General features: G+C 44.6%; 3 protein-coding genes and 2 long non-coding RNA genes across 8 annotated transcripts; 4 read left to right on the top strand and 1 right to left on the bottom strand.

Moving 5' to 3' along the window:
• Positions 1–5970: 5970 nt before the first annotated feature.
• Positions 5971–13651, top strand: LOC146763494 (uncharacterized). 2 transcript variants are annotated; one of them, XR_014952209.1, is made up of 4 exons: positions 5972–9880; positions 9958–10062; positions 10155–10413; positions 10689–13651. It is a non-coding gene; the product is annotated as an uncharacterized LOC146763494 (long non-coding RNA). The 2 variants fall into 2 exon arrangements; XR_014952208.1 differs by having other exon boundaries at positions 5971–9880; positions 9958–10413.
• A 4754-nt stretch (positions 13652–18405) lies between these two features.
• On the top strand, positions 18406–20248 carry LOC110469386 (uncharacterized). Its single transcript, XR_002465234.3, has 2 exons — positions 18406–18717; positions 19493–20248. It is a non-coding gene; the product is annotated as an uncharacterized LOC110469386 (long non-coding RNA).
• Positions 20249–23263: 3015 nt separating this feature from the next.
• NTN4 (netrin 4) lies at positions 23264–70872 on the bottom strand. Of its 2 annotated transcripts, none has more exons than XM_021527964.4 (10): positions 70759–70872; positions 66720–67249; positions 49781–50059; positions 40268–40394; positions 38758–38946; positions 32431–32647; positions 31645–31757; positions 30415–30483; positions 28559–28729; positions 23264–24973 (listed from the first exon to the last, which is right to left on the bottom strand). In XM_021527964.4, the coding sequence occupies exons 1-10, from the start codon at positions 70817–70819 to the stop codon at positions 24837–24839; spliced, it is 1893 nt and encodes a 630-aa protein (XP_021383639.3). In that variant the 5' UTR covers positions 70820–70872; the 3' UTR covers positions 23264–24836. The 2 variants fall into 2 exon arrangements, with proteins under 2 accessions (XP_021383639.3, XP_085425894.1); XM_085569768.1 differs by lacking the exon at positions 70759–70872 and adding an exon at positions 69903–70580.
• Positions 70873–108315: 37443 nt separating this feature from the next.
• Positions 108316–110717, top strand: SNRPF (small nuclear ribonucleoprotein polypeptide F). Its single transcript, XM_021528066.4, has 4 exons — positions 108316–108392; positions 108558–108683; positions 109083–109147; positions 109708–110717. Exons 1-4 carry the CDS (start codon positions 108390–108392, stop codon positions 109772–109774), a joined length of 261 nt encoding a protein of 86 aa, XP_021383741.3. The 5' UTR covers positions 108316–108389; the 3' UTR covers positions 109775–110717.
• Positions 110718–115484: 4767 nt separating this feature from the next.
• Positions 115485–123690, top strand: AMDHD1 (amidohydrolase domain containing 1). Of its 2 annotated transcripts, none has more exons than XM_085569587.1 (9): positions 115485–115689; positions 116455–116561; positions 117829–117893; positions 118465–118742; positions 120283–120508; positions 121460–121584; positions 122430–122523; positions 122898–123058; positions 123430–123690. In XM_085569587.1, the coding sequence occupies exons 1-9, from the start codon at positions 115589–115591 to the stop codon at positions 123542–123544; spliced, it is 1272 nt and encodes a 423-aa protein (XP_085425713.1). In that variant the 5' UTR covers positions 115485–115588; the 3' UTR covers positions 123545–123690. The 2 variants fall into 2 exon arrangements, with proteins under 2 accessions (XP_085425713.1, XP_021383740.3); XM_021528065.3 differs by lacking the exon at positions 115485–115689 and adding an exon at positions 115749–115935.
• The last annotated feature ends 850 nt before the right edge of the window (positions 123691–124540 follow it).

The raw sequence follows: 124540 nt of genomic DNA on the forward strand, positions 1-124540 counted from the left end.
CCATGGACATGTTTGTCTCCCACAAGATGACAGACTGATGGTAGCATTCTGCTCCTTTAGGCATGGTCAAAATGTATAGCAAGGGGAAGTTCCTACAGTGAAGAGGCTGCATTTAAATGGATGCTATAGACACAGGGGATAGGAGAGGAAGTGTATGATATTAATTTATTGTATTTGTCACACTTCTCGGGCTGCTTCACCTGCATGGGGTTAAGTACCAGTAAGTTCTTCTGGGTGACAGCTGGCTTGCCAAACTTTGAGGTGTCTTTCAGAAAGCCCTTACATAAAGAAGAAAGAAAAATAATGAACATCTGGAAATGGGGGGAAATTACTGATGTTTTCTTAGAGGGTGGAAGTTCCCTCCCCTGATGAGGGAGCAGAGAGAGGCCAGGAAAGCAGAGTGAAGGCTGGGTTTCCCCATGGAAGGAGCTCTGAAATCAACCTCTTTGTTCACCCAAATCGTGCCTGTGAACAAGAGAAGGGAAAGGGAAGGGTAGCCAGATCCAGGAGCAGGGGTGCTCCCTCAGCCCCTAGGGTAGCCCCTGGCTGTAATGCCTGCTCCCAATGTTCTGTACATGAAGAACACTTCTTCCTTCCTGTAACAACTTATATTTTTAAAAACATCATGTCTGATGCTATTTTAATAATAATGGCAATAGAATAATATACATTTATGTGTAACTTTTTGTAAACTTTTTGGAGGCTTCTCTTCCCTCCGCTTTTTGTTGCTTGCAGGTAAAAAGAATGCATTGATTTTTGAGCCTAACCTAGGATTATGACAACTTGTAGTTATCCAGTGCTGACATTTAGCACAGTTTACTGCACAGTCACCCAGTGCTGTTGCGACAAATTGCAACCGCAATTACAAAACAGATGTGACACTCTAATTTACGTAGAGGAGGAGATGATGTAATTTTTGTGGTTCTACTGCCAGATTAATCAGGAACCAGGACTCGTTGCACATTTGTTTGTTCTCTTTGTGGGCAGTGAGAAGTTCAAGCCATCTTTTTAAGAAATTACAGTAAAAAACCCACTTCTGAAAAAAAATTCACCTAATATGGGCAAAACTATCTCCTCGGTGCACTAGAGCCTGAAGCAATTCAAGGAAATGTCTTTCCTGTTTGTTTACTTCAACCATAACCTTGTGGACCTACTGTCTGTATTATTTTTTCTGGCTTTTTGGGGATTTTGGTGTGGTGGAGCCCCACCACGCATGAGTCTTTAATGAAATAAAGTGAAAAAATAATGCAATAGAATAGGAGAGCAAGATTGTGAAATCACTGCTTGTTGCAAAGGGCATTTGGCAGGCATGACTTTAGAAACCACTTTGGTTTTTAAAACTGACTAGAATTCAAAACCATCTTTCTTACTTCCCAAGCTTTTCACCATAATTATTATTTTTGGTAGGCTTCTCCTTAGAGCATACAATGACCTGGGAATACAGCACTGAGCTAGGTCCTCCTATACACCTCATGAACCCTATTTCAAACATATTTTTGTGTTGGAGAGTGCTCGTTCCCCAGACTCATGAGCAGAATGCTTGTCATTGACAGAATTGTGGTCTTGCCACTGTGTCCAGCAGGGACTGGCCATCACAGTCACAGATGCTACAGCAAGATGAAAAGATGGTCCCTCCACTGAGGCACTTAGAGCAAATCAGAAGCAAGGGAAATAAAAATCAGTACAGAGAGTGAAGTAGGAAGAAAGATGGAGAAAATAAGATGAAAATAAGATGCTCTTGCATCTCAGCTAGGCTTATAAGTCCTTGGATATGGCAGCAGCAAACTCTTGCAAGTAGCAGCAGAAAGGAAGTTGTTGATAGTTTTCACCACAATGCCACAGGCATGTCCTGCTCTAATTATAGATGCTGTGGTTATGTGGACATGACACAAGGGACACTATAAGGACTTGCCAGACTGCTGCTATGCAGCAAATGCAATGTCCAGGCCTTAAATGGTGTGGTCACTGGTGATAAGAACTATAAGAACTGGGGCTTTCCAGTGGTGACCGCTGTAGGTAGTTTGTGGTCAGAAGGATGGCAACAACAGTGAAGAGCTTTCAAATTGTCATTTGAAACCAAAGGTAAAACCAGCAGGAGTCTGTGAGCATTTGCAAAGGCATCCAGACTGTTGTAGGGAAAACAGGGCAGTCGCTGAGGCTGCAGAAAGTGCCCATTTTTACCAATGTCCTCAGTTAACAGAGCTATTTTTAGAACTAAAAAAGCCTCTAAACCTCTTGATTCTTTTTTCCTTGCAATTTTGTTAAACACTGACCAACATTTTACAGGAAATCCAGGCTTTGCTTTAATTTGGTTATAAACTAACCTCTAAAGGTCCACAGATACCTCTGCATCTCCCTGGGGGCCAGACGTGTACAGGTCCTCTGGGACAGCTTAAGGAGAGGATTTACTCCCACCTCATGGGGAAAGGGTGCTGTCTTTTTGGTATGTTTGCATTTGGAGCTCTCACAACCTCTCACGATTCAGATGTCTTGGATGCCAGCATGTGTCAAGAAATTGATTAAACCCAAGCATGGCTGGGTGAAACTGGCCAAAGACAGGTTTGGACCTAGCTGGTTCAGATGAGAATCTGGAGCGAAGGCAGCTCCTCATCCTCACTGCGAGTGGCAATTGCACTGCACTGAATTGGCCTGTCCTCCATTTAAGAATTTTGCACGGGATTTTTGTGCTTGCACCATACCCACTTTATTACTGGGAGAGAATGGAGATAAAGGAATTATGTAGTCAAAGGAATCATGTCACATATTTAATAGTTTTGATGATTTAAAGACCCTTTTAAAAACTTTCTTTACCTAGGACACCTCATGCACAGCTTCCTCTCCTTCTCTGAAAAAGCAGGAGGTATGGGATGCTGCATGCCCTCCCACAGAGGGCTCTCTGAGGCTCCAAGCTGCTCTGTCAAGGATGGGGGAAGATATACATCATGCTGCCTGTCTGCAACCATGTGTGGGGGAAAACAGCTGGGAAAAATTAAAACATGGAGTCTGTGCCCCAGCCTGCAAGATCACAAGGGCAGTAGGGAGGTTTTTTTAAAGGTTCACTGAGGCAGTCATGGCCTGGGAAGGGTGCCTGCCTCAGAGACTGGGGCAAAAATGTTCTTGGGTCCTGTATGCAAACATCAGGTTTTGCTGGATCTTGGGTACCTGAGGACAAGAACCAGGAAACAAACTCCACTCACAGTGTCTCTGGAGGAAACAGCTGGAAAGGGAACAACACAGGACTATGCAGAGTGTCTTTTGGCACCAACACAGCCATCCTTTACTGTGTTATGTTCAAACCTACTCTTATTTGAGGGACTGGAGTCTGGGCTTCATGGATCAAAGCTGGCAGCCTTGAAAGTAGAGCCTCGAATGTTATATTCCCTGTATAAGTGGAATGGAGCTTGTAAAATCCTCAGGTTCATGCAGTCCATCATCCAAAATGGATAAGGCAGTAAAGGTAATGATGATCATCTCCACTTAATACACAGGAAAGCAGATGGCTGAAGGAGAGAAATTATGTATTCTAAGTCACTACAGGGAGTGCAGCCCCATTTCCCAAGCTGAATTCACAGGCAAGTTAGTGTCTCCTGGAAGAAAAGAGTTTTCACAGCAGGGGCACCTGCTCATTAGAAAGGAACTAGACCTTTATTTATTTTACTTCCTGACTGATTTCATGCATTAAATTTTGGTCTTCTGGCAACTCAGTGCTTTCTTGTTTATACTCTTCTAATTTTGGGGGAAGATATTTTGATGACAATCATACAATATATCTGTTTCTCAGGTCAAATCCATAGAAAAGGGATTTGAAGTTGATTTGAAGATTTTCCCTAGAAAAGTTTTGAAGTTGCTGTTTTGTGGTTATAAATGGTCTCCCTTCTCAGTCCCTGCAGGACTGTAATGCATTAACCAGGTGTGACTCCTGGTTTTGCAATCAAAAGCACAGGGTATTGATTTTCCAGATTGAATATCTAAATGAATGAGGTCACATCAAGGCTTCATAACTTCAGGCAAGGTAACACACTAAGAGCTGGAAGCCAAATGGGACTGAAAAAAAATGTTGATGAGTCAAGTATCTGTTCCTGTACTCCACTTACCTCTCTATCTATAAATCAGCTGTAAGAGGAAATAACTTCTTTCAGAGGACTGTATGGTCATACAGGTGATGTATGTCCCTTCCCCAGCCTGCAAGTTGTTGCCATCAGGAGAGGGCTGTACCTCAGACACACTGGTGCTGGACGGAGAACGTAAATAGATCTGTGGATTAAATAATCTCTGGCTCTGCATGGCTAGAAATGAAAGACAATTTTTCTCCAGGTCACTGTTAGAACAAGCAATGCTGCTAATATAGCTTCCTTTCTCTGCCTGGGAATTTGCAATTGGCAAGGGTCTCTACACTGCAGGTGACATCCTTGGTGTTTTTCCTTGTCACACAGCTACAAAAGACCCAGGGCACTGTCCTAGAAGAAGGCAGTAGTGGCAGAAGGTAACACTGCAGGTGACATCCTTGGTGTTTTTCCTTGTCACACAGCACAGTCCTAGAAGAAAGCAGTAGTGGCCGAAGCTAACAATACTTGAGAGCGGAGCGGTTTTTTTTTTCTTTTTCGGCTTCCTTCCTGAGCCAGACCTTGCTACCAAAATGTCACCTGAGCTGTCAGTTCCTCGCTCGCGCGTGCACAGACTCGTCTCTGCTCCGCTCGATGTGTTTCCACGCGGGCGGGTCGGCGGGACACGCTCCGGCTGCGCTGCCGGGGCGGCACGGGCGCTCCGCGGCCCCGCCGGGGACAGCCGCGGAGCGCCCGGGCAGCGCCGCGCTGCGAACCCCGGTGACCCGGCAGCCACCGCAGTGAGGGCTCCGGGGGCAGCCAAGTGCGCTCTCCAGCCCTCTCTCTGCCCTTCGTGCAGACTGCGTGTTTGGAGTAAGCGACTCCTGGTTTTTTACGGCATCTGTGCATTGAATAGATGACATGAATGCACAGATTAGGTCAGTTCCTCTCTGTTGGAACTCAAAATGTCTCTCAGACATTTTTAGAGGTTCCAGGCCTTGGTCAGAAGTATTTTAGACCCTGGCAGGCAGCTGGAAACAGCTGTGATTTTGAGTCTGAGCCATGGAATGAGTTACCAACTTTGGAGGTGGAACAAGCAGTCACAAAAGGTTAGATAGTATAGTAAAAGTAGTTACAAAACAGAGGGGAAATTTTTTTAGTATTGTACAGGGGGGTTTTAACACTTGTACAGGGGGGGGTTTACTTTGTACATGGGGGCCAGAAGTTCTAAGATGGAGGAAAGTGGGCTGATCCTGTTCTTCCTCCTTCTTCTTCCTTGCCTCCATGTTCTTGGTGATGTTGGCACTCACAGATTGGTTTAGAGTAGAAAAGCACTTTGTAATATAGGTAGTAGGTATTGGGGGAAAACTATAAACGTGTAATACGTAATATATAATATAAAAGATAGCAGCAGCCCTGGGTGGGGGGAGAGAAGAAGAAGACAGCAGAAAGGATGTCAGGGTGTGTGTGAGCCTCTACCCAGGCCGCTGACCAAGCAGCCGCAGCCCGAGAAGACAATATTTTAGATAACTAACAATAAACTGCCTTGAGACCGAACAGCAAGAGCCTGCACAGTTTTTCTTTCGAAGCACGGGTTGGAGGAGAAATTTCACCACCACATGGGACCCCAGAGCAAGCCTGGGGTTCCCACACCTCTCCACCCTTGCTCTAAAATGGCAAGAAATTCCTTTGCGTGTGTCTCTCTTCACTCGCAGATGAGGCCACCGTGTGTGTGGCAAGATGAGTTCCCTGTGGAGGAGCAAAATGGTTGGAGCAGCATCGAAGAGCTGCAGATTACCCTGCCTGCTTGCTCATTTCCAGCCGTGCAGAGCTCTGCCACATTCACGCATTCGTCCCCAGCCACCTGAGATGGCCTTTAGGATCACTTTGGTGGCCAGTAATTCTGCTGTCCTGATTTTCTGGAGCTGTCTGCAGCATAGCAGAGCTCAGCTATGGCTTCAGCAAAGCCTTGTCACAGCTGACCCTGCATTTGAGAAAATCCTCCGGTTTGTAGGGATTTGGAGACCACTGAGAGCCTTCATCCTGCATGAAAGACACACTTTCATGTCTAATGTATGTGTATGTGTGTGAAAAGAACAAGTGTGATAGAAAATTTCCAGCAAACCACCTGGGCATACTTCTGCCAGAGGAGGAGGCAAGGGTACCAGGTGTGGCCAAAATGCTGATCGGGGGATTGGCAGTGTTTGGGACTGGCAGGATGACTTGGTGACAGTCACTGTGTGGGACAGAAATTAATCAGGCAACCATGGCTTCTTCTCTCTCATTGTTCAGTAATTTTTAAGACTAGACTTTTCAGCAACTGAACTTGCAAGACCTTTGAAAAGCCTAAGAAAACTTACAGTTTAAAATTTTGCCATAAGAGGGCAGTCTGAGATAACCACAGAAGCAAGTAACCTTGCAAGGACCTGAGTTTTTCTCCCTAAAAAAAAAAAAAAAAAAAAAAAAAAAAAAAAAAAAGGATGATTGATAGGAATTAATGACTTGTCTCATTCCGAAGTCTTAGATTAAACTTTAAAAAGGATTTTTGCAACTGGTGATATGAAATGAATGTGAAAGGAAGCATTTGCAGTAGACACAAATTTCTGTTTTCCTGGAAGAGACATAAAATGTTGTCTGAGTCCTGAACTTGGGAGTCAGGGGGATGAGATTTCCTCTTTGAACAGCTGTGTTCTCCTACTAGGAACACGGGTTTTGAATTTTAATTTTCCTTTCAGTGGAAAAATGATGTGGTCTAATGTGGATAATAAAACATGGCAGCACATGCTCATGGTGAAAGAGCAGAGTAACTGCAAGACAGGGATGGGACACTATGGCATCTTTAGAGAAGTGTTTATAAGGGGCTCTGAGGTCTTGCTGTTGAGAAGGCTGGTTTCTGCCAAAAGGAGACTGGCAGACATGGCCCTTCTAGCTCCTGCTGAGTTTCTTCCAGTGCACATAATCTCTAGTGTTGAAAATGCCAGCATGGTACAGGACTTCGAAAGGTTGCCTGCTGCTAGTCTGATTGCTGGGGTCTGGAAGACAAAATCTCATCCTCTTTAAGTCCCAGCTTATCTTTCTGTGGTTCTGGGCAAGGCACTTGTGTCCCCTAAGCATAAGCCCCTGAAGAATGGAGGCAGGATACTTCCCACAGTGTTTTTCAAAGACTGCCTCTTGCAGAGTGCCTTAAAATGCTGCCAACACTGCTCTTCCATGTCAGATATATAATGCACTGGCATTCCAGCCCTTGGTTGCTGTTGTTGCCCACTCCCTGGCACAAAAAGTGGAGGAAAAGAGGATTAGAAGTGCAGTGGCTGCTGCCTCTTCAAGGTACTGCCGAGGGACTAGTGGAGCAGTGGCAGCTAGGACAAACCAAAGTCTGGCTGGAAGCACCTCAGGTCCAGAACTGGGAGAGCTAGTGGGATGCCACCTCTTCTTCCTTCCTCTTCCTGGGCATCATAGTAGCTCAAAGCAAGTGCAAAACATCTTTTGTTAAAACATCCTTTTGCTGCGCTCTTTGTCCAATACATTTTACACTTTGTTAGCTCAGACAAATTAATTTGCTTCATGGTGCAGCTCAAGGGCAGCTGTTCAGTCAATAAAAAACTAAAAGAGAGCAAATGTTGTTTATGCCCTAGTATCACCCTGCAAGGCAAAACCAATCAAATTTGGCCCTTCCTGCAAGAAAAACCATGAAGGGAGGCAAACACCAGAGAGGGCTGGTGGCAGTCTGATGCTGGAGCACAGAAGCAGGCTACATTCAAACCACAGCAGCATTCAAAGGTGGGAGATTGAATCCCTGGCCTTCAGGCACAGGGTGTGAATTGCACTCCAGTGTCCTTGGCAGAGCCCAGGTGTCCCTCTCCTGCAGTGATGAGGTGACACAACTTGTCTTCTGGTAATGCACTGTTCTTGTCTTGAGCTCAATCTGTCCAGTATAGATCAACCAAGAACTAATTTTTTCTGAAATGAAGTATTGGTTTGCATGGGAATGGACAAGGTTACAGCAAACTACAACTGGAATCAGCCATAGCTTTCAGATGCAAAATTAACTCTGATTTTATTTCAGTACTTCCAGTTAAAGTTGTTTGCTGTGCATTTTTCTATGTTGCTTTTTAAGAGTAGAAACAAAAATTATATAAAATATTTGCTAGTCCCTCCTCAAGTCTGCTTTTACTATAGCATATAATGCATGGCATAAATTGTTAAAAGTAAAACACCAGATTGTCAGAAATAACAGGAGGAAGGAATTGGAAACTCCCCAAGATGATCCAATCCCAATAATCTGAAAAAAATCCCACATGAATTTCATGGATGTTCTAAGAAAGGAAGCAAGCAAGCTATTTTTTAAACTCAAGTTTACAACATGTATTACTTAATAAAACTGTTCCTGGGAAAATCTACAGTAAATCAATACACACCCCCTCTCACTGTAATTACTGTGTTAAATACAACTAAATGTTTAACTAGTAGTTAGAAATAGAGATGATCTTGTTTTTTATGAGTAGGAGGCAGATCTTTAATGAAAGTGATCCTTTGCTATTTCTGTTCACATTTAAACTTTTAAACTGAGAGAACATGCAAACAGCTTCACAGTCCAAAGAGAGCTTCACAGTCCAAAGAGAGTTTGCAGTTTGATATAAATGCACACATAAGCTTCATAGGAGCAAAGTGAACTCCTCTGCTGTATATGGGCAGATTCCTTAAATTAGTGCAGTCATCCTCACAGAAGTAAAAAATGGACCTGTCATCTCTGAGAAGCAGTTAGTCCACTGCTGTGCTCCCATGGGAAAGGGAAAGGCAATTTTCCCAACAGAAGGAATTGCTCCGTAATGTGAGAGGTCATTGAAATGCAAGTAACAAACCAAAACAGATGAAATATGTGCAAAGTAAATAGATCAAAGACATTGAGATAATTAATTATCGGCGGTCTAGTTCTCAGAGAAAGACGATTCATTCACAAAGACGCCACTGTACCCGACACTTCCCAATATTGGTGTCTGCAGCACGCATTTACTGATGTTTATAAATGAGTAAAGACAGAATTATTATGGCAGATAACTGTCTACCCTAAAAGTTTCTGGTTTTTTACCATAATGCCTTGGCCTACAAATAAACTCCACTACAGTCATAACATTTTTGTTTAAGAAAAAGTGCCAAGTCCATTTTTGTGTTTACTAATGTGGAAATTATGATGTCTATATGCTAATAATTTGTGAGTTTTCATGGCCATTTCAAAAGAAAACTCAATGGTATTTTGAACTCAAATTCTCTTAATTCTTAGTGCCTGGGTACCCATCTTTTTAATCCCATTAGCACAGCAGGCATATTTCTACTGCAAGGACAGCAAGCGTGGAAAAGATGAAGTCCTTTCAGCCAGTCCTAGTGCTGGCTCTTTGGCTGCCCACACATTGAGATGGCTCTCTTTCCCTGAGGAATTACTGGAATGATAAAGAATGAAGTGAATTTTCTTTTGTGCTGCACACCCTGGTCTGATGGGGACCTGAGCACCTTGAAGACACAGCAAAGCTTGTGGCTACAGGACTATTTCTGCAAGGAGGAATATGATATGAGCCAGGTGTGAGCAGTAAATGGTAGTTGCTCTGAGTCTGCAAACCCAAAGTTTTGCCAGGTGGGAGGATTTGCTGGGAGCAGGCAGTAAGCTGAAAGGCACCAGGAGTAAGGAGAGATGCTGATTGCTACCCAGGGGCAGCACCTGCCTTCTGCAGAAAACACCAAGAGCTTGTTTTAGTTGTTAGGTTTCTCTTTTTGAAGAGTAACATTTGAAGGATCTCAGAGAAGATACATGTTTCTCAGAGGATTTCTGAAGGATGCTGAAGGTGTTCATCCTACCTATTTCCAGCACATTTTTGTTGTGACCTTCAGCCTCTAATTTTTGTTTTTACTCCTTTAACAGGTGACTAAAGGCACAGGGTTGGAGGTACAGACCCTGTAATTTCCCCCACTCCTTAACAGAAAGCAACATCCCTTCCTGAGGAGAGGACTGTCATAACACAAAGGAGTAAGGCTGTGGTGGAGAGGTCAGGGCAAGTGATAGGAAAGGTCTCTCATGTCTGTAAATGTTAACAATTTGGGACTTTCTGTGTCCCCTAGAAACTTTTACTCCATTCAGGTGGGACCATGGTCTTGTGGAACTCCTGGAAGATGCATGGTGCCATGGCCTGGGATTTCACCTACTCACACAGGATCCATGAGCTCACCAAGGGATGAACCGGGTGACTCCACCAGCTGCGGCAGGAACAGTGTTATGGGAGAACAAAGGAGTGAGGGGACAACTGCCATGTTCCCCAAACACCTGGGGAGCAGGACTGGGAGAGAGGCCAGGAGGGCTAAGGAGGCTTGGAGGAGAGGGGTGAGTGATAGCCAGGACATGAAGGAAGAGAAGTGGGGACATCTAGAGAGAAGGAAAGTTCTGCTGTGGCTGTAGGAGCTTGGAAGGGCTCTGGGAAAAGTGGAGGTGCACAATATAGTGCTCCAGTTGGCTGTGGACAAGACTGGGATGATACCTTGACGGGAATGGAGGCACATGTGAGGGGCAAAATTGTGCTTTGCAGCATGTGAGATGCAGTGTTGGGTGGAATAGTCTTTCCTCACCATCTCCTTTCTTTTTTTGTTTCCAAAAAACAGGTCACCTGGATGGATGCATGCTCTTATGAATGGATGGATACATAATTCACAAGAGGTGGCTAGCTCATCCTCTTCCAGATTACCCCCCAGACAATTATATCCCAACTGACCATGTTCAAACCAGATGGGCTTTCAAGTCTGAAAATTTGTCATAGATTCTCTCTCCCTTTTAACAGCATCTCAGTAACTATAAAAATAATGTGGATAAGGCACTCACTATTTATATGAACATGGGGGATGCAGCCCATCAGCTGTGGCCCTTTGGGCCTCGTATCTGGCAAAGACCTCACCATTGTCAGCACACAACCACACCTCCAGCTTTAACACTCTCCCAGAATAATGTTCTCCCACCAAGTTAACAGAACGTAAGCAAAGGGATTTAAGGAGCAGCAAGCAAGTGATAGGGGACAAGTGAGAAGGCTTAGTTTACTTTGTTTAGCACAGACTCTTAATTTTAGCCATCACAAATATAATAAGGCCTTTCCTTTATTTATCTATGCAGCCATGGGGCAGAAAGGGCAGAGGAGCTTAAAAGACTTATTCATGCAAGCAGGGCTGCTGTGCTAAGTCCTTTATTTACATACTGCGAATGTGTTTCATTCACATTAATGCAATGTGAAGGGAAATGGATGCAAATTCTGTGTCTCCATCTCCGTGGAAGTACAGAGGCTGCCAGTGCAAACAGAGGCCAGTAATATTGCTATGTTCCCTCCACTAACTGGAAAACGCATCCACACAAAAGGGCTGAAAGTGTTCTCTAAGCCATCCCAAACAGAACAAAATTTGCTCATGTTCTCTGGCTCAGGGACTGCTATAAAAATTCTCCATCATCTTCCTGCCTGTTCTCTTTCAAGCAGAATGATCTCCCAGCTAAGGGAAAAATAGTTTGACATCATTGGCATTTTTTAAGAATTCCTGCTCCTAGTCTCTTCCTTGTGCCAGGAAAATTTGTTTTGCTGAACTTTGGTACAGTTTATGTGGAATATTTCCAGGCAGACTTTTGGGCTGTAGGTTGGTGAAACCTTGGTACAAGCACTGAAAAATGGCAAAAACCTGAATCATCTTTGCAAGGTGCATCTCTGAAGTTGTTTTCCTGTATCCATGCACCTTTTTCCTATTGATACCTGTTAGCCAGAAACAAAGTGGGTTTTTAAGATAAGAAAAATTAGAACTCAAGGCCAAAATAGCTTCTTTGCCTCCAGAAGCCTGTGGCAAAACTGAGGGAGGAGTGCTGCTTGCCAGGGTGCCAGCTATTCTCAGGGACTCTCCAGGAGGTGGAAGTGCTGTGGAAACCTGGAGAAAGCGTGGAAACCCTGCCCTAGGGTCATGGCCAGCTCTCACCAGCCCCTCCCAGCACCTGGGGTCATTCAGCAAATTCTGATGAAACTGTGACAGCAGCTTTTATCTTCTCTTGGAGGTGCCTTTGGTGCCATGCAGAAGTCCAGAGCAATGTGCCCCAGTCATGCTCAGCCACTGTCACTATGGATTCTTGAACCAGGGCTCTGTGCAGTGCCTTGGGTGCCATTGTGGGAGGACATCAGTAAAGCCTTTGCTGCTTCTGCATCGTGTCCAACACCAGCACCTCTTTCTCTCCAACTCCATAACAGACATAAATACTCAATTAATAATAGCCTGTCAATCTTACTGGGGATGAGTCCTGAAATAACACCTTTTCCCACACCCCTGGAGTGGGGTTTTTTGTGAGCTCTAATCAACATAAGGACTAACCTGCATCATGGGAACACCTATTTAAAGATATACTGTTTTTATCTGTTTCTTTTCATAGCCAAAGTACCTGGAGAAAGGCCAAGAGTGATTCTCAGGCATCTTTGAGCTGCTGTAGGAGAATCATGGGTAGGGGAGTTAGTGGGGTAGAGGATCAGTTTTATCTGGCTCACAGATTTACAGTCACTCTTTCCAGGAACGCATTCCTAACTACTCTGGTTCAAAAAGTGCATTTCTTTGTGCAGCCATCATTGCTTTCTAGCTAATTTTCTGATTTCTTTCCTGGCTTTAATATTTAAAAGGAGGATTCGTGCTGGGAAGTCACTGCTGGAAAGCTGCAGCCTTCCTTCTTGTTTCTCAGGGACTACCAAGGCACCAGAGACCAGAACACATGTTTTTCCTACTGCACTAAACATTTTGAATGTATGCTAAAAATGTTAATACACTATTGAAGGGCCTGGAATTTTTCCTTCAGGTGTGATGCCTTTAGGCCATTTGTGCTTCACACACGATTGCAGGTAAGGGCTTGTTACACTGCCAGAAACATGAACTTAATGAAAAGTTATTCACTCTTCTATTATAGTCAATAAGAGAGCTCAGCAGTCACTCAGCTGTAACACACCCTACTTTTTCCTCAAAAGCTTTGCTCTGGAGTCAGAGCTGCCGTGAGACTGAGGCAAGAAGTCCATCTTTCCTTTGAGGAAGGCCCCAAATGGGTGCAAACACTCCAGGACCATTCTGGTCACTGTGGGCTCCTGCTAAAGCAGACAGGAGATGTGCACTGAGCAGGAAGTGATGGGAGCAAAAGGAATGACCCCAAGGAGGAGAAGAGGGCACAGGAATAAAACCTCTTGACATAAGGGATGGTGGAGGCAAGGCACCAGATTTTGCCCTCTCTCTGACTGTGTACCAACATGATTTTGCTGTTAGGTCCTTGCTAGAGCTGCACAGCCACAGTGCCACAGTTCAAAGCAGCAGGGGAGGCTGCCCCGGTGGCTGGGGATGTTCCTGGGCAAAGGAAAGTTAGGTGTCCTATGGGTGCCATGTGTGGCACCTCTCACCCAGGGGTCTGGCAAGGAGCCCTACATCCCAGACATAGCCTGCAGGGGTCCCATTAGTCCCTGTGGCCCAGTGGGACCGTGGGCTCCTTCACACCAGGAAAGGTTAGTGGCACAAGCCCTTGTGCTTGGAGAAGCTTCTTACTGCTCTCAACAACTTTGCAGAAGTTGGCTATAAGTTGGCTGCTCAGGTAATACCCCAGTGGAATGTCCATCTCAGGGTTCCCTGGGTGACTTTTTGTTTCTCTCTGTCTGGCTTTGTCATCAGTTGGGGTGTGACTATTTAATTCTGATTGCATATCATTAATTAAAATAGTCCCATACTGGCTCACCTTTTCCTGAAGCTTCAGAGAGCCAGCAGGCTCAGTTCTCAGGAAGGTGCTGATCAATACCTATGAATAAGGGCTGGAGTTCTGCAGGATACTTGAATCAACATCAGATTTCATTTGGGTTCCTCAGTTTAGATTTAACTTCAGGCAATTTGAGGATGTTAAGGTACCAAAGGACACATTCCCAGGTAGCTGCACTAAACACAAAGGCACAGGTTTCCTTGCTGAATGTTGGCAGGGTCTTGTGTATCCATAGGCAGCATCTTGAAGCACAGTACAAAATCAGGGCCTCAGAGTTAATGAGAAAAATTCCTTTTGCGAGGAGATAAATCCATATGGCTTTGCGGAAGGGAAGGATTTTGGAGAGGGATCATTGGGCTAAGCTCTATGTCTGAAACATGCTGTATCCTCAGACCTCGCTGAGCTGCCTGGGATGTGTGTTCTTTCCCACCACTGTCCTCATCACCTTGCAGGACCGTGCCCATATTTTGACTCCTGAACGCGTGGCCTCAGCGTGGCCGGGCGCTGATCCCAGCCTCTCCAGCAAGCAGAACCGTGTTGTTCCGCCTGTCTGCTCACAGCTTTCGCCTTTCTTCTGTCCTCCTGCTATTCTATCGCTACCGTAAAATGCAGTTCTGACCTTTTTGTCCTCAGCAAGCTATTCATTTAAAATACAAATGATGTCCTCAAACAGCAGTCATTAATATGAGGCAGCAAATTCTTTTCTTTGTTCTTTATTGTTGATTTCCCCCCATTGGGAAACTGGGTGGCAGGAGAACTGCATAGCTGCAGAAGCAGCTTGCTAATTACATACTTTCAAATACTAATTTGTAAGGGTTGGATTGGTTAAAAAGGGAAAAAGAAACAAGGCAGGGGGTGATAAAAAAATGTCAAGGTTATAAACTCCACAGAAGCTCTCTAGCCTGGAATTTTTATTAATTCTTTAAATGTAAATTGCAGGCCCATGGCTGCACATCCATGCCTCCCGCAGAGTGCCAGGTAGCGTGGTGCAATTTGCCCTGCAGACCTTCAGTGCAGCAATCAACCCCAGGAACTGAGCTCTGCCCTTGGCTGCCCAGAGCAAGGCCGGCGAGGTGCCAGCCAGGAGCCATTCCCAGTGCGGACATTGCTCTCAGCTGGCGCCTGGCTGGCTGTGGGCAGCAGCCAGCCCCTGGCCCAAGTGGGGTCTGGTGTTGGTGGGGGCAGAAACCTGTCTGCCTTTAAGGAGCTGAGGTTTGGGGTGCTGTCACACAGAATCATTAAGTTGCAAGAGACATTCAAGATCATCGAGTGCAACCCAGCCCTAACACCTTAACTAGACCATGGCACCAAGTGCCATGTCCAGTCTTTTTTTAAACACATCCAGGGGTGGTGACTCTGCCATCTCCCTGGGCAGAACATTTGTACTTTATCACCCTTTCTGTAAAAAACTTTTTCCTAATATCCAACCTGTATTTCCCTTGGTGCAGTTTAAGACTGCGTCCTCTGGTTCTGTCAGCTGCTCCCTGGTGAAAGAGACCAAACCCCACCTGGCTGCAACCACCTTTCACAGAGTTGTAGAGAGTGATAAAGTCTCCTCTGAGTCTCCTTTACTCCAGGCTAAACAACCCCAGCTCCCTCAGCCATTCCTCATAGGGCTTGTGTTCCAAGCCCCTCACCAGCCTTGTTGCCCTTCTCAAATCAGCCTTGTGTCCTCGATTCTAAGGGAAGAGGTGAAAGAAGGTACTCATTAAGTAGTGACATTTTTTACTAAACCAAGAGGTACAGCTGAAAAGAGGCAAATCTTTGAGCACATGAGCTAAGATTGCTGCTCAGAGATCCCCCAACATGCATCCCCATACCTGCTAATGAAAGTGCTTACTAAACATGAACTGCAAGATTTCAGTGTTTTGTAATGTGTCTGGATGATTTGTATTGGAGAACAAAATAAGCCTTACAGATATTCAGCTCTTTCAAGTTCTTGAGTACTAGCTCTTGATAGGTTATTTGAGGTGATTATTATTTTGAGTGGTTGTCTTTTTTGCCCACTTCCAGGTTATGTCTTTGTACAGATTCTTCCTTGCCAACAACTAATGTTTGCTATTTCTCTTTGTAAAAGCAGAGTTTTGGATGCTCTCTTCGTAGAAGCTTACAGTGCCCATGCATAGTACTCATGCATAGTGGGGACATTTCTGCCTGAAGCAGCCATCTCAGTTCCATTTGGACATTATTGTCACTTCATTTCCTTTCTTGTCTCTGTTTCATGCAGTTTCTTGTTTGGAGAAGCTCCCTGTGCTCAACCTGAGCACCAGTACTGCTCTTGCACTCAAGAACCACGGCAGCCATCAGCCCCTGCACCCTGCAGGGATGTTCCCCCAGCACAGCTGCTGCTCACAACAAGGGTTCCCCAAAATGTGTGCTAAAGTGATCTGAATGTGGGAGAAAAGCAACCCTAAGGTCCCCCTGTGCTGCTCCTGCATGAAGGATGTGACAGAAACCAGTGCCAGAAGGACCCTCCCAGGGCAGCGAGGGTTGGAGGGACAGCATGGCACAGGGATCTGGAATTCACTGTCACGCTGAGTGAGCACAGCGGGCAGCGTATCAGCTGCTAAAGATACTGAAGGGCTCCAAGGCTGTGAATGCGAGGGAGACGAAGTCAAGGAAAAACTTTATTAACTGTGTTATTTTGTGTCTGTTTGCTCAGGACAGTAGCTATCTCTGTTTGTTCAGTCTCTTGTCACATGATGTGATACAAAGTCAAAATGGATTTTATTGTGTACTATTTTCATTAAAAAAAAAATCCCAAACCTTCCTACTATATGCTACAATAGATCACTGTTATTATTTCCCTCTCTGCTTAATAAAGTTATCATGGATGCATAGCAGCATCAAAGAAAAAAAAAAAAAATGTGGAGGCACCAGCTCTCTCAAAAATAACTTGTGTTTCATTGATGAGAAAAGGTCAGAATCATTGGCCAAGTCCCACAGCTCAAGTGGGCATGCAGTGGAAAGTACCGTAACTGCAAACTTGAGCAGGAACAAAATGAATATCTAATTATAACACATGCAAATGTTGTATTGGCTGGGAACTGATACCTGAAGGTTGTTTCTCAGTTTATAAAGGGCAGAAAAGTGGATCCCTTAACAGGAATCTCATTTTTTTTGAGTTTTTTGATGCTTAATATAATTGACCACTTCCTTAACAGTAACAGAAAGGATGAGTCAGTAATCTTTATGGTTTATTATTAAAATCAGGTTTAATCAGTGAGTGGCAGGGAGAAAATTGCATTCCTTAACATAACGTGGAAGCAAAATCCTTGCTTCCCCAGATGGGGGAAGCTTGGAGATTACCCATGTACGTCTATTTTTCAGGATGCCTTCAGATAAGCTACTCCTCAGAACAAACTGCGCTGCTGAGACACTGCAGGAAAAATAACAGTGCATGAATTGTAACATGAAGCAAGAAGTTATCACGGTTGTGAGTTCAAGTTTGAAGCTGGCATCCAGCTGGCAGAGACCGGATGACTACTAAATATGTCAACAGCCCCAGATTAATGCCAGGGTAGCCTTGTGAACAGGAACTCCTGATGGTGTTTTTTCTTGTACTGTTGCTATTTTAGTTCTTTTTGATTTCTCTCTATTTTGGATGTTACATAGAGGATAAAAAAAGACTCTGCTAGAGAAATCGGAGTCCTCAAAGGAAAAGAATGAGGATGCCAGCTGGTGACTCCTCCTTTGCCCCTGGCTAATATAACTGCACTGTATTTGATTTTTTCAAGTCACAGAAGGTTTAAATGACAGGTATAGTATAGCCTCAGTGTATGTCATCATCTGCTGGGTATTCAAGGATTTCTAAGGATTTAAGCTTGCCTGTTGTTTGAATACGGGATGAGTGGTGATTTCTGTTCTCTGGCATGTGTTGTGTTTCCCTGAGGGTGGAAAGGGAGACTGGAATTTAAAGTGATTCTCATTTACTTAGTATTTCCCTGTACAAAAGCAGGGAGTTTTCCAAAGCTCTCTGGAGTGCAGTCATTTGTGGAGAACAACCTGTGGCTGCTACCTGGGTTACGTCGGCATGTAACAATACCTGTCTGCCCCATGAATGTCAGACAAAGCTGTAATAAATCTTGAAGTTCAGGCAGTAAAATTAATAGGAATTGCAGAGAGCAGGACCTTGTCAGCTTCATAATAGTGCTATGGGTGGAAAAAAATTCTCGTGGTTTCCTTCAGGCTTTAGGCAACCCACCTACTGATGCTCAGTTGCCATTATGCAATTGTAAGAGTTTTGCTCAGAAGAATTCCGCTGCTGCTGCTTTTAGTGTGTTGAATAGCCACCAGCACGGAGCGCAGGCGAGGGAGCAGACCCCATGGCAGGCTGCGGCAGAAGCCGCACGGGTCGTGTCCTCCTCTTTCGGGGTGGCAGCTCTTTGCAGCGCCGCTTGTATTTTGTCGTTTCCAACAATGCTTTGTCATTTCAGAGGTGACCGGGGCGCAGCGGGGCCCGGGCCTCTTCCCTCTTCTGCCTTGTCCAGCTGATGGCTATCTGCAAGAGGTGGGGCGTCCTGTTTATGTCCCCGGCAGGGCTGGGAGCGCCGGCGCGTCCCGCGGCACCGCCGCTGTCCGGTCCCTGCAGCGCCGCCGCCGGGGCCGCTCCTCGGGGCCCCGAGGCCGGGCTGCTTGTCCGGGCCGCGGGGCATTGTATTTGCTGTGCCTTTCGGGGTTTCTGCCGGTCACCCGCCGCGACCAGGGAAATATTTCTATTCCCCCTCTGCTGCATAACTTGGCTTCTGTTTTCTTGTTGTTGTTTTTTTCCTCCTGCCTTTGTAGATGTTGGCTGCAGCCAGGGCCAAGTCACGGGGCAGGATGTGCTGCTTCTGCGGAGGTACTGACACGGGAATAAATGACACAGTTTTCTGGAACTTCTCCGGGCACTGCAAGGTGAGAATCTGTAACACAGAGTTGTCAGCTTTGCTCTTGCTCACAGTCCTGCACCACTCCACCCCCTCCTGACCCCCCAGCAGCATCCCTCCCAAAATGTGTGTGGCAGAGACATGGGTTGCTTACATTGCAGAGTGGCTCTGGGCACGTTTATTTTGCACACACAGCTCCACATGAGCATTTTCAACCCTCTTAGGCAACTGCAGGCTGCATGTGTTGCCATGACCAGGTTCAGACTCCCTTGATTCGGCCTCCCTGTTCCAGCCACAACAGCAGCTCTGGGAGTCCCTTTGAGGACCTGATCTGCAGTCAAGGAATGGCCTCTTCTTGTAGCTCTCTAGGGCAAGAGGCTGATCAGGTCCAGGCAGCCATACCCAGCAAAGGGTAAATGCTGAAGCTTCCTTGTCTCCTGTGGCTGGGGTCCCTTGTCACTGTATGTGCCCACAGCTGCAGAGGTGACAGTGCCCCTGCTTGGACCTCTGTTCTATTTAACTTCCCTTAAGCATTAGTTTAATCCCCTGCTTATATGCCAAGGCATCTTGCTGATGCTCCTCAAGCTGCACAAGTACCTGTGCATCTTTCTGCCCCCTCACCTGCCCCTGTAGGGCAGTGGGCAGCTGTAATGACCCCTCAGGGTACTCCTCAGTCTTTTCTGCAGCCCTGGAGGGACTGGGGAATCCTATCTCAACCACCATCTGCCACTGGTACCTCACTTTAGGCGAGGTGAATCTCTCCTTTTTGTGTATATGAAATAATGTTTTCTGATCTCCTACAGGTCTTACTCAGGTAAAGCCCAAGCAGAGATTATGCCACAGATTTGACCACACAGAGACTTCTTAAATGTTTGAGGTCCAGATGCAAGTGTGAGAAAAGTGTCCAGGTAGTACTTCGAGATATTTGGAGATACTTGGAGAACTGCATATGGCATTGTAACAAAGCTTGGGCATGATGACATTTTTCTGGGCAACAGGATTTGGTTGGGCTTAAGTGTACTCATGAGTGCATCACACCAGTGATACTCCACATGTTCAAGCAACCCAGCATTATTTTTGCTCAAAGGACACATAAGAATGATGGAGAAGTGAGGAGATGAGCTAGACACAGAGAGTGGCTCTCCCAATGCCTGCTGCAGCACTTTGGCCTCTTGGCCATGCTAACATTTTCAATATGCCTACAAGTTTCCCATATATAGTGTATTTCCCAGACTTTGAGCCTTGCTGAGGCATCACTGCCTTCCCTTGAAGCAATACAAGGCATTCATGAAGTTTCTGTGCTGAACTGTGGGAAAAGAGCAGCAAGAAACTATGACCCCTGGGTAAGAGCATGCTTTGGAAACACCATCATCAAAAAATCAACACATCAGCCCAGAAGGCCCACAGACAGCTGATCCCCTCCAGCCTTATCAGAGAGAGAGCTCCTGTGGATGCTGAGGCAGCAGCCACCGGACATTTTTGAGATGTTTATTCTATCCTGTGTTGATATTGAAGTCAATACGATAACTAAAAATAAAGATTAAAAAAAATACACTGCAGCTATTTGTTCCTGAATTGTTATGTTTACCCATACCAGTCCAGATTTCCATTTAGGCAGGCCTATAGTCCCAGATGTTCAGTCATTTTCAGCGACATGGTCATATCCCAGAAGATTTAGCCTGCTGGAGCAACTATATTAAACATTTCTGTAATTTTCCACTGTAACTGGAAGATTGCATTCCTCAGGGGCAAGCAATCACTGACTGGGTGGCCCTGTACACATGAAGGCAGCACAACCCTGAGTCCTCTCCAGCCTCTCACCATGGCAGGAGGGCAGGGCTTGGTCTGGGATGAGGAGGCTCCCATCAGTAGCATTTCCTAGGGGAGGGGCCCATGCTGCTGGGGACCCTTGGCCAGCTGCTGCTGCAGGGATGGATGTGGCTGGGCCTGCAGGTGGCTTCTCTGCTGACCCTCCTTGCATGCAGAGCCTGTAGGCATGGTTAGTGTCTGTTGATGTGATCCAAAGAGAAAAATAGTCTTTAACTGAATGAAAGCAGATGCTTCATCTAATCACCTCCTGCTTCCTGATGAGTGGGCTGGGCAGAGGTACCCATCACAAAGGCCCTGCACAGCTGGGGACACTCACCCTGCTTCCACGTACTGGTGTAAGGCCACCTCTCAGGGAGGATGTGGGGTGGCTCTGAGTACATCCTCCTCCAAGAACCCAACTTCAGGTTAGGGAAAACTAATGGACAGATCTGTGTGGCTTATTCTGCTTTCTTCCACAGATAGCAGTGGTGGCAGAGGACAGTGGAGAAAGCCACAGGGGTTTAGTGGCTATTCCTGACAATACTTTTGGCACAGGATTTGCCTTGGAGAGTGAGTGCAAGGAGGCATTGAAAACTAGCTGGAGCCAGGTGTTCCCTTCTCTGTGCCAAAGCACCCGCTGAGAGCTCATGTGCCAGAGAGTGGAGTGCTCATGTCCACCAGAAGGAGTGAAAGAGGTGTCCTGTGAGTGCCTTGGAGGAGTACAGGTTTGGGTCAGATGCTGCTGTTCTGGAGGGGCTATGGATATTGCTGTGGATAGCCAGGGTCAGTGCTGTGGTGGCAGCTGGTTCCAACACACCTGCCTTACCTCTTCCAGCCAAGCCCAGGTTACCAACACCACTCCCTCCTGCAGTGCTGACAGACAATCAGGAGCAGGCAGCCCCAGCCCCCATCACTGATCCCTGGCCACTGCTTACATCTGGTCTCCAGCCTTGGAAAATGAAGACTCCACCATGCTTACTTCAGCAGCAGGGAGGTACTTGTTCTTTAGGTGCAGGTGGGGGATAAGGCCGGCATGAGGATGCTCTAAGGAGAGCTGTGGCAATTGCCATCTTTGGTTCCTGAAAATCCAGCACTCATCTCTTGACAGAAGCAACACAATCCAGAAAGGGCAGCCTGGCCTCAGGGGGGCAGTTCTGGAAGAAAAGCCCTTTCTGTGAGTGCTGTTCTGCCATTGATTTTTGTCACACAGAAGGACTGGTAAAGGCATTGCTACTCTAGGAATCATCAAGCAACACATCTACTCTTCAGACATCCTCTTCTCATACACACGACAGAGGGGAGTAAACAGATAAACCAGGCAGGCTGCTTTCATTTACTCACTGAGCTGCAAAGACTTAGTGTCCAAAGAAGCTTTTCTTGCTAAGGAGGCCCTGGCTGGCCATCTTGTGATCTCATATGAAAAGAAGGATAGAAAAGGTCTAGAGGGCAAGTCCTGTGAGGAGTGGCTGAGGGAGCTCGGATTGTTCAGCCTGGAGAGAAGGATGCTCAGGGGAGACCTTTCCTCTCCCTACAACCACCTGAAAGAGGACAAGACAAGAGGACAGTCTTAAGCTGTGCCAGGGGAGGTTCAGGTTGGATATCAGGAAGAATTCCTTCACAGTAAGATGTTAAACACTGTAATGGGCTGCCCATCCCTGGAGGTGTTCAAGAAATATCTAGACATGGTACTTAGTGCCATGATCTATCTGATCAGGTGGTAATTTATCAAAGCTTGAATTCAATATCAGATATCAGATGTCTTTTCCAACTCAACCGATTCTGTGATTCTTTGATGTCCAGCTCACCCACTCCTGGTAATGGGACATTTCTTCCAGCCAAAATCCCCTGACAGAAATTTCTCATGGGCAAATTTACCCCTCAGAAGTTAGCCCCTTTCCTCCATAAAGCCATCAGTGCCAAGCCTAGGACAAGAGTCAGACAAGATTCTATAAGCAGCACTGCTGACAAAACCATCCTGAATTCCTACAGTGCTTGAGCTGGCTGGGTCAGTGGGATCACACCCTCCAGCTTTCACAATGTCATATGAATCACCTAGCCATTGCAAATATATTTTTAGTTGCATTAAAATAAAAGGAAGCTAAAAATGTGTCAAGCAGGTAAACACACAGGTTTTAATCAAAACAGAGCTATTGGAGGCTCTTGGTCTCCGAGTGCCTCCATAGGAGAGTCTGTCCCTGCACTCTCCTCCACCAGGGAGATGGGTGCTGCAGCAGTCACTGATTAACCACCCACCCAGGGAGCTGCTGCCCACACTGTGGATTATGTCTTGACCCCCTGGCCACTAATTTCTGATGCTTGACTTCACTCTGCAGTGTTTCTGTAGACCTTTTGCCACAGCACTTGTTTTCCACAACCTTTTGTTTCCCCTTAGTAGTTTCAAATGTAGGGAACAAACCTTATTTCTGCCGTCCCCGACTTGCTTCTTATAAGTACTTGCTCTGCAGCTCAGCCTTCAAGACTGTGTGGAGGCAAGGATCTGGCCAGCTTCAAAAAATATTAGGTACAAGTCCCCTTCTTATGAGAAGAGCTTATAAACTTCCCAAAACAAGAGGTGAAATGGAATTTTTGTGAGACATCTATGCCACTTTGCTTTCTACCATGTGTTGCATTTTACCCCTCAACCAGAGAGGAAAATTTTCCCCATGGCAGCTTCTCCTCACCCAGTGCAATCTTTGCTTGTGCTCTTTCACGCAGACATGAAGACCCTGCTGCCATTGGCATAAACAGTAACAGGAGAAGAAGGTGTTGAAATCATATTATATTTATTACATACATGAGATACAAAAACAAATTACCAAAATAGCGTCTTTTTTTTTTTTTTCGTGTGTGTGTTCACAGGACCTTGAAAGAAAAATACATACTTAGAGTGGTTTGGTAGACTAGTGACTTTTCTGGTGTTGTATGTCTTCTTTCCCCTCACACTCATGAACAAAATACACTCTATGCAATGTGGTTTAAGGATGCTTTACAGAAAGGATATATTTTAGTGCTGAAAACCGCAGTAAACTGTGCTATATTTCATACTGGTGTTAATGAGGAAGTATAATGGCTGTATATATTGCAAACACAGAAGAAAACAAATAAAATGTTCAGTTTTAAATACTAACATAAAAATAAAATAAACTCCAGGCCCACCATGAATTGCTGGGTTGTGATATGTAAATGCAAGTCCTTTCTGTTTTCTGCATCCACTCCTTTTCCTGCAGTCAAAGTTTTTCTCCTCTGGCAATTGCATTTTTATCTCAAAGTCTCTTCTCCCCACTCTGCTTGCAAATTATTGCTGGAGTCCTGCCCATGGGGTCCAAGTGCTGGTCTGAAGTTGAGACTTCAGTGCAAATACTTTATCTTTCAGATTGCATCCTCAAATATTCTGAGTGGCCAGTGCCAGGCTGGCCATTCCCTTTATACTGTTAACGCTGTCCAACTGCGGGGGGTCCTCAGGAGTGCTTCTGTTTCATGGAGTTTTTTTCATGTGCCACCTTCAAATTCTTCTTTCCCCAACACAATTAGACTTTCCTGCACCATGAAGTGGCAGGTAGTAAAGTGCTTTATACAATGAAATATTTACACTAGGGCTAGGTTCATTTTTTAACACTTCAAGGACAAAAGCTCAGAGGCACTGCACCCTCTGCAGCTGGCTCTTCTCTGCAGCCATGCAGTGGGTGGCCTCTGCCCTACATCATGCCTGTGCCAAGGCAGAGGGATTCAATTCATTCCAGCAGCTCTCTCCTCAGCAGCATGAGCAGAGAATCTAGCCCTTGAAACCTTCAGCAGGGCAAACAGGTTAAAAGCAAGGGGCACCCAATTCTCTTCAATGAGTGCCATGTCCTAACCTGTAAGGGGGTGTTCCTAAAGAGTGGTTCTCATTGCCACGCTGGTGGCAGCACCTACCCATTGCCTTCCCCACAGCATCCTCTAGGAGCCCCTGGAAGTCACTCAGGATCCACAACAGTGGCACTGGCAGTGGTTTGCTTCTCAGCAGTAGCTCTTCTAGGGTGGCAGTTTAGTCTTGGATGATCAGTGGCTTCATGGGAGTTGTTCCACCATTGCACTGGAGCGAGACAAGCATACACCACTCTTCCTTTTGTTTCCCTCAGCATAACAATGAGCAGGGCTCAGGGTGAGGCCCTGACAAGGAAGCTATAGGCAAGTGAAAGAATATTGGCCAGAAAGGGTTAAATTAGCGCCTACAACTCTGAATGCCTCACTACATGTTTTGGCACTATTTTCTTACATTCCAGTTTTCATGCTAGAGGTCTCTTTGTGGAGGCTGTTGCATTCTGTGCATAAAGAAATGCCCTAGGCAGTTGCACACCTCTAGTTGCAGTCTCTTTTCAAAATATCCAAGACCTTTCTTCCAAGAGTTGACTTCCACTGATGGACAAAACTTTTCATGTTGACAATGAGTCTGCCTGTTCGGACGTCCTCGTGTCCGGCCACAAGATACTCCAAGCCTGCAAACCAGCAAAGTGGTCAGGGACTGCACAGTACCATCCATGCTTAAGAGGCCTATTGAGCTGCAAATTCAGCCTGGATATCTAGTCCCATGCAAAAAAGCACTTACATAAAGAAATATATATATTGACTCTCACATGTATCTATATATCTATAGCTCTATCTGTATCTATGGCAAAATGACCCCTGTGGCTACTTGTCAGAGAAATGCAGTACAAAATCGTGACTTTGTGAGCTTCTAAATATAAATGAAAGCTGAACTCTGGGGGCGGCACTGCAAGTTTTTACACCTCTTCTGGGAACTGCTATTACCTTCATTTGGCAGCCATCTGCCTCACTTCTCCCAGAATAAATATGGGCCTGGAAATCAGTTCAGTGACTTCAAAGAATGGAACAGTGCAGGACAGTCCAATGCTTGGTATCTTGCTTGGAGTGGCCACTGGCTCCTCAGAGGCAAAGGCATGCCAGACCCCAATGAGAGGCAACACTAAATGTGCTGGCAGCAGTGCCCTAGAAGAGCCTGAAGGAGTGGCTGTCACCCTGAAAAGAACTGCTAATTTCTGCCTCTGTCAGATGTTTAGAGACATGACAGCAGAGTCTGACAAAGCCTCAACTGGTTGTCCAGAAACAAATAGAAAGGGTTGGAGTGTATCCCTATAGTGAGTGCCCTGCTGCAGATCTTTCCTCAGGCATCTGTGCTTGACTTTCAGGAGACAACTCAAAAAAGTGCTTGGAATCAGATAACAACTGCTGAACAGGGGGATAGAGCAAAGCCTTTGGCTTGAATTAGCTAAAGAAGCACTGCCACAGATCCAAACAGCCTAAGTGGGCCACAAATGTGCCATAAATGGGGATAAGGAGGATAATCCCTTTCATGGTAGGAGGATCTCCCTGCCAGGGTGAGCATGCCACTGCAGCACATTTAGGGTACAGCCAGCATTAGACCCCTCCTGTACCGACTCCTCACATCAGTCTGGTGCAAGAACATGCTGGTGCAAACCAGGCATGGGAGATGGGCCTTTCTTGGTGCTCTCAGCCATCCCACTCCATCCTGGCTGCAGCTTGTGTTGTCTTGGGTTTCCATTTTGCAGTCCAGAAAAAAGGGAGAGTGCTTCCCAAGTTAAAGGTCAAGCAGTATAATTTGCTTTCTACTTCATCTGAGTTTTTGGGCACACACATACTCTCTTGGGCCAAGTAAACACAGGATATGTATGTGGCAGCATTGCCCTTCAAAAGACATTAATTTTGGCCAAGTCGATCTTGCAGTTAAAAATATCACTTTTCAAGGGTTCCAAGATTTATTTCCCTTGAGAGAGAAATGTGGTGTGCACACTCAGAGAGCAAGCAAATACTGCTGTGGTTGCTGACTGTATAGGGCTTTCTAGATTTTCAACCTGATGCTTCAGAACTGTAAAATTAAAATGAGTCAAATGACTGAGATGTCACAAGCCAGGACTTGAGGCTGTGCAGTTTGCCCTGGCAGGCTGCTCTCTGCCTCTCTGACTGTGCTCAGCAGAGCCATGGAAGGGATGGGATCCTCTTACCTTGCAAACAGGTGAGACCTTTAAATCTTTCAGCCCAGTGTCCCCCAGAAGCAGAATCTGCCTCTGCGTGTGTGTGAGGAGCACAAGGTGTGCAAGGGTGGTGAAAGGGTTCCCCTTGTGTGAACTTAAGCACGTTTTTCATCTGAAAATAGCCTGCAGAGATTTGATAAATGTTTTCAGGGTTTTTTTTTTTGCCTTGTCAGAGCCTTTATGAGCCTACTCTCCTTTTGGTATCCCTTTACTTCTGTAAAATAGTATAAAAACACATCTGTCTTACTTTTACCTTTATCTTTGATCTCCTCTATGTTTTTGAAGATGTGATTTCCATTATAGCTGTATGTCAGAAAATCGTTTCATGTCAGCTTGACTTTTCATCCATCTGGTTTTGGTTTATTCACCTGTAGGCCATAAGCTCTTACTACGATAGAGGGTTGAATCTACTAATATTTTATTGCAAGCCACTCAGAAATGAATGTGGTAGCTAAAGAAAATAATGAATTTTAAAAAAATAATCTGGGATCTTTTTTTCCCTCTTTGACATTATTGAATCTTAAAGATTCACTCAATAGATTTTCTCAAGTTTCCTATTAGCAACAAACATCACAACTTCTTTTCAACATGAAGGTTGAGACTAATTTATACTCATGGGATCAGCAGCTGTATTTCAAAACAATACCAAGCTTTGCAGTGAGAGCTGGCAAGGACGTAACAAAGGAGTAATACCTGATGTGTCACACACCTGGACTGTCACTAAGGACAGTTGCATCTCCCTCTTTCTGTTGTTGTCTAAGAGACCTCCACTGATTCAGTGATTAATGCTGTCTTTTCATCTGTTGGGGAAAATCAGTGAAGCTCCTCTGAAGTTAGTCAAGTGGCAAATCTGGGTGTCAGGTGTGGGGCTGCCCTGCAGGCTCAGTTTTGGACAGCTTCCATTGCATTCCTTCAGGTTCATATTAAGGCAGCTGCATCTGGGCTTTCTTGCTTGAGTTTTCATTGGATATGGAAAAATACACCAGCTATAGCTATTTGATTAGTGATTTATGGAATTCCCGCAATATCCAAAGTCTTAACTGCACTTAAACAGTAGGCCCTACCTAATGCTGCTGATTCATCTGACCTTTGCACCTGACAAGACTTCCTAGCTACAGCTGTGCTATCACAGCAGCTTTCCTTCAAAACCAATCACTCCTGAGGACATGAAAGAAGGCTGCAAACACCTCATCAGTGAATAACCTTTCTGCATGACCCAGCCCCACAGACAGCCCTGTACCCCTTAGTTCCTAGTGCTGCTCATGAAAGGGATGTCCCAGCACCTACATCAATGCTTCCATTGCCAATTTCCCAGTGGTGCATACACCTAATGGAAAGAAAGCCCTTTATTTGAATTAGTTGGCAACTGATCATTTATCTTGGAGTTGTAAAGAGAGGTGTGTCAGCTGGAGCTTAGTTTTGCTCTGTGGAAGAAATCCCTGAACCTGCATGTCCCTGTCAATATTGGAGACTGCATACATTGTTTAGACACCATTGCTTATACTCCATTTCAGTGAAAGAAGACAAGAAAAAACTGTGGAGCTCTCCCCTCACTACATAAGAAAGTTTCTTCCAAATCTTGTAGATATATCTGTGTTACTTTCAAAGAGAAATCTCCCCTTGAGCTTAGATTAGAACTTCAGTAGAGTATCACAACTCAAATTATATTTAAATGTGTTTTTACAGATTCAAATTATCTTTAGCTTTGAAGGATGTATAATGCAATTGTGGTGTGATGTGCACCTCCTCTGGGAACAGAGACTGGTAAAACAGAAAGCCTGTTACTATGCTATGTGAAGAAAATGTGTGTTTCAAAGTCTATAGGATGAACCAAGCTTTCGCTACGAAATTTCAGCTTGATGGAGATTGCTTGGAATCCAAGTGATGTAACAGACAATAATTTTTAATCAGCACCGGGCTGCAATCCCAGTTCATTGGTATGAGAGGATAGAGGGGCATGAAATCTGTGTATATGTGGTGGCAATGTACTGTCCAGGGAGTCAAACTTACCAGGATTGAGGATGGGACAAGTGCAGCCTCTGTTAGTCCAGGATTCAGGGTAGAGTGTCCTCTTGCCCCGGAGGATCTTCAGCTTTGTAGATTTCAAGACTTTCTTGATCTTCACACTGACTTCTGCATGGGAGCCTTTGTCATGAGCTGACAAGATCTTTGTCTTGATCACTGGGAACACAGGAATTCAAAACCAGGAATATACAAACTCTTTACAGGGTTGGTTTTTTTTTTGTGTTTTTTTTTTTTTGTTTTTGTTTTTGTTTTTTTTTGTGGGTTTTTTTTTTTTTTTGGTCTAGTGCTGGTGTCTGGCTGAAGAAGTGAGGAGGACAATTGCTTTGTTACAGTAGAGTTAGTCCAGTGCTCCTTGCTGGGGAGCCCAGGATCAGAGCAGCAACTGAGAATCATGTATGTCCCCACAGCCACGGGCAGAAATACTGCCAGCTGTTTTGGCCATGGCCCCTGGAACTGCCATGAGAGTGTGAGGTCAGATTTTCCCCCAGAGTTCAGCAAACCCTCTGTGTTCCTTATCTCTTTTGGAAATCAATTGGATTTAGGGATGGACCTGGAGGCTTTGCTGGCCTCAGCCTCATCCCACCGTGGTGCCAGGCCTGCTGCTTTGCAGAGCTGCCAAATCCAAATTCAGTGGAGGAGAACAAGACATTGGTGGGGACCAGGGCAAATCAGGGAGTATTTTGAGCTCACTCATACTCACACTTCCACCACTTGACATTCCACTGCTGAGGAACTGAGCCCCTGTTTGGTGGAGGCTCAGGGCTCAGTTCCTCCACCTGACCTGAACTGCTAGGTATCCCCATATGGTGGTGCTTTATTCAGCACTCACGTTGGGAAGCTCAGGGCAGCCTCTCACAGTGTGACCTCCGAGAGCTCATGATGAGTCCTGTAATTCATCTGTCTCTCTAGTTTAGCTGACACTTTCACATGTTGACTGATGAAAGCAGGAGAAGACTGAGTGCACTTTAAATAAGATTTATAAATTTAGAGGTTTTGTGACTTATTTTTTTTCAGTTTCTTATCTTTTGCAAGATTAAACACAGTTGCTATCATGGTTGGGAAGCAAAACAGACAGAATCACATTTTTTTCTTAATATCACTAATCCAGGGCTACATTTCAACAACTGGCAACCCCTTGAACTGCACTTCATAGGCTACTCTGCAGCCTGCAGAGGTATGGGCTATCTCTCTGTGCATTTTCAACTTCAGTGTGAGATGAAACAGGTGCAAGAGACCCCTGCAAGAGATTCCTTGTGAAGGAAGGGAGTGCTGCATAGAGCATTCCTTCCTCTGCCATAGTATGAAGGAGGCAGTTCATTGGCACACAACAGGGAGGTCTTGGAAAACAAAGTGCCTCTTCTCATTCATTTAAATCCAAGACACATAGACAATATTATCCCATTGCAACAGCTGAACTTTGTTGACAGCTGGAGTTCCCAGTAGCTATTGGAATTGTTTTATCCATGGAGTGGTGATCACAGTCCCTCTTTACACTCAGTGTAATTCAGACACAGTCATTTCAAGACTCTGATTAGGGCACCTTGTCTACAGACACCATTTCAGTGACCCATTTATGGTTTATAGACTGTCTTGGACCTAGACAACCTCCCAGGCACCTGTCCAGCTCTTGTCCTCCCATGATTTCTGTACAAGGGTGTTTTGATAGCAAGAGAGATGGGTGACAGAACAAGATGCTTCACCCACCTTGACAGCCTTTAGGCTAAGTATCCCGTGGGTTTGCCAGGATGGAGTGGTGCACACACAGCAACTCACATGCTTCATATACACTTTTGCACTACCTTGCAGCACCTCCCTTTACAGTCCCCTTACCCACAACTCACCATATGTGTACTTCATCCCACAGAAGACCTTGGGATTCCCTAAAACTTGCTCTTTACATTCACATTTACCTGAGGAAAAAGAAGGAAGCAAATGGCTGTGAATTGTGCTTAAAAGACAGAAGCATTTGCAGACAGGAACTTCCAGAGGTTTTTCAAGTGGTCCACAAGCCTCATTCAAAAAAAAAAAAAAGGAATTTGCAACTGTTTTCAGACTGAGAGTGAATACAGACTCTTAGTCCAAGGGCAATTACTCCTTGTTTACAATTAGAAGAGAAGGAAAACAAAGGCCTTATTATTTTGCCTTGGGATGCAAATAACATGCGTATCTTTCCCTGTGGTATTTTCCACACCGTAATGTACCAGACAAAATTTTAAAAGGAAATGTTGCAGAGGTTAAGGCAGATTAATGACTTCCATGATCTTAGAACAAAGAATAACATGATATACTTATTTACGTTTAAAATGAAGTCGCCTAGACAAATGATGGAGCTTTCCCCTCAATTAACTCAATTATTGTATCTTTGAGATGTTATCAAGCCTCTCTCTGAAAATGGAGGAAATGACGCTTGCCTGCTTGCATGCAGCAGCTGCAAGGAGGGAGAGCTTGATGCTGCCCCACTGGGCCAGTCTGCCTTGCACCAACCTTCATTAGGTACCCACCTCCCCCAGGTTGGGAAGACAGGAGGGAAATAACTTCTCCAGCTGCATGCCAGACCATCTCGAATCACATCATAAGCAGCAAGTGATGCCAAAATTGTTGTAGGTATCGGGGAAATAAATTCTGAGTTAGAAATCCCCTAACTGCCAGTGAAGTGGCAAACCCCACCCTTTAAATAAAGTTGCTGGTTTGTCTAGTTTGAGGGAAAATAAGGATACCTTTAAAACATGATGGTCAAGTAAAACATGACGGCATTCAGCCTTGAAATTCAGAGCTGGGAGTGCAAATTCTTGCCTTACAACTGCTAAATGCTGGGTACAGGCATTCAGCATGGAGCATCTAATGGGCTTGCACATCCTTGCGTTGATGGGATGAGCCATAAGGCTCCTCTGGCTCTTGGAGGGCAAGGAGGTGGTTACAGGGACATTCCTCCACATGCTAGTGGGGAAATGTCCATTCCCCCCTGCAACTGCCAGGGTGCTAATTACAAGTCAGTGCAGAAGACGAGGTCTGCAGTGGCTGCTGGCGGGAAGGATTGGGCAGGTGGAATATGTGTAAAGCCACAGTCCTACCAGAGTGCCGGAGTGCTGAGAATCCCTGCTCATCCTCCCAGCCCCAGGTGGGCTCGCTCTCGTTGAGCACTGCCTGGAAAGGAGGTGCTTCATTGTGCCAGGAAACATCTGAGCTGTTAAGGGGAAAGGGAGATGATCAGCCTTCCTCCAGGAGCCAGTGGAAAGCAGGACCACTACCAGCCCATCCTCCAGACAAAATGTGACTGTATGTCTTGATGATGGTAAATGCAAGAGGCATTTTGGAAGGTGAAGAGGTTGAGTGTTGTCAGAGAGGATCACGGATCCATTTTGCGTTTAAAATACATTGTAGGGATTTATATACCACAAATATCTTCAGTCTGGTAAAAAAAAGCTACATGACAGATTTGGAGAGTGGGGTATTATTAAAATGTGCTGTTTTCTAAAAGTCAGAGCTCAACTCCAAGGCACAGTCAAGCTGAGTTACAACAGCAAAATTAAGCCTTTGGTGTCACTCAGATGTCCCCGAGGCTCACATTTTGCTTGTGGAGAGGAAACAATTGTGAAGGTTATGGAAAACACCTGATACATTAACACAAGCACTGAGAGCGAAAATTTCAACATTGCTGTTGCCCTCCCATGCTGTACCGGGTACCCAAGGGAACTACAGCCTCAACTCCCACTCTATGCCCACTTCTTGGCCATACCAAACCCATACCAAACCCCAGGTATTTTACATAATGGATGCTTTTCAGTCTGCTTGCCGTGTGCAAACAGAGCCTTCCCTGGAACTGGGGTGACCGAGGTGTAGGAGACCCCCCAGCTCACCTGCCGCTGTGGCAGTCACCGGTGCGGGGGTCGCAGCTGCGGGCGCAGTCGCAGGGGCGGCAGCCGTAGGGCCCGAAGCCCCAGTAGCCGGGCAGGCAGTGGTCGCAGCGGGGCCCTGCCACGCCGGGCTTGCAGGGACAGTCCCCAGTGCTGGGGTCACAGAAGGTGCGGGGGCCCAGCGGGAGCACGGCCGATCCCACGGGGTGGCAGGAGCAAGCTGCAGGGGAGGGACACCGTGAGGGACAGAGCATCTGTGAGTGCACAACCTCTGCATCACAACGGTGCAACCACCTCTCTGCTGAGGGACACCTCCGGGGTTTCTGGGCTTTTTTATCCCTCACCCATACAAATTTGAGCAGAGTCTCCCTTTGGAATCTGTAGAATTTTAAGTTTTGTGAGATAGTTTCTAATTAGTCAACCTACCCTGGTGTCATGTTATGTTTTGCCAAACAGGCCTTTATTACTTTTCTTGCAGCATCTGGGCTCAAATCCAGCTGAGTACCCAGGGATGTGCCTGCCTCACTGTGATGTTTAAGCAGCTGTGGGTGCTTCATTGCAGAAAAGAATCAGAGCATAATTACTTTTTAAAATAATAACAACTGTCTTGCATTCAGGAGGTTAAAAAACCCATCAGAACAGTCATTTTAATTAAAGTGAAAGCTGAGCAAAAAGTATCCCTCTGTCTCTGTCTGATTTTTAAAACCATCAATTAAAAACATTAGGAAAAAACAATGAGGAAACTGACAGCTCAGAGACAGGCTTTTGCATATTCTCCAGGACACGGGTTTGCAGAGTGCACATCAGAATTGCCAGCTGCTCTCTTTTCTCCCTCACAACCCCTTGCATCAGAACAATGCATTACAACTGTGCTGGGACATACTGGGTTCTCAGAAAAGATGCTGTAAAATAGGTGGTGTGAAATTTTCCTTACCTACTCCTTAGGGTTTTTTCTTTACATAGACATAATTTATGTCTGTTACAAGGCTACTTTTCCCCAAAGAACAGAAATACAGTTATCAAAAGCATGAGCCAAACCTCTGACCATGTGGCCAGAGGTCATCAGGTGATGCTGTGGCCTGCAGGACCAGTAACTGGGTGACCTGTGCTCTTCTTGCCTCAGTGTTTGGTTCTCTGACCAGAACATGGTACAGTCAGACTTACACTTTATGGCAAAAAATTCCCTGCCTTTGCCCAAAGCATCATTTACATAAAATTGAATTTCCTGAGAAAATTACACCTGTAGGGAATATTTTCACTAATTTCTAATACCAGTCTTTCTATTTTGCAACTCTGAAGGCAATTGGGCAGGAAAGCCATTACAGGCAACATATTTCTTTCTCTTAAAATACTTATTGCTGCACATATACATTTAATTTTGCTCTGACAACATTTTTGTGGTTTCAGGAATCTGACATACCTGGAGTATAGTTTCAAAATATTAAAAGATAGATTAATATTGGCAGTTAACTTAGAGGCGACTATGATTCCAACATCTTTGCCAAAGTAATCCCCAAATTTTCCCCACCCTTTCCATTTGCAAACAAATATAATTATATAAAATTAAAAGATTAGAAAGCCTCTCCACAAACTGTGTAAGTAGCTGCAGGCAGTGAGCTCTGGTACCTTTAATAGCATAGTTTTCAACAGCGTGCACTGAGACTTGCATACCTTTCTCCTGAAGTCTGTGAAGTGTTTTACACCTGATACATACAGCCAAATGCTCTATTTTCCTACTAGATGAGGAGGGTATTTCTGGCATTCCTCAGGCCCTTCAGGGGAAATATCAGGCACTTAAGGTTCTTCTAGTCTCCTCCAGTTAATGAGATAAACCCACTGCTCAGCCACAGATTTGGTCCTGTTTTGGTCAGATTTCAGCTGGATTTTACATGCAGCCCCATTGGGGTCAGAGTTTTTCTGTTTTAGACAATTCTTTTACATACTTTTTTTCCTAATATAAATGTTAACATCACTGGCAACACTATGGTGAAGCAACAATATTAAATTTACAAAAGCTGTTATGTAAAAGAACAGCAGACTCATAGGCAATTAAAAAGACAGCTAAAAATGAGAATGTAGCTGGCTATAGTTTTTAATAAAAGACACAAAGAGATGTGTTGTAAAGGCTGGTAATTTCTAACAGGCCTGAATATCCACTTCCATGGATCCCATCCTTCCTGGCTGCTCCTCAATGAGCCACCGAGGTGTCAATCTGCTTTCCAATGGTGGCTGGCAAATTGAAGGTTTTTGCTCTTGGATTGTGGGTGAAGGCCAAGATGACACTAAAGGGCATTAATCTGCATGGTTTGTGTGACAAGGTTTCCACACATTAAATGTTTGTGATGGGCTGCAGTGGGAACTTGCTGAGCAATGCAGACATAAAGTGAAGCCCACCGCTATGCACCAAGCACAGAAATGAGGCTCTAGAGCTCAGATGTGAGCATGTTGAAAGAAATGCATGGAAAAGGGACAAAGTGCTTCCATACTATGGCAAGGGCAGGAAGGAAAAGATTGCAGGACTGGTTATACAATGTTTGAAAGCTGGAGCTATTGGTCCCTCATGGGCAGCTGTGCTGTGTTGGTTTTAGACCCCATTTTCCTCTTTCCACACAATCTGCACCTCACTGTAGCACAGGTAAGGAGGCCCACATCCACAAAGGTGAGAGGAGCAGCTGAGCAGAAGAAGCTACAGAGAGTGTTGGATGGCATTTCATTGTGGATACAAAGGTTCAGAGTGTAAGACTCTCAGTGTGAGACTTCTACACAATGCCTGTCTCATATGCCACTTCATCAGAGAGGCTGGGAGTCTCCACAGCCAAGGGAGCTCCTGCAAGAGAAGGAATGTTTGGGCTCTAGCCTTGAATCAAGATAAACTTTCCACAAACTTGATCCTTTTGCTTTCTTTTTGATTTGTAAGCATCATTGCTAAAAAATGCCAATTTACCAGCCAGTACGACTCTGCATGTGACTTCCATACACATATGAATTAAAAACTGCCTGTCCTGGCATTGCATGTGCTGATTGAGATGGAAAATCAGTGAGTGGGATGCCAGTAGAACTGGATTTCCCTGTCCTGGATTGGTGATACTGCTGTGGTTTCCTTGGCTGCCAGCTAACATTTTGGAAATGACAAATATTTACCCTCAAAATCCTACAGTTGAAAAGCAAAATAAACTTGGCAATTATAAAACTCGATTTTATTGTCTGCAATTGCACTGTAGCTGAGGCTTAAAAACTCATGAGGATGGAAAGAAAAGGACTCATAGGTATGACGGGGGGGAAGAGTAATGAGATTGGTGTTTTAAACATCAGAATATTTCATTTTATCAGGTGCACGCCTACTCCTGAGCAAATATTATATACACTCTTTGCCTACAAGAATCTTTAAAGTATCCTTAAAGATTATGGCTTAACAACTCCTTTATTTACTTTGACCTAGGTATTTTTAAATTTTCAGTGGTTGAATAATAATGGTGTCTTGAGCCAGAAACAAGCAGGCAATGCCATGGCCTTCCCAAGAAGGAATAATAGGGCTCCACACACATCCCTTGTTATTGCAGACCATGGTATGGTACTTGGAAATGTTCCAGGCACAGGCTGTAATTGATCTTATATAATTCAATTTAACAGTCATTAGTAATTTTCTATGGCCCTGCAGCTGCCATCTCCCCTGTGAGATGCTGAGTCCTTGGGTGCAGGGAGCATTCCCAGCAGCAGGAGACCAGAAGTAAAGAGGTGAAAGGGTCTTAGGGAGGAGTGCATTTGTGAGAGTTTGAAAAGCCCAGAGAGAAATAATATGAGAGTTTGTAGTAATGGGGTCTCTGAAAAGTATTCAGATAATCCCTATATTTGTGGAATACGGTTTGTACTAGGAAAAGTTCTCTTCCTCAGATACTTGAGGGAGTATCATGCTCTGCAAGTCATAAAAAAAAAAAAAAAAGACTGATTAAGTAGATGTACTTAATGCAGATGTACTTAATGCAGAAGGTAAATAAATGTAAACTTTTTCTCACTATACTTCAGAGTATCTTTCTGTTCTTGTTAAATATGTTATCTTTGGCTTTTAAATACCAGAGTTCATGAATAACTAGTGGTCCATAAGGCTGGATTGTTGCATTAAATGGAGGCACACTTTTTTTTTTAATGTGGAAAGTGGAGTGCCATGGGCCAGTGATTCAGAGATAAATGCAGAAAGCCAAAAGAACCAAGCACTGGCATATGTTGATGAAAAAAACCCATTAGTCATCTAATATCTGCAGCTTTCTCTGGCCCATAAAGGTGGGGAGAAACCTTTTAATCAAGAACCCTGAAATCTGGCTAACACATAGTTAATGCTGTGATGTACTGCCTGCCTTCATTAACAATGGTCTAACTTGCACACAGGTATGTGCTCAGTGTTGGCAGCCTTGTCTTTGAGCAGGAGCTGCTTTGCAGCAGTATGTCCTGAGACTTCTTGTTTCCATCTGGCTTTGCAAGGAAGGGGGCTCTGTGCTGGCCAGCCCAGGAGGTGCCATTTGGCTTCTTCTTGGACCCTGCAAACAGCCACACATTATGGACTGGGCAGTCTGGCACAAGGACAAGCCTACAATGAGTCCCTCATGAAACTCCACCCCCTCAATGGACTGAATGAACCTCAAAGGAGGTAGAGCCGCTTTTACTGCTTCCAAAGTGAAGGGTGGTATCTTTGGGTGTCCAGAAAACCACACTCAGCTCAGGGCCAAAGCTTCTCTTGTCTTCAATGACCTCAGAAAAGTGCATAATCTTCCCTGATGGGAGCTGGCATGTAAAGAATATCAGGAATTACAATCCTAGCAAAGGTACCAGAAGCACAGTACAATGATGTTTCAGAACTTGAGGGTCCCATGTAGCATTTATTTCAGTCTCCTGTCCTGCATTATCTACCAGCAGTTAACTAATACTATTTGTTCTTATTTAATCAGCAAGGACGAATCCACAAATTAGAAAAAAACATATAACCTCTGATCTGGGTGTAAATGCAAGGCTTAAGCCTGTTTTTTCCTAATGAGACTCCAAAACAAATGTTCATTGCCTAAGTTCTGGCTATAATTATGGAGGGAAAGTATCTGATATTACAGAGGAGACTTAGAACTTTGATGTATACAAGTAGGTAATGAAACTTTTTAAAGTCATTAAATTCACTGTTTAAAAAAACCTCATTGTGTACATACTACAGCAGTGAAGTAATTATTTACACAAGCAATGAACTGTGGTCAATTCCATTTCCATAAAGAGAACTACGGCTGTAAAACAGGCAGCTCAGCTGTTGCTGCCCCTCCTTGCAATGAGTGAAAGGTGGAGAGGAGGAGGACCTCTGCAACAGACTGGTGGGGCTGCCAGGAATCTCATGAGGATTATATGCAGCAAAGGAGCAGGACAAAAGCAGCTGTTGCCCACCAGACCTCAAAGAACAACTGAAACCTCACACATCCTCCCAGCCTGGGGTGCAGCTCCCCACCACAGAAGGGTTCCTTCTTCCTTTACACTCAGGTACTTCTCCTTCAGAGGAGACAGATGAGCTCAGTGTCACCTCAAAAGACAGGCAGGGAGTCATTTGGATTTCATTCTGTCACTTGTGAAGGTCCCCCTCATAGTAAGTGAGTCAGGGAGGAGAAATGTGGTGAAGTTGGTGGGTGGCTGTAGACTCAGAGAGGAGGGCATGCCTGCACCCTGGATTTAGCTGACCAGTATATGTTCTCAGCATAATCTGGCGATCTGGAGTCCCCCATAGTGAGTCACCATCCTCACAGTGGTTCCTGGGGAGTGCGGCTTTTGGATTGCTTCATTGCTTGGGAAAGATTTAATTTCACATGTGCCTGAATCATTGCTTTTAGTATTGCCTCCTCAGTGTCCCACCTTCTGGAGTATAAGTTAACATGTGTTCCTTCCATACCCACCTGCTGCTGCTGTGAACACGAACTGGTGGGCGATGCTATTTATCAGCTGCACCCCTGCTGGCTGAGGAACCCGATTCTGAGATTGCAACAATCACCAAACAAGGAAAACATGAAAACAAGATGCAGCTTTTCCTCTCCAAAAATAGCAATAAGAGAAAGTAAATGAATCATCTCTCTTCCCCTGCCCTCAGGCTACAGGGATCCTTGGGACAGATTTGTCAACAGCATCTGCAGATTTTCACCCTGCAAACATCATCACTGCTTTTTGCAAATAGTATCACAAAGAGGATTCAAAGAGCTCCCTGTCCTTCTCTGAAGCAAGAAGATTGCTCCGAGGAGGGGCAGGAAGATCTCACCTTTCATTTGCCACTTTCCCACTTGAGAAGCCTTCACTAGCAGGTGGTCGCTGACTTACGTTTGCAGGCGTCTGGGGCAGAGAAGGGCTTCCTGAGGTCGCGGTAGAAGCCCAGCTTGCAGCGCTGGCAGTGCTGCCCTTCTGTGTTGTGCTGACAGTTGTCACAGACGCCGCCACTGCGATTGCCCGACGCCAGCCACACATCCATGTCAAAATGACAAGTGTCAGCGTGCCCATTACACTTGCATGCTGAGGCAAAGCCAAAGGGAACAGAAAGATTCATTAAGACAGTGAAAGATACTGGTTTATAGAAAAGAGACACAAAAAGCTCAAAACTGCATTTCAGAATGTGGACTTGACCTATGAACCTATTATTCATTCAAATGCACAAATTAGCACTACATGTTCACCTACACCTCCCAACCTCTGGAGATAACATTTAAAAAAAAGTATTTTCTTTAACTTTTTTATTTCCACTACAGGTTTTCCAGTACCAGGACAGCCACAGGTGGTCAGGCCAGAACAGAGAGACCCACATTCACTGGTCCTGCTGAGGAAGGATACTTCTCTCTCAGCTTTAGAAATCAGCACTGCCCTATACAACATCTGCCATGAGGGTACTGACAGGATGCTCCCCGCAGATAAAGGAGGAAAAAGGCAGGTGGAGGAGAGGTATGTGAGAGAATACAACATCCTCCTTACCCTGTGCTGGCAGTGGAGGAAGTCTGTGTGCCCACATGACTGAAGTCAAGGGTCAAGTGAGATCTATTCCAATGCCTGCTCATCAAATGCTGCTGGTCTAAGTAGGAATTCACTGTCATTCCCTCAGGGATCATCCATACTGCAGTGAGCATGACCATAGCTCACATAGGCAGGTTGCTGGTTGCTTATGTATGGATAGCATTGTAGCCAGGGCAGGTCTGCTGAGTGCCTGCAAGCCTTCCTGGGGTGGTGTGGGTAATCCTCAGCACCCTTCTGGCTAGACTGCTGCTCTTACTGAAGCAGATGGCCCCATGCATGACCTTTGCATTCCCCTGCTAGCAGCACTCTCCCTAAGTGTCCTTCCTGGCACTGCAGAACTGATCTTCAAACCTCCAGAGCCCATGGCTTCTCCTGCCCTCAGTGCCCAGGGGTGACCAGAGCCCACATCCAGCAGCAGAAAGTCATACTTCCTACAAAGGTGTTTTTCAGTGGTGTCCATGGAGAGGACAAATCTGGCCCCTTGTCACCTCCAAGATACCCTGGTAGGCTGCAGTCTGCCCACAGCAGCAGACCTTACCCCAGTAGGTGCACTTAGATCCCAGAGAAAGGCCAAGCCAACAGACATCACAGTCTTGTGAGGATTGCCAAGTGAGGGGCTGTGCAACCAGGGCTGTCCTTGTCACACAGATGCTTGGTGAGTGCTGGGCAGGGCTGTGGCAGTGCCTCTTCACTCACTGAGCTGCTTGGAAAGCACCTCCCCATCACCGGGATGTGCTGCCTCTTGGACTCACGGGAGAAAGGCACGCATGGATGAAGCATTTCACTCTGGCAGAGGATCTGGAGACACCATTCCTAATGGGCTACTTACACCGACACTCCTTGGGGGCTCCAGTTTTGCCATCGGCAGCCTGCCAAGGCTGGTCATTGTAGAGTGGGGCACAGTGCTGGCAGTGGGACCCTGCAGTGTTGTGCTTGCACATGCATTTCCCATGGACCTAGTAAGGGAAAAGAGCAAGGATCACCCACAGCAAAGACCAGAGTCTCCAGGGCTCTAGCAATGCCCACACACAGGAAATAGCATGCCAGCTACATGCTATTGCATTGACTAGAAGGAGGGACTTAGCATGGTGTCCAGTTCAGCCAAGGGCAAATATTCTATAGTTACACTTTCAGTTAATTTAGTATGTGTAGATCTGCATGTCACAGTATTGTATAATCTTACCTTTTTTTTTTTCTTTTAAGATCTAAAAGGGTCTATAGCCACTTCCAGATGCAGTATGAATTTCCAGAAGAGATTAAAAAATTCCAGGATTCAAAGCATTCTTGGGAAACACTGTAAAACCTTTCTCTTTTTCTCTCTCATAAACATAAATACACCTTTTCAGTACTGCAGGAATAGCACCTACAATCTCAGCACCCAGCTCTGTGTGCCCAGCTATCTCCAGCACAAATAATTATGAGAAAAAAGAAAATCAACCCCCTGAAACATAAATATCTACTCATCCCAGGCAGAATTTTTGTCCCACAAAGGAAGAATCAAGGATAGCACAAGGCCCGTGACTGACTATACTCGGACATGTTCATGACAGATAATTTAAGAGCTAGACAGCCCAGCGTAAGGGGGTAATTAGAGATGAAAAGCCAGCACAGCACACTTGGTGCCAGCTGCCCTGTCAGTCGCTGGCATTACTCACCCTGTTGGCAAATGCAAAGAAAACAGGATGTAGCCAGAGGGTATGAGCAGCTGGCAGTGCCTGATGCAACAAGATCAAGCTCTGCAGCAGCATGGCTCTGCTGGCACCCCTGGCCCTACCTTTTCCCATGGAGCATGGCAGGTTTTGACTTCTCCTCCTGCTCATGAGCAAGCCAGGGGTCTCAGTCTGCCCTGCCAGCATGGCCCAATGTTCATACCACAAGTTGGCCATAAAACCAACAAAGCTGCACCAGCTGCTGGCTGCTTTTGGCATCAAGAGGAGCACAGGGTGGTGGGGTGCTGAGGCATGGCTTTAGCTGCTACTGGAAAATGCTGCCTTCCACAGAGTTAACTTGTGGTTTTACAAGTGTGCTGTTCCTAACTGCATGACTTCCTGTCAAGACTGCCACACAAAAAGGTTCCTGTGAAAAGCCTGAACAGTAAACAAAACAGAAGAGGACCTTGAACATGCTGTAAACAGCTCCTGCTTACTACATAGGTGCACACACACACCACCCCACACACTCCCGGCTTATGATGACTTTCTGATTTATTAATTTGCAATGAATAGATTTCCGCTGCTATCTCACAGGAGTCAAATGTAACCAGTACAGATAAAATTTCAAAACTGACCTGGAAAGTCCTTCCAAGAAATGAAAATAGCAAGATCTTTCAAAAACTATTGAATTCATTCCTGCTCTATGAAAATGTCAGATCATTAAAAAACACAGAACAGCAACTGGGTATTGTAAGCAATGGGTAGGTACAGATGGAGTCAGAATGCACAAGCATCTAAGTTAAAGTGAAAATACTAAGCTAACATTGTTTTCTGTGCTATCTGGACTCATCACAGATATTAGCTGGTCTCACTGCAGATACTACTTGATCTATCTGGCTTACCACATTCATATAAGCTTAAATGTGTGCTAATGTTTGAAAAGAATGAGAAGTAAGTATAGAAAAGAAACAACAAATTTGTGGAGGGTACATTTAGTTCTGAAAGTGTGTCTTGTGTTTTCATATTTTCATTTTTGCTACCACCAACAAAATATTCTTCAATCTCTCAGCTACCTCCCTTTCCTCAATTACCACCTGTAGATAAATTTCTCTCTCTCATATTTTTTAGGCAAGGTCCACACACAAACCAATGTTACAAAATCTCTTCACACACATTTAAAAGCATACACACCTGCATGGAAACAGAAGATGACTAAACTTATACTGGTCATCTTCTGGTGGTTTTGATGGTGTCATAACTCTTTGATGCCACTTTTGGTAGTTCCTCCACTTTTGGAGTTTCTTGCAAGCCCTTTGGACATTGAGTGCTTGGGGCTAGACATGCTGTACTAACCTGAACCACATCTGTGGCCAGAGACATCCTCCAGAAACTCTTCCTCACAGGACTGTCCCAACTGTAAGGGTAGAGGGACCCACCAGACGCAGGACATATGTGATCAGGAAGGGAAGGTAACTGGAAGGAGTCAGAGGGTGCTTTTGCAATCATCTTGCCAAAGTGAGAAGGACATGGGAGAAGAATTGCAAATGGAAATTGTCTCAGACATGGGGACACTTGGGATTACTGTGGGGATGTGTGCTTCTCCTTTCTGTCCCCACAGCCTGTAGTCTCACTCTCCAAATTCAGTTTGCTCCTTGCCAAAGCCACACAAAGAATCAGTTGGGACCCAATCAATCATCCAGAGGCTGCTTAGCATTAACAATCCAAAAACTCATCCAAAACTCAGCAGCACCTCAGAAACCCCCAAAGGATTGATTAAGCATCCCAAGGCATCAGCAGAGAGCAAAGCAAAATGCCCCACCAAGGAGGATTCATGGTTCTAAAGAGAAAGAGCTTGTATTTTCTGTACAGTAATATACAAGTACAATATAATAGAGCATGTTGCATTGCTGAAATAAAGGAAGGTGGGTGAAAATAAAACAGAATAGGATGGGTATACCAAGAATCTGCTGTCCCACCATTAATTTGGCATGCAGAGCTAATAAGTAAACCACTGAATAGCTGTGCACCAACATATTAATATTAATCTTTATGTGGACTCTAAGGAAAAAGGCTGTATATAATTAAAAAACTGTTGCAGCAATGGAAGACTTGTGGTCTCTCATGCTGTGGCAAAGACAGCTGCAAAAGATCCAAGTTGGAGATTATGCAAATCAAGCCAGCTGGTGTTTATCTAGATAGACTCAGAGGCAGAGCATGGCATGACTCGTAGTATTGATTGCTTGTAAAGGTGCCATGCACCTGGGCAAAAGGAAACAAATGGTCTGGCTGAAAAGCTTAAAAAATAACAGAGCAGCACGATTCTGCCATCTGTGCAAAGGCAAGCACAGGACCAGCACAGAGGCCTGAGGGCTTGGGCTCCTGCCTGACTCTGTGGGTGCTGTCCAGTTGGACCAGGAGGAACCAGTTCCTCAATCTTTTCATAAGGGTGCTGCCTTGCAGTTTCCTTTCCTCAGGGTTTATCAAATCCAGCCTCCATCAGCTGCTCCCTCAGGCGCAGATCCCCCTGTGGATCCCACATGCCCTCTGCTCGCCTGGGCAGGGCCCAGCATGGCTGCTCAGGAGCCCAGCCTGCAATGCACACTTAACTTTGAAAACCTGTGTGCCCCTGCTCGCTGCAGGGCCGGGGACTTGTAATCTCAGTGGGATTCACGTTTGGGTGAACTCCTGCAGAGGCATGGGATGCAATGGCCTGCCTGGCTGACCCCACTTCTGTATCAGAAGCAGCTACCCAGACCCCAGTCTTTGGGAGTAAGCTTTGCAAAAGGCAGCAGATTTCCCAATTCCGACGCTGCCGTGCCTTTACAGCACTGCTATTTAAATGGGCTGAGAAAACTTTGCCTCTCCAAGGTCCCCTCAGGTTTCATCGTGGCACCAACCCCTCTCAGCCATGCAGAGCGTGGGGTGCAGACCTACTAATGAAGAAGCTAGAGTCAAACTGAAGGGAGCAGAGGGAAACAGAGTCTTTAACAGCTTGCTTCTCAGTGCAACCATTTGATTAGTATCTTCTTTTCTATATTCCTTTTTCACAGAAGTTTAATGAAAAGTCATACCTAAGTGATTCAAAAACCTTACCTCAGGCTGATGTATTTGTTCTCTTAAAATAGCATTACAATGACTACCACCCAAAAATGTCTCTCCAGCCTAGCTTTATCCGACTGAAGAAAATATCTTCTTTCTTTTACATAATTCCAGCATGACAGCAAACATTTTTATGCATTGGAAACAACAAAAAAAGGTGGATATTTGCAAGCCCTTTCTTGCAGCCCATAGAAAGACATGTATTTTTTTAGTTATAAAGAAATACTATGAGAGCTAGAAATAAGAGAAAGGTCAAGAAGGAGTAATACAAGGAGAAGTGGCAGCAGGTGAGAAACAGCCAACAGACTGTCTACGCTGGACAAAATTAATGTCTGTAAGAGCTGTAGGAGGGCCACTTGCAAGACTGGTCTGCCATACAAATACCCTGTCATGTCACAGAGCAGCTAGGAGACGGGGCTGAGAAACCAGCCCAGCAGCTCTGGTGGGACACAAGGTAGACTGGGAAAATGACATACCTGGCCTTCAGGATTTCTCCAGCATCTCAGCAGCTTTCTGAAGGCAGAATCTGATCCCTGTGCATTTACAGGATGGAAAAGCACATATTTTCTTCCCTTTTCACTCACCTCAACTTAGTTGTAAGGCATAGCCACTAGGGTCATTATAGAGCATCACTAAGTACACAAACACAATTCCCAGTTTGTCTCACTCCTTTAAGCATTCACACGGCTCCTGACTCATTTAAGCAGCAAGGCCTTCCTATAACATTTTTCATTTTGTCATGGGGTCTTTATATCCCAGTTCACTTTCACACTGTTCCCCTTCTTAGCTTGACAGCCCCATCGCAACGTCAGTCATTAGAGGGCACAATGCAAACAGTGTTACAAAAGTTGCCTTCTCTAAGATAAACGAGTGACTGATTTCTCTATACAAAGAGAGTTGCTAGGGCATGCTTCCTTCCAGAGCCTTTTGTTGCCAAATTATAACTTTCCAGCGCTTCCTTTCAGATTGCACATACATAGGCCTTTTTCTTTAGTTGAATCCTGTAAAATCCTTTTCCCCATATTTATCATGTTCCAAAATGTTAGGCAGTGACAAAGACTGCTACACTGAGGGAAAAGTGCTTTCAGTCAACCTGTTATGAATTGATTTATATTGTAAGAATTTACCCACTATATGGAGTCCAGCACAAATGCACACTAAAAGAAAATCAATGTCCCAAAGACCTGATAGCGTAAACAGTCTAAATAGCTGGGAGGGGCAACTGTTTTTAATAGAATTTCCTTTTTGGAACTGCTAAAACTGTATTTTTTCCTTCTCTCCTTTATTTATTTTAGCTTTCATGGAAAATGGGCATGATACTAGCCTAAGGGAAAATGGCAGCATTCACACTGAGTCTCTAACCATAGCTTTTAAACTGTGTTGTGTTCTAACTGCTGTGCCAGTTTTAGAACCAATGCCCACAGGTGGCTGTCAGCACATGGAGAGGTATTCTTTTCCCAAAGCACCAGACAACCAAATTTATGCATGAGAAAATTCTCATATCCTATCTTGTTCTTGTGAAAGAATACAAAGCCTGTTGTCCAGGGTGTGGGGGTTGTGCAGTAGGTTTTTTTTAAAATTCCTTGTACAATAGGCTTCTGTCAGCGTTGCTCTGGAAGACCTTGAACATCTTTTGATGTCAGTAGCATGATAACAATTTATAACAGCCACTGGGTTGGCCACATGGGAACTGGGGCGGGGGGAATATTCACCCTGCCTAACCGCACAGAAGTGCTTTAGCAGAGCATCTTAGTCTACCCAGGATCCCGACCTTCATAACTATGGAAGAAGCTTGGAGAGTTCAGCTGGCTAAGCTGCAGGAATCCGCATTCAGGGAGGGCCAAGGAGTCTCTGATATGGATGAACTCCAGCTCTCACCTTGAGACAGAACTGCAGAACCTATGTGAGGTACCTCTGGGTTTGCTTCCCCCACTTTGGAGTCCTAAATTGCAAGATTCTACTTATCTCCTGGCTTACACAACACTTGCCTTTTTTCTTGCATTGCCACTTGCCATAGCTGCAAGCAGGCCACAGAGATGCATTAGCTGGTAAGAGGCATGCAAGCATGCATGCAAGCATGCATGCAAGCATGCAATGCAATGGCTTCATGTGCAGAGGTACTGGCAAAGAGTGAGGAGCTCCTGTGCCACAGATCAGAGGAAAAAAAAAATCTCCTATATATGTGAATTCACTTGTTTGGTCATAATTGTGGTTTGACATGTAATGCAGCTCAAGAAGTAATCAGCTGCTTAGCATGGTATGGTAGGAGGTCTGTTTGTATATGCACACATTTTCCTGGGTTTGCATTGGGCTTTTGCTGATGAGATTTGAGTAGTGGCCCTTTGAATAAATTTGGGAGCAGTAGGAAAGAGAGAAAGTGTATCTGTATCGACCTGACAGTTGTTTGCTGCACACAAGTGTCCAACAAGGGATAAACAGGATCATACTACCCATGAGGACCAGCCCTTGCCATCCTAGGCAGCCAGGTCTTCTCCGGGGAGCTCATGGAAATATACCTTCTGCTAGAAGGTATATTTCCATGAGCAGAAGTTCCACCTATATATTCAGAATTCACCTAAAGGCTGACATGGTATTTCTGACACTGAAAAAACCCCAGAGTTTTCCTACACAAATTCCATTCTCTTTTAGGAGAAAGGGCAGGTGGGGGAATTTCCAGGAGGAGAGGAGCATCATGGAGAGTTTTGCAGCTAGACAGTGATGAGGGCACAGAAACAAACCTCTTCTCAGACTCTGTCAAGTTGAACTTTGCTTTGACTTGACTGAGACAGATTGCAAACAGAGGTTTCCCCACCCCAGAAAATGAAGCTAGAGCTGCTTCTGCCAGGGCAGAAGGAGCCCCTCTTTGTTCATTAAGCCACCCTGTTTGCATCCCAACCCCACACCCTGAGGGTGTCCCAGGTAAGTATTATTTCACAGCTAAGTGGACTTGTAGCCTCACTTCAGCCACTCACAATATGTACCTTCAAAACCGTCACCTTCTCAACACAAAATTGCCAAGATCTCAAGAAAAAAATACATCCAATGGGAGGAATCCTGTGGCAGCAAGCTGGGCCCATGTCCCAAGCTGAGCATCCTGGCCCATTGGGTCAGGATCCTGTTTCAAACCTGCCAGAACAGCAGCCCCCAGCATTCTCACATATCCACGCTCTTTTGTCAGATCGTCTTTGGGTGAGGTGGCTGAAATGCTTCTGGTCACTCTGTAAGATCTGATTGAGACCTGGCAGCTGTGCCCAGTGCTGCTGGGATACCCCAGCTTACTGTTCAGAGCAGCCCAAGAGAAAAATAAATATATCACATCTGTGTCTTCTGCTGGCCAAGCAGGGACTGAAACTAAGGCTGCATTTAGGATTTTGCCTGTAGGCTGAGAACAGTGGTGGGGAGGGGGCGTTAAGAATACTTGCACATAGATTTTTTTGAAAAGTTGTTTGTTTTTTTTTTATTTAATGATCTTAAACATGCTTAAATTTTGATGTTAACTCTCTAACTTAAAGGTTATTCTTCAGGAGTGCTCTTGTCTAAACAAGCATAAAAACAGAGCCAGATTTTATAATCGTATTGTGAAATGATACTGTGCTTCCCTGCTTTAGTTGTCCTGTTTTACACTGATGGTTCTGATAAAACCCTTGGGAGGTAGAGGTTCATAAAGACTATACTGAAGTCTCCATCCAACTCCTGAATGACTGGTCATAATTTTTAGAATTATGTTTTCTGTGAGTTTTTCAGCTGAAATGTATAAAAAATGCTCCCTCTCTGAAATCCTACTCTCTTCTCAGAAGTTTTTTGACTTCTACCACTTAAGCAGCCACGGACATTGCAATCTTTTGTCCCTTTTCTGCTCATTCATGTATGTGATGAATTATTCCTATCACCTTGGAAATAATTCTCTCTTCCAATCTTGATGCAATGCACTAGCAAACCCCAGGCTGTGTTGCATTACATGGGTGCCACTGCAGTCCCCAAACAGCAGTAGCCTCATGCCACAGGAGCCTGGCACAGACTAGGCTCAGACAAAACTGTCCCACCTCTATGATGGAAAAGGTGGTATTGGGAGAGGAAAGCTCTTGCCACACCTTGACCCTCCCTGCAAACCATGGGGCTATGTCACCCCTACACTGGTACATCCCTCACAGGACATGCAGAATGAGGTGTTAGTAAAACACATTATGACACAGCAAAATGAGTCAGCCTCACTGCAGAAACGTCACCTTTGGGACTCCTGCCACATAAGCATTTATAACCAGAGTTGAATTTCCCCCTCGGGGCCAGCACAGGGGTTTGTTGCTATTTCTTGTTCTGTTTTCAGTGCGATTTTGGCACTTGCTTCCTTCCTCCAGCCCTGCCTGTTACCTGCACACTCTGGTTGCCATAGCCTGTAGCTGTACTGGAAGCCTATTTGGCTGCAGGCTCCTTTACAACTCTCAGTGGTGCTCCAGGGCACGCTCCCATGCAATTGTATCCCACCAAAATAATCCTGAGCAAACAGCTCCTTTCAAAGACTTTCACTCAGGGGACATCTGCAGAAAGCAGAGCTACTTGAAACAGTCTTATCAATCACAGTGCTGCATGCTTTCAAACTGGTATATTTTCAAGATGTAGGGCTAGCTCTATTAGAAGGGAAACATCCTGTCTGCTTCATGTCCGAGACTGTAATTTAAGTGAAATGAGAGCCCCCCAAAGAGCTGGACTCCTTACCTAGACTAACTGCCTTCTTTTTTTTTTATGATCTTTCTCTGTCTAACATTATTCAGCACAGTGTGTTTGGCTGTTCTGTCTTTCCCTACTGCTCCTCCTCCAGCAAAGCCAGAGCTTTCAGGGCCAGCCCAGATGAGCAAAAAGATGTGCTGGCGGCAGGAAGTGTCCCTGGATTGGCTGGGTGCAGGAATGCCATGCCACAGGCATCCAATGTGTTGGCCACTGATGTGTCCATCACCTGCCCTATGGGTTAGTGGATCTTGCTTCCCTGGAGTTTAGGTCTTGGTGCGACCTTAGGAATTTGACCTCAGAGCTCTTGTGATGCTCCTTGAAACCAGAGCATAGAGTTTTTATCCAAAGAAAGGCATTTCAAAGTGCAAGAGAAAGCCCATGAGTGAGTCAAAACCATCTCTATCCACTTGGTTCAAGACCCAACCCAATATCTGTGGATCCTCCAGAAGCAACGGTAGTTATGTGATGTCTCATATCTTCAGAGAAGCTCTCCTCCTTCTTTGTTACCAAAATGCCCTGCATTTTTTATCCTTTAGATATTGTGTTATTTCAAGTTAGCATTTGGGGAAAGATGGGTGTCAGCAATTTATTTATTTTTAAAGATTTACCTGAAATAAATAAATTACTGTGGAGCACATTTGAAGAATGAGAGTCCCACAGCAAGGCACAAAGGAAGTTCAGAAGTTCAGCCTCACATGGAGACCACCCTCTTTGTAAAGACCATTTCTGCTCACTGTGTTTGGAGTCCAGGGCATCGCACATCAAATATTGCATACTTGGACCTACACCATACTCTATACAGTCCCTTACTATTTTTAAAATTCTGCTTTCCTGCAGTGCAGACATTGTTGGGTGCATGTACGTACCACATGGAAAACCCCAGCTGCCTTGGTGGGCTTGAATCCAGCGACAGGGATGCAGTGGTCAGCATGGCCATTGCAGAAGCAGCTGCCCATCACGATGAAGTCGTAGACGGCGTAGTGCAGGGATGGCGGGGGCTGGGGGGCCGGGCTGGCCGGGAGGCAGGGGCAGCCCTGCCGCTCCAGCAGCCGCACTCGCAGGTTGGTGATCTTCAGCTGCGCCTGGGCCTCCGCGCTGTACGGGTCCTCCTCGGCGTAAGGTGGTGACAGGGCTCGGAAGATCACCTGGACAGAGAAACACAGCAGGTGAAGCAGAACGAAGGATGTCAGCCAGCCCCAGGGTGGGCCATGGTGTGAAATGGCAATGACAGCATTCTCTGGGAGCATGCACCAGGCTCTCATGACGTTCTTCCCCCTCTAGAAGGGGTGGGAGCAGCAAATCCACCTCCAAATCAGTGTGCACAGGGTAACCCCCCCCACCCCTTATATTCCTCTTCACAAGAAGTAAGGACCTTGTGGGTGTCAAGTGACATTTTGCCATTAACTCAAATCAGAGGTGGGTGCCCCTGCAATGTGGTGTGGCCCAGCACAGAGACTAGCACCTTGCCAGGTGATGTGCATGTGAGGGGACACTTCAGTAATGTTCTCTCTCCCAGAATGGGTCAATTTTTTAACAAATATAGCTCATATTTCCAAATATTTGGTTCTTATCAGTCCCAGGCTGTTTCCTAGTGGAAAAGTGATTAGATGTGGCAATTAGTGACAGCAAGCTGATAATCAAGAAAACCGAGATAAGAAAGAAAGGAAATAGGGGGGCTTCCAAAGTTTAAATAAATACTTATAATTCATTCTTTATTTTAGCTTCAGTCTGATTGAATAGGTAAATATTGGCTCAAGCTGAATATTGAGAGCACTACATAAAATAATGAATTTTCTTGAAAATTTGTTTTCAAATGGAAAAGGCTTATTTTAAAGTTTTTGGTCTAGCTGCCTACAATGAGGAAACAGAAACAGCATATACTTTATATGACTACCACTGACATTAAACAACACATCTATGACATATATTAGCTATTGGTACATTCAACTTACAGTGACATTTTCTGAATAGTTAAGTAGTTTTTCACTGAACAGTTACTGAACAGTCACAGACAGCTTGATGAACTATGATAATTATAAACAACATTTGATCAAATCACTTGAGTGCTTGAGGGTGTGATGCAGCTAATGGCTCCATGCACTACTCCCAGCAGTGAGTTAAAACCTCCTCAAACTACAGTGCTGCCCCACTGAAACCATCCATGCCACCCAAAATGCTGGCCAGACTCTTGCAGGCAGCAAGCAGGTGACCATTGTTTCCTGCTTGGTGAGAGGCAGGGCACCAACTTGCTGCTGTCGCTATCAGGGATCACAGCCTCCTGCCCCTAAATCCACTCCTTCCATAGAAAGTGGCTGATACGCTTTAGCTGATGAAGGCTTCCGTTTTATTTGACCAGGATCCACAGATCCTGGAAATAATGACCACAGTGCTGCCAGCTGGCCTGCCCACAGGCTTTGCCTACCAGCTGCTGCTTCCATCAGCCCCACTACTGCTGGCACTGCTCCTGGCTGGGACCTGGCTTTTCTCCAGGGCTGCCCGAATGCAGCCAGAGGAAGCTTTGTGTCAGCCTGGAAGGAGATTTAGCCCTTGTTTTGGAGCTGGATGGTGGCAGCGTGCTTTTGCCAAGCGCAGGTGCCACCAGCATGCTGGTAACAGCGGGGCTTGGCCGGGCTGGAGCTGGGTGTTGCACGCTGGCAAACACATCGTGGCTGCAGTTCTGCGCTGCCCTCCTGCAAACACTCCCTCCAAAAGCTGTCTGAGCATCTTCTGCCAGAAAGGCACAGGTAAGGGAGAAGGTTAACTGGGAGAGGTGGTCAGAGGACAAGGCTGGTGAGCATGCTCCTTGTGCAGAAGTGTTGAGTCCAATGAGGGGTATTAATAAACAGTAACACACTTCAAAAGAGTGTTTTCCTCCTCTCTTTCACGGATATACAGAGTTTTTCTTCTTTCCCAAAATAAAAGTATAAACCATATATCAATAGAAACCCAAGTGAGCCCCAACTATCAAATCCTCCACCTCTATCCAAGGTTTGTTATTTACCCAAATTTAGATCATTCTGATCACATTTACTTGCTAGTGGTTTTGTGAACACAAAATGCTTTCAGATATGAAAAGAAAATTCCTTGGGAAAAATCCAAACTGAAGACATTGATGTCCTTTTACTGGAATTGATAGAAAATGCTGGGTAAAGAATTTTCAGTAAAAACTAGCATTTTGGGTTTCTTGATATTACATAAATTGCATCTCAGAGAATACTTTGTTTGCCCTAATTCAGATGAGAGCAGGGAAGGAACTATATAAATGGGAACAATTTATGCTAGATGGAGCTGCAGAATTTCCTCTCGTGCTTTCAGTTTTCTTTATTTATCTGTCCCTGTTTAATGCAAATGACTGATGTTCGTGGTTCTAGTAAAGACAATCGCAGCAAGGAAATCAATAACCTCGAGTGCCTCTGCACTGACAGAGTTAAATCTTGTCTGTGTGGAATTCAGGGGGAGTTATGTTGCTGATTTCAATGGAGCCAGTATTCCTGCTCAGACCCTAAAATGCTACAAACATTTCTTTTTATGGCTACATGAAAACAGTGATGCTAAACATGAACTCTCTCTGTAATTCCCAGGGGCTGTGGGCTCTCAGCTGCTCCCCCCTGGTGTCCTGTATTGCCGTGGCTGTGCCCAGCAGCCCTGGCCTGGGGAGCTACACTGTGCCCTGCAGCTGTGTAACAGAGTGAGCCTGGTCTCAGCACTGCCAGGACAGTAAACATCCCCATCCCTCCATCCCAGACCCCAGCAGCCCTGCTGTAATGAAATACTAACTGGTCATTATAATACGTAGGGCATCTTACAAATAGCAAATATCTGCTCTGACACAGCAGATTCAGCTGGGATACTACAAGCCCTCAGACACTGTATAATAATGATAAGGATGTATTTCCCAGCAAGATATTCCTGTTCAGTCGTTAACATGACTAATTTATCCCAGCTGGTCTCAGGAGTCTGCACGTGACTGGGACCACACTGGTGTTACACAGGTATCATGGGTTTGCACCCCTGGGCTTTCCAGCAGCCCAGCCACACGTACACACATAGGCTGTGCTAGATTTCCTGCTTTTACCTCTTCTTGGGCTTTTCCATGCAATTGTCCCACCAACAGGATGGGCATAGGGTTTCAGCATCCTCTCTGCTATTGAGCCATGGTTTGCACAGCAGACCTGACCAGGTTTTCACACCTCTGGTTCTGCTGGCAACTCCCAGCTACAGCAATCGGAGATCTCCTCAACCAAAATATTGTTTAGTTTTAGCAAGGTAGAGGAAGAGTGAAGGAAAAAAAAGAAAAGAACACTTCGTCAACATGTGTGTGCCACGTCTTAGGATGTTGGTTTTACAAGCCCATTGTCTCCCTAGTGCCACTGTTCAGCCAGGACTCTGTTGGGCAATGGTCCTCAGCCACTCTGCAGGCAGCAAGCCCCACCAGTAAGCACCTCAGGGTGACCAGACTTCTGTCTCCCACTCAAGTCTGTCTCTGTGTATGAGGCCTTCTAGCAAAACATCAAAACCTGGCATCACAACATGAGGCAGACAACGTGACTTATGCAGTAGTTAGCCCCACATATGATAGCAAAGCGTGGGAGGCCCTGATCTTTACACCAGCAGCTCTGAAATGTATGCACTAATTAAAATGTTATATTTTGTAAAACAAGTCAGAGGTAATACATTGAAGCACCCAAGTATTTCTGTGCTTTACATCCATATTATATCCTATCAGAAAGATGTTTTCATTCCCAGTGTTGCTAGCTCACAAAAAATATTGTGATATTTGGGATATTTCTTAAATACAGTCTCAGGAACTGAAACTTTATCTCAGCTTCCATTTAAAATTAAGTATCTAGCAATAACTCATGTCACACACCAAGAGGCAAATAGAACAGCTAAGAAACAAAATATCTAGTCCTTGGGGTAATATTCCTTCTGTGATATGTGGAATGATGCTGATGGATCATAAAAACAACCTTTGCATGAAGAAACATCAATTGAGGAGTGACTTAAAACTTACACAGAGGTGATTGTTTGTTTGTTTGTTTGTTTGTGTTTTTTTTGTTGTTTTTCTTTTTTCATTGTGGTGGTCTCTCTACACAGCCAAATAGGAGCTGTACTCTGCAGTCTCTGAGTGAGGAATGAATGTCACTGTTGTGCTCAAGAGGGTTGGGTTCCCCTGACCTTCTTGGTGTGATGCATATTGGTGGCAGAAGGGAGCCCGCTCCACTCCCACAGGAAGCCCATTCCACTCCAAGGGAGCAGGAGTGGATAAGCTGTCCCACAGTACCTTGCACATGCCATGGAGTAAAAGTACTGTGCTCTTCAGCCAGACCACTGCAGCTGTCTGCAGTTTGGCCACATCATTGCATAGACAGCCTCTAATAAATTTTCACAAGGTTTCAATTTCCTCATGGGTTGTCATGAGCAACTCTTGCTCTGCTGATTATTTCACAAATTCTAGTGGCAGAAGAAGGCTGAGCTCCTGACCCTTCTGCAGATGCAGTAATGTAGCCCTGTATATAAATAAAGCAGCAGCCAGCCACAGACGTGGTGCACTCAAATAACCACTTGAAGAAGTACCCTAACATGTTTATGTGTGAGAGGCAGTAAAGGGACCTGTTTATATATATCTCCACAGTGGGAAGGAAAATGCTAATGGATTATTCTGACAGCAACAAAATAGTCTGTGAAGTCAAAGTTGCCTGAGGAAGCCAACAAAACCAAAGAAAGACTTGCCAGGAGCAAAGATTTCTCAGTGAGTTACAGACCCACCTCCACTGAATGCAACTGCAAGGGCCCGGACCTTTGTCAAGATGCAAGTGTCCAGAGCAATGGAATGGGACCCTTTGGGATACAAAAGCCTGGGACATTTAAGAGACATGGGTGATCCATGAAAAGTTTCTTCCTCACAGACCTTCAGAAACAGGCTCAATTACAGAGGTTTGCACAGGGTCTTGCAGCTGCTGTGCATGTGTTTGTTCCCTGTTCCCTGAGTCCCTGCACCTGGCCAGAGGTGCCACGCTCCAACCTCCAGCTGAGAGCCTGGCCTCAGCCAGAAAGGCAGCAGGAGATGGCTCATGAAATGGCAACATCAATAAATTACAAACAGAGAGAACAAATGGATAGAAGACTCAGGAAGCATATACGCATGGGAACAAGCCAAGAAACAGGAATACAGCAGAAATAAAAGCAATAAACAAATATTAAAAACAACCACATTTTTACTTGGTTGTAAATGAAAACCGGGGTGGCAACATTGCATGAAATGATGTGTGGTTTCTTTCCAAAAGAGACTGATGAACTCTACACGTATTGTCTGACCTAGATGCATGAAAATATATCTATAATTACTGTACAACAATGACATAGTAGTGATTCATGTAATTAGCTTAGGGGCATTAGATAAATTCAGTACTGATTTATTTGATTTTTGCTGGTAGATTTATCCCTTTCAATGCATTTTACAGGAACAAATTAAAAAATAGTATGATAAAAAGAATCCAAAATTTGTTGTCTTATCCAGATAGACAGCAAAAGCAATGAGGGATGTGCACCTCTTAACAAAAGGGCGTATGATGTCTAAGTAAGTGTTTAACAGAAAAGGCTTGCATTAGGAGTCTGCAGTGACTCTTGGTATGTAGGCACTAAATAAATGTGCTTAATTGGCTTGTATTCTGGGGCCCTGTGGAATCTCCACGTCACTGGAAGTGATCTGATTTATTTAGTGCCTGGACAAGGCTCTGAAAATGTAGGCAGTAAATGCAGTGGTGGAGATCTGCCAGCACATCCAGGACCTCAGCCCTTTGCCTCCTGAAAAATTCCCTCAAGCACAACAAGCAGCTGAGGCTAGGCACTTCTTGCCTGTTTCTGGGGCTGAGGTGAAAGCAAGCCCTTATCTCTGACATCCTGGCCCTGGGATTCCCAGCTGTGTGCCCAGCATTGCCTCACATCTGCTTGTGCCCACAGGCCTTGGCTTTCATTTCAAACGATGGCACAAGCTGAGACAGTCCATGCTCTATCCACTGTGTGCTACGCCTCTGGCATCCCGCAGCCACTGCCTGCCTGCACCCCCGCCCCCTGCACCTCCCTCCACAGCCAGCCCAGCCCGTCCAGCAGCCCAGGAACTCTCCTGAAGGCACTACCCAAAGGTGGCAACTGCTTTCAGCCTTGGCTGGTCTTGTTCAGAGAAGCTTAGTTGGGAAATTTTATTGTGGCAATTAAGCTTTCCTGCTCACTAGATGTAAAAGTTACAAATAATCAATTCTCTTGGTAAACATTAAGGAAAACTCGCAGGGAGCAATTTCATTTGTAGAAATGTGTAACTAAAAATATTAATATTGATGCAATATGTGTGCCAGCTGTCAACCTGCCACAGTGTCTGCTTTCAACTTCCACCCAAGAAATGTACTAGAAGCAATAATCTCATCATAGCCACAAAAGCCTGATTGATGGAGCTGTATGTAAATTTAGCTGCAGAAATGCAATACCAGTCAGGTGATTCCCCTTCAAAGAGAGTGTTCTCACAACTCTTTCCCACACCCCTGTTTAGTCACCTTCAGTGCTGCAGAGGAACCTTGAAGCTAAGACTGTTCTGTGCTTGTCCCCCTGTGCCCCAGAAAAGAGTAATTAAGCTTCTCACACCACAACACGTGAAGGGAAGACTGATGTGAGATTGTCTTAGTGTTCATAGGAGGATGGCTTGACTTTCACGGTTTGCTGTGCCATGCAGGAAGATTCAACTGCAGCAATGAATCTAATTTGGTACCTTTGGGGAACATGGACAGTCTTACTTGTCCTGACACCTTTGGGGAATCTTATTTTTTTTTTTTCTTCCTATGGGAAGCCTCAGACACAGGAGCTGCCTGTTTTAACAGGGCTCCCTCAGGAGCCACTCAGGCACACCTGCTGTCAGATGCATGATCTGAACACCAGACCTAGTGCTGGCAACAGCCAGCAGATTCACTGCCCTCATACACTTTCTGAGAGAGACACATACTCTGCAGGAAGCTTCTTTTGCCTCCCATTTTCAGTACTGAGGGTGCAACTCTATGCTAGCATTTACCCTGCTGGTCAGTAATTTAGTTTCTGGGATTTTCTGCATAAGTGTGGTCAAAGTCTGCCAGGTTCTCCTTGGCTCTTCCTGGAGGGGACAGCTGTGTCTGCAGAGGAATATTTTGCTACAGAAATGGACCCTGTGCCATTGTGTATCCATGTCCCTGCCCATCAGTCCACTCTGAAAACCTCTGAAGCCACTAACTTCAACACCTTTTGGAGATACGCCTTAAATGTTAAGCTCCTGAAAGTTTTAAGAAAACAATCTCATTGCTTCACAAATTTAAGCCTGTTGGACTACTACCCCCTATGAAGAAGGCTGATAGGGCCACAATGCTGGTACCTCCTACTGACAAAACAGACCTATTTCATATATTACCACACTGAGAACAAGATTTTAGGAGAGAAACCAATGTGCATCTCTGTGCTATGTTCATTGCAATGACTCTAGGCTAAAAAAAGACAGATCTGCTTTTGGCAGATGCTGCAAATAAATCACATGGTGTGGAAAGTTCATCAGCCTAAGCTGGGTAGGTATTACCCACCTGCTCCTCTAAAACACTTTGTTTTTCTGCCTGTCAGACCAAGTGGACTGCAGGGCAGAAGAGCCTCTTTTCTTGTGGAGAGGTCTGACCACCTCCATGGTGTGCACTTCAATATCACCTGGATGAGGTGAAACAGCAATAGAAATTGGAAAACCTGCCTTGCCACTGCAGAGAGGAGACCATCAAAGACACTAAGATCACAGTTAATATTGGAATCTTGCAGGCCACGGTGTTTGGCACTTGATCAACATCCTCAAGCAACCATGACAGAAACCCACTGTGTACCACCACCAGCAGTCCCTGAGCTCCTTGAGATGCTGGAGAAATGGCACTCCTGCAGCAGCCTTAACAAGGCCCCTTCATATAATTTGACATAAGACAGCATTTGGCCCATGCCTCCAGTCCTTCTGCACTCTTTTACAGTACATAAATCAAGGCAAATAATCCCTTGCCTCACCTTCCAAAAGTTATGCAATCTTACAAAGACTTCAGGAGGAAAATCCAACTATTTCAAATGATCAGCCCTCCCAGATTAATTTATACCAAGGTAACTTCTGTCTTTTGGGAATCTAAAAGCATTCTTCTGCCATTCTCAAAAGTGAGAAGCTATCCAGGAAGAGCTCCAACTCACATGCAGCAGCTGACCAGTGAGGGACTGGAAAAGGCACAAGGAGAGCTAGGGAAGACACTTGGAATTTCTCCAGGATCCTTGAAATCTCTGACAATAATCAGCCAGATGAGAACCATCTTTTCAGCTTTTCTTCATCATTCAACTACACAATTTCATTAAATGAAAATGAAACACTGCTAGGTCATTCCTGTCTTCGTGCAGTCAATGATCACAAAAGTATTGTTCTTACCAGGAAAATCTTGTTACAGCTCAAACCTCTTGTATTCTTTAATCTCCGGTTAATAGTGCCTCTCCAACAATTCATAATTTATTCCACAACGGCTCCATTTTGCTTAACCACTATTTTTACTCATCAAAGACATAGAAACACTCAAGTTTCCTGGTTCACAAAACCCTCCAGATGCATGATATCATTGGCTATGGACTATCAAGGAAAAAATTATTGCCTTTTTCTCATCTTTAGAATCACCGTTTCCAAAGCTGTGCTAGCCCAGTCAGGAAAATGAACCATCACACCTCAGCTGATGATATGAAATCCTTTGACCCATCAGCAAAAAAGATGGTATTTAAGTACTCATCTCTCCAGCAATTCCCCTCCTTTCCCTATCCCCATAAAAGATTTATGTTCTCGGCCTTGGCCAGCCAGCAGTACCTGTTGTGCAATGGAAGCCCAAAAAAAGCCTGGAGCTACATCCAAAGAGCCAGGCAAAGAACTGGACTTGATTCCTCATTGGCAGGGCTGTAAGAAAAGCTGGCTCACTCCCCAGAGCTGCAGAATAACCTCTTTAACAGTTTCTGAGCACAACACACCACTGCAAAAGCCTGAAAGGCAGTAGGTTAGTGTTTCAGTAACTGCATTGGTACTAAGGATCAAGGGGATTTTCTTTCAGCCTAAAAGTAACACAATTCCATGAATATTTTTCAACTGTTCTTGTTTATAGTGAAAAGGTTTTATGTCTATAGGACTGTCTGCTTGAACTACCCAGCGATCATGAGAAACACTTAATTCTAGGAAAAAGAACACCTGTTGGAATTATATGTAACCACACACTGTCAAAAAGGTCACAAGAAGCAGCACCCCTCTTTCAACCCACAGCTATAGATTTTGATTACTGGAATGAGGGATGCTGCAGAGAGACTGGTGGTAAAAGACTCATAGCGTATGCATTGAGTAAAATGGGTTCTAGACATTAACTTCTTTTCTTCCCATGGAGAATTAGAGAACTTCACCATTTGTGTAGGATTTTGAATGTTGTTAGACTGGGTATCTCATAATGACACCCACTGTTGCATGGCAATTAAGCTCAAATGAGCTTTTGATCCAAAACTTCTGAGACATGTCAATACATTGCTTTAGGTTACACACTTCCCCTGTAACCAGTTGTATCCAGGAATCCCAATGAGAAACATGGCAGTCCTGCTTTCTAGCCAGAGAACTGGGAGCTGGATAAGTGAGCTGGCCTTCTCTTCATGCCAAAAATGAACTGTGAAATGAAGCAGTGGGGTGCAGTGCCTGAAGAGAGGCTCCGGAGGAACCATTGAAATCCTGTGGCACTTTTCTCAAGGGAAGCAATGTCCTACTAACAGGCCAGATGCCAATTCAGAGAATGAAATTCTGCCTACCCAAACTCCCCTTGTTTCATGTGGGTACAGTGCTCTTCGCATCCTACATAAGAAGTTTGGAAAGGGTCTCCTGGAGCCCTGGGACCCATTCCCTCCTGCTGTTGGCAGCCTACAATATCCCCCCTTTCACAGACTGGTCAAGCTCTCTCCAAAGAATAATTTGTTTTAGCCATAATTGGAGGTCAATCCAGAATCAGTTGTTAGAAACTTGCTTTTCCAAACAGGGGATTGCTGATATGTGCTGTTAAATACTGGCTATGCTCCATCCCAGAGATGGCTGCATTTCAAGAGCTGGCCAAGCAGAGGGCCAACCCCCAAGGCCAAAGCACTGGGAAATCCAGGAAGAAAAGGAGACGATCCTATAGGCTACTTGTAATGGGAGAAATCATGTGGAGGATCATGGGGCAGATTGGAGAAGCCTCTTGCTCTACACATGCCCTTGTCCTTCAGAGAGGCTGAGCATTCAGGAGGCCTCATAAGGGGACATGTTACTCCTCTAGGATGGCCTATGGGAGAGGGGGAGGGATTTGTCATAACCAGGTGAAAACTAAGCTAGTTTCTCCTTTTCCCCTGATTTACTTTTTGCTGCCTCATTATTTGAAGGGAAAATCTCTTCTCCTCCACTGCTGGAAACTTGCACCTGCTTGGAAAGCCCCCACAGTGCTTGGGAAGATGGGTTTCCCTGCAGGAAGGAAAGCTTGAGGACCAAACCAAGGGATGCACTTCACCACAGCCATCAGCAAGGTGGCTGGTGTGAGATGGTGTCCTGCTGGTGTGCTGCTACTGCCAGCTACCACAACTGATTTCTAGGCTCCTATATAATGATATTGACTCCAGCCTAGCCTCATTTACTTCATTGCATTAAATTTCCCTAGAAATCATTATTCTTGTGCTTATGAAACAACAGTCCCCATGTCTTGCTAGATTTAGTGATGAAATGCAAAGAGCTGGACAGGATTTGGCCATCACCCCAACCATACCTAGCTGAACAGACTCTCCTTTGCACATGGCATTTCTGAACAGAGCCCAGCAATTTGTGTTTTTCCAAAGATAGGATGATCAGGAAGATGCTGTTAAACAGGTCTTTGTAGAAGTGCACTTCTACAAAGTGTAGATATGGGACTTGAAAACATAATTCCCTAGGTATGTCTCACATGTCCTGAGCATTGCTGAACACCTGCCCGGATCTTGCTTTCCTTCTCATCAGTTTGGCCCTTTGTTTTCTCTCTGTGCAGATGTCAGTGGCACAGGACAATTAAAAAAGGTGTTTGCAGCCCTCTAATGGGTTGACATCCCAGGCTGTTTTGAGGTTATTCTTGCATATTTGCCCAGGTTCTTTGTGGAGTCCTGCAAGTGACTGAATTCAAATCTTCTGTTACCCACAAGATCCTTGAAGGATCTCAGCACAATTAAACTGTAGCTTTAGTTAAGAAAACCAAACTTATTCGGGCCTAAAAGGTAAAAAAAAACCAACCAGGCAGAAGTTCCTACAACCCAAAATCAGGACTCAAAAGTAAAAGTTACTGTCTTTAACTCCTATTAGTTTCAGCAGCGAGTGTTACAACTACTCACTGTCATGGTCAGACTTCTGAATAGAAATACACAGTTTACTTCTGCTCTACACAGCTAATTTCAGGTAAAACCAGTAGGTCTGGTGTTCAAATCCTCAAGGAAGAGAGGCAGGCTGCATGCAGTAACAGAGAAAGGCAAAACATATTAAGGTTTTTCCGCTATGGAAGGCACGAGATCAATAAAATGCTCAGTAAGACACGCATCCCACAGCAAAACAGTGGTAATGTGATGTTACAAAAGTTAAAAGCATGTTAGAATTTGTTGCTGGAATATAGTCAAAGTGCAAATATGCCTCTTCTATAAATAGTAAACAGCAACAATAGCTGAGGTCTCCAAGTGATTTATTAGCAGTATTCTGAATAGATGAACACTGAAATAAGTTACTAATTTACTAAAATCTTGTCAAGGAGACTCTGCTTCAGTAAGCCCTTTTATCCTGGAGCTTGTCTAAATGGGAACACTCAGGCGAGCTAATCTGAATTGACCACAGATGGGAATGTAAAGTGAATGAGATAATTGCATTGCAGAGTGGACAGTCACTCTCACTCACAGTTAAAGAATTAACATCTGCTAAGGGCCCCTTGCAGATGAGCCCTCAACTGTGATCCCTAGACAAGGATAATTTTCAGATTAGTGTGTTGGAAAGGAAATATTAATATAATCTGAACTATGGGAGGGAAGATATCTTTTTATGCATACTAGTAAAATTAGTATTCCTGTCTGAGCATGAAGCTGAAAGAGTTTATTTCTGCATCTTGTTTACTTAGATCAGATTATGTTTGGCTGATGGATCCAGTTTTGATTTCCCTTGCAATAATGTGTCTGAAGGGTTACACCCTGAAAAACAACGAAAATACTCAGCATTTGTAGCATTTTTGTATGATTCAGGCTAAAACTTGGCCATAGCCTTTCTCTTAAAACACTGATGATACAAGGTTAACATTTAGAGGTTCCTGCCTATGCTTAACAAACTGCTGTTGTGAAACAATTAATTGACTGGATTAAGCATAAGGGAAGTCTATAATGACCTCTCTGCATGCAGCTAATCCGAAATTATTCCCTGACATGGGAATGTGTTGCCTTCACAATGTTGCAAATCCAACTCCTCAAAGAGGCAGATGCTTGAAGCTTGCTGGAAACCCAGGTTGGCTGTACCAAAGTTGGGATGCCAGGGCAAGAAGTGGGCACCCACCATCTGTCTCCTTTCCTGTTCCTTATTGAGGAGAGGCTCAGTTGGTTTGTTTGGATTCTGGATACCTGCAGAAAAAATTACTGACTCCTTTGCTGGTTGTTGAAACAATGGTTCTTCATTGCATGAGGTCAGACTGCAGCCAGGCTGTCCTGGAATGGGGCTCAGCTCAGCAGAGCCCCTGAGGTCTCTGGGCACATGCTGACCTGTGAACTCAGGCTTACTTCCACCAAGAAAGCCATCTAGACCAAACCCAGGGCACTTTAGTGAAGTGTTCCTGCATCAGCACAGCCTTCAACCTCTTTGCTTAGCAGTTTGCCCAGATTTGTCCTTTTTTTTCTTAATCCCACCACTGGGCTCTTGATCCTCCATCTCTTGCCTGCCTCAGGCTGGAGCCGCATACACATCAGAGATAACCAAGTCCAGTGGACTTGCAGTATTAAGGACAGGTAGCAAAGAAGAGCAGGGACCTACCAAGTCCCTGATGAGGTGATTCTACCCATCAATAGACCATCCAAGTGCCACACATTGTGTGTGACATAATTACCCCATATGGTTCTCATTGCTGAGGTGGCACCCAGCTGAGGTGACTGCAGCCTTCCAAAAGTATCGCTCTCCCAGAGCTCTCCAGCACCCCAGTCCCGCCACTGCATAGGCAAGCCCAGAGTCACACTGCTACAGAAGGATGAAAGTCATCTGCCAGAGCCATTTCAGCATTTCTGAGGTCTGGGTCTTTGAAATGAACCTAGAGGCTTGGCAGCTTGTTTTCTTCACAATCATAAATCTCCTCAAGATCAGCATCATGGCAAATTCTGATGAGAGAGGATTTTTGTCATAAGAGTTGAAGTAGGCATCTAAGGAATGACTCATGATGATGAGGGCAGAATGCAAAAAGTCTGATCTTTCTCTTAAATAAAAAGTGAAGCAGATATACCTTTGACCCAATTAATACAGGTGATATATTGAAAAAAGGTGCTGGACCCCTGAGTACTGTGGGGTTCTGCCCACTGATGCCTTGAATTGGGGCTTGCAGGCACAGTAACAATCAGCAGAAATGTAGGTGGATCAGCACTGTCTGTTCTTTACAGAGGGTAAAACCAAAAACCACCAGCCCAACAAGCTGTTGTGTCTTTGCCAAACTCCAGTGATATTTGGGGTGAGTCACCACCACCTGAGGCCTCACCTGCTCATCCAAGGGGATAGACAGCCATGAGTGATCTTCCAGAACCATGCAGAGAGACCCCAACATCCTGCAAAATCCTGCAAGCCCTTAACACCATGCCCAGAAATGCACATGTGGTGTTGAAATGTCTGAAGTGTGAGAAAGCAGAACACAGACAGTGTGACACATGGTTTGGATCGCGGGTTACAGTTGTTACATCACAGATAAAAAAAATCTAAAAATTTAAAAAAGAAACCCAGTGGCACTCACAGAATTCATAGTTGTGCTTTAAAGAAGACAAGTAATACCTTTCAGAGTAATGAGTAATACCCTTCAGATGTGGACATTTTGGATGACTGCATATTTGAAACCACTGTTTCAAGTGAAATTACTGTTTCCATATGTATGAAATTAGGTGCTACCAAAGTGGGAGTAAAGCACAACATAACTCCAAACAGAACACAAAACTCTGATGTTTCTTTAGGTCAGATACATGTTGCTATTGGCAGCTACTAGTAATTGCTGGAATGCAGCACACTGTAATAAATTAAATGTGATATTTGCTAAGCATGCAGGCTTGCCATCTGGAGAGCTGCTGCTATTACTTTGCAGGTAAAAAGTGGTGTTTAAGTGCATGAAACTGAAGTGTACCATGTAAGCAAAATCTTCTAACCTCCAGCTCCTCGGATGCAATATTTGTTTAAAACTTGAAACAAGTAAATGCTCTTGACTTTTATAGCTTCTTTGCAAAAACACAGACTAAAGCAATGCCAAGAGGTCCCACAGAAGCAAGCTCAGTACATAGACTCTCTTTGCAGCATGCTACCACAGATGCATTAAACACCACCAAATTACTTTTCTTCTTGAGACAGGCATTGGTTTCTACACACAAGACCTTGATTCTACTGTCCCCAGATTGCACCAGCCCAGAGAAGAGCTTGCCTGAGGTCAGGATCTGTACAGGTTCTCTCCTGGCGCAGCTCACATCCTGCGTGCAGGGACAGCACCATCCTGGTGTGCAGTGACCACAATGAAAACTGCACCAGGATGCTAGCAAGAGGGGACCCAATACCAGTGAGGCAAATATGGCCTTGTAAGATGCCCTGGGTTTCCCATCCCTGAGTAAAAATCCCTGGAAAGCTAAAAAAAGAGCATGCAAATCATATACCCAAGAGAAGTCCCACTGGCTGGCCTAAGAGCTGTGGATTTCTCCATGTCCTTCATCACAGGCTGGCATAACTTTATGATTCAGGTGGTGGGACACAGAGGGCTGGAACAAGTACTGAGGGCCTGAGAAATTCCAAGTGGTTTTCATACAGTCTTCCTTTTGTTCGTCTTACTTTGTAGTTAACCCTGATTCAGAATCACAGAATTATCTGGCTGGGAAGAGACCTTCAAAGATAATTGAGTCCAACATCCCTGCCATGGGTAGGAACAGATATCAGTAGATCAGGTTGCTCAAAGCCCCATCCAACCTGGCCTTGAACACTTCCAGGGATGAGCCATTCACAGCTTCTCTGAGCAACTTTTTTCAGTGCCTCATGACCCTTATAATCAAAAAATGTCTTATGTCCAATCTATAAATGTCTTATGTCCAATCCACAGTATAAAACTGTTGCCCCTTGTCCTGTCAGAAAAGGCCATGTTGAAAAGTCTTTTTCCACTTTTCTCATAAAGCCCCATTATATACTGCAGTCTGAAAGAAAGTTTAGGCAGCTTTCTGGGGGCACAAGCAAAGGATGGCAAGAAAAGAAAGGTAGCACTTTTTCTCACCATTTGATTTAAAATGTAATGGAATAGTCATCCTGGATATGTCTGACAGGTCTGGAGATTCTTGTTTCTCAGCTGATGAGAACATGGAACAACTTCTCCTAGAGCATGACATTGGCTGCCTCCCGAGACACAGCTAACAGATGCACTTTTGTGGAAAACCAGCTCCTAGTATTTCTGCAGAGAGTGGCTTCCTAGCCAGAGCATGGCTAGAGGTGGCTTTGCACAAATTATTGCAAAGGGGTCAGAACACATGATTTTTCTCAACATGAATGCTGGTTTCCAAGGATCGGGCTTCCACTTCAAAACCAGTTCTCAGCAGAAACTGCAATGATATAAGTGATCTCCTGGTCAGATTTTATCCTTTCTCTGTGTTAGGCCAGAGAGAAATTTTGATTAAGCTTTCAGGGAAGTTCATTAAATTAGTCCACTAGAGGGAGCAGCCTTTAAAGTCCAGAGCTGGTGACCGGGGATGCGTCCCCACGAGTGGGGGGACAGAGGAGGGCGGTCCCACGGCCGCGGCTCCCAGGAGAAGCTCCCCAGCAGTGGGGGACAGATTTGCACATTAGTAAGAGTATTATTGGTAGCGCCTCCAAATGCATCACTTGTTATCTGCTGTTTCTGGTACTGAAAATCGTTCGGCTTTCACGTATATTATTCTTATTAGCAAATAGGATTTTTTTCCTTCCTTTTTTTCAAGTTCTTTTCACATAAGTGTGCACAAGGAAAAAGACAAGGTATAAGTTTTATAATTACCTGGCTAACCTGGTTTACGGGAGCCATACTTCAGTGTGTGGTAAGTAGCTATTTCTATGGTTACACTCCTCAGTGAAGGCAGTCACTATTAAAAGTCAATATGGTGATTATTCATTCTAACATAGTTGCATTTTGGTCAGACTGATTTGCATCACCTTAAAACCACACGACTGCAAGATCTGGAGAAAGCTGTCTGGAGTGACGTTCCCTTTGGCAATCCTGAGGAATTAGCAGCACGTATCTAGGTTGCGGTTGTGTAGCGGGGTTCACCAGGTGAAAGGAAAGGAATTTTTTTTTCAAAGAGAGGGACTACGAAGGCAGCAAAGCAAGAGGCAGGGTGGTGCCTACATCATCTAGGAATGAATTACGTTAATTCGCCTTGTGAAATACGTGCGATGACAAGAGATGCCGGTGTAATGAAATAAGAAGCGTAAACACGGGCGCGGAGATTGCAGAGAGAAAAGGGGCTGGAGCAGGGGCTCTCTCATCCCAACCCAGGCAGACTTACCTCTCCTCCAGTGCAGGGGAAGGGGCTCGAATATCTGGAAGTGCAAATGGCTCCTCTCTGCCTCACATCATCCTCCAGCCCGAAGGTGGCCGAACAGTTAGCAGCAAAGTATTTGTAAGGCTTCCACGTCTCGCCGAAGTCCTGGGAGCGCTCCAGCACCATGGCAGCCGGCCTGGGCGACTTGAAGACCATGATCAAGTGAGTGAAGTAGAAGGCGGCTTCCAGGTCCAGGCGGATGGTCTCGCGGGGGGCATCCCGGGCCGCCTGCCACCAGGTGCGGGGCAGGCGGAACGGGGAGTCGGCCATGGCGGCGGGGGGGTGCGCCAGCCCCGCCTGGGCCGCGCTGCAGCGCCCGCACTCGGGGCGCCGGCAGCGCCGCTCCGCGTCCTCGCTGTAGCTGCAGAAGCGCTCGGCGGCGCGCCGGCCGCAGGACGTCTCGGTGCGCAGCGCCCGCCCGAGCGCCAGGTTGCCCATCCGCGGGTTGCAGGCCTTCTCGCAGGGGCTGCTCGCTGCCGCCACGCCGCCCAGACCTGCGGGGCAGAGAGCGGGGGCTGGAGGCGGCTCCTGCGGTGGGAGCACCTCACCCGGGCACAGCAGACGCGTCCCGCGGCACGCGGGATGCTGCCCCCGCCGAAACCGTGTGCTGCTGGTACCCACCGAGCCCTGGAGGGGCTGTGGAACAGTGTGGCGCTGCTGCTCAGCTCTCCCCTCTGTGGAGTTTAGTGCATCTAGAAGAGCAAAAAAAAAAGCCGCCCCAAAACCTTTCAGGGTTTCCCTGCACTTGGGAAGATCCGTACCTATCAAGAGATGCAGAGCAGGCAGCAGACGGGGAGAGATGAGTACGGCCTTCCCTCCCGCCCGGGGACACCAGAGCAGGGCTGAGGTTTCAGGGCCATGCCACCCATGCCCCTAGGCCTCCAAAGGGATCCAGGTAGCCCTGGGGAGGTGGAAAAAGCAGAAGAAAGGCAAGCTGCTGCCAAGGCAACATGCTGCCACGAGGCCAGGAGACTGCCATGGGGGACAGGGCTGCTGCAACCCAGCCCAGCGTGCAGCACATCAAGTGTCAGGGTGTGAGAGCCCACAGGAATATCACCTACCAGCAAGGACATGAAGTCTTCACCCCCTTTCACACCACTCCATCCCTATCCCAAATTTTCCCACAATCAGAAACTGCTGCTGACACCAGTGCTTAATTGTAGCATGGCTTAAGTTTGGAAAGGCTGTTGCTGGTGTGTATAAATGAAAGAAAAAAAAAGTTTTGGTTGAAATTATGCTGGCAAGCTGCCACACAGCTGAGGATCTGTGGTTTTTGTTCAAGCTTTTCTGGAAATCCTGTCAATTTTAAAATCCACAGTTATAGAGTCAAAAAGTAAAAAAAATACCATGGGCTTTGCTGTGAAACCATGTAACTCTCACATGTAATCAATGTAACTCGTGCAGCAAAGCTTGGTTAGTGGCTCTCCAACTTTTTATTAATAAACTTAAGAGTAGATCAAAGTGGTATTTGGGGAATTGTTTACCAATACCAAATACCAAAAAAAATAAATCTCTGTTGACTTGGATGTGTGGAGGACAAAGCATCTGAGGTATATAATGTCTTCTTTATCATCAGGCCAGTCATACACAGTCAGCTTTGTGCACCAATTAATGTCTTCTTCTTGGCATTTTTGTTATGCCTGAAGGTCATTTCAGTTTAGCATCCAATAAATCCTTTATCTGGGGCTTATTCAGCATTTGCCTACAGTGTCATAGTTGCAATTAAGCTATGTTATGCACTAGCAGTGTTAAGCCTTCCAAGCCTGATAGCATCCCCCACTTATCCCACTCCTCAAGAAGCACTCTGGATAAAACCCATTTTTACCACAAAAGTTCTATACAGGTTTTCTATAGTGTTTCCTCAGAACAGCTGTGGAGCACTGCTTGCTATGCATGCAGTAAAAGGCACTTCTGAATCCAGTCTCTGGATTTCACTGAGTAAGCCGTCTTGGGAAATTTTCAGTGAACAAGAAATGCTCAGTCAAGTTAGCTTCCTACAGTGTGCTAGTAAAGCTGTGTTGGAGATGACCTATAGTAACTGTGCAGAATATGTTTGCTGTGGAAAAGTAAACAAATAGGACTGTAGAGTCAATGTAATATCACCTACAACTCCTGAACATCCCTTTCAAAGCATTGTATAAACATTAACTAACCTACGTAGCTCTCTTGAGGGGCAGGTAAGTTAAGTGCTATTATCATATTATCAGTTAGGCTAGCCAGTAGTTGGCCTAATTTATGTCTTTGGCTGCTTTCCTGGATTCTTTGGTTTACGTGCACTTGGCCGCTACTCAAATAGATGAACATTTACTGCGGTTCCCTCAGTTGTGGGATTGCAAAGCAGATTTGGGAAGTGGTAGGAAGAGCAGGGCTCAGTCAGCCCTATCAGACAGGTTGAGATTACTGTTTGTGTTCATCAAGTCCTTTTGCTTTTTGCACACCAGACTGCTGCCTCCAGGAATGCAGCGGAGGAGGACCTGGTCAATGGGAGGTTTCCTGTGACTGCAGTTGGTGGTAGGGCTATCATAGATGGCCCCGGGGCAGGGACAAGGCTCTGCCTGAGCCCAGCTGGGAGGCGTTGGCTACAAAATCCTATGTCAGATCCCGGGAGCTGAGAGTATTCGATTGCTCCCAGCTCAGGGTATGCTCCAGCCCTGGTCATGCACGGTCACTGACTACAGCTGTCTTCGGGCCAGGCATTGAGGGTCCCTTCCTCATCCGGTATCAGATCTGGGGCAAGGGACCTTGGCTTCAGCAGGGTTTGAGAAATGCTGCTGGCACATAGACGTGGGTCCCAGGGGCACAAAGGGGGGAGAGGAAACCCCCTTTGAAAGGGTGTTTGTTTTCAATTGAATTGGAAAAGACTTGCATGACCGATGCAGAGCACTTCATGTTATGAAAAGTGACAGCTTTCTAGTGTAACACTGGCTGCCACAGGAATTCAGTAAAAGGACAAATTGAGAGCATAGAGATTTTATGCTGGCAGTCACAAGTTCACAAGTGGTCTGCCACAGCCCTGGAAAATGTGCTTTTCTCTATTGCACTTAATGCATCTGCCCAACTAAATCTTCCCATTCCATCTACTGTACATGCCACCGGACTGGGATCTTCAGTAATGAGTAAGAGCATGCAGCAAGTACCATGACTCACCTGGGAAAACATCCATGGAAAATCATATGCTTCCTGCTTAAGCATTTTAGCAGTACATGCCTTCTGATGATTCGTTTATATCTTGTGCCTGATTAAATGTTTGTTTCCCATCAGAGTTTTTTTCTTCTTTTTAAAAAAGAAACTTGGCACTCGGCTTGCACCGGGCCGAGGAAGCGTTACGCAAACTGTTTATGCCCGAGTGTGTCTGCTGCGGGACCCCGCTGCGGCAGCCCTGGGCGCGAAGTGTTTACGCTGCGGGAAGGGGCTTCCAAAACCCTGCCCGCCCTCCTCCGCACCCCGACGACTCGGGGCACCGCCGCCTCAAGCGCCTGGGAGCCCGCGGCGCCCCGCCGCTGCCACCCGCAGCGCTCCGCAGCGGGGCCCCGCTTCCGAGGCATCCCCCGAAGCCCCGGGCCGAGCCCACCCGGCCTCGCCGGCCCGCCGGAGGCTCCGCGGGCAGGGGCGGCCCCGCGCAGCACAGCGCGGCCGGACCCCCTTTGTCTGCGGCGCGGGGGTACGCGCATCCCGGCCCCTGCCTTTCCGCACCCATCCGCGCACACCGCGTACCGACACGCACCGCATGTGCGGACACACGCGCACCCAGCCTGTGCGCACATATACGCGCACGTAGAGGCGTATGTGCGCGTGTGCGGACACGTGCGTAGAGACCGACGCGTTCAGCACGGTGCGCACACGCCCGTGCGGTTCCCCGTGCGTGCGCACGCCCGCGTACTCCGCGCGCACGGGCGCGGGCGCCCCAGCACACGCGCGGACCCGCACACGCACACGCGGCGAGTATCTACCTCGCGCGCCCGCGGAGGACGGAGAACGCCGAGCGCGGCCGCTCACGACCCACCTGCAGCGGCGGCGGCGGCGGCGCCCAGCAGCAGCAGCGCCAGCCGCATCCCGCGCCCCATGGCCGAGCGCCCCGTGGCCGCCCGCCCTGCGCGCCCCGCCGCCCCGCGGCGCGCCCGGCCCCGCGCGGCATCAGCGCCCCGCGCGGCACCGCCGCCCGCCGCGCCCCGCGCCGCCCCGCGCCGCCCGCCGCCCGCCGCGCAGCGCCCGCGCACCGCCCCGCGCCCCGCCCCGCCCGCCGCTGCCCTCCCGCCCGCCCGCCGCGGCCGCCGCGCCGCGGGGGGCTGTTGCCGGTGCGCGGCCAGGCGCGGTACTGCAGCGGAGGGCACCGTCCACACGCGCATACGCACCCCCCGCCCCGTCCCCGCAGCACCGGCGGCCCCGCCGCGGCAGCCCAAGGCGGGCGGGATGAAGCCCGGAGACAGAGGGAGATCCGCGATCCCCCGGGACAGCGGCTTACCCCTCGCCAATCCCCGGAGGCTTCGGCTTCCCAGCCCGGGCGCGCTGTCAGGGCACGGAGGGTGGAAGTGAAGCTGCGAAAGGCAGCCTTCCTCCGGCCCGGTTCGGTTTCAAACGAGGGACTTAATTCACCACAAGTAACTCCGGGCCGCTCAACTTTGAAGATGTTACTTGTTTTATCGGCTTTTCTGGTAACTGAGCGATGGAGCCACGTAAACGTGAGAGGTTTTCCCTTCTTTCCTGGGACTTGGCAATCTATGGCTTAGCTCCCATATGGTCTGCTGGGTTTGATAGCACCGGTCACCTCACTGCAACAGCAGTTTTGGGCTCTGAAAATAGGAAAAGACACAGTTACATCCACTGTTCGCCACCAGACCATTACGTTTTTAGGTATCAGCAAAGGACCATTAAGAGAGCAAGGGTGGAGCAATTCAGAGCAGTCACTTTTTAAATTTACCTGAATCTAATCTGGGAGGCAAGCGTGTTGCAAGAGCTACAAAATACTACAATATGGCATTCTCTGCACTTTGAATTTGGACAACTTAAGAACAATTCCATTTTAAGAAGCAGCGTGACAGTGTCTTGAGACTACCCTGCAGCCTCCAGTAATGCATTTTACTGCAGTACTGCACATCTGACTGGACAGTGTTATCTCTATGTCTTTACCTTAGAAGGTAGAAGTTTTTTTTGCCATCAGTTACATGCCACAGAGGAGCATTTTGCTCGTCTTGCTACTGTTGTTTTCCGTGCCCTACAGGTGAGAGCTTCTAGACAGGGACTTCTAGTCCCCAGGCACTTGTTGAGTCCCCATGGCTACTTGTGAGCTATTCAGGGGCTTTTCCTGCAGCCTGACTGTCCTGGTGTGGGATGCTTCAACACATCTGAGACTCCTTACAGCAGTGACTACGGAGGTAAAGGATGTTACAGAGGCTTTCTGCCTTGCATCTTTCAAAATTGTGATGTATTGCCAAGGAATGACACAGAGGTTTGTGTTGTTACAGACAGGTTGAAGCAGTCACATTCTGCAGGGCTGGGAAATGAAAAGCCACAGGTGGAGAATTTATCTCCATTGCAACTCATAACTCATAGTTCCTTCCATGTCGAGAGTGCCAGGTGATAAGTCTGCTGTAGGGTGATAATTCTGGGTGGACCTGAGTAAGACCTCACACTACTGTGTCAACCCACTTGGCATCAGGAGCATAGAGAAGGTTGAGGTCCATACACAGCAGGAGCAGTTTTCTCGATAGGGCAGAAGGCAAGACCTGTCAGGAGCAGAGGATGGCTCTGGAGAAATCCCTGAGTCAGAGGGGCGGAGATGATCTGGACTGAAAAACTGCAGAACAAAAATTTTGTAGGAAGTGAATGGTGCTATCACAAGCTGGAGAGAGAGAGTGCAAACAGGCTCAGGCTTAAATTGGAAGAGGGAAGAGCAGTGTCCAGTGAATAGAAATGAGTGGTGTGGTGTGTAATTGTGGGGCTAGAAGAGGGAGAGAGCATGTGCTCAGGACATTCACAGCATTGTCAGAGGCAGGAGGTTGGATATTGCTGAAATCGATTAATGGAATAGAAAACTGGAGAGAATAAAGGATAATTTCCAGATAACCTCAAAGATGACATTCCAAAGTCATCTTAGGTATCCATACATTTGAGAGCTTGAGAGCATGATCCCACTCCTTTGAGATGCTGCCTGGCTCTTATGCCTCAGTCCTTTTATACCAAAAAACTCAGCTGCACTTTCTTGCCTATCAGCTCTGCTCTTCCTAGAGGAATTTATTTTACTTGTTGGGGGCCTCATGGTCTGCCACTTGGGCCATGGGAAACTTTTATCCTCCTGCACCCCTTTCCTGGCTCCTGGAGGCTCCATGGGACCCGCACACACCTGCAGCCACGAGTGCACCCAAGCCAGTGTCTCAGTGAATACAGCCCGGCGAGCTGCATATCGTCACAAGCTGTGGGCATCTTCCCAGGACAGATGCGGTTGTCTGCTGCTTCACAGGGCTGAAGGGAGTCCCCCAGGAGGTTAGAAGGGTGCAGAGGTGTTTCAGCACAGTTTTATTTCCTTTATTGGTTAGTGTTTCCTCTTGCGTTGCCAGAGGAAGAAAAATCACGTATTTGAGAGGAGGCGAATGTACACCTCTAGCCAAATTTCTTCAGGATCATGAGCTTTTGGGTTCATAGGGTACTGCTAGTTAAAGAAGAGCGAGAGATTTTTACATCTGTCATTTGAGAGTTCATCATCACCTTTCACTGTGAGGGTGGTGAGGCACTGGAACAGAATGGCTCAGAGAAGTTGTGGATGTCCCATCACTGGAAGTGTTCAGGACCAGGTTAGCTTTGAACAACCTGGGCTTGTGGATGGCATCCCTCCCCATGGCATCTAGAGGTTGCTAGATGATATCTGGCCCCTTCCAGCTCAAACCATTCTGTGATTCCATGATTCCTGCAGTGTGGCTGTAGGTAGACAGGTAGATGGAAAGGCTCAGAATGTGAAGATCACCTGTCTGGTGTATGCATTTCTCAATTATATGTAGGAAGTCTTTAAAGGGTAATGATGTTGTTCCATCAACAGACATGTCACAGTTAAGTGTGAAGGAAATAATCAGGGATGACAAGCCTGGGGGCATGGCCTCTGCCTTCTCAGAGATGCTGAGAAGGTAACCTGAAGGAAGGAGCCTGCTGCTTTGGCAGAGGTCCCCAAAGGCATGATGCTATCCCTGGAGAGTGGAAGCAGAAGACTTTTGGTCTTATCTGTCAGTGCAAAATCCCAGCACTGAATCGTGTGAAGAGAGATGATCCTCAGTGAATCTCCTCCCCAAGCACCCTGCCAAGGGTAAGGATGAGCTGGGACTAAAACTTTCAAGTCATTGTATGAAGTTAAATTTAGAATCAGACCACAGGGGGGAGGAGGTGGCGGGGAGAAATACCTCACCCAGTTAGAGCCACCTGGTTTAGACTTTCGTCTAAAAAGTATAAAAATTTAAAAAATCTAAAAAATTCAAAAGATCAAACTTATTTTTAACTAGAGGCTTGTTCAAAGATCAGCATTTTGTCTGTTGGCATCTGTGTAAGTATGCAGAACTCCTGTTACAGTTTAACTGGAGGCCCTTGGGGTCGGTGCAGTCCTTCAGACATGCCTGACTATTTTAAGTGGTGTGACGTGTGCTGTTTGGGCCTGCTGGTTCATTCACTGCTCCTCCACCAACTGGGCATGGCCTGCTCAGTGCTGTGCACGGTGTGGAGGCGCTACCCAAACAGGGCATCACAGTTTGGTGGGAAGATGAGAGGCTGGATGGGAGCAGTCTTTGCCAAGCAGTATAACTGCAGGGCAGCAATTCCAGCTGAACAATTACCTATGTGTTTTATCTCTAGTGATGCTTACTTTTATTTCATAAATTATTTTTCATCGAGGGACTCTTTCAGTGTCCTCTGGGCGGGACTGGATGTATCTCACTCTGCTCAGCAGTAGAACTGGTCCTTTACTATGTAGGATTTGGTGATGTTACTGTTTATATGAAGGATCTACTGGATTAGCAGACCTAATGATTTCAAAGAAAATTTGGCTGATCCAGATCTTGTGGCTGTTGCAATTTTCAGGAGATGATCCTCTCTGCTAGCTATGAATGGAGGTTGATGTACCATGCACACATTTAAACATTTTAGAAGAGCTTTGTAGAAAGGAATAGAAATTTGTTTAAGTAAAAAATATGGTTTAGATTTAAAGCTCACTGAAGTCAATGGAAGTTGACAGATGATAAATGGATGGGGTCTGAAGTCACCTCTGACCTCTCGGTTGGGGAATTACATCTTTAATTCTTCCTGTTAAAACACCTTGTTAACTCCTGTACTTCTCCTTTTTTCTTTTTTTTTGCAAATCACTGAAAATCTTCAAATCTTCCAACCATCATCCAGTGAGCAACAAAAACCTTTCACTGACTCACAAGATTTTGAAACAGCTTGATTCCCAAGTTTTCTGTATGATAATAAACCAAAGGAAAACCTAGAGCAAACATTACTGATTAAAGCTCCATATTCACAGTGTCAGGGAATCACAGACTGAGTAAGACTGGAAGGGACCACAGTGGGTCATATGGTCTACCCTCCGTCAAGCAGGGTCATCCTAGAGCAGATTGCACAGGATTGAGTCCAGACAATTCTGGAATATCTCCAATGAGGACAACTCCAAAGCCTCTCTGGGCTAGCTGTTCATGTGATCTGTGATATGCAAATTCCTTTTAAAGCTGAATTATTATACATGACAATACCCTAGAAACAATTGCAGAAAATGAGGGAGCCAAAGTGTCCTTACCTTGCCCTTTACCAGTGACTGACTTAACTTTTTGGAGCCAAGTATTTTGCATGCTTGACCAGCATGCATCTAAGAATGGGAGCACTTTTATGGGATTTATGGAATTCAATGTAATTGGAAGTCAAGTCTCAGAGGGATTATACAGTGATAGTGCTATTCTTCAGATGGAAGATATAATGTGGATGGAAAACATCCTATTTCTGCCCACAACAAGTTAAAATGCAAAGGGTCAGTCAGGAACCTGAAAAAGAGAGGAAGAAGAAATCCTGGAGTTACTCACTGCACTTCACATTTTATATGAGGGCAAAACTGAGACCATGACAGTCTCTTGGGTAGACTTCTGCACCTGGCACATAATGCTAAATCCCTTCATTAATCACAGAAAAGCCTGCTTACTATGTAGTCTAGTAAAGATTTGAATCCTTGTTACTCTGTGTATAGCATTGGTCTTTTTAGTGTGGGAATGGGTCTCCCCACTCCCATAAGTGTTCAGCACCTGCTTATGAAAGCAGGCATTGCTTCTACTTACAGTCCTCTTGTGGGAGGGACGAGAGGGTTAAGGCTGTTTCAGGTATCCAGGAAGTCCAATAGCTGCTACACTTCTCTGACCAGCAACAACAAAATGCCTTCTGACAGGGATTTGTTTTAGGAAGAAAGGTCAGTCCCAAGTCCACTGCTGCAGGGAATTGCCTGGCAGTGCACAAGGCTGGATCCAAGTGCATTAAATTCTCTACATCCACTGCTATAAAAACCCAACCTCAAACCCTATTTTCAATAATACTTTTAAAATGTTTTGCCATCTTTCTGGAAGGGTGAGTTGGTGTTTCATTCTCCAAGCCATAATAGCTCGAATCCCACCTCAATTGTTTTTCATGTGCAGCTGGTTTTTTTATCCACAAGCCATGGCTCCAGGCATTTTGAGTTTGGAGTTTTTTTTCCCTTTCTCCTTCTCTTTTTAATGTTCATTTTGGACAAGCAGGAATGAAGGGGAACCAGCTAATCTGCCCATGCTCTATTTACAGGGGATTCAGGAGGAAAAAAAGCAAAGTAAAAGACAGAAAGAGATGGGGAGGATGTGCTAAAGAAAGAAAAGTGTTGGTAGGCAGTCAGCATAATTTTTTGCAATAAGACCTGTACTTGCTGGACTATTGTTCTCAGTATTTTCTTAGCTCCCACATAACCTCTGCCCTTCCTCCTCCCCTTCTTTTCTGGGTAATTGATATGCAAATATCAAGACCAGGATGAAATTTAAATGCCATAGAAACCCACAGCATCAACACATTCTCTGTGTCCTTCAGGCAACAAATTATTAGGAGGATTAACCTGCTGGCTGCTTCCTGAATGCCACCTCTGCCAACTTCAGCATCTAGTCAGAAGAAACACTCCTGGCAGCCAGGGAGAGTGGCTGAGGCGGCGAGAGGTGGCAGCGATGCTGAGACAGCTGGCCACGGCGGCAGCGTGGGGCTGGCGCTGGGACGAGGCCGGGCACAGCCCTCCCAGGCCCTCGCCCTGGCTTTGGTTCAGCCCTGGCACCCAATCCCCAAGCCGGGAGCAGAGCGCCAGAGGAAAGCCCAACAGCCAGCAGTAGCCACAGCAGTGCGATGTGGAGCTGGAGGAGTGGGCTGCGGGTACAGAGGGAAAAGGATTAGCTGAGGGAATCTGCTGTCACCTCTCCCCTACCCTCCAAGCCACAGGTTGGTCTGGACCTTTGCCTCGTGCTGGAAAACCATCAAGGGTAAGAGTTGGCACATCTTTCATCCCCAGGAAACACCTGGCTGGCCATGGGATACCACAGCCTGTTCCTCAACTCCTGATGTGGGAAAGACCCTTGGCATTGCTGTACCTCACCACTGGTGTAAGGTGAGCCAAACCCCCAAAGCTGTGGTTCAGGGTGACCGAGGGAGGGGGCCTCCGCCAGCGGGTGTTATTATGTGTAGGGACACAGAACCCATCATGCTGTGCTTCCCTCTGTGCCTTTTCCAGTGGGAAAGGAGGGCAACACAGCCGTGTTTGCTCCCACCTCTCAAGCAGGACATCTGTCAGGAGGACCCTTTTGTGGGATCCTGAATGTATTGGACATAGATGTTGGTGAGGCCACGCCACCCTCTTTGGCATTTGCTCTTTACTTTTTGCTTCAAAATATGAGCATCATCCTTCTGTGATCCTTCTCAACTCTATGGTGCTGAGCAGCCCAGGCATCCTGGGGACTCTCAAAGCATTCAGCTCTTCCCTGGTGGCCTGATCAATGGGAATTTGGTACTGAAGTGCAGCAACAAGCCTATTACACTGCACCTTACAGAAAGGTAAGAGAGAGACAGAGACAGCTGCAGGGACTTCCAGCTGCAAACACAGAATGAAATTAGAAAACCAGCTTAAAATCTAACTAAGCTAGCTGGGAGTAGGCACTGGATGATCAGGGTTTCCTCCAGGACAGTGACTTGTTGCTGAACCTGCTTCCCCAGTGGGACTGTTCAAGAACTGCACTACATTTGAATTAAATGAGGTTTAATAGCCTTCAGTTACAATCACTACTCATGCGGAGGAAAGATGGTATTAGTAGAAAGCAGGATGGGGAAAACATGCCTCTGTCTGCCTGATCAACAGGATGACCGAAGAACATCTGACAAACTCAGTTTAGAAATGCTCAAACAAGCATTTGGCAGTGGTTTCATGGCAAACTTAGAGAGGGTTAGGCGGTTTTAAATCACCCCCGTCAGGCATTCCAGATCAATTTAAATAATCACCACTTATAGCAATAAAGGTAGCATTTAGAGAAAGCACATTACTGTTTCATGATCCCACTGGACTCCACTGAAAAAAGAAACAGAAATGATTGTCAGACAACATGTGAAAAAACATTGATTAAATGATTTCACTTGATTAAATGAGCTGCTGGAATAGAAAGTTCCTCCCAGGGTCTAAGAGGTACTGTGAGCATTGGTCCCTTCTTGAGCCCGAGTCCCTCTGGGCAGCAGTGCAAGGGCTCCCACCCTGCTTGCTGCAAGACATGCAGTGCAGCCTCCAAAGGCAGGCAGAGCCCCTTGCAGAAGTTATGGTGAGTTTGTACCAATGAACCAGTGCCAAAGATGGAAGGAGACACAGTCTTTGAGTTGTGACAGCACAGCTGGGGAGGGCAGGGACATTGCTGACTGTCCTCCTCCTTCCCCCTCTGTGTAGCAGAGACTCCACAAAAATATGACAGAGATTATTCCTGTCCTGTACTAATGGGGAAGCTCTCTTGACAAAGGGCTGTGCTGCAGAAGGTCTTCCCTCCTTTCTTTGAAAAACAAGTATCTGCATCTAGGACATCAGGAATAATCCAAGGCAGCCACAGTCCTGGTCTGATGAAAATATTGTCCATGCACCATAGAGTGCAGTGGAAAGATCTAATGCTAGAAAGAGCTTGTGTTAATTGAGATACTTTCATTGCAGTTAGACTTCATGATGCAGGTTACTGGGTGTGAGCATCACTGAGTGCTGGCTGGTGGAAAATACACCTTCAAAAGAGAATTACTTCTGTATGTCTAACACGCATCCAGCAGATTATCTGGAGTATATAGTGTGGTCAAATGAATTTGCTTCAGTGGAAGTGGAAATGGAAGAGCCCTTCTTTCTTTAAACAGAAAGAGCTCCATAAATGTGGAATGTGCTGTGTGTGTACTGTTGTAGCACCATAATGTAGCAGAGCTATGGGTTCATGTAACTGCTGCATTTACTCTAGTCACCCTTTGGCTGCTTTCAAGCTTGGATCACTAGGGAGCTTTTAAACATAATTTTTTATATGTAGTTAAATACAAAAGTCCTGGTTGTTCAGTGTGTCTGGACGTAGAACACGTACAAAGTGGGAAGATGGCCAGAGAGCCAGCCTAAATAACACAATTCCCAGCTGCCTTATTCCTCCATATGTTAAAGATGCCAGGAGCCTCATGACTTTTGCTCTGGTTGAAAATAGAGCAATTAAGCTAAATTACCCTGGTATTAAGCTCTTGCTTACAGCCAGCTTTGGTACCTCTAAGCCACGCTGCAGGCAGAAGGGAAGACATGAAATATCAGCATGGCCAGAACAAAGCCTGATCATCTCGGAGAGAGTCCTCTGGGGATTCTCCATCCTCCTCAAAGCAGCTCAGATTTCCAGGCCCTGGTGTGTATGCCTCTGATACAACAACATGCAGCAGGAACATGGGGATCTGGAGACATTTTGCAGTAGACAATAGTAAAGTGACAGATTTTTACCCCAGGACATGCTAGCTGTGTACCTGTACCAAAGAGGTTTGGGAGGAGCTCTCAGAGAAGAAAAAGAAGCTGAGGCAGTTTCGGTCTGCACAGCCTCTTCTCACCGGCTGATGTGGTAAATTCACAGGAAGAACAGAAAATAGAGCTGCTGTAGAGCTGTGAGGCCTTAAATGCCCAAAGCACTTCTACAAGTGGGCTTTGGGCACTGGCTGCTATGGGGGAGTGGAAGGGGCTGCTGTTGCTATGTGCAACCAGATGCATTAGTTCAGCTACATCCTTTAGGAAAGGCTTATGGACTCCTCTGAAAACACTTCAGCAGGCAAGACTTCTTCAGGTGATTGCTTTAAACTCCTGAAGGGTAACTTCGATATATGGTGGCTTAAAATCAGTTTTGCTGGGCAACAGGGAACGCCTTCAAGTGCCATGAGTCAGTGCTGTGACTGTGCTTGGAAGGGGAGGAAAAAGGTCACAAACAGGGACAGATACCAGCCAGATTCTTAGTTTGTATGAATAAGACCATTCTATCAACAGCTCTGACCATCTAGCTTATAAGGGTATGCTAATTCTGTGGGGAGTTGGAACTCTTTTACAGTGTTTTTGGAAGAGTTTGCATGCTTAGACTAGGATATGCAAAGAAGGAGGGGATTTGCTCTCTTTTCGCTGTTGCTCCTGACCTGGATCCCTGTCCAGGTGTGCTGTTAGGCCTTAGATGGGATCTCTGCTTGGGGTCAGCTGGCACAACTGCTCCTTAAGGTTTGATTGCTTCTGATGCTTACATTGGGAAGACTCAGCTTGTTCATTAGAGACTGAGACTGCTGAAGTTCCCTGGTATACATTAGATGTCAATCCTTCTGGATTTCCAAGCTGTTTCAGTGGTGGGCCCCTGAAACCACTGAGAGCTTGGGTACTTCTATAGCACTTTTAAGCAATGGAAGACCTTTTGTTTTAATGAAAAGCTGAACCACTACCGAGGACTGAATTAGTAGCTATTTTTTCAGTTCATCTTCTGATCAGAAATGTGATTGTCCTTTTTTCGGATGACCTTTCAGTAAACAAACGCTAATTATACCATTCTTATTCCTGAAATTAAACTCTGAACATCACTGATTTTTTAAGCAACTTTTCTTAGATGTTGTTATTGACTATGATGCCTGAAAATTTTCCTATTTGCCATGTTCAGCATGTGAAATGCCAAGCCCCCAAAGGAGCTAAAGCAGTGAAAGAAGGCCTTATCAGTGAACAGCAAAGTATTGGTTTGAGTCCTGGGCAAAATTAAACCTCCTTCTTGGGAAAACATCCTAACCAAAGAGCTATTGTGAGGTGAATTATTCTCAGTGTTTTTTCTTGCTCATTTAGGTTTCTTTAGCAAGTTTCACAGGCTGCTGCTGCACTGAGATTGTGCAAGAGAGGATGACTTTATCACCTGCTGCTTTGGGCACCACATTAGGAGGAATGGCTCACCCTTACAGTGATACATATCCAAGTGCCAAGTGAATGTATATGCAAAGAGGTACAGTGTCAACAGAAGCAATGAAAAGCAGCACATCCCAAAACACCCACCATAACCTAAAGCAGTGTGGCAGGAGACAGGGGTCTAAATGTCTGCAGGCAGTAAAAAGGCTTGAAATGATGCATCCTGGATGCTCTGGTATTTCAACTGGGATGACACCAGCAGCAGTCAGTGTTGATACCATTGCTGCTTGAATTTAAACTTTTGCTGCTAACACAAATGAGTCCTAAAAATTGCTGTGAACATTATAATAGGTTTATCCTAGCATTTCCAGATAATTCTTTCTGGTTATAGCTAAACCTATGTCCTTAACCCAAAAATATTTTCTGCTACTCCAAACTGCACCTCTCAGTCAATAAAAGCTTTGACAGGGATGTTTTTTCCTCCTTGTCATGAACATATCAGCTGAAACACATACTGTATACTTTAAGGAGAAAAACTGGTCTATTTGGGCTGAAAAATAAAATTAAATGAGATTTCATGTCTATTGTTTCTTTCTTGATCTTCTTGTTGTTTTCTTCCTTACTCTTAAGTTCTTCTTAAGTCTCAAACTTGCTCTGCTTTTCCAAGTTGCAGCCTAGATCCATCCTTTATTTCCTGCCATCATGACCTTTAATTGCCTCCTGTTAAACAAAACAATTCTACCCTTGCAGCCTACACCTGATATCTGTCTTCTCTTCCATGATCTGTCATTCATACCCACCCACTTCTCTCATTCCCCTTCTGCTGATATCTTTTTTGACAAAATTAGGATAAGATTGTGCATAAGAAATTATCCCTAAAGAATACTAGACAGTAAAGGAAACGCTTAAGCATGACAGACTCCACTCTTCTGGGTCATTATAGTGCCCTTTTGTGCTATAAAACAAGAGTCCAAATGCCAAGTTATCTGCAGAATGAAAAAAATATGAGACAGTCACTCTTTGTGTTTCCTGTCTTTATAAAATAAGTCTAGACTTCTTAGAAAGTGTCCATTGAGAGCTTTGAAAAAAAGCTTCACAGGGCAAGCACAGTGACTGCAGTGACAAAGTGACTATTGTGTTAGCATCTGAAAACAACAGAGTCCAGCAGTGCAGTGGCATGCTTCCACTATCATGACCATGAAGTCTCTGACTGACAAACATGGGAGTAGCCTTGGCTTTGTAGGAGCAAATTCCCTGATAATCTCCACTTATCTCCAATCTTATTTACTGGTTGGATTCACACAGTGGTTCTGGCACATGAGAATGAGATTTCCTTCAATGACCACTAAACAGGAGCTCTGCTCCAGGTGACCATCAGCTGCATCCAGGGGCATGTACAGGATCATGCGAGTGACCTGTCCTTCAGGTCAGGACTTTAGGGTCCTATAAGCCATATGAATGATAGGAACATTACAATCCAAAGAAAGCCCTGTGGACAGGTATAGTATATGCTGACTTGACATAGAGCTCATCCCTCATGATGAATTACCTAGTCATGTCCTGGATCTCCAGTGTCCTGATCTCTCTAGTCCCATTCCTGAGCACCCAGCTTTCTTCATCTCCTTACAGTGCGCACAGACAGCTCACTCAAGAAAATATGGACGAGAAGGTGGCAGGATGCCTAAAAGAAAGATGACAGGATACTTTGATTTGCAAAACTTCTGTCTGCTTGTGGTTCCAGTGCAAGTGGAAATTGCATTCCTACTTATTTAGGTACCACTAAACCATATTCAACCCTAGTCCTTTAGCTTGAGTTTTATGACACAAAGGGGATTAGGCTGACTGTCCTCTAATAACCCAGGCAATGAATTAATGTTCCTTTTGCCCTATGACCTCTTTTGTAACAGAAAAACTCCTTAGAAAGGGCCCAGAGGTCTGTTCACCAACTTGGGAACCCTACTATTGGAAAGATGCTGACGTGCTGATGGGATTCATACAAGAACAGGAGGAAACAAAGAGGGAGGACAGACCTCTGCTAGAAGCACAGACAAGGAAGCCTGATCTGGCTGAACAAGGACTGGAGAGAAATACTGATAGTAAATGAGTCACAGTATGGTTGTTCAAGGCAGTATAGTGTGCAGGTGTGCACAGAAAAGAAAATCATAAGTGAATGCCAGGAAAAATGAAATGAAATACAGAATGAAAGAACAAATTAAAGAAGTTTAGGGGATTTCCAACTCCATTAAAAACATAATAATGGATAATACAAGATTATCACAGCACTGTAAGAGTGAGACATATGAGAGATTTCTTTTCCCATGTCCAGTTTCTATATCTTTACAGGCCATAAAACAGAATGTGCTGCCCTGCAGAGCTAAAATTTTTAAGAGAAGCAAATAAACACATACATAGCTGCATATGAATGAAGAGACTGTAGCAATAGACAGGGCCAAAAACGTATTAAAGACACATAGCAGACATTAAGCTCTGGGGAATATCTCTAATTATGGTCAAATAATTTTATTTCATAGTTTTCCATTCTGAGCTTATTTGGCTCTTCACCAGATCTTGGCCGTTCTCAGAGATGGGACATTGAATGATTGAATTATGACTGAGATAATGTTCTCCTTGGTTTGAAAGAAGAAATCACTGGAAAAGGATGAAGAGAGGTAAGCAATGCTTAAGAAGAATTTTCAGAAAGATTCAGGAGTTATTAAGGATGGAAATATTTTTATAGCTTTGTGATTTTGGCATTGGACAAAATTTAAAATACATTCCTGACAGATGAGATACTGAAACATCTGGAGACATATGAGCTGATACAAAGCCACTTACTCACATTTAGTACAGGATAAATTTAGACATTTCTAACAGCTGGAGTGACTGAGACTTGGACAGGGTCATGGATGGAAGCTCCCAGAAGTTCAGCAAGGAAACAGACTGACAGCCAGACTGAAGACCAGGGCTTCACTTTATTATTGTCATAGGGAGGATTTTCTAAGTGCAAGGGGATTCAAGAAGGTAACAAAATTTTCCTTATGTCCTGAGGAGACCACTGCAGATATGGGTGGGAATGAACTTCTACTGCTTCTGTAGACCAGTGACATCCTAATTCCTCCTCTAGATCCCTGGCTCAGAAATGTCTGCAGGAGGTTACAGATTGAAATCTGAAATCTGCAGTCTGAATCCCATCCACCCCCAATGCACCACAGAAAAATACTGCTTTGGGGAGAGGGTTTCTAATAATGCTGGCAGGGACATAGGGTTGCCCCAGGTCCCTTTTTTATGCCAGGGTCAGGCCATGGGCTGTAGCAGCCTTGTGCAACCAGAGCACTGCAGCACTGTGCCCTGCAACAGAGAGGACAGCCAGGACAAAGCTCAGACCACAAGCTGGGAGGTATTTTGGCACCTTACTGCCCTTGCCTAAATAAGACATCTGAGCTTCTGGAGGCCACGCAGGAGTGAGAACACTACAGGACAAACAGCTCAGATTTTTAATGGGTTTAAAATTGGTTTGAAATCAAAGAAGATGCGATCCATTGATCCAATGTCAACTGACGTTTTTGAGAGTCAGCCAAGAAAAACAAACTGCCATTCAGAAAATCACTGAAGAACAAAGGACAGAAGTAGGAGATGAAAGGGGGAATGGAAAAAAGCATTAAACCATCAGCTTAATACATGTATCTTACAGAGGTCTGCCATGTAAGCACGAGTGTCTAGTGAGGTCAGTTAAAAAAGGATATTTCATTCCATAGAAACCTGTTGATGTGTTTGAAATGTCTTTTACTTAACTAAGAAAATAATTTCTGATTTCTAAGTGAATTATCTTTCCAGACTGAATGGATACAGAACAAGTTCTGCGATTTGATATGGTTTAAAATTAATTAAAGGTGTCATTTTTCTTTCTCTACCCATCCTCCAATACATAAAGCAATATTGCATTCCTGTTTGCTGTTCTAAACAGAAGTTTCTCCCTTACCCTGTGTTATTTACTTCTTTCTAGTGTAGAAAGGTCAGAGAAAAGAAAAAAGCAAAAATGTAAGTGGTTTTGGTTTTTGATATTAGGGCTTAAATAAAATAATTTTTATACTATTATGAAACCACTTTTTGAAAGTCATTCCACTAAAAAGTCATTCCACTAAAACTTCTGTTCTAAAACATTCCGTAGAAAGTAATATTCATTTTGGTCTCCTGCTTTATTTAACATACAGTATGTTCATCATTGCTGTACAACATATCACTAAATCTGAGCAGAATTCACTATTCTTGAAAGGCAAGGGCATGTGGAACACATTTTTTTATACATTTACTGAACAGAAATAGAGACATAATGAAAATTATGAAACTATCTCAGCCTGACAAAGAAGACAGAGACCAACCCAAAAGCACAGGTTCAAAACAGAGCTTGGAGAAAAGCCAGCAGTGACTCAGATCACAGTTTCAAAGGGACAATGATCTATAAATTCTATCTTGGGACAATGCCTTTTTTTTTTTTTTGTCCTCCTACACACAGAAACTCTGTATTTTGGGAAAAGCAATGCCCAGTGGGATTGACACTGAACTGTCTTATGGCAGAGTTTAGTGTTCAGTGAGCAGCCACAATTGCTTATATTTTTGAAAGTAAGAATGCATACAAATTTTGGGTTTCTTACCCTTAGTTAATTTTCAAGATTATTTTGAACAGTAGACTAAAGGACAATCTCCCAAACCCAGCAACTGTTTTCTGTATGTCCACATAAACATAACATTCACAGTGTTGCTGGGACACGTGCTGTGTTTATGGGCTCTTCGTGTAAGAATTTTAATTTATCCAAAGTTGAAAGTTTAAAGCTTGTGCTAGCTTGTTCCAAAGACCTTTTGTAATATTAACTGAATTATGTCAAGTATTTTCTGTCAGCTATAAGATTTGTCATAAATCACAAAAAATCTTGTAATAATGTAGGTCTGAGCACTATGTCTCCAAAAAGCCCCTTTCATAATGGGAAATTCTGTCTTATGCTTTTTAATGTCTTTTTTTCCTCCCTTCCCTTGGGCTGTGCTTTTTTCTTTCTTTTGTCCTTTCTAGGGAAATTAGAGCTTTCCTTTGGACTAACTGGAGAAAATCAACCATTTAGTTAAATTCTCTGTTTGTACCTTTTTATCTCCCTTTAATAGAGGCAATTTCTTTTCATCTGCACAAATATTTGGTACACTGGACTCCGCATTTACCATTTAAATTCTCCTCAGTAATTTTCCACTTGAGATCTTTTAGCAAAGATGGACGTAAGTGAGCTTATGAGAAAGACTTCTACCTACTGGGAAGATTTGGTTTAGAGCCAAACCCATCTCTTGTAAATGAGCAACACTTAAAATCATCCGGCTCCAAATACCATAACCAGGTAATACTGCCTGTTGGAGCAGATACTCCTACCATAAAGAGTTCTCCTGGATGTCATTCTCCTTGCATATCCTTAGGAGGCCCAGGGCAGAAGATGCTCTTCCTTTGGCAACAAGATGTCCAGAGCAAAGGCAGGGAAGCTGAGTTGGGCCACATGCCCATTTTCAAAGGCTTATTCCCCTGGGCAGTGCTCATGGGTAAGCCAGGGCTGTGCACTTTTATCCTGATGAAAGAAGATGCTGGCAACTAAACAAAGCCAGCAAAGGGCTGTCTTTGATGAGGGAACCCATCTAGGACCAGCTGATGGGAGAGGCTGTGTCCCTGAGAGCTGACATTTCCACCCTTCAGTCACTCAAGGTAGGCAGCAGCTTTGGCTGAGCTGAATAGAGCAGAGTCACTGAGAGATAGACATTTACTTGTTTCAGACCAAATCATGAAAGAAGTAGCTGCTTCAACCTCTTCAGTTCCAAAACAAGCCTTGCAGGAGTGTGCAAGTCTTTGAGAAATGTGTCTGTGCAAAGCTTACATGTTGAGCCCCATACTGGGGACTTAGATGTATTTCTGTGGTGAACTAGGACCCCATTTTGATCATGTTGCTTCAGCTCTTCTCCCTTCTCCTTCAAAGAGCACTGGGCCCATCACTGGGTGATGGTAAGCTTTGAGGCTGCTCTCAGACAATGGGAGCCACAGCATCACAGAATATGCTCAGCTGGAAGGGATCCATGAGGACCACCTATTCCAGCCCCTGAGCAGTACCATCCCTAAGAACCACACCACATGCCTGAGAGAATTATCCAAATGCTTCTTGAACTCTGTTAGACTTGTGCTGTGACCAGTTCCCTGGGGAATCTGTCCTGCTGGAGAAGCAGCTGGCTACTGCTCAGAGCCACCCCAGTGTATGATCTTCACCTTCAGGAGGGACAAGTGAACCTGAGTTAGGCTGTCAGGTCACCTCATGAGACAGAGCTGGATGCAGCAGTGCAATGAGGCAGGAGATGATTCTGGGCTTTGCTCCAGGGCCTTTTGCAATGTGGACTTTAGGCCTGAAGCACCCCTGAAATGACAAGCAGACACTCAAAAAAGCTTTGAGCAGCAATTAAGTGACAGGCAGAAGCCTTGCACCAGCCCCCTGTAGATCCCCTGGTCAGAGCCACTCAGGGCAGTCATGCAGCAGGGAGTATGAAGTTTTGGAAAATGAGTCTGAAGCATTTGGGGTATTTTTTTTAAACATTAGCTGAATTTCTGGGCAAAACATTTTCTGCCTATGAGTGTCATATAAAAAGTTGACTAACATGCTACACTAATGAACCTTTATGAGTGGGGTGCCTTGTGGATGAACCAGTATGGTTTCTAATTTTCTAAGCAAACACCAACATTCCCTAGCATGAGTAAATTGAGTAGTTAGCAGTGACTAATGAACAGCTGGTATGAATTCCTGACACTCCTGGAATCCAGAAATATGTTGATGAATTCTGGCAGAAGTCCAAATATTTGCAAAGTAATGACTAAGGTGGTAATGAACTACAGTTGAGTGGCTCATTCATGTTCAGAGGCACAGTGATTTATTCCAGCATACATCCAGCATCTCTAACCCAATTCTGGGTCACCTTTTCCTGTGTGGAAGGTGGTGCATGCCTAGGGATGCTACAGGCACTGCAGCAGAATGGGGACCCACTGGAGTGGGTTTGCTAGTTTTGCAAGCAGTGGCACATACGCTCCATCTCAAGGCAACCAGGACTTCTAGCTTGTGTGAGGGCTCCAAGCCCCTTCCTATCTGCAAGGCAAGGTGCACAAGCAGCTCTACAAATGCTGGCCCAGGTAGAGTAGATACTTCTGTGAAGGAGACTGAAATTAGGAAATGTCTCATCTTGTACAAGAAGCAGAGCAGTGAAAACTGAAGCTGATGAAGGAGATGGAATCACTGCCAGGCCAGCAAGGACAGAACAATTTAGGATTAGATAATTTCAAACTGGAAAGAAGATTATTCTCTGGAAATACAACCCACAGATGAATAATAGAGAAGGATGGGAAAAATCTATGCCAAAATGCACAGGTTCTATGCCACAAACATATGTATTTACAGGTGCTGACAGGCACCAGTAAACCACCAGTGTCTTCTACTGGGTCACCTTTTAATGCTAGATTTATGCCAAAGCCCTGCACTGATTTTGTAGGGTTCCTTTTGACATGCCCAGAGACAAATATGACCAAACTATACCTTGGACAATGTTCCTGTGATTGCTGGGTACGTATCTGGCTTCTCTTCCAGCCCTTCCTTACAAGCAGACACATTCAGTATATGTGAAGACAGGCATATTTCCCAGCATGGACTGAGAATGTTACTCACAAATTTCCGTTGGTATACGCAAGCAGACATCTCAAGTTAAACTAAACTCAATCTAACACATGGCCTCACTTTTCCTTTCCCTTTTTTTGAAAGGGATTTATTCTAATGATAAATTAATTTTACTGTCAGGCAAAACCACAGATGGGCGAACATGACAGATTGATGTAGGTGGATGGAATAATGTTTGTTTTTATCCACAATCAGTGGGCAAAGCAGCGACAGCCTTTTAATGCTGCTTTATAGGAATCAAGTGCTCTGAAACTTGACTGGAATTATGCCATGAGAAATAAATAGCCCAGCTGGAGCCAGAGATAATAGAGAGTGTAAGGCAATGGTGGTACAAAATTGCTTAAGGGGGAAAAACATATCCAGAAATTGTTGAATGTAGCAAGCCCAAGGACTGAGAGGAATCAGCTGAAGTGAGGGAATGTTTCAGCTGTCACTGACTCCTTGTAGGCCAGCAATGAGGTTTCTACCTATCATTCAGGAGCAGTGAAAAACACTTTTCCACTTTTTCACTGCCACTTTTCCACTGCTACCTCCACTGGACTACTCTTCCTCCTCCTGCCTCACCATCAGCTCCAGATGCAGACTCCACTGATACCAGAGGGACACAAACCCCTCCATCCATGGGCTGTCTCCACTGCATGCACCCACTTGCTGGGGACTTTCCACTGACACACAGGGGCTTTGCATTGGAGCAAAATTTTGTATCAGGGCAGAGCTTTAATTCTGTGACCTCTCTTTTATGGTTTGCTCACTGCCAGATTTGAAAAGAGGAGTCTAGACCACTGGTGAAGTTTTCCCCTCTATCCCCACTGGAGCCACTGACTCTTTTGTCACAAAAAGCCATAGCTGTTAGTGCTCTCCAAGAAAAGCAGCAGTGTTGTGCTAAATGTGCCGACTGGCAGCAGGTTGGCATTGGGTTTCTTTGTTAAAAGATAACAGAGCTTACGTTTTCCGGGAGAAAGAAAAGTCCTATTGATATAATAATATCATGCCAGGCAGACAGCCCTGCTTGTGTAATCCGCTTTGAGCACAATGCTGTGTTGTGGCTCGAGCATTGTTTCCAGCTGAAAAGTGGCTGTGATTTGCCTGGTCAAGGACGTTATCCTGACTGATGGCTCTACAAAAGGAGACAGCATGTGTGGCTGGCTGAGAGGCCAGGGGAGTTCACCTGAAGGGTGAGGGGATTGGCCAAGGATTGGGGCGCAGGGACCTTTCCATGTGTGCACCTTCTGTGGGTCAAAAGGGTGCTGGGGGAATTCCACAGAGCTGGGGGAATCCCACGGTTCTGGTGGCATCCCACAGAGATGGGCTGCAAGGGAAGCAGTAATATTTCTAAACCTGACAGCATTTTATAAACAGAATTAGACACCATTTGCAAAAATCCTTAATTTTCACTTTGCAGTTTTCACTGTTTACTGGCTATTTATTTAAAGGCCCAGCTTTGAAAGTTTACACTTTCAAAATGCACGATAAATGTGAGAATGTTTCTAAACAAAGTGTTAAAAGATCATACTATTTTGTAGGCAGGAATCTGCCTCAGGTTTAAATCTGTAAACTGCCCCTTCACCTTCTATCTCTTCTTGACAATTCATGTGAAATCAGAAAGGTACCATCGCTTCAAAGTATTGATCCCAGCTTGCTTTGGATCACACATGGGTTTTGTGGCAAATATGATGAACTTTGTGGGCACTTCTGTCACCTTATGGGTTAAGCTTTGTTTTTGCAATATAGCCAAGGAGTTAAAGAGTTTGTAGCAGAGAGTCTGCTGTGAAGCGTTACATGTATATCTAGTAATTCTCAAGTTGTAGAGCATTTGCCACTGGCAAAATTGTGTCTTCTATGTAAAGTGGTTTATTACAATCATTTGTGTCATAATGACCATCCCTAAGCTTTTTCAAAGCCTTCTTTAGGGCTAAACTTAGCTCTCAGGTATACAATGATAAATCTGGTTGATACTGAAGTCTTACAAAGGTCATTCAGGAATCCCATGCTAGACATTTAAACTGAGGGTGAGTTTATTTCACTCATATGTGAAAAGTGTGTAACAGCAGCATGAGTGTGGGAATCAGATGGATAAGCAGGACAAAGAATGCAGGAAAGAAGATATTTGTTCTTCTCTTTGGAGCTTGATACTCAATCAACGTCTTATCTCCAGAAAAAAAAAAAAATAAATTCAGTGTTTTACTGATGATAAATGAGCATCCACAGGACTCCAGCTCAAACCACCCTCATTTTCATTACATGTACTCAGTGGATGGCACTAGGAGATAACGCCATGCCGATGGCCAGCACATGTGTTGTGCAGCATCAAAGTGCTTCTCTGTTCTTTGAATAGGAATTTCAGGATTTAAATGTTAAGTAGCTCTGTGCTTGTCTTCAAAATCAGGCTGGTTTTCTCTCTCCTCATGGAAAAAATGGGTGTGAAATGCTATGCCTGTAAAAAAATCAAAATTTGCTCCAGATGTTCCAGACTGACAAGCTAAGTGTGGCTGGGACAGTAGCTGATTACTGAAAGAAGTGCATCACCTGCAGCCTCTGACACCACTCCTAGATAAGGCATATAATTTTTTGACAACTTTCCATCTGGTACTGACCAGGCCTGAACATGCTTAATTAGTGAGATCTGATGAGTGCTAAGCCTGAGGTTGTATTAGTCTTGCTTCTAAATTTGGACACATGCTTTGAACTAGTAATACAGGAGTTAAAAGCATCATGTAAACAGGATTAGACTTGGCTCCCAAGACCTTGGCTTCTTCCTTGTTTGAGGGAATAAGAGACAGCAAGAAAGCATGCAGTAGAGTATGCTTCAGACAAAAATGGCTAGCAACTCTAAAAACATACCTTTCAACATCTGTCTCTGAGCATGCAAGAACTTGGTATGCCTGGGGTCCTGTGATGGGCGTCAGCACTTGCAGGTGGGACCATGTGCCTGGGAAAGCAGTGGCACTCAGTAGCAGCAGGGAGGGGAGTCTTCCTACAGCCCCACGAGCACACATGGGCCCAGCTGTCCCACCAGGAAACATCCCATGGGACGGTGCTGCACATCTGCCCTGGCTGCACTGGAGCAGACAGTGCTATATGGAGCAGCCTGTGAAGGCACATCATGATCCAGCTCCCCTGCCGAGAAGGACTTTGGGACATCCCTGGCCATTATGGGGAGCAAAAGCCATCTGAGCAAAACTTGCAGGTGGAAAACAAAGAAACTGTCCAGGAAAAGATTGCAACACAGCACTTAGATTGTTCCCTGGATCCAGGGAGCTCCTTCTATTGCTGAACTGCAGAGATCACGGACCAGGCAACCACTGCCTCCAACCAGGGTACAGTGCTAACACAGTGAGCACTGAAGGAAATAAAATATGAAAGCCTTCCCCTCAGTGTTGTGGTGCAGGCATTTATCTGGGGATTTGCAGTCTCAGCAGGAGTGCACAAAGAATACATGGAGCTTGATATGTTTGAAAATATGTCAGATGGCACTGAAAGCCATGCGCTGATGGATGTATGCAACTCAGCATGCTTCATATATCTGAAGTATAGCTCCATGAGGGGAATTCAAGCTCTAGGGAGCACGGTAATTTTCCAGACTAACATCTTCATGTGTGTAAATTCAGTCCAGAACACTGAAATGCAGACTCTGATCTAATCTTGCAACATTTCCCAATGTAATCCTTAAACAATAATTTATGTCTTGTGAATATGACCATGGATGAACCCCAGTTTTGGAGCTCTAGGTAACATGAATGCTCTGAGAAATATATGTTTATATTGTTCCCATCCAATATCCAGCATCCCTGGGCAGGGATCTCCCAGGCTAGCTAGAATTCCTTAATTTGCATTTCTGTTTAAGAGAGAATTAAATCCCCTTTATGTGCTATTTTGCCCTCTTTTCTTTTTCTCATTTATGTGCAGATGTTTCAGAAATTGAGTAAAGTGCTTAGGAAAAAAATTTCCCAGCTAATGAATAAAAGACAGCATTTAATTTAGTCACTTTCAAGTAAACCAGGCAAGCCATTCAGACATTTGTAGCCTAACAAGATCATCAAGGCTAAAAGGCTCGTATTGTTCTGGTGAATTATTTGCCTTGCACTTAGAGAAGTCTGTAAACTGTTTCTCTCTATATAATGAGAAGGAATTTTACACATGTAAAGAATTCTCCATGCTTCAGTTTACAGATGTGCTTTAACAGTCCTTTCCTTCAGAGAGCTTGATCAAGAAATATCTGAGCTATCTAAAATATCATAAGAGGGGTCAGAATTGGCACTGAGAACTCAGGACTGGGCTGCTTTCTGGACTCATTTAGCCTGCTGCAGGAAAAGAGGTGCTTTGACTTTCGGAAAGTGTATTTAGTGGGCTTGGAAGGAAGTGTACTAAAGCCAAAAACATCTTCTGGAGACTTTGAAAAACATCCTCTATTCTTCTTTATGTATTTGTTTTCCCATTGAAAAGTAGTTTCAGTGGAACATATCAAAATGGCTTGCTGTGAAGGTGTTCCAAACATTATGAAATACTTTATATATAGGCTCCATATCATAAAGTGGAAAAACTCATCTTCTGAAACCATTTCTTCCTTGTCCTGAATATTTCCAAATGAACGTACACACAGAAACTGGAGCTCTTCACTCACTAGGAAAAGTAACATCAGCTCCTTCCTTTGCCCCAGAGAATATCAGACAAGCAGCTGTTTCTTCTATTTGCAGAGGTGGTGGCCCTTAAGCATCAGTGTCCTCTAAGGTTTCTCCACTCCTCTGAATTCCTCCTCACTCACCTTCTTCCAGACTCCTGCATTTTACCAGTCACTTTTATCTTCAAACGTCAGACTTCACCTCACTTGCAAACATGTGGTCTGAACCCCACTTAGGAGAATATTTGGTGCAGATACTTTATTTGAGATTTTAAGACATGGGTCACTGGGGGCTATGACCAACACAGCTCTGTTAGTGGCTCTGAGATGCAACACTGAAATCTTTGCTCCTTTGGACTATATCTCTTTTGGCCCAGTCCAGATTTATCTTCCTTTTTCCTTAGTCTTGCTGAATCCAATTCAAATTCAGTGCTGAAAATGAACTTGGAAGAAAATAAATAGAATGTGTATTTTCACAGTCATGTAAATTTTTGGGTGGGTTTTTTTGGGTTTTTTTTTGGTTTTTGTTGTTGTTGTTGTTTGTATTTTTTTTTCCATAAACAAATTTTTTGTAGTTAAGGAAAGCTTCTTTAATATTAGTTTGGTAGGCAAGGGTTCCTTAAAATAGATAATAAACCTTGCTCCCTGCTATGTACTGCGTGCTTAAAGCAATTCAGGAATATGAATCTGGTCCAAAAAACTGGGCACCGGTGTCACTGGTGAATCCCCCAGAGGAAGAGCCATATGTGGCTGCCTCCCTCCCAGGGCTGTTTTGCTGTATACAAAACCCCAGCTGAACTCTCTACACCACCACTCATAACTCCTTCTTCATAAAGTCAGAGTTTCTCCCTCAGCAACAGAACTTTCCTTTTGGGAAGGACGTGACACTTCTGTGGTTTATCCCAACAGCAGACTCTGATTTTCCTTGTCTTTGACAAAGAACACATCTACATCCATACCAATTTAATTCATCTTCTGTTTTAGTCTCCCATGAAATTTTGCATTTAGGGATTTCTTCACAAAATTCCCAAGACAGCTTGGGAACAAACATGCGCCTTTTTTACTTAGCAGTATCTTATTGCAGCCTTAGACCATGTCAGACAGTCTTTTAATTTTGATTAATTTTGTTTCTTTCTCTCTCTTTGCACCTTTTCTCATCAAAGCTCTGTTTGAGGCCACTGGGACAGTACCAGCTGTCACTTGCCAGCAGATGATGTCACCGTCACTTACATCTGCTGGATCTCTAGACAGACCACATGGATTAGACTGCATCTGAAACCTAGAGCAATATATTTGACCTTCTTTTCAACAGCTGTAGTTCCTGAAATTGACTGATTTACTGTCAGTTCTGGCCAGATAATTTTAATCTTCACATTTGTGTTGGAACAATTTTTCTGACTGCATCAGATCCAAATTTAACATTCTCTGCTAATGTCAATGACATGCTTTTACCTCCAGCTCATTAACAAAGCTGTTAGAAACCTTTTGTTGGTCCTCAGCATGATTTACTATGTGTTACTGCTTCTCATGACTAAAGGGGGGTTATTAGTGGGTCTGGAACATCGCCAGTGTTCCTGGAAATTTTCTGTGTCTCCATAGTTAAAGTTCTGCCTGCAAGACAAGCTTCTTAGAAGATAGAAACAATATAATAACACAGTTTTAGACCATGGCCATTTCCTCCCTTCTGAAACAGAAGTTGCTTCTTTGTGATTTTGCATACTTCTCAATACTTTAGCAATAGCAGTGAGCTTTTCCTGACCACAACACTTGAGTACTTAGAGAGCTGTGATTCAGAAAGGGCTATGGGAACAGTACACTGTGATGATTCTTTTTATTTATTTACTTATGTATGGTCTGAATTGTTTTTTCTTTCTTTGCTATCACAATTAGGTCTTGCTCACATTTGCTTTAGAGCGACTGTTTCCAGTCTTGATAGGTGGCATTTCTCTGCAGTAATGCTGAAAATTGTTTCTCTTAATGAAACTATTTAATGCTTCTGTATTAAAAAAAAAAAAAAAATCTCATTAAATTTTCATTGTCTACCAGTATGCAGCCAGTCAAATACATTACAAATAAATGGTCTTGCTCTTTTTGAGTCATTGATTAAACCTGAAAACATCACTTAGGGGACACACAGTTCAGGGCTTCAATTTGCATAGAAAAGATATGCAAATATATATGCAGCAAAGGTGAAATAAGATTCCCCAAGTCTTGCTCCTGTCTCATTAGAAGCAAGGGCATCTGTTGCCTGTAGCAACCAATCTACTCAACGCTGCTTTTGTTGGGGGCTTTGATTGAAGATCTCTTTGTAAGCATCACTCTCCAAGCTGGAGATCAGGTAGTAGCACTCCAGACTGACTGCCAGAAAAGAACAGCTCATCACGGACAGGCCTCCACACCCCTCCTGCAAACCAGGCTGAGGAACTTCCAGTTGCTGATTTTCACACACAGACGAGTTACATCCAGAGCATTTCTGCCAGACTCAGAGGTTCCAGTCTACCATTCCAGTGTCATGGGGGAGTGGACAGGATTGCACGTGTAGTTCCTGACAGGAACAAAAGTCACAGGACAATTCAGTGCACCTGGATTTTAAAAGACAAACTGCAGAGGACAGTGAAAAGCAACAATTAATAGTATTCCCAGTTCTTTTCTTGATTTCTTTTGCCAGGTTGATGCCTTGATCAAGATGTCATGAGGAAGCCTACAGAGGAAGAGAGACAGCACTTGAGAAATCAGACCCAGGACCTCAGAGCTGAACTACTGCCGATGTGTGCATGCCCGAGCCCAGGGCTGCCTCCCATCCCTCGGAGCAGCTGTAGTTTCACTGTGGTATCATACGACCCCCTGCTGGCCTCATTTTTCTCCTCAGCACTTCTAGCATTCCAATTTTTCTGGTTTCTCCCTCATCGAGGATCTCCAAGGTGTCACCTCCTGCAGGAATTCCTTTCTGAGGATGAAAGTAGTGTTTTTTGGGGAAGGATGGCCTCGAAAGGGCCCGACTGGTGTTGCCCAGCATTGTCCTGCTCCCTCTGCAGCGGTGGTGACGGTCCCTGGCAGGAACCGACCGTATCTCAGGCTAATGAGTTGTCAGAAACCCGTCCCCGTGCCTCGCCTCCCGGGCAGGTTATTATTATGAGGGCTGTCAGTGGCGGGTGAGGATGGGGCAAGCAATCCATTTCTGCAGCCAGCGGGGAGCTGCGAATCTGTTCACAGGGGATCAGCGGGGTGCTGTGGGAACCGGCCTGCCCTGCAAGCGTCCACCAAGGGCTACCATTCAAGAGAGCACTGTGGGTTCATGGCGAGCGCAGCGAGCTTGCCTCTAATGTATGCCCTAATGAGTCAGCGGAGGGTGTTCTGCCTGCCTGAATGTCTTTAGTGTGGCAAAGCGGAGTGGACATTCCCATACAATAGTGGGCTTAAATTCAGCCTCTCACCGATGTCTAATTCATGGGCGGAACGGCTTTTTTAATACCTATAGAAGAGAAGTACAGTAGGTCATTTCTTCAACTAATTGGAGTTGACAATCCCATATCTATCCATATCTCAGAGCCATTTGCACACAGTTGGAAAGGGAGGCATTTCGTCTCTGCTCATGTGGTCAGCCACCGGGAAGTGAAAAGAATGTATGGGGTTTCTGCTTCAGGCAGTCACAGATTTGCAACAAAAACTAACATAACCAGGCAATGGCTTTTTCACTTAATGGCAGGTAGAGCAGTAAGGGTTATCTTTCTTACCTTCATTCTCCGGCTTTTAAAGGATGCTTCCTTTCCCCTACCCATGGTTCGATATCTCTGCAGGGCACCCTTTTATGACTTTTTGCCCTGCAGCAGAGACTCGATCGTGCACAAGTCTTCTGTGTGCCATCATAACCTCAAGGGCCAGAACAATGCAAAATGCCCCTGCTCTGCAAACGGGAGTTTCACAACTTGCTAAAGGCTGCTTGCTGGACCAGTAGTAAGGGTAAGACTGATCCCTGACCCCAGGCCTAGAATGATAAAGTGCATCAAAGGTGTCATGTGTTTTAGTCTATTCGAGCATGACGTGAACTTCTGCTACTATCAACACTTTATCCACTGCCTCGTTCAGATACAGCAGTTTTATTTGAGTGTACACAGAGAGTATTAATGCTTCCAGTTTAATCTGGCACATAACACCTGAAGAAGAAGATTTCCCATATTCTGTGAGGAAGCCAAATGGGTACTTTGCAGTGATACACCAGTTAAAAGTGGATCCTCTCCTTTCTTCAGTAGACCACTTTCTCCTCAGAAGCATCAGCCACAAATCTAGGTCCCATCCCCTCCCCACCTATGGCAGTGTTTGGGAAGAATTAACACTGGTTTGAACAAACTTGGGGGATATAAACTTTTTTTTTTTTTTTAATAAAAGCTTGGGTTTGTCCACTTGTCATGGTAAAACTCCAGACTTGCTCAGTGGAATCCTCAACTCTGTTAACAATATATGATGAAATCATATAACTAAATTACTGGTCTTTTCCATTTACTAAAGGCCAATTCCACATGAGCTCCAACATGTAGAACATGGTAAAATTGCCTGGTTTGTACTTCATGCTGGGACTGAAAGAGACTGCAGGACCACCAGGCTGGAAACAAATAAACTTTACACATCAATCCTCTTGACTTAAAGGTAATTTAGTTGTTCTTGATTTGACATGGAAGTTTCGTAAGATGTTATAGAGCTGGAAAACAGAATAAAGCCACACAATATTCAAAAAAAGATGAGATAAATTGCCACTTTATTTTTCTAAATATGTTCATTAAGGATATTAATTTACTTATGAGGAAAGGCTTTAGTATGTTTTTGCTTTTAAAAAATAATGATCTGCTGGAAGTGTGGGAAATATGTTTTAAAAAACCCAGTAAATGGAGCACACGTCAGTAAAGACAGCTCAATTTCGTTCCGGTGGTGTGATCACAAAAACATTTTCTACCATGCAACTTTTAATTAGTCTCGCAAAAAATTATTCTGCTTCACTTATACAGAGTACAGTAAATGGCTACATAAATGCATAAGGAATGAAATAAATGCGCTTTGTTCAAATGTGGTGACCTTTGGGAAATAAGATGATAAGAGAATGGAGTTTTTTTCAGTTTCCCCTTGTATTTATTCTGTGGCAAGTCAATGTTTCTCCATGAAATACAGTAATTATGATAAAAAAATAAACTGCAGTGAACTTCTTCACTTCACACTTCAACAGTCTTCCAGCCATACAGACGCATTCATGCATGTATGGCTGTCATTTCCAATCCAGACAATTTTTGATAAGCTTTAGCTATTCTGAGGTGCTGCCAGTTTGAGTGACAACCTTGATACCTGCAACTAAATGGTTAATCTGTTCACCATTGTAAATGTAATCAGTGCTCTCAGACACAGTGAAATCCCACATTTTTTCTGATGCCTCAAATAAAGTGATTGTTAGTAAATAATATAGAGTGCATGTACATATAATATCCAGCACATAAATACATATTAATATGAATGGTAGAGTCTGCATGCATTCTTTGGTATCATATATATATATACACACACACATAGGAGTATTAACCACACAAAATATGGAAAGCAAAACACATTTTTAAAAATATATAAACTAGGTTTGCCTGTGCTATAAATAAAAAAAAATTAAGTGATGCTTTTCATTACAGCAACATTTCAGATGTGCAGTTTGGGTCTGAGTCATGTGTGGTCTATGACTGTTTGGTATAATTTAGCATCCAGTTCCCATGGAACTCAGGAGCATTCTGCCCTTGAAAGCAGTCATTACTTCCATCCTGCTGCTATTTAAACACACTAGAGGATGATGTGCACTTCCAAATGTGAATAAGGCAAAACCAGTGAAGGCAAAGGTTATGCAGGCAAAGGGTATTCAGCTTCCCTCATTTGCTAAAGACATTACAGCTCCAACCAATGTGCTGAACTTGCACCTTTAGTCCATTACTTGAGATTGGAATCAACTTGGCAACATAAAAAAGTTGTATTTTTAATTTATATAAGCAATTATATATTCATATGTTTGCTCAGCACCAGAAACACTGGTCTGCAGTATTTTCCATCTATACTTAGCTTACTGTTGTTGACTACTCATGGAAAAAAAATTCAACTTCATGCAAATTTTCAGAATAAACTCCCTGAAATTCTTATGTGACCCATAAAGAAAACATATTGTATGAATAGTGTATTAGAGGAATAGTGTTTCATACATATAGACTCAAAGGTACCTGACAAACCACAGGTTCTTAAGTCTGGTAAATGTTGCCCTCCAAACACCACAAAAAAAGCAGAGCTTTATAATAAAGATCTTTGTTGACATAGCCTGTGAGAAAGGCCCTTCACAGGCCTAAATTCAGATAATAATTAAATGGTGACAAAGTACCATGCCATTCAGATTTCCAGCCACTCTTATGGATGGGTAAAGTGTCTGCCGGGGTCTTTCAGTAGGAGCTGGTGTCCAGTTGCTGGGACAGGAGCAGTGTCACCCACTGCCACAATCACACTTCGCCTCAGACAGACCCGTTCAGGGGACAATGGGAATTGCCATCCACTTCCATCTACTGAGAATTATCTTATCAAACACTTAATGTAAAGTCACAGTTCCATTAAAATTCTTGGTGTCTCAACATGGCACTACGTGAATCACGCTTAAACAAGACTGTTCAGCATTGAACTTTGTGCTTGTTTTAAAATAAATCTTTAATTGTATCATTTAATCCTCTAGATCTCCTTTCCCTGAGATAAAACATGATAAGAGCTTCTTCCTGAGCATTTAAAGTAAAACCCCGCAAAACCACAGATGAGTCTATGTGTTTTATGTCCAATGCACAGAAGTATGTAAATCCATAAAGTGTCACAGGAATGAAGTAGCTCTTCCCCCTTATAATTATGTATCTTTTACAGCCTGTCAAAACAAGTAGTCACTTGCCTTACATGAAGTGTCATAGGAAAGGAATACCAATATCAGTCCATTGCAACCTGCAACTGATCAAACAACATTAAGAATAATTTTTAAAATGCATAATTTGCCAGAAAATACTCAACACTGTGTCAGGCTATGTTATATTTTTGCCTGCTGTGCAGCAAAAAAAAAAAAAAAAAAAAAAAAAAGGTACAAAAGTTTAATGTTAAAGCTAGCATTTATTATACAAAATCCATCTCAAATGCATCTATTTATTAAGTGCAGTTGGCAATGCTATTATTAAGGTTTCAATGTTTTCCATCCTAAGCTCCTCTATCTTTGCCACTTATAACTTTGGCAGTCTTTAATTGTTTGTATAAACATTTACAGGAGGCAGATCTCTAGAAAAGCTTTCCTGGAAGCAGGAAATACCTGCTCCAAGCTGATATGTTTCAAGAAAATTTCAGAAGGTCATTTCCAAGAATGATGCTTGGGAAAAACATAGGTTCCTTTCCCTCTACTTAAAAAAAAGCAAACAAAAAACCAACCAAACAAAAAACAAAACAAAACAAAAAAGTAATAAAAAAAAAATGTTTCTTCTAGAAATAAAAGTTTTGGAGCAAAGACTTGAGTGCTGCAGAAAATGGTCTTTGTTAAGGGTACACCTTTTGCTGTGCTTGCAAGATGTGGCCATGGTCTATCCCTTGAGCATACCCTAATCCTCCAAATCATCCCAGTTTGCACGCAGTGGTCGGAAAGAGCCAGCTCAGACACCACAATATGTCTCCTGGCAGAGAAGCAGGCTTTTCCCAATTGTTTTTATTACCAAACTTGTTGAGTGTCTCTATCCTGCATTGCAGTAAACAGTGCAATCGGGGCACGATCTTCCCTTTGCTGGCCTGGTCAGCACTTATCAGTGCAAGTGTGCTCCTCACTGCACTCCTGGGCAGAAGCGTGGATCCCCTCCTGACCACCTCTGGGTGCTACAACAAGAACACCTTGTCTTCACCACCTGGGCCTTCCTGCAGTGCAAATTGCCACAGAAGAGACACTGCTCTGGAGAAGGAGGGCACCAAGTGGATGTGAATGCTGCTAAGAGTCCATGCTATGCTGCTGAGGCCACTCACTTGAGGCCAAGTGCAGATAGCAGCAGTGGCTGTTGTAAAGGATTCGAAGAATAGAAAAGGACCCAAAGGAAGCAGTGTGACAGCGTGGCAGGTTATCTGGGGCATGCAAGGAGTATCAGGAATTGTCAATGCACTGTCATTGATGAAATTGTTCACAGTATCCCTCCAGGCTCTTGGTCTAGGCAGGGAAGCCCAGAGCACATCAGCTGCCTCCTTAGAAACACCTGCTGGGCAAAGAGAAGCCAGCTCTCATCCTCTGTGCACTTTGGGAAAAACCTAACAGTTGTATAATTGACCTAACAGACTACTCAGCAAAACATAAGCAGAAATGCCAAACTAAATGACAGTTTGCAGCTTTACAGGAAACAGTTGTGTCAAGGGAACACCAGCACATGAATGGACTCCTGACTATAAATGAACCAGATAGAACTGGTCTCTGTGAGCTGCCATTGACATAATGCAGTGGAAACTTCACTGGCCAAAACTCCAACTTACTGAGCTCTTAGTCAATTCTCAAAAAAGGCATTGCTGTGATTCCACACTGCACCCAGCACATACAGCTGGGCACTGTCCCAAGAAGTATGAAAGTCAGGGCAGTGTTAATCTGAGGATGGTTGGCATATAACCAGTGTAAACAGCTATAGCCATGCTCTCTCTCCTGGATTTGTAACAGATGATGTGTGCTGAACCATGGGATTTTGAGTTATGAGCATACTGCAGTCTTTTGTGCTGTCTTTCTTGGCCATTTGGTCCTAATTAACTGACCATCCCCACAGTTAATTCCTGGTTCCTTATAGTCCTTCCTGTCTTGGGCAGCCTAAGCCTCTGGGTTTTGCAGGGTTTGAGAAAAGCCTGTCCACCTACACAAGCTTGGGATCCTTTGCTTGACCACAAACAGGCTGCACGAAAGCAAAGCTTCTCCTCCACTCTGCTCCACGGGGAAGGTTGTTCACACACATTTGCCTTTACAGTGGACCTTGGCAGTCACTCCCCAGGAGAGGCCCTAACAAAGGAACACCAGTTTAGCAGAGAGGCGGAAGCCACTGGAAGCCACTGGTCTCAGATGCAGGGCAGTGAGTGCTGCCTCCAAGATGAGATGTGGCCTTGGGCTCAGGTTCAAGTCAAACACAAATTGCAGACTTCACCTCCAGCACATTTCCAGAGCACAGGAGGCCAGGAATTTTTTCTGTCTGCAGCTCCTTCCTGGAAATGAGACTCTGGCCCAGCTGCCTGAGGGTAAGCACTGGCTTTCCTGGGAGGGGTGCAAATAACCTGGTAGACTTTGCAGATGCTCCAACCCTAAAACACTCTTCCCTCTGGCTATCAGAAGAGTAGATGTATCTGGCCAAATTAATAGAACCACAGCACATTAAAGCCTCACTGGGTAATGGAAGAATGTCATCCCTGCAGCTACCAGTCAACCTTGATGACTCAGGTTGGTTTCTGTGGGACCTGGGCTCCTATGTCTCTGCCTCATCTCTCCAGAATATTGCTTGGGCTCAGACAGAGTTTTCTAAGAAATTCAGGAATCCTAGATTTAGCTGCTCCTAAATTAACCCAGCATCATTTATGTCTCTGACTTTCTCCTATCCAGCTAGTTTCCTTCTCTCTCTGAAATGGTGAGGGCAACCTATGTGCCTGTTGCCTAATAATTCCTTTCTCTCCTCCGTCCCCACAAGATTCACTGTTAAAAATGGCAGCAGATGAGGTCCTCTGATATGGCAGAACTTGCTACCTTACACAGAGAGCCTCCAACACCAGCCAGACTTTCTGAGCTCTGATCAGATAGATTTCTCAAAACACCAACCCTTAAACAACTTCTGTGATTTGGAGCCAGTTATTAATATCTATTAAGATGTTTTTGTGAAAGCAGTTTCCAAACTCCTTGTGCACAATACTTGATCTCCTTCTTTTTGACACACACAAGTACACCATTTTGTTATTTGTACAGATGACTTTGTTTTCCTCAGTACATAATTTCAATTCCAATTCATTAATGTCAAAGCATAAAAGAAGAAACTGCACATAAAGCAACGAAAGTTTGCTAAACCAGAAGATAACATCTGATAATTAAGGAAGTCCCATTATTTCTTGGCAAAGGAGACTGTGTTTTCAGAGACACATTCTTAAAGGGCCTCTCTTTAGTGTAGCTGCATAATTTGCATGAGCACTATTGCTCAGAAAAATAAAGGTTTACAATATGGATAAAAGGAGACTTTAATGTGCCCATAATTTCTGTACAATATGCATCCCACGCCCCTTCTTGTTGGCACAGCCCGGCCTTGTGACAGGTTCACAGAAGAGTCACTGCCAGATCTTTGATGGTATGGACAAAAGATCTGGGCTTTTGCTAGCACATACCTGCCCCCCACCTCCACCCTCAGTCTCATTTTATACTGACATCACTGGAGATAAAAGACATTGTACTGATCTGAAACTGCATATAAATCCTCTACCCAAGAAGAAACCCTTCATTTCTATCTTCCCAGGCTCACCTCTACCTCCTGCCCTGGGAGCTGTTCACAGCATGGTCTCCTGCTTACTGGGAAAGTCCATCCCAAACAGACTTTTGCATTTTGTTTGTGTTCCCTCACATTACTGCTGCTAGCCACTGCCAGGCATTCAGGGCCAATGGAAAATCACCTGGTTTTTGTGGCTCCCCTGTGTTCTTCTCTTTGGCTGTTTCCAAGTGTTGTTCAGCAAGACTGAGCATATGTTCTGAGCTACAGTCTTACACTGACATGAAAGTCTGTCAGCATGTGAAAAAAGGCATGTTGCTTGGATGAAGCCTGAAACAGGCTAACCAGTTTTGTGCCTCCTATTACTTGGATCCACCCTTGGATTCACTGTATATCCACACTTGTGGAACAGTGTGGCTTTGCTTCTGTTGATGAGAATCTCAGAGAGAATTTACAGCCCCCTGTTCTTCTTAAGTCTGAATTCACTACCTCCCGGCTCCCAGTCACAATCGGTGGTGAAGGTCTGTGGTGGATGGTTATGGCCTCACATGGAGATTTGATCAAAGATGGTGTAATTAAAATGACAATCAGCAGAGAGGAAAGGTGTTTTACTGGAAGACATTTCTGAAAAAATACTACTTGAAGCAAAACTATTTTACTGTGGCAAAGCCCCATAAAGTCAGGACTATACCTCACATGAGGGCTGTTGGCAGTTCACAGAATACTGCTACAGCAGTTCCCAAGTCACCAAGAGCTGATAAATTATACAGATTTTCTGTACATAGAGAAAATCTTGTGTTACTTATTGAAAAAGGTTTTTTAGACAAGATAGTCTCTACAGACAAACTGTGGGCAAGATCTGATTTTTCATTCCAGTAGGATATCTAATGGAAAATCTTCCATTTTGTCTATTCCTGAAGGAAAAATAGATGTTCTTCATGTCAAGGCTCGGCCTGAGTCTTAGGTCCTCTTCATATTTTAACAGTATTGCTACAACAGCTAAATTCCCCAAGGGTGCGCAGAGCTTCAAAATCCTCCTAGGTGCACAAGAGTCATAACCACTGCATTCCCAAGAAGTTAGAAAAGAGAGCTTGTCAGGAATTGGCTACTGCTTTGCACAAGCCTACTTAACCACTGCCAACCTTGGACTGAGGTATCACTTCACCTAACAGTTCAAGGACCAGACTTGGCCTGGGAGTATGGCAAGAGGGAGGAAGGAAGGTGGTATGTCTTTACCTGGGACAGGTTGTATGTGGAGAGAACAGGTTTTTACACAGCTTTGTCAGTAATGAACCCAACAGAGGCAGAAGTTCCTACACCACATAGCAGGGCTAATTCCATGCTACCACACTGTATCCTTTTTAATGAAAACCTGTCCTTTGAAGGTGCTGTCTTCAGCACTTCTGATGGAGTTTCCATTTTGTTAACTCCGCTCTGCCCACCTGCAATTCATGGCTGCACTTTCATGGCTGCTTTAAGTTCTTTGACTGCAGCTGGTGCTCATGACATGGTGATGGCAAAGCTGAAGCTCTTATTGCTCTGGTGGACATGATTGCGTGGTATCGGAAGTAGTTCACCTGATGTGGAATAAGAATACAGTGGAGGAAACCCCCACTGACACTGGCATATCACTAGGAAAAGGCATGGGATGGTCACTAAATGTTCACACTAGAAATTGGAACATGAGGCAGCTCTGAAAGTTTCCTTAATAATGTGTTTATGGCAGGCAGAAACAGGTCACTGCAGGGAGTTCTTCTCCAGCAAACTCAACTGAATCAGAAAGGAGTTCTGGGCTGCTGAGGTTTCTCTCAGCAGTGTGATGGTACATGGGCCCTCTCAGCCTGATTTTATAGCAACACAGTGCATTAGTGATGTCAGGGAGCAATTGCACCAACACAGACAACGCCATGTAACCACCTCTCCACCAGAAATGCTGCTGCCCTTGAATGTCCAGCTGCTTGATGTGTTTCCTTAGGAACAGAGTGTAGGCATTTGTGCTAAATTCCCCCTCCTGAGCTGTAAGAGAAAATCCTATCCATCCACCCAGGAGCTCAGGCTTGGATTAATCTATTACAACAACTCTTTCCTGTTCATTTCCTGTTGAGCAACAGCCTAAATACCCTGACCAGAGGCAGAAAAGAATGCAAATTATTACTTCCCCTATTACAAGGGAAATACAAAGAGGACAAAAGGTGAACTTCACCCCTGTGCTGAAGGTCCAAAGATCAGCGTTAGAAGACTGAGTCAGAATGATTCAGTCAACAAGGTAAACAGCAAATTCCTCACAAGGGCCAAAGAAAAACATCAGCTATTTTGTTTCCTGATTAACAGACTTAGTTAACTACACCAGATGTAGTAATGCATTCTGTGCTTTCAGTACTCCTTTTTACCCTACCCCTGCCCAAAATTGCCGCAGACCCAGTCTCCAGCTGATGAATTACTGATGTGTGAACTCATGGACCAATTGTGAAAGTAGTAGTCAAGCACTCTCTGTCTTTGACTTCTACACTGAGACGAATGACCCTGGGAAATGCTTGTTTTTTGCAACAACAGGGCTGGAATATTTACTCACCTGATTAGCAGTGTGTATTTAAAGAGAAATCTAAATGCTCCTATTTCTTGGTACACAAAAAGTTTTCCCAACATGAATAGGAGACATTGTGGTCAAAATTGGTTTCATATGTAAAAATAACTAGTGCTATTTACAGATAACATACCAAACCTTTTATATTGCCATTCACAGGCATACATGTTTATCCTTGTCAGAACAGTGCAAAAATTGCTCTTACAGTATGATTTTATTCAAGACACTTGGTCTAAGCTCATTGAATTCTGCAACATTATACACGGCATCATGTGAAATCAGCTATTCTGTACTGCAAATAGCATGAAAAAATTTTTATATATACCATTTCCCATTGTGTTCATATTTTTGCTTCATAGTCTAAACACAGACTTCCTTACAAAAAAATCTTATAAGTAAGTTAGTTATTCTTTCAGCTGGACCATAATGAGCCCTGCTACCAGAAAGAAAATTAGCATATTTTGGTCTTGTTTCTGCTGTCCATCCACTACACCCTAAAATAAAATCACACTTATTTCTAATGGTTGTGCAAATGTGCATCTAGATATAGTCACAAGAAGTTTCATCTCAACATGAGGAAGAATTTCTTCACGTTGGAAGTGGCAGAGCACTGGAAGATGCTGCCCAGGGAGGTTGCAGAGTTTCCCTTTCTGGAGAAATTCCAAACCCACTTGGACATGTTCCTATGTCAGCTGCTGCAGGTGACCCTGCTTTGGCAGGAGGGTTGACTGGATGGTCTTCAGAGGTCCCTTCCAGCCCTAACAATTCTGATTCTGTAACTGCACTTGTGATATTTGCTAGTGAACAGGAACTACAATTGGATCCGTTTCACTCCTACACATTCGCGGTGTGTAAGGACAGTCTGGACCTGGAGAAGATGGCTTTTTGCATCAACAGCTTTAAATGTGCAGATTTGAGGAGGCAAGAATGGTTTTGCTTTCAATACCAGGGCACTAGAGTCACTTCTGGAAGGTGAAGTGCACACAACCCACAATAGCTCTGTTACTGAAAGGTTAAGTTTCCTGAATGGTGTTTCCCACATTCAGCACCCAATAATACACTGAAGATCAAGGGGATATGCTGCATGCAGAACAGAAATGCACATTGTGGCATGTGATGAATTTATCCACCGGGCAGTAGAAGACATTAGTGAGGATGTGACCAATCGGTGAACGGTACAGGCGTTGGTGCAGCACACTTGCCTGTCAAAGGTTAAGACATAAGTCAGCACTGATGTGTCGCGACTCTCTCTACACCCAAGAACATCTTTGCCTGGGGGTAAAAAGCCACTGACGGGGAATTCGCACTTAATGTGCCCGCTGACCTCTGAGATTTCCTATCCTTGCGTGTGGAACCACTCCGCGGGTTTCTTTTCGCGGACGGATGGGCGCGGCCGCGCGCCGCCGCCTCACGGGACGGGACCGCGCGGGGCACCGCGGGCACGCGCACGGGCACAGCGCGCGGGGACGCGCACGGGGCGCGAGCTCACCCCCCGCGCCGCGCACGGCCGCGCCACCGCGGCGCGACTGGCGGCAACAGCGATTGGTTAGCACGGGGGGTGGGAGGGGGAAGTGGCAGCCAATGAGACAGGCCCGCGGCACCGGCGAGCCAATGGGCGGCCGCGCCTGAGGCTCGGCGCGTCGGGGCCCGGCAGCCTATGGGAGCGCGGCGCGGTGGGAGGCCGGGGGTGAGAGCGGCGCCCCCGGAACGGGAAGCGGAGCCGTTCCCAGCGCCGCCCCTTGTCCCGCGGCGCGCACGAGCGGTCCCGCCGGGCCCGCGCTTCTCCCGCCATGGTGAGCGGCAGCCGGGAGCGGCGGGAGCCGGGCCGGGCGGGCCGGGAGCCGGGAGGGGCGGGAGCCGGGCGCTGAGGGGCGGGAGCCGCTCCGTTACGGGCCCCAGGCGGCCGGGCGAGGCGGAGCGGGAGGCGGGCGGCGCTGACCGTGTGCTTCCCCCGCCAGAGCCTGCCCCTCAACCCCAAGCCGTTCCTGAACGGGCTGACGGGGAAACCGGTGATGGTGAAGCTGAAGTGGGGGATGGAGTACAAGGGCTACCTCGTCTCCGTGGACGGCTACATGAACATGCAGGTGAGGGGCCGGGGGCGTGCCGGGGCGGTGCCGGCCCCCGGCGTTGTGGAGGAAGAAATGGTGGGTGCCGCATCCCTGGGAGCGTGCAAGGCCAGGCTGGATGGGGCTCTGGGCAGCCTGGGGCAGTGGGAGGTGTGCTCTGGGCAGCCTGGGGCAGTGGGAGGTGTCTCTGCCCTGACGGGGCTCTCAAGGAGGTGATGCCTAAGGAAGGACCTTCCCCGCCGCAGGCGCTGCGTGCCGGGCCGGGGGCGGTGGGGACGCGGTGCAGAGCGGGACCGGGGCCGCTCGGCCACCCCCGGGAGCTGGGGCCGAGCCCTGGGCTGGGGCAGAGCCGTCGTGTGCTTTGCGGAGCCGCTTTTATTGCTGTCTTTCTGATTTTTTCCTCATTTTCCTTTCAAGCTTGCAAACACAGAGGAGTACATAGACGGTGCGTTGTCTGGACACCTGGGTGAAGTTTTGATAAGGTAATTGGGATATTTATTTATGGTGGAGGAAGGCTCTAAATTGCCTCACCACTTGCATTAAAGCTTATACTGGTGGATGTTGTGTTTCTTGTCTAATTAAGATTATAGGAAGGCTATGAATGTGACTTCTATATCAAAGTCCCTTCTGAGAGGAGGAAAAATGATTTTTGCAATATCTAGATAAGTATTTACTGTCTCCTTTGTGGTAACAAAATACTTTTGTTTTACACAGTATTATATATCTGGGAATCCTTTGGCATTGTAAACTAATGCACTGTAGCTGGAAACACTTTGCATGCTTGGAAGTTAAACTTGACTGTAACTGTTCACCCTAAAGTAAAAATTTTTTTGTACAGCATTGTCAAACATTCATTACATTCATGAAGTTGCACAGTTTGATGTACTGTGTGAAAAAGGTGTACAAGGACAACAGCAGCTTTTTGTTCTGTAGAATTTGGCTGTTGCCAGGCTACATTCAAGCAGAAAAATGTTTAAAGCTTGTTTTATGTGGGGAAAATGATAATGTTTATAGCTAAGGAAACTCTTTGTTCTATTTACAGGTGCAATAATGTTTTGTACATCAGAGGTGTGGAAGAAGAGGAAGAAGATGGAGAAATGAGAGAATAGGTGTTTTGTATTTCTGAAAATAAACCTTTCTTTTCTTTTTTGTTTTTCATACTTCTGTAGTAAGATGTTTATTTCTGTTGTGTTTTAGTATGGGGAAAATTAACTCTTTAAAAAATGTTAATATTTTATTGGTGTCTGAAAAACTAATGCTGGAGGAACTATAGGTAATTGGTTCAATTGAAAGTTGGAAATATTGAAATGAAAAGCAAGGACTTTAAAAATACCTTAAAAGTTATCTTCCCATCTGAAATACAGGAAGACTTGGCAGTATCTATACTTTACAGTATGTATGTCATGACTATTTAAATACGTTTCATCTTTAAACATGTTTATAAAACATTTAGAATTAGCTGGGAAGATTTCACTGCAAGTGAGGCATGGCGATCTGTTATACCCCAGTTTCCCTCAGAAATATTCTCCTGCTTTGAGTCAGGAAGCTTGAAGTGTGGCTGTATGGTCATTAAGAAAGGACAAATGTATATCTACTTAGCAGCCAACAGCCACACAGCCAAAAGCCTCCTGGCAGCTGCAGAGATCCACAGACTTCAGTGGCATTAATGGGGTTGAGGCAAGAGACTGCAGAAGGGAGTGTGCTTTGTGAGTCTCTGCTGAAGAATGGAAAGGATACTGTGGTCCTCCTGAGCATGTTGTGAAGATGTTCTGCCAAAAAGCTGCACAGGTTGTGACTGCAGTAGGTGCATGTGGAGTGCAGATCTCCAGGCCTGTTGTCTGGGATCACGCATCCTTTCAGAGACAACCGGAGTGGGCAGCGCTGGGTACTCGGGGCTGCGTTAGGATAGAACACTGGTTATGTGAACTGTGGGAAGGATAGATCCTGCAGAGAAATACCTCCCTGTTTCTCATGTTGGAAGTCATCCCTGAAGCTATCCATGTGTTTCTTTACTATTTACATGTATAAGTTTCCATAAAGAGTGAAAAATCATTTTGGATGTATTTGCGCAGGTGTTTCATTGCTTAAACCAGACCCTTTTTGGCAGAGTGGAGGCTTCGCGGCTCTGCTGAAGTTCCCTGCAGTCCCATTGGGAAACGGAAAATGACTATTTAAACTAAAATCAGTACTATCGCAAGGATAAAGTCTTTATGAGTACTTTAAAATTGGCAATGAGCCTAAGAAACCTCAAAACAGCTAGATGTGTTCTGAGTGGTGGCAGGACTGAGAGGCAAAAAAGTATATCGCCTGGTTTGCGATGCAGCACGTCTTGTTAAGCACTTCACGATGCAGAACAGTTGCCTTCCCATGCTGTCGCTGATAGTGCTGTCAGTATCAGGAGGAACAGCTGTGATTGTCACCTTAGTATCTAAGTCAATTCCTTGTCTGCAGTGGGCTGGCATAGATGTGAAAGCTGCCCTTCCTCATGAGGAAGTGGGACTGGAGGTGAGTTTGTCTGAGTGCTGGATCAGCAGATAGGGCCATCACTATAACAACTCGCCAAGTTTCAGCTTTTCAGAGTAATTGGGAAGACCAAGCTTATGCTGAACCCCTTCTGTGTGCTGAGGTGGATGTGACTGTTCCTCAACTAAACAGGCATATCTATAGAAGGGTGTTTGGAGATGTGCTGTGCAGTCAGAGTGTTTAATTCCTTTCCTGAGGGTAAAGAAAATGTTTCTGCCTTGCAGAGAAAGCTACCTCCTGTAATTCATAGCACATCTTCTGATACAGGGTGAGAATTCATCAATGTAGACCACCAGTGCTTGTTGGTGAAATGCTGATTTTTGTGCTAGGAAAAATCTTCACACAAGAAAAGTCCTGTAGCAATTGAAAATTAGTAGAAACCTTAAAAAAACAAACAAACAAAAAAACCGAACAAAAACTAAGCCAAAGCACAAGAGAAGCAGGGGAGCATTTTGTGCATAATGGCCTTAATGTGGCAGTTACTTCCTAAATTAAAAATTGGCTGTTGATATTCCAGGATAGGCAGACTGTACCCATCATCAGGAAAGCAGCCACATCTGGTTTTGCCGAGGGCTGCTGAGAAATGGATCAAAGTAGACAGACACAGCTGGTGAATAGCTAGATGAAACCAGTATCTAGAAAAAAGTAAAAAAAAAAAAAAAAAAATCCACACTGGAAACCTCCAGTAAGATGAGCAATAGGAAAGACAATTGGACTTACATTTTGGAAAAGCAAAAAATCAGAACTAAGAAAACAGGTGTTTTTCTCAGGTAATCTATCTCCCTCTTTCGGACAAATAAACTACTTTATAGAGTCTTGAGTTTTCATCATCAACAAAAATGTGATTCTTTCACAAAGATTCATACTCTTTTGAGATGTATTGTTGCACTTTTTTTTTTTTTTTTGACAATTACATTCCTTCAAATTCAGACTGTTTTGCATAGCACCAGGCATAAAAAATTTTAACTAAATAATACCTTGGTGCATAACTTGGTAATTAATCTTAGACTGCAAAAATGGAAGCATGTGTTTCTCTTTGCTACCATCAAGTGTTCTATTCTTTTCAGTGGGAGAAGCCATGCAGATCAAGTCAGACAACAACTTAAACATGTGCTTAACTTAGATCCTTTTCCTAAATGATGGGGAAAAGAATTTCAGTGCAGGTGAAGATAAGGTACTCTGAATATATTAATTGGAGCTGGTTCTTAGTTCATATGGAGTAAGCTCATGAATACAGATTTTTTTCATCTCTGCAGCAAGTCCAAAAGGCAAAATAACTGGAAACATTCACTTAGGGGTGTGTTAAAGACAAAAATAAAAGGGCTTGTGATTTTACATGTTAAATACAAGGTACATAAAGTAACTAAAAATAAAAATTGCTTTCATGTGATTAAGTTGTTCCAGTTGTTTATAGGACAAACAATTGGAATTGTTTACGGCAATTGTTCCAATTGTTTATAGGATAAAAGAAAACAGAGGTAAAGTAGCAGGGCACTTGGGAAAAGACTCTACACCCTGCAAAACCACTTATTAAATATGGTGAAAAGGTGGTCAAAAAGAGCCTAGAAATAGTGAGGCATGACACATACCACATGTAGTTTTGAACTTATTTTTGTGTTTCTCATTTTGATATTAGGTTGTTTGCTGTTAATTTTTTACTTGGAAACTTTCCCATTCCTAGGAGTACACAAACTAACTGGGAAGACTCTAAATCCTTATCATTGCTAAGAGAAAAAATGCTGCAAACTCCAGTTCTGTATTGTGCAGCTCACAGACTGCAAAGAAGGACAAGCTTTGGCCATCAGCCCAGATGCTGGAATTGTACCAGGTGCCCACATCCCACACAGGCACACACAAGCACTCCTTTACCTTCACTGTAGTTTGTGTGAAAAGGAAACCAAGGCACACAGGTTGGCACGGTAGCACTGTGCTCAGGGAGAGCCAAACTGTGTACCCTGAGGGAAATTGTGGTGTTCCCCCAAAAGGTCTCCCCCTCCCTGGGTCATTATGGAATTTGCCAAAGACAGGTCTGGGAACAGCGGATTCAGAAAGCATCTGAGCAAATGTAATATTTCCATGGTTTGAGAGATGCAAGGTTCTTCTACACAGAAAAAAAAAAAAAATATATGCAGAATTCACTTTTGCAAAACTATGCAAGAAGTATTTGTAAAGGTGATGTTAAGTTCAATCTGACATGAGGGAAGTCAAAGGTACGTAACAGAGCTGCAATTTAGTTTGGATCTATTCCACATCTGCAAGTCACTTTCATCCAAATGATGTGTTTTCTGTGTTTGATCCTGAGGGTTTACTAACCTCTGCTGCTTTTGTAAACAGGAAAATAGCATTCAGTAAATTTCACTAGGAATTAACTTCTGTTGAGGCATGCATAGTGTCCTCTTTCAGGACATTTAATCATGCTATGTGTATTATTGCAAAGGTCTGGTTAGTGGATGAGAAAAACTAATCTACAAATTTAAGGAAAATATGACCAATATTTGATCTGAGACTCATCTCTAACTTTTGTCTTCTCATTTTTAATTACAAGTTGTTTACAAGAACAGACATTCTAATGTATCTCTGACAGTGTATTTGATAAAGGGTCCTTGAGGAATGAGCATATCATATTCTCATATAAAGCACCAGCAAGAAGATATGAAATCCCTTAAATCAATAACCTGATATTCAACTTTTTAATCTCTACTTTTCCTGGGATTTTTTCTCTCATTGCAAATGCCCCATTTAAAGATTATTTTCAAAAATAACTTTTGCTGGAACTTAAAGGTGATTTAAAAGCTCTAAATTCAAGAAATTGGGGCAGGGTTCCTTTAGCACCCTAGAGTTCTCTGTTTACATCCAGTGAATTCTGCCAACATTTTAAAAATACAGCTGAGTATTTAGAATCTGTGCTGTTTGATTCAAACTCTAGAATTTCCTAAGGATGCAACCTAGAAACCATTCCTGCACTTAGCTTTCTGGGCAGTATTCTTAAAAATAGATCAGGCATAGCATGTCAGAAACCTGACTGCAGTGGATTGACCTTTTTTCATACGCTGATCTGTTACAGAGAAAATTCTTCACTAGAAAAGAACCAGGGCATATAGAAATACACAAACACAAGTAAATTTTCTGCATTCAGAATTTTAGTCTTAGAACAAAATACACTCCTAGCTTACTAAGCATAAAATCTTCACTGATTCTCAGGTTTTAAATCAGGATCTGACCTTGAATCTCAGAGAAGCCTAGAGCATAAAACCGATTTTTTCTTTTAAAGTGTAACAACACAGCTCACAGGTGTGTTGATCTTTCTTTTTTTTTCCTCCTCAACTGCAACATGCTGTGTTTCATTCCTGACACAACAGCTCTCAGCCCACCACCACTGCTTAAGCATTCCCCACTATGGGATGTCCTTCTGTGCTGTTTTGATGCTGTTGCCAGGTTCCTCTTTGATTTCTGCTTTCAAACATGTTGTGATACTGCTGGGGAGTGCCAAAGTCAGCAGCAGGAACTCCTGGGAGCAGTAAAGCATTCTCTACCAGCTCTTCTGTCAATGTTCTGTATGCCTAAGTGAGAGTTCAGGGGGAAGGCAAAGGTTATGTTGTGCTGCAGCATTACGCCAGTGGAGAAGCATCACAAGGTAACACGCAATTTTATTGTAGTTCTACTCACTTTCCAGGTTTGATATGAAATACAAATTACTGGGCTTTAGATACAAATCTTACCTCATTTGCAAACAAGACTTCACCAGAAAGGCTCAGTCAAAGAGCCAACATATTCAGCTGTTTCTGCTGAACAGGAATATGTATATGCATATAGATATGCTACCAGCATTTAAAATAGATTCTCTTTCTAAAAGGAAAGAAGGTGTCTAAAGAAGATTGCCACCCCGGGAGTAGTGTTTGAGGGACCACTTGTTTAGAAAGACACTCCATTTTCCAACTGGGGAATACTGGAGTCATACAGACGCTGTGAATATGTGAAGAGAGAAGAAAACAAAAATATCCGTGTTAGGAGCATTTGCTCCCTGATCCTCCCATCCCTCATTCTGTAGGGGGCAGCAGAATCGCACAAACGTTTCGTTATTGGACTCGGATAAATTAATATCTGCCTAAATAAATGAATGTCTGCCTGAACATCTGGCACGGTGGGAGGTGTTGTGGTCCCTCGGGGGTTGTTGCTGGGATGGGCAAGGTGGGCAAGGTGATTGGCGCGGGCAAAATGATGGATGCTGGAGAGGTGATGGATTCCGGAGAGGGGACACGTGGGCAAACGAGCACTTCCAAATCACAGGCTCCTATTTTCTTGGCAAAGGGAAATCTCCAGGTGGTGCTGTGAGGACTGAGAGCTTCGGGAAGCCCCAGCTGGAAAATCCTGTGCTTCGGAGCTGGTCATGAACCAGCGCGATGCATAAATGTCACGTTATCCTGGAGCGAATCCAGCGCAGCATCCCGCGCCTGGAGCGGGCTGCGGCGAAGCTGGGGCAGACCGAGGGGGCCGGGGCCGGGTCGGTGCCGGGCGAGGCGGGGCAGCACGGGGGCCGGGCGGGCGGAGCCGCGCCGCCCCGGGGGACTTTGAGCCGGCGGCCCCGGCGCTCGGGGGCCGCGGGCATGGCGGGGCGGCAGCGGCAGCGGCTGCTGCTGGAGAACGCCGAGCAGCTGGTGCTGGTCTGCGGCCGGCGGGAGCCGTACCTGCGGCGGGACGGCGCGGCCGGGCTGGGCGTGCTGCGGGCCGCCAGCCTGGTGGTGGGGCTGTGAGTGCTCGGCCCTGGCACGGGGCTCCGCTTCGGCCCCGCTGCGATCGGGGAGCAGGGGGGAAGGCACCCCCAAACGCAGTCCAGGCTTCCCGGTACCGTCCTCAGACTCCACTGGGAGAACAGTCCCAAAGGGGCTGTGGCTTCCCGGGGCGTGATCCAGGTCCCGGCCGTGGCAGTTTGATTTGAGTGAGGGGACGAGCGCCCTGCGGATAGATGCTTGCTGCAGCGATGCTGGATGCTCGCTGATCCGCAGGAGGAAAACAGTGTTACCCAGCAGGAATTAGAGCGGAACGGTACCGAGGTGTCATCCAGAGGGATCTAAGCAGCAGACAAGCGTTTTGGTAATCAGCTTGAAACGCATGGCATTACCTCAGCCTTTGCTGTGCATCTGTAAAATGAGCGAACCACGTCCACATGTCCATCTTCACGGCCCCTATTGTTCCAGGAGCTCTGTCGTCGAGCACTTGACTTTTAAACAGGCTCACACGTTCTTTGGTCGCTGTCTGTGTTTTGCAGGGATGGTTGTATCAAAGCTGTGGGCCGGGCAGATGTTATTCGCAATCAGTTTTCAGAAGCAACGTTTGAAAGGATAATTGACTGCTCCGGGAAGTGTGTGTTACCAGGTAGGTGTATTTTTAATGATACAAAGGAACAGCACTGCCAGCAGGTCAAGGGACATGATCCTGGTACTCTACTCAGCCCTGGTGACACAGATCTCGAGTGCTGTGTCCACTTCTGGGCTCCACAGTACAAGAGAGACATGGAGCGGCTGGAGCGGGTCCAGGGGAGGGCTACAAAGATTTTGAAGGGTTTGAAGCATTTCTCTTATGAGGAGAGACTGAGAGAGTTTGGTCTGTTCAACCTCAAGAAGAGACAACTGAAAGGGGTCCTCATCAAAATCTGTATCTGAAGTGGGGGATGCCCAGAGGGTGTTTCCGGGCTCTGCTCAGTGGTGCCAAGCTATAGGACAAGAGGCAAAGGGCAGAAACTGATGCACAGGAAATTCCACCTGAATACAAAGAAAAACCTTACTGTGCAGGTGACTGAACACTGGAACAAGCTGCCCAGGGAGGTAGTGGAGTCTCCTTCACTGGAGATATTCTTCAAGGGTTCTTTTGGGCTTCATGGTGGAGCTCTGTCTCCTCTCGTTTTGTCTGTAGATCTGTTCCTCTGTATCACAGATCACAACAGAAATGAAGCTAACCCACAGAGTGACCCTTAAGATTCACTGCTCTTTTCTGTACTCTCTCGGCCCATCAGCCATTCGACCACAGAGCTCAGTCTGTCCATCCTGCCCATTGCTGTTAAGAGGCAAAAGGGATTTAAGTCACAAATTCTGCAGCCTTGCCTGAAATAAAAGATGGGCAAGTCTATTGCATGTTGAACTCTCCAAGTAGTGATAATACATGAGCTGTCGGATCTGTGTTTCTCTTGCAGTGGCCTTGCCATTCAGCAGTGTCAGTTTCAGAGCTTGTAGAAAAGGCTCCCACTGTAATAAGTGTCGCTAGAGGAAGTCTAGTGTGCTAAGCCCAGCCTAGGCAGTTTGCCTTTTTAAAAAAAGTATAGGCTTAAAGTCTAATGAACTCTTTCAAAGTTTGCTATTTATCCTTTCTCCCACAGTTTGAAAACTTTATCAAAATAACATGACACACTCAGCAACTGATGCATTTACCTGGAGACATTTTGCCTAAGGTGTCTGACCTAAAAAAGTTGAAAGAAAATTAATAGCCTCTGAAGAAAATCATAGATATTTGGTCCGTTGGATTTTTTTTTTCTCTAATGAATAGAGACTTTTTAGAGGAGCTTCTGCTGTAATTTGCTTGTATGTTCATAATGTTTTCTCTTCCACAGTGAAGTAACTCTAGTGTACATTTACTTTGTTTTCTTTAGGCCTGGTAGATGCACATACACATCCGGTGTGGGCCGGTGATAGGGTTCATGAGTTTGCAATGAAGGTAACAGCATAAAATTACACAGATGGATTTTTCTTAATATTTTTTTAATGTATAACTGTTTCTACTTCCTAGTGACTTTCATCTTTCTTTTCTAGAAAAATACATCATTTCTATCAGATAATCTACCTGAGGGAGGAGGGATGATTTTTGAATACTGATAGGCTGAGAGAGGAGTGTACCTGCATCCTTTGCAGCTACCTTTGATATATTTTTGCATTAATTGAAGCAATACAGGAGTGCCACCTTCTATTACCATCTAAGTCTTTATTTTTTCCTTCCTTTTGCTTTCCCAAATAAATTAATTTTGAGCTAGAGATCGGTTTTTTCCCCTTGGACTCAGGGGAAAGCAAATCTTCAGAGTAATTTTCTTTATGCTGCTTCTTACAATAATTCTTCACTTAAGTGGAAGGGAGAGAGAAGAAGAATTAATGGGGATTTTTTTTCTCCTCTCTTTGTCTCTCTCACTGTAAAGAGACCTCAAGGCACTTTCCAGTGTCTCTTGGATGGAAAACACACTTGTTCATAGCTAATTGTGTGGGGGGTGGTTTTGTTTTCTTTTCTTTAACCCAAGCTGGCAGGTGCATCCTATATGGAGATCCACCAGGCTGGGGGAGGAATCCATTTTACCGTGGAGCACACTCGGAAGGCCACGGAGGACGAGCTGTTCACCACCCTCCAGCACCGCCTGGGCCGCATGCTCAGGGCGGGATCCACGCTGGTGGAGTGCAAGAGTGGATACGGCTTGAACTTGGAAACGGAGCTCAAAATGCTCCGGGTGATCGAACGTGCTCAGAAATCCATGGATATCGGCATTTCCTCAACGTACTGCGGAGCTCACGCCGTGCCCAAGTAATAGGACTTCTCTGTCTCTTGTTAAGTCCTGCTGCTTTGCACTGAAAATTGGCTTCTTCTGCCGCGCTCCTGAAATACAACATACTTGGAAAACAACAGCCAATATTTATAGGAAGCTCTCCTAAATTTTAATTTGAAGGAAGGCAGGGCAGCATTATTTAGTGACTCCTAAATGCCAACATAGGCTTAGCACAGAACGCCTGCCTCCAGGGCTGATGCTCATGCTGAACATAACACAGAAAGTTCTTCTGTTTGCATTTGCCGCTATCCTTCAAGCTTGGGTTGTCATTTTGACCAGGAGGAAATCTGCAGTTCTTCCTTAGTCTCTCCAGTCATAATTTTGAATCAAACTCATGATTTGGGGAATGCCTGATTTTTAAAAATCATTATAATTTTTTATTGGCAAGTAATTATTGGATAATTTTCAACTTCATCAAGAAATTTTTAAAGTGTTTTCCTGAGAAGAAATCTTCTGCATTAAAACAACAGCAGTTTTGGTTTGCATTTTGGGTCATTATACCCCTCAAAAAGTGAAACCATTTCTTAGTGTTTCCCTCTGTTTTGTCTTGGCTCTGGCCCTAATCTTTCAGCACAAATTCCTCCAAAGGCTGCTGAGTAGAAAGAGAAAAGGGAGAAGCCTTGGCACAGTCAGAGGCTGAGCAACCCAAATGACTGTTTCAGTGAGAAGGGAGTGGAAGAAGGGCTCTGCTTTATAACTTTGTTTATAAATTCAGGCAGAATTTGGCTTCTTGAATTTATTCCATTGCATGGCTCCCAACTCAGCCTTGTGTGGCACTCCATAGTACCAGTGTCTGTGTGCCTTACGGTGCCTGAAATGAGCATTCAGATTCTCAGGCATTTACCTGCTGTGCATCCCTTGTCCTTACATATTAAAATTGGAAAATGCTAAGTCAACTGTATATTTTGGGATTATTTGCTCTTTGTAAGGCATTTAGTGATCTCTCCTGGGTTATCTTTATGTAAGAGAGGATTCATAAATGATTCTGACTTCAACAAATCAAACCTTGGGAAGCACCTCTGATTAGAGACAGTTACCTCCCCATCACTCTAAATTGTCTAAAAGGAGGAGAGATAAATTAAAAATAATGACTTATACTGCATATCCCCTTTGAGCTTTGATACGTGCATAAAAATATTTTATTAATACTATTTAACATATATAAATGCTCATTTACATATATTAAATAATTATATTTTAGACTACAGTATAAATAGGTCAGGATATATGAATAGGAAAGCAAAAAAATTTATTTTAAAGCATCCTATATCTTTGTTAGCATCCAAGATGCCAACCTTATTAAAACCATTCATTAATACAATCTAATATTCTTTGAATGGAAAGTAACTCATGTTGGAGAATACATAAGGGGGCTTAATTTTTTAATTTGAAGTTTTTTTGAGGGATTCATATTTACATAATTTCCATAGTAATTCAGTAATTGGATGTATGGCTTGAGTGTGTGACAGACTTCAAGGGTGTTGCTCATATGGCTCTGTAACATTTTCTTTTTGTTAGGGGGAAAACTGCTACTGAAGCCACAGATGACATTATCAATAACCACCTTCCTAAACTGAAAGAACTTAAACTAAGTGGTGAAATACATGTTAACAACATAGATGTGTTCTGTGAGAAGGGAGTCTTTGATCTGGAGTCTACAAGGAGAATACTTCAAGCTGGAAAAGATATAGGGTTACAGATTAACTTCCATGGTGATGAACTGCATCCAATGAAATCTGCTGAGGTACGTCTTTCTTAACATTCATTTTTGCTCCTGTGAGAGCCCAATCTGTGAAAGAATTGCAGTTTTCAAAACTGAGATTGTATTTTCTAAGACTTTATGAAATAGACCTGTTTCTGATAGAAACAGGTGCCAGGAAGAGCAGTCCATGTGCAGCTTTGGAGGTAAGGACATGGGAGGAAGCCTTGGCCTCTGGGACTAATGTACACTGGCTCATCAAACATTGACTTTGCTTATCTTCCACATGGGATACAGATTGGGAAGGTGGATATCCTTGCACCCAGGAATGACAGAAACATTGTTTCTATGCAACTTGAAAAATATTTTTTCATTAAGTGTCCTGTTAGAAGCAACAAGCCAAATTGCAATGAGCACACTCAGCGGTCTCATTACTCAGATGTCAGTTTATCTGAGCACACTCAGAGAGGTGGTTTAGTCAAGATTAGGTTCCCAAATATCTTGATAAAGAAAGTCCCTTCGATACCATATTTCACCATCATTTAAATATTGCTTCCTTCCTGTGGGGTCTACCCAAGCTGTATATAAAAAAAACAACAAAACCAAACCAAAAACTTGGTTGATCATAAAAGCCTATTTGACTTCCCCATTGAAAGCCGCATTCAGTTTGTGAACTGTTTTCTGATGGATTCTTTATGAACAGGAGTTGGTAATGTTTTCATCCATGGCTCTCACATAGTTTGTGTGTTAGGCTGGTAAAAACACCACTGAAGATGTGCTTCTGCTCTGTGGGTGGATAAAGTGATCAACTTTTCTTGCAGTAAATTAACAAATATTTTGTCTCTGTATTCTGATTGTTCTTTCAAGCATTCTTTACTATTTCTCTTCTTGTATATTTTGCATTAATAGTGAATTGTCTCTTCCAGTTATTTAGAAACAACTTTTTAAACTGAATTAATTGAGAATAGTGAGTAATTTGTTTGAAAATTTCCTTAGCTTGGAGCTGAACTAGGAGCCCGGGCCATCAGCCACCTGGAAGAAGTTAGTGATGAAGGTATTGTGGCAATGGCAAGAGCTAAGTGTGCTGCTGTCCTTCTGCCAACAACAGCCTACATGCTAAGGTAAGGCCACTAAATTGAAGAGAACCTTCTGTAACTGCAAATCCATGTGTGTGGTTTGAGGGTCTTTTAATCTATAAGCATCTAAAATGCCTTATGGATCAGTCTGGGTCAGTGAAGGCAATCACATGTACTGAGAACTGAATGAGCCTCCCTCCTTATGTCTTAGTTCTGCTGGACATCCTCAAAAATCTGTGAGATTGCTGGGAAATCTCACAGTGGATTTGGAGTGGCTTTATGGCAACTATGGCTAAAACTTCCTAGAGAGTGTACTTACAAGTGTCCACCCTGCAAACACCTACACAGATTAATCCAAGAACTGAACAATTTTGAAATGGCTATTCCAGATATTGAAGTTACTGAAAACATCTTTTCATTATAATTACTAAGTGGAAAGATCTCTAATGTATGCAGACTAAACTCACAGACTCAAAAATCTGGAAAGGCCTATTGCATTGCATGTGCCACTGCTCATATTTTGGAGCCTGTCTTTGAAGCTATAAGAACTAGAATATTAGTTTTTTTCAGAAGTGAAGATTTTCATCTTGTAAATTCTTAAGTGACTGAGGTCTGGATAAATACCAGAATTTCAGTGGTCTGGAGCCTGATGGTTGACACTGGCTGGTGCCACATGCAGTTACTGCAAAAGCTGTGGCTCACACTTCCCATTTATGTTGTCCATAGGGTGACAGGTAGGGATGCATGAGGAGAATTTGAGCTTTCATCTCCATTAGGATCAATGTAACTGGATGCATGAATGTAACCAAACTGAGAGATTACTTTTGCCCTTGTAAATAATTGTATGATAACTAAGCAAATTGTACTGATAAGTTTATTTTTCCCACTAGACTGAAGCAACCTCAAGCTAGAAAAATGTTGGAAGAAGGTGTTATAGTTGCTCTTGGAAGTGACTTTAATCCTAATGCGTACTGTTTTTCAATGGTAAGATAATCCTAATATTGAAATGATAGAATTATGAAATTTCTTACTAGTACAGCTTGTGTGTAGGTCTTGCACACTTCAAACTGGTTTCATGTGCATAAGGAGAGCTGCATGCCCCATGTAGACAGCTGTCTGTGTTTGTTTCTGTGTATTGGTAGTTTTTGCCAGAAATTCTTGGAACCAGAGTGGATTTCATCCTTCATATGGACTGAGAGGCCTATTCAAAATGCTCTCAAAGCTGCTGATTTTAGAGTTCTTGTTTGGATTTGGCAAAATTTATGTTGTGCAATTAAGAAGGAAAGTGCTTAGGGATTTGAAGTATAAATAGCTTTGTGTTCCTGGTAACTCTCATTGTCCCCTTCCTTGCCTCTTAGCCTATGGTGATGCATCTGGCCTGTGTAAACATGAAGATGTCAATGAATGAAGCACTGGCAGGTGCCACCATTAATGCAGCTTATGCTCTGGGCAAATCAGACACACATGGCTCCTTGGAGGTCGGCAAGCAAGGGGATCTTCTTATCATAAATTCATCAAGGTTTGTTCTTCCATTGGCATAGGAAATGTGCTTTAACCTTAGTTACCTTTGCTGAATAAAGGGACACTGGTAGCATTTCAGATGCACTTTCATTTTCCTTAATTACTCCAGTGGAAAATAAAGCCTTAGACGTTTGGGGCTGTTATTACAAGTAATCCACGCCTAACTACAAATTACCTACAGATGTGTTTATTTTGTGGAATAAATTCTTTACTGATAGATTCACTGTATTCATGCAGCAAGAGACAACATGTAGACATGGAATAGTGTTTTCCCATTTTCAAGCAAGTCTTATAAAATTGCCAGGTATGCTGGGCATGTGACCTGCTCTTATGCAAGTTTACATATTCTTAAACATCTTGTCTTTTTAGGTGGGAGCACTTGATTTACCAGTTTGGTGGACATGAAGCATTGATCAACTATGTTATAGTTAAAGGAAAAGTCATCTATGAAAATGGGAGGTGTGAGACAACGAGCAGTTACTGAGAGAAGGCAGTAGTTTAGTGAGCTACTAAAATCAAATTAGCATGGAATATTTCAAAGCAACAGACAAATCAGATTAGTATTTACTGGTAAATTGTTTGTCTGCTCACCTTACTATTATTCAAATAAACCTTACCAAGCATTACCCATTTGGTGCATTTCCATGTCCATTGTCCTTCTCTCCAGCAGAATAAAATAATTTCTTATTCTATTCATCTTAAATAAAAGTTTCCAAAAATGTTTTCCTATAAATTTAATCTATAATATTATAATATTTGAAAACAACCCAAACAACCTGGCAATGAATAAATAGAGACTGGATCCAGGTAAGATTTACTGGGGAGTGTGATAAGTAACCTGTGACAGAGGGCCAGGGGTTCAGGCATGCACATTTGGGATGGTCCTTGGCTATGTTGGGAGAAGATCACATGAAGTGTCATACAGATGTTGCAGAAAAGACCTAATTTTATTTATTCTAGGCTGAATCTGAAATAACATTAGACTTATTTGTTTGCAGAAGTTTGAATGTAATTCTGCTAAGTTAAGTATGACAACTTTTACTCAAAGATGTGTTGAAACTTAGGAGCCTAACTTTTTAAAGGCACTCTTTCATTTATCTTTCAACTACTGCTTTTTTCCTCAGCTTGTAACATCATTTAGGAATGCAGTATGTAGAAAAAAGGATTATACAGCTCTGGAGAATTTAAGCTTTTAAGCAGAGGATCTGGAGTAGGAGAGTCTCTGAATACCCATGGACTAAGTATTTTCTTCAAATTTTCAAGTGGATGATGTCTGCAGAAGTAAGAGATTTACTTTCTGAAGGTGAAGTCATAAAATTGCACCTGACAAGTATGAAGAATTTCATATCAAAAGTAATTATTGGTATAAGCAAGTGACATAACCTGTGATACAGAGCAGAGTGCTTTAGTGAACCAGACCCTTGAGGAAGGACGACAATGGTCTCATTCTGATTAGCAGGTATTTGAAAACCATCACAAA

Source organism: Lonchura striata, chromosome 1A, assembly GCF_050655825.1.
Source record: "Lonchura striata isolate lonStrDom1 chromosome 1A, ASM5065582v1, whole genome shotgun sequence".
NCBI classification, from domain to species: Eukaryota; Metazoa; Chordata; class Aves; order Passeriformes; family Estrildidae; genus Lonchura; species Lonchura striata.

Coding starts and splice junctions, on each gene's coding strand:
- NTN4 (XM_021527964.4), bottom strand. CDS start 70,819: ATGGGGCGCGGGATGCGGCTGGCGCTGCTGCTGCTGGGCGCCGCCGCC. Junction 31,758..32,430: donor GGTGACTGCCACAGCGGCAG/GTGAGCTGGGGG, acceptor TCCCCTTAACAG/CTCAGATGTTTCCTGGCACA. Junction 30,484..31,644: donor CTCAGCACTCCGGCACTCTG/GTAGGACTGTGG, acceptor CTTTTTCCTCAG/GTAAATGTGAATGTAAAGAG.
- SNRPF (XM_021528066.4), top strand. Junction 108,684..109,082: donor ACGGCTACATGAACATGCAG/GTGAGGGGCCGG, acceptor TTTCCTTTCAAG/CTTGCAAACACAGAGGAGTA. Junction 109,148..109,707: donor CTGGGTGAAGTTTTGATAAG/GTAATTGGGATA, acceptor TTCTATTTACAG/GTGCAATAATGTTTTGTACA.
- AMDHD1 (XM_021528065.3), top strand. CDS start 115,793: ATGGCGGGGCGGCAGCGGCAGCGGCTGCTGCTGGAGAACGCCGAGCAG. Junction 116,562..117,828: donor CGGGAAGTGTGTGTTACCAG/GTAGGTGTATTT, acceptor TGTTTTCTTTAG/GCCTGGTAGATGCACATACA. Junction 117,894..118,464: donor TTCATGAGTTTGCAATGAAG/GTAACAGCATAA, acceptor CTTTAACCCAAG/CTGGCAGGTGCATCCTATAT.